At 53.6% G+C, this 108,020-nt stretch overlaps 4 protein-coding genes and 1 pseudogene across 4 annotated transcripts; 2 read left to right on the top strand and 3 right to left on the bottom strand.

Moving 5' to 3' along the window:
- The first annotated feature begins 7,998 nt into the window (after nt 1-7,998).
- On the top strand, nt 7,999-12,467 carry Adrm1 (ADRM1 26S proteasome ubiquitin receptor). The gene is made up of 10 exons (XM_057780119.1): nt 7,999-8,093; nt 8,430-8,643; nt 9,188-9,304; nt 10,297-10,420; nt 10,644-10,730; nt 11,158-11,239; nt 11,449-11,681; nt 11,760-11,917; nt 12,014-12,116; nt 12,196-12,467. Exons 2-10 carry the CDS (start codon nt 8,431-8,433, stop codon nt 12,300-12,302), a joined length of 1,224 nt encoding a protein of 407 aa, XP_057636102.1. The 5' UTR covers nt 7,999-8,093; nt 8,430; the 3' UTR covers nt 12,303-12,467.
- Nucleotides 12,468-12,545: 78 nt separating this feature from the next.
- On the bottom strand, nt 12,546-58,049 carry Lama5 (laminin subunit alpha 5). Its single transcript, XM_057780118.1, has 79 exons — nt 57,708-58,049; nt 53,237-53,389; nt 43,195-43,312; nt 42,392-42,510; nt 42,134-42,304; nt 41,888-41,985; nt 39,097-39,212; nt 38,890-39,008; nt 38,716-38,806; nt 38,408-38,542; nt 38,201-38,263; nt 36,151-36,291; nt 35,920-36,057; nt 35,692-35,826; nt 35,469-35,603; nt 35,259-35,396; nt 34,889-34,941; nt 34,560-34,665; nt 34,417-34,469; nt 34,225-34,330; nt 33,747-33,846; nt 33,438-33,594; nt 33,168-33,306; nt 32,827-32,969; nt 32,632-32,738; nt 32,397-32,550; nt 31,966-32,126; nt 31,780-31,888; nt 30,872-30,969; nt 30,592-30,793; nt 30,308-30,434; nt 29,751-29,890; nt 29,220-29,335; nt 28,921-29,132; nt 28,363-28,567; nt 28,054-28,198; nt 27,696-27,836; nt 27,434-27,595; nt 27,152-27,253; nt 26,980-27,063; nt 25,434-25,664; nt 24,400-24,513; nt 24,150-24,277; nt 23,936-24,016; nt 23,624-23,838; nt 23,252-23,352; nt 22,953-23,133; nt 22,713-22,862; nt 22,015-22,166; nt 21,832-21,942; nt 21,533-21,644; nt 20,857-21,027; nt 20,545-20,741; nt 19,908-20,024; nt 19,623-19,777; nt 19,221-19,362; nt 19,025-19,127; nt 18,692-18,802; nt 17,907-18,086; nt 17,684-17,832; nt 17,424-17,600; nt 17,184-17,320; nt 16,948-17,101; nt 16,654-16,787; nt 16,411-16,573; nt 16,190-16,312; nt 15,965-16,113; nt 15,613-15,889; nt 15,370-15,500; nt 15,114-15,281; nt 14,911-15,025; nt 14,534-14,679; nt 14,266-14,461; nt 13,985-14,152; nt 13,743-13,896; nt 13,526-13,659; nt 13,352-13,442; nt 13,140-13,259; nt 12,546-13,003 (listed from the first exon to the last, which is right to left on the bottom strand). The coding sequence occupies exons 1-79, from the start codon at nt 58,026-58,028 to the stop codon at nt 12,732-12,734; spliced, it is 11,223 nt and encodes a 3,740-aa protein (XP_057636101.1). The 5' UTR covers nt 58,029-58,049; the 3' UTR covers nt 12,546-12,731.
- Nucleotides 58,050-70,796: 12,747 nt separating this feature from the next.
- Nucleotides 70,797-70,894, bottom strand: LOC130882161 (U6 spliceosomal RNA; annotated as a pseudogene).
- Nucleotides 70,895-85,370: 14,476 nt separating this feature from the next.
- On the top strand, nt 85,371-86,640 carry Rps21 (ribosomal protein S21). Its single transcript, XM_057781672.1, has 6 exons — nt 85,371-85,483; nt 85,653-85,715; nt 85,840-85,903; nt 86,056-86,127; nt 86,373-86,428; nt 86,520-86,640. The coding sequence occupies exons 2-6, from the start codon at nt 85,666-85,668 to the stop codon at nt 86,527-86,529; spliced, it is 252 nt and encodes an 83-aa protein (XP_057637655.1). The 5' UTR covers nt 85,371-85,483; nt 85,653-85,665; the 3' UTR covers nt 86,530-86,640.
- Nucleotides 86,641-86,673: 33 nt separating this feature from the next.
- Nucleotides 86,674-106,802, bottom strand: Cables2 (Cdk5 and Abl enzyme substrate 2). The gene is made up of 10 exons (XM_057781671.1): nt 106,444-106,802; nt 92,594-92,665; nt 92,400-92,492; nt 91,232-91,309; nt 90,323-90,431; nt 89,719-89,884; nt 89,304-89,407; nt 88,871-88,977; nt 88,476-88,680; nt 86,674-88,365 (listed from the first exon to the last, which is right to left on the bottom strand). The coding sequence occupies exons 1-10, from the start codon at nt 106,797-106,799 to the stop codon at nt 88,225-88,227; spliced, it is 1,431 nt and encodes a 476-aa protein (XP_057637654.1). The 5' UTR covers nt 106,800-106,802; the 3' UTR covers nt 86,674-88,224.
- Nucleotides 106,803-108,020: the final 1,218 nt, after the last annotated feature.

The following is a 108,020-nucleotide window of genomic DNA, read 5'->3' as shown; positions in this document are numbered from 1 at the left end:
TCTCAAATGGCTCCCTTTGTTCTTACTCAGAATTGAAATCAGAATTGAGTCGCATTCCCCAGTCCAAGGAGTATTACTGTGACCTGTGGAGACTGAGAGTGTTTTATGTACAAAGTGACTTCTTAAATGATTTAAGTTACTCTGGTGGTTTTCATAAGCCAGGTCACTAGCATCCACACCCTGCAGGGCTTGGCTGGAAGCAGCAAGCCTGGCCCTGGTGTATGTCTGTATTTTGAACCTGCCCCTCTAAAGTCCAACTCTTCCATCCCTGCTGGAGAGCAGACACAAGGAAGTCCTTTGGCGGAGGACCTGCAGAGCTCTGGGAGCATAGTGCTCCAAGCAGGAAAGATACTGCCCCCAAATATGGACACACAGACGGGCCTCCCTAACCTTGTGTTAGAGTTCCAAGGGAACAGCTCCCGCTGGCTCCCCAAAGCTTACAAGGACCACTCATGTCTGTCAAGGGGTCAGTGTCACACTCTAGGAGAACCCACCTGTATGGAAGGATGTCACACAACCACACGGCCTTGGACCTTAGTCCTGGTTGAACTAGCCCTCTGGGGAGGTGATATGCCCTCTACTTCCTAGGTCTTCATGGTTCAAGCCTAGAAAATGAGAAGAAAAGCTTGGGAGCCCCTCTCTCCCTGTTAGTGAACCAGCCCTGCAGGCAGTTCCTGCCAGGCTCTGGAAAGTTTTCCCTCCTTTGCCATCTCCAGAGTAAAGGGTGGAGACTCTCTAAAAGTTCTAACATGATCTGGACCTGGTGGTGGACCCGGAATCTCAGGCTACAAGTACAAGGTGCTTAATTAAGCTAGTTAACTTAGGATTCTGTCGAAGGCTATAAAGAACAGAGAGCTTGACTAGAGTGTGTGAGGCCCTAGGCTCAATCTCCACTACTGAGGGAAAACAAGACAACTTCCCAGCACACCCCAAAATGTCAGGAGCTCCAGAAGTGCACATCTTGGTTGGCATTGGGCTCACAGCAAGGAGAACTGCCTGACCTCAAGTTCTTGGACCTGGAGGAGTTGCGCAGTGAGTCCTCGATGTCTCGTGTGAGCACCAGACACGGGGCCTCAGCCGGTTAAAACAGCCAACCTCTGGAGAACTGCACCTCGGGTCTTGGTGTGCTCTGTGGAAGTCAGCCTTCCCTAGACTGCCCTCAGAGCCAGCTGCACTGTTCCAAAGACAGCAACATCCGCCATTCATTCTGGCCTGGCCCCTGACCTCGTTCCAAACCACTGTGCATGGCCCTTTACCAACAAGCCCACCACACGTGGAAATGCCAGGCAGGAGAACGCGCTAGTAAAGTGTGTGTTTTTATGACTGTCAATGCCATTTATATTAGCAAAACCAGTCACTTCTGGGCTTTGTTTCTAACGATCGTGCACAGATCTATGGGCATATAAATGTTAACACTCAGGCCCGAGCAGAGAGTCTTTGGAAATGGCTTGTGGTTGACATTTTACATTGGGCAATTTTTCACTGTCTCGGTGCTTTGACTTTTCTGGAAAGAGCTACAGATAAGTCCTCATACCTGACTGGGGTAGGTGTAGGGCTGGCCTAGGGGATGGAGCCGTGGCAGCTCTGCTTAGCTGTCCTCTCCCGGGGACTAGAGGTTGCTGTTAAGCTATAAACAGCTGGGTTGGGGGTCAGCCTGGCTGCTTGGGAGGGAGCCCAGACGTTTATCCAGTGTTGTGACTCTGTCGATAGGGGGACAGATGGTCCTCCAGAATTCATGTGCTTGAACTGCGCCAGCTGTGCAAGGCAGATGGCACCAGTGCCACAGGTGCTCGCCACAGCCCCTTCCTGTTAGGCTGGCACATCGTGCCTGTTACCTCCAGTCTGACCCCAGGGGATAAGCACCAGAAGGTGGAGCTGCCCAGGGCTCACATCTGCTTGGTGGGGAAGTGGTGCTCAGACCCTCCATTACAGTGGGGCCTCTTCTCAAGAGGTGTAATATGAGTTCCAACAAGTTCATACCGCTGTATGCCACCTGCTGCCAAAACTCACCAGAAAAACCATGTAGGTGTAGATGCCCCACTGCACAGGCTTCTCCAGCCCTGACCACCCAGCCTGGCTTTTGTCCGCAAGATTCTGCCCTTCCTTTTGGTCTGGCTGCCTTCATCTTTAACAGTGCAGAGCCGGAGTTTGTTTCTTTCTGTTACTAAGCACTGGAGTGTCGCCTTTTGTACGCTCACCGGCTGATAGATACTTAGGCTGTCTCAAGTTTGGGGCAATTGTGAAGAAAATCACTAGATATTTGTACACAGATTTTCCTGTGGACACAGAGATCAGTGTCTCTCTGGGACCTGATCAGGCTGGACTGGCTGGTCAGTGATGTCAGGAATTCCTGTCTCCACCTCCCCAGCACTAGGACCACAAGCACATGCTGTGCCTGGCTGTGCTGTGTGGGTGCTGGAGCCTTGTGAAGTACTTTAACCACTGAGATATCTACCCAGGCCCTCATTTTCTTTTTGAGGTCAAGTCTCATGTGGCTTGAAACCACTACCCTCAGTTTCCTGGTACTGGATTCCACTCACCTAGCCTGTAGATCAGCTGTCATTTCTCTTAGATAAAATGCATAAAAAATGCATGTGGTAGGAGTACACTTCATTAAAAAAAAAAAAAAAAAAAAACCATTGGGCTGGAGAAATGGCTCAGAGGTTAAGAGCACTGGCTGTTCTTCCAGAGGTCCTGAGTTCAATTCCCAGCAACCACATGATGGCTCACAACCATCTGTATGAGATCTGGTGCCCTCTTCTGGCCTGCAGACATACCTACAAACAGAACACTGTATACATAATAAATAAATCTTTAAAAAAGCAAAACAAAACATTGTTGCCTCCTCAGAAGTGAACCACAGATGACGAAACAGGAAGTGCCCAGCACTGCCGTAGAGCATTGGATCTGCAGACCAGAACAAGGAAGCACCGTGTCCTTGGTGGACACAGAGCAGCAGGACTCTTAGCACTGCTAGGGCACGAGCAGTCAGGTGGCAGGGACTTAGAAAACAAAACACACCTTTTATCCCAGCCCTTAGGAGGTGGAAGCAAGCAGATCTCTGAGTTCAAGGCCACCCTTGTCTACTGGTGAGTTCCAGGACAGCCAGGGCTTTATGGGCCCTGGCTCAAAAAAAGGAAGACTAGCCAGGTGATGGTGGCATACGCCTTTAATCCCAGCACATAAGAGGCAGAGGTAGGCTGATCTCTTGAGTTTTTGGCCAGCCTGCTCTACAAATAAAGTTCCCAGACAGCCAGAGCTGTTATACAAAGAAACCCTGTCTTCAAAAACCAGAGGCAAGGGACAAAAAAGAGGCACGACACACACAAAAAACCAACTGATAAAATTTGCCATTACAAGGCAAAACAGATCTTCAAATTTCCTGCTTCATGGGAAAGTCTGCTGGATACTATGGACCTGTAGGCTGAAGATGGATGCCCCAACACTACAAAAGAACTTTGGGTGACCGCCCAGGCAGCAAGATGTCTCTGTCAATTCTAGAGTTTTGGAAGTTGCTTACAATATACTTCCTGTTTACTTAGGTAATATTATATCCTTTTGGGGTCTTTAAAGAGTTAAACACAGTTATAGTTTTACGTAATTTTTTTTTTTTTTTTTTTTTTAAAGACAGGGTTTCTCTGTGGTTTTGGAGCCTGTCCTGGAACTAGCTCTTGTAGACCAGGCTGGTCTCGAACTCACAGAGATCCGCCTGCCTCTGCCTCCCGAGTGCTGGGATTAAAGGCGTGCGCCACCACCACCCGGCCTAGTTTTCCTTAATTGTAATAAAAGATAAATCATATATAAAACTTTAGACTCACAAAATAAAATGATAAAACATTTTCTTTAATTTTGTCAAATATAAATAGACTAAATATTGTAACTAATTCTTGCTTGATACCTGTTTTATTATATGTAATTTTACTATGTTAAAGTTAAAGCCCTACTTTTTCTTTAGACAGAAAGGGGGAGATGATGTGAGATACCCTTCTGTATATGTGTTGCTTTTATTGGTTAATGAATACAGCTGCTTTGGCCTATGGCAGGGTAGAATATAGCCAGGCTGGAAGAGATATAGAGAGTAGGCAGAGTCAGAGAGACACCATGGAGCTGCTGAAGGAGCCAGATGCCATGTAGCAGCTCAACAAGAGGTAATAAACCATGAGCCTCATGGTAAGATGCGAAATAAAAGAAATGGGTTAATTTAAGATATAAGAGCTAGCTAGAAATACACTTGAGCCATTGGCCAAACAGTATTGTAATTAAGATAGTTTCTGTGTGATTATTTGGGTCTGGGTGTCTGAGAAATGAACGAAGGTTTCCGTTTACATGCTGGTGTGATCTAACCTGTACCCATGTGACAGCATTGCAAAGCAGGACCTGTGAGAGGTGAGGAGGTTATGAGGGTGCTTCCCTCATGCACTGGACTGAGCCCTTATGAAAAGCGGCGTCCTTCCATATTCCCTTAGTGTGTCCTGGCACCTTCCACTCTGTAAGAACATGTGTGTCCCCGCTGAGACACCGAACTGCTCTGCCCTGTCTTCAGTTTTCTGCTGGGAACGGAAGTGTTCATTTGGAGGTGCACAGTGTCACCTGTTGCTGAGTGAACCCTGTGTACACTGCTGACTTCTAGGACCATGAATGGCAGGGAACAGGTTTACTGCTTCCAACAGACCCACCTCTGGAAGGTGCAGCCTGGGAGGTAGGGGTGTAGGGGGCAGGGCAGTGTGAACTATGTGTACTTTCTGCTCAGTTCTCTTATGAACCTAAAGTTATTCTGAAGAATTAAGTCTATTAATAAAACAATGAAAAAAAGTCACACCTGGCAAAGTCAGCTCCCCAGGGCGATGCCATTTTGCACTAGTACTAAAGACCCCTGCCCTTGGTACTGCCTGTTCTCGAAGGTGAGCTTTTGTCTATACTTCTTTGTAAATAAGGACATGGACATCCCTTCAGGTGCCTTTGCCCTCTGGAAAAACTCTCTTCCCTCCCAGGTGAAGTGCCTCGGCATCCCGGTGCCACTTTGTTGTGTTCAGGGCTGTCTGTGAGTCAGCATTCTCTCTCGCCATTAAAGACTCATAGGGATTCTGGGTTGTTTTGTTGTTTCTGTTTAAAAATGCTGGGAATCACTCAGCCCCTGGGTCACACCCCCCGTTTGGGGCTTGTTCTTTTCCCACAGGACTGCTAGAATTGACGGAAGACGACATAGAAACCATCCACAGTGCAGTCCACATAGGTCGGGGCCAGGGTGGCCACTGCAGCCTGCCCAGCATTTCTCTCAGTTTCCTCTTGAACTTTTACATGGGTTCTAGTACAGTCTCGCACGTCCCAGGGGCCATATTTGTGAGTTGCAGTGCAGGGACCCAGCGTCTTTGTGGGCTGCCTGCAGCTGCCTTCTCAGTGCCCTCAAGTGGAGTCTCCACCATAGCTGGTGCGTGGAAAGCATGGCAGACGCCATTCCAAGTGTGTGTGTACAGAGCCACACTCCTCCTGAGCTACCCCAAGGCTCCTGGATCCCAATACCCTCCGCATTCATGATCTGGAGGAAGCCTAAATCTGGTTTTGAAATGCCAGTTCCTCGTGACTACCAGTGGCAGCTTTGACATATGGCTTTGAACAAGGTGACATTTACTTGCTGCCACTTGCCTGGAAGGCAAGTTAGATTGTCTTCTATTTCTCTTTTCCTGTCTCACGGCCCGTGTAGTGTCAGCAAGCCTGTGTTTGCCTTATTCCATTCTGGTCTCTGGAAACGCAGATTCTTAGAAATGAGGAGGTCTGTCTCAAGGTGTATGATAGCACAGCATCCCACCACACACACACACACACACACACACACACACACACACACACGAGCTGTCAGCTCCAGGTAAGTTTTGTTTATGTGGGCTTTAAAAAGCACTGGCTGCTCTTCCAGGGGTCCAGTAAGGTTCCCAGCACCCACATAGTGGCTCACAACTGTTAGCAACTCCAGTTCTTGAGAATCCTAGATACTCTCTTCTAGGCTTCACTTGGCATGTGAGTGGTTTGTACATACATGCAGGCAAAATCACTCATACACAAAATGGAGTTGGCCATGTGACTCCGTGGCGAAGCCCTGCTAGGTGTGCATGAGCCCTGGCAGCAGACAAAACTCACCCTTCAATTTATGAACATAACATCTTAATGAAATGACAGTTATATTTTCCAAGCTGTCCCTTCAAATCAATTAAATCTTTTAATTAAAAATGATTTTTATAGTGATACGCCTTTAATCCCAGCACTCGGGAGGCAGAGGCAGGCGGATCTCTGTGAGTTCGAGACCAGCCTGGTCTACAAAGGGAGTTCCAGGACAGGCTCCAAAGCTACAGAGAAACCCTGTCTCGAAAAACCAAAAAAAAAAAAAAAAATATTTTTTTAATTTTATGTTTTTTTTTCTGGATGCATGTCTGTAAAATGTGTGTACCTGGCACCCACAGAGGCCAGAAGAGGGCATCGGAGCCCATGGAACTGGAGTCACAGACAGCTGTGAGTTGCCATGTAGGTGCTAGAAATGGGACCCTGGAAGAGCAGCCAGGGCTTTAAACCACAACCATTTCTCCAGCCCCAGTTAAATCTTTTTTTTTTTTTTTTTTTGTTTTGTTTTGTTTTTCGAGACAGGGTTTCTCTGTAGCTTTGGTGCTCTTTTAAGCTGGTCTTGAACGCTTGGCAGTTTTCCTGCCTCAGCCTTTTGAGGGCTGGCATGAACGACCACACCTGGCTAAATTGAAGGATTTTTTTTTTCTTTTAGTAAAAAGATGGAAACTGGGCCAGTGAGATGAGTCAGCAGGTAAAACTGTTTACTAGGCGAGCCTGACAACCCAAGTTTGCTCACAGGAACCCCCAGTGGAAAGAGAACCAAACACTAAGGAGCGCCACAGGGACTGAGTCCAACAAAAAGACGACAGATGCAAAGGTGTAGAACTTAGCGCATCAGAATGCCAGAACTTAGCGCATCAGAATGCCAGACAGGAATTAAAATGAGCATAAACGCGTCTTAGAGACAGGTCTCCCGCTAGCTCCTGCTGGCCTGGAACACGTCTGTCTCCGCATCGGCATCGGACGAGTATTGTTAAGGGAAAAAAGCACTTTTGCCCGTTTTTCAGAAAAAGCTAAGGACCCCACGTGTTTCACACACCCGCAGATGGTAAACTGTGAAGCATGCCTTGGGAAGCCAGGGATTCAGCACCGCTCATTCCTAGAGAGGGATGGCGGACGGGCCTGGGGCCACCCGGTGGGAACTACTGCTCACGCCCTCAAAACTGTCAGAGATGCAGCAAAGTGGTGAGTGAGAGAAAAAACGTGAGGACCTCCGCCCTCACGGAAGGCAGTTGCACCCACCTGGCTAGCTCCGTGCAGCCCCTAGACCCTCGGTGGTTCGTGAGCTCGCTCCTGCAGACGAGCAACCCCCACGCTACCTTCCTGCCGCCCTCTGCCCCGGGCTGCCTCCTGTACTTTGCTGTGAGGCATGTCAAATTAGCACAAAATGACACGAAGCTGACACTCTGCAGCTCCCGCATCAGACTACCTCCTACCTTTTCAACCACGTGACTTATGTCTCAGGCCCTGACACCTCGCTCACCGAATAATGCAGGTCAGACAGGCTGTCTTCCTGCGGGTGTGCAGAGCGAGCTCCAGTCAGAACCGAGAGGGTGTCCGCCGGCGGACACCGGTCCCCGGATGCACGTCAGCCAGCTCTGCCCGACGGGCACGTCTGTGGACCGCCCGGGCCTCGACCCTGCAGCGCCGCCCCGCGGGGGCCTCTGCGAGTCGGCGGAGGCCGGATCGTCGTTCCCGGCGCCGCCGCCAGGGGCCGCCGCCGCTCCGCTATGACACAGCAACAATAGAGGCCGCTCTGGCCCGCGCTTCCGCCGGAACAGGCCGCCGGCGCGGAGGCGGGCCAGACGCGATGGACGGCCGTGAGAGCCAATCGGGATTAGGCCAGGGTCCGCCGCGCGGCTGACGGAACTCAATCGGCGGCGGGGCGGGCCGAGCGCGGGCTTCCGGCGAGGCCCGGCAGGCGCCGAGAAGGAAGAGCGATCCCGGACGGCGCCCCTAAGGCCGAGTGTGAGCACAGCCAGGTAGGGGCCCAGCGGCGGCGAGGTGGGAGCGCGCGCGTCCGGGCTCGGCCGGGCGGCGGGAGGACGGGACGCGGCAGCAGCGCGGGGCCGAGGCAGCCTGGGCCGGCCGCCGGTGCCCCAGACGCCCAGGTCGGACGCGGCGAGGTCTCCGCGCGGGCGGGCAGTGACGTCGCGGGAGCGGGGAGCCCGCGGGGCTGCGCTCGGTCCCGCGCACACCCCCCTGGCCTGGCTCGACCTGGCGCGCTCCGACTCCCGGGGAGCGGCGGGGCTGGCCAGCGTTTGGGTGGGACATTGCGCACGCGACGCCGCACGACGGGCCTCGCTCTGCTTTTTCAGGATGACGACTTCAGGCGCTCTGTTCCCAAGCCTGGTGCCCGGCTCTCGGGGATCCTCCACCAAGTATCTAGTGGAGTTCCGGGCAGGAAAAATGTCATTAAAAGGAACTACGGTCACCCCAGATAAACGGAAAGGGCTCGTGTACATCCAGCAGACGGACGACTCCCTCATTCACTTCTGTTGGAAAGACAGGACCTCTGGGACCGTGGAGGATGTGAGTCCTCCGGGCAAGCGCTGCGAGCGTGGGACCACTGGCCTCACCTGCCGGAGATCGGTGTAGGGGTTGTCTGGTCCCAAGGTTGGCAGGCTGCTCCCGTCACTCTGTGAAGCCATGCGCCCCGAGGTGACCATGGTTCTTAAGATTTTAGCAGCGACAGCTTGCTGACAGGGTGACAGAGTTAGCTGGTGACATCGTCCTGAGCTTTGGCCTTAAACCTCCAGTATTGGGGAGGAGTGTACAGATCTGACCTTCACCACAGCCTCGGGTAGTTTGAGCTCCTGGAGGAGGCCCCTTTCCTAAGGCTCTTTGTCTCTCAGACTACATTGTTCTTTGTTACACTAGACTGCCCTTCTGCTTCTTGAAGCACAGTTCCAGAAAGTCACGATTCAAAGTCATTAGCTCCTCAGGGAACAGCTCTTCTACCCCACCACCCGCCCGTCCTCACTGGGGTCCTGTTAGGCTTGGGCCCAGCAGGTTTCTGGGGGACGTAGACCGTGGCGGGTGTGTGTGTGGCTGACTGTCCTCCTTCTGTCCCCAGGACTTGATCATCTTTCCCGATGACTGTGAGTTCAAGCGGGTGCCTCAGTGCCCCAGCGGGAGGGTCTACGTGCTCAAGTTTAAGGCGGGGTCCAAGAGGCTCTTCTTTTGGATGCAGGTATGCAGGAGAATGGGTCCCTCTGCCTTGTCTTGTGGTACATCTGAGACCTGGGGGGCCTGGTGGACCTGAGTTTCCGTCAGTGTGAGTGGCTCCTTGGTTCAGCACCAGAGCCCTGCCCGTGGTGTCACCTACAGGTACACGACTTCAGGTCCTCATTCGGGTCCTCCATTGCTCCCTGGCCATGGATCCTAGCTCCTAGAGGTGATACTCCCCTTCGAGCTCTCCCAGGCTGTGTATTTGGAGACCTTTTGGTGTCATGGCTCCCATTCATCCCCGTCCAGTGTCCCCCAAACAGGAACTCCCCACATTCTGCCCTGTTGGAGGCCATTGGCGTCTGTTTCTTATACTCTTAATGTGGTGTTGCAGTGGAATGGGACGTGGGCACGGTCTAGAGTCAGAAGCAGGAACTGGGGTGTGTTCAGGGGTGGTGGACAGTCACCACCACCGTCATCCTGCCCTAAAGGGACAGCAGCTGTCTGTGATGTGCCTGGGTGCTGGTCACCCGAGCCTGCTGAGAGCAGTCGGGGTGCGGCTGTGTCCCGGGCTGTGCTCACTGCAGAGCATCTCGCCACGGTTCTGAGCCTTGTTAAGGATCCCATCACAGTTAACTTTTCCTGTTTCACCCTTGTATGCCTCTCGCCCCTTTGCCACAAGTACAGGGGCCACACAGTGCTCTATCCCAGAGTTTTGGAGCCAGCTGTCCCTTAGGCAGTGTTGATGGGGCTGGTGTGTTATGTCTGAAGCTCAGGTAGAAGCCATACCCTGAAGCCACTCCAGGCTTCTCTTTGTTGTTGATTGGCTTTTGGGGCCGTACTTGCTGCCCTTACAGTCTCTAGGCTGGGTTCTGTCTCTGGTACTGTGACATTTGCAGGTAACTGTGTGGGCTGGATCAGGATGGCTGGCCATGTGGGTGCTGGGAAGCCAACAGGCGCGAGCCAGCTCCGTGTGTAGGCTGCTCAGCTTGGGTCTTTGCTTATCCTCTCTGGCAGGAGCCCAAGACTGACCAAGATGAAGAGCATTGTCGGAAAGTCAATGAGTGTCTGAACAACCCCCCCATGCCTGGAGCACTGGGTGCAAGTGGGAGTGGTGGCCACGAGCTCTCGGCACTGGGCGGTAATTATCACCTGGACCTGTGTGGGGCAGTGTCAGTGAGCTGGGAACTGCCCTGCTTAATTAAATTCTGGTTCTTTCTCTACTCCATCTTTATTGGGCAGAATTCACCTGGTCCCTGCTGCCTTTTTTAGAGGCAATCCCTGAGCGGCTCTGGGGTGGGGCCAAGGCCAGGCATCCTGGCCATGGCCACTGCAGGCCCATGTCTGATTCTTGTATTCTCCAGGTGAGGGTGGCCTGCAGAGCCTGTTGGGGAACATGAGTCATAGCCAGCTCATGCAGCTCATCGGACCAGCCGGCCTCGGAGGACTGGGTAACATTAGCCACTGTCCCTGGCTCTCTCAAGCTCCTTGCTTGCAGCAGACACAGGGTTTCCTGCATCTCCTTTTCCTGCATCTGTCTGTGCATGTGTTCCTATTTTGGAAAGTGCTTATCTGCTGGATACGAGCTGGGTGGGCAGAGAGGGACCTTGTCTAATACCCATGTGTATAGTTCTCTGGGGCAGAGCCAAGGATGATCACTTTAGGGTGCAGCAGGTGTCTGGACACGGCAGGGCTGGAGTGGAAGTAACCTGGCTCAGTAGGATAACTTAGAATTTAGATTAGGGTGGGCACTTTAGCCTCCTGTGGTCTTCCTTGTTAATAACAACCCTCCCTGCTCATCCCTTGGCTTTGGTATTGGGATGTGTGGCTTCTTGGGTTGGCTGGTGATGTTTAGCAGACATTTCTTTGCTTCTTTAGGTGGGCTTGGAGCCCTCACTGGACCAGGCCTGGCCAGCTTGCTAGGGAGCAGCGGGCCTCCGGCAAGCAGCTCTTCGTCCAGGTGAGCCCTAAGCCCCCAGTGTCTGACATGGGTACTAGGCACCACCACCAGCCATTGCATTTTCTTTTCTGGAGACATCATTTAGGAGGTAGGGTTGGGGGTCCCCATTACACCGGACCTTGTTACTGGGGAAGTGGTCCTCCAGACCTGTGGAGTAGCCCCGAAACATAGTGGGCCTAGCTGTTCCAGCCCTTGCTCGCTTTCCCCAGCTCCCGGAGCCAGTCGGCAGCCGTCACCCCATCCTCCACCACCTCTTCCACTCGCGCCACCCCAGCCCCTTCTGCCCCAGCAGCTGCCTCGACGACCAGCCCAAGCCCCGCACCCAGCTCAGGTAATGGAACCAGCACAGCAGCTAGCCCGACCCAGCCCATCCAGCTGAGCGACCTCCAGAGCATTCTGGCCACCATGAATGTGCCCGCAGGGCCAGGAGGCGGCCAGCAAGGTAAGAGCTGCAGGTACTTGTGGGGTGGGGCGCCGGGCTGGCACCAGGCTACTGATGGCCACGTTGCTTGTGTCCTAGTGGATCTGGCCAGTGTGCTGACTCCAGAGATCATGGCTCCCATCCTCGCTAACGCAGACGTTCAGGAGCGCCTGCTGCCCTACCTGCCCTCTGGGGAGTCTCTGCCTCAGACTGCAGATGAGATCCAGAACACATTGACCTCGCCCCAGTTCCAGCAGGTATGTATGCCTGTGGCACTCTCTGTACACGTAACTCTTACATGGTGGGCCTGGTGCGGTAGGCGCCCAGCTCTGCATGCGTACTCTGTATTGCAGGCACTGGGTATGTTCAGTGCAGCCTTGGCCTCAGGACAGCTTGGCCCCCTCATGTGCCAGTTTGGCCTTCCTGCAGAGGCTGTGGAGGCAGCCAACAAAGGAGGTAAGTACAGACCCCTGGTCTCGGGTGTGTGGTGCCGGGCCCATCTGCTTGGGTAGTAGCCCTGCTGTGGCCGTTTCAGATGTGGAAGCGTTTGCCAAAGCCATGCAGAATAACGCCAAATCGGAGCCGAAGGAGGGTGACACGAAAGACAAGAAAGACGAGGAGGAGGATATGAGTCTGGATTAAATTATTCGCTGTCCTTCCCCAGGTTGGAATTCATAGTGTGTGATTCCGTAGTGGCAGTTGTGATTCGTTGTGCCCTCTCCTGCCCGTCCCACTAATAAAGTCCTTTCTTGTACCTGCCAACTCTGGTCCTGGCCCTGTGTTACACCTCCTCTAAGGACTGTGCTAATGAGAGGGTGGTGGGGGGCAGCTGCCACCCTGGGTTCTGTACCCCACTCCTGTGCATGACCCCGCCATTGCTGTTTGAATCAATACTCAAGTGAGACAAGTCGCTTTTAATTTCAAAGGGGCCAATGACTTTACATATCTCAGTACTAAAAGTTGTTGGGCAGGGGAAAGAAGTATAAATATAAATGTCTGTTCTGCAGTGTCTTCTCATCTAAAAAGACTTGTTACTCATGGTCGAGGCAAACACGGAGTGTCTGGGAACCTTCAGCGTTGAAGCAGGGGGAGGGTACTGAGGTTGGCCTGCTGAAGCCCACTGGACCCCACTTGCCTCTGAGTCAGGGCTTTTCCCCGTCCCGTGGGCTTGGGAAGTATTGCAGAGTGATCTGGATCTGGGGCTGGGGTTCCAGAGGGGCAGCCATTTGCCCCCACTGCCCCCTGGATCTGTGCAGTAGCCACAGTGACAGGGTCCCCGTTGACCACCAGGTTCCTCATGCATCCTCGATAGGCAGGGGGCTCTGTCTGAGCGGCTGCCGCCTCTGAAAATACAGGGGGCCTGAGAAGGCGGACAGAAAAGGCTGCAGGGCCTCAGTCCCTGCATTAGCCAGTCAGCCTGGTCTCTGTCGCCCCATTGGAGGGTGAGATCCCAGTCCCTACAGGGCAGTCCACACTTACTGGGCAGGCCCCCGAGGTGCAGAAGTCCTGGAGTATTAGCCAGGGTCGCTGGCAGAGGGCCTGTGGTGTGGTTGCTGTGCGTGCCTACCTCCAGGCGGAACGTGTTCTTGCCCTGGATCACTGTGGAGCAGATATGTGTCCCATAGGCCAGCCAACCTGTGGTCACTTCCACAACCCTCCCTGTTCTGCAGAAGAGGAAAAGGGCCCCTCACCTGCCACTCGGTGCCACTGTCCATCACATAGCTTGGGGTAGGACACCCACGTGGAGAACTCTCCTGCCCCATCACTGGCCCGCAGCAGGACCTGGGGTGAAAGGAGGTTAGGTTCTGTCTATCGAGGGCACAGTGGTGGAGGAGGAAATCCCTCAGCACCACAGCCCTGCTCACCTGTTCTGTCAACACCTGCAGCTGCACGTAGGGCGTAGCCTGGGCCTGGCCCAGGTGGAAGACGAGGCCAGCAGCTGCCAAGGGCCGTATCTCTAACTCCAGGCTCACAGAGGGCAGACTGGCCTTGGAGAGCTCTGTGGGGAGGGGCCATGATGGGAGAGGTCCAGGTCCTAGCTTAGAGCCCCTACACCCACAGGACCTCCCTTGCTTCACACACCTAAGGTGACAATTCCTTCACTGCCTGGGAAGAACAGGCCATCTTGCAGGGGGCCTGAGACGCAGGGTACGACCCCCACCATTCGCGTTGGAGCCCTCAGGGGCCGCTTATCCAGCTGCAGATTCTTCACACAGCCACTGAAGCCTACAGACATCTGCAGGAATAGACAACTGATGTCAGGCTGCGGCTGCTGAGGGTGGATGTCCAGGCTAAGGCTAGGGATGGGGCAGTATGGTTCTCACAGGGAGCCTGGAGCTATAACTGCTGGCAGGGAGACCTCCCACAAAGAGGGTGTGGGGCTGTGGGCCCCCCTCTGCCCTGTGGACCCGATGGCGGGGTGCCTTCTGGCTCCGGGTCTGGCTGCCATCCACCACAAGCTGGATCTGCTGTGTTCCCCAGCGCACAGACACCTGGGTGGAGGAAGTACCTGGTCAGTTGTATCCCAGGACTCTGGGGAGAAGGCAGCTTTCAGAGGGCATTCCCCGTGCCTTGCCACCCACACCTTTTCTCCTTAACCTCTCACCCTGTGCCACTGGCCAGCCTGTGAGTACTGGTGGCTCTGGACCTGGAGCCGGGGCCCAGGGCCTTCTGTCTGTGCGACAAAGTGTCCGTGGCTCAGAAAGAGTACCAGTGAAGGACCATGGCTTGACTGGGGGACGGCAGAGAGCAAGAGGCCCTGGGAAGTAGCATGCGGGCGGACAAGCATCGAGAGGTGGAGCCTGGAAGCCAAGCATGGCATCAGCCTTGGCAGCACCTCCAATCCCACCCAAGTCTGGCTTGACCAGCCTTACCTATTCCTGCGAGATGGGGAGACACCTACAAACTGCAGGTAACTGGGCAGGGGCCCCCCAAACTGGTATGAATCCTGAATAGTCCCAGGGAGCCAGGGTGGTGTACAGGCAAGGTCCTGGCTGGGTTGGCGGCTGCGGCGGGAGACCTAGGGCACAGAGCACACCACAGCGCAGGAGCCGGTATTTGTTTTGTTTTTTTGAGACAGGGTGTCTCAGTAGCTATGGAACCAGTCCTAGAACTCATGCTGTAGACCAGGCTCGCCTGGAACTCACAGAGATCCACCTGCTTCTGCCTCCCAAGTGCTGGGATTAAAGGCGTGCGCCATCACCCCTTTAGCCAACTTCCCAGCCCCCAGCCCTGACCACACACTACTCACCTTCTGAGCCGTGGCCGTCGAGGTCCGGACAAGTTGGGCTGGTGTGCAGCCTATGCTCACATTGACACTGCCCATGTTCTGCTGTAGGTCAAACACACGCTGTGGCCCCCGAAGTCTGTGGGGGGGCAGGTGGGTACGTGTCAGTAACTGGCATGGGGGGTAGTCAGCTGGGACAGACCTCATCCTGACACCAATCAGCTCACCGTTGCACAAACACATTGCTGATGCAGCCATTGAAGTTGTGGGAGGTACCAGACTTAGGCAGGCCTCCCAGGAGAAGCCGTGGTTCCTCAGGCTGCGGTTGGAGCGTGGCAGGTGTTCCCTTGTAGGGTTCTATCGTTTGTAGCTGGTCATCCACAAACAGATTGACCCTGAGGAGAAGGCAGTGTTCCCATCCTGGCACATTCTTCTTGAAGGGCCAGCCTCACCCAGACCCTCTTTGCCTGAAGCAGGGCTTACTGTGTGCTATTGGTATAGAAGGCAACATAGTGGGGGGCACCATCGGCGAAGACCCCTTGAGTTTTCACCGCTGTTTCCATAAACTGGAGTGTCAAATGGCCGTCATCCAGGGATACCTGGTATGACCCATCCTAGGGACAGAGGCAAGGTCAAGTTGGCTAGGTCAGGAGTACAGACTCATTCCTTCCAACCCCCACAGGCCCAGACCATGGCTGTGGTACAAGCGAGTTGCCGTCAGCTCACCGGGGAGACACGATAGTAGAGCAGGCTGTTCTCCTGCGTGCCACGGAAGCCAAAGCCAGAGTAGATGTTGCCAGTGATGGGCACCACATCGGGAAGTGCCAGGGCCAGGTAGCCATGGCCATGGAAAGTCATGGCACGGCCCACTAGCAAGTCAGCGGTGCAACCGAAGCTGATACCCGTGGTGTTCAACCGTTTGAGGTCCACGTATTTGCCCAGGGCCTTGATGCCTTTGATGCAGCCGCGGATAGACCCTCCCAAGGGGAAAAGCTTCTGGAGGCTACAGAACAGTCAGATCTTGAGTGGCCGCCCTGCTGGCACTGAGACCCCCACATGCTCCAGGGCCCATGCTCACCTTGGGGGCAGCTGCTCAGGTGGCACCCCCCCCAAGTAGTAGGCATCCGCCATCTCCAGCGTGTTGTCCTGCTCCACACTGAACACTGTGGCCCTCTCCACACGCACCAGCACACGCTTGCGGCCGCCAGCCAGCAGGAACACCTGGATCTGCAGGGAAGGGGCAGCGGGCTTCAGGAAAGTCGAGCCCCTAATGGTCCTCCTAGCCCCAGGCCCCTTGCCTTACCGCCTTGCTGGCTGCTGTCAGGGGTTGTGGGGGCTGCAGTGGGGTGGCGCTCTCCAGGCCCGAGCCAAAGTCATAAAGGAGCACTAGGGTGCCGTCCTGCACTGCCAAGCACAGGAACTGGCTCTGCAGGAACAGGGCAGAGGGGGGTCAGCTCAGATGCACTGGGAGGGGGCAGGGCAGAGCCAGCATGAGGGAGAAGGTGGGGCACAGGTCAGCCTTGCCTCTTGCTTGAGGAAAAAGATGATCCCATTGTAGGACACGAGCCGCAGCTCCTGGTCAAAGCGCTTTGTGTGGCTGGACTGCTTTTCAAAGCTGATGCGGGCGAAGCCGCTGCCATCCAGGTAGGAGCCATCTGTGAGCCACGGGTCACCAGTGGCCTTGGAGCTGCACATTAGAGGCTTCGGGTCAGTGGGGGAGGAGGTAGGGGGAGCGAGTGGAGACACAGGGTGCTGGGTCTTTCCTACCGGGCACAAGGCTTATCCACTGCAGTGTCCAGCTTGAAGGTCTGCTCAAAATTGTAGAGACTGACCACCTCCTCGTTCAACGTGTCCATCTCAATACAGCCCAGGTAGCCAGGGAGTCGGAGGGGTTCAGGGGGCTGTGGGTAAAGGTGCACGCTTAGGATACCACTTTCCTACTTCATAGAGACCAGTCAGTCAACACTCAGACTGCTGGAGGATGGGCTTTCTCCCACCAGCTCAAGACAGACAGGACTGCCAACACACTCTAGGACTACCCAGAGGCTGAGCCACGCTCACCGTGAAGTTGCTGGGATATCCTCCCACATAGAAGACAAAGTCATCAGGCTGTAGGCTCAGCAGCCCCTCCAAACCTGGGGCCACCGTGTCCCCCTTGATCTCCTGAACCATTTGGCTCTCCACCGTGACAGACATGTGGCCAAACTGGAGGGTCCTAGGAGCAGAGGTGAGGGGTGAGAAACAGACAGGGGACTCTGAACCACAAGTGTCTAACCCTCTCTTCAAGGCATCTGTACCTGTCAATGCTGACGGCAGCAAACTGCTCCCCAATGTTCTCATCAATGCTCAGGGTTGTGGGTCCGGCCTTACCTAGCCTGTACACCCAGTGCACCTTCTGATTACGCAGAGACACACCCATGTAGTCCCCAGTGGCCTGCGGTGGCAGCCAGAAGACGCAGTTAGGATGGGGACCAAGCACCACCTGCTTCTAACTTCCAGTCCACTATGGTCCATCCTCCCTCCGGCTTGGCTGGTACCTGGCGGCTGCCCATATACAGAACAAAGCGGGCCCCAGTGTTCTCGCCTGGTGCCGGCGCAGGCACCGGGCTCTGGAGGTAGAACTTGAGGGCAGTGTAGGCAGCAAGGTCGGCGAGGTCACGTGGGGCACGCAGCTGCACCCCTGAACGCCCATTGAACTTCATAGACACCTTGACCTGGAGCGCAGCAGATGAGAGTTTACTATCCAGCCTCCCGGGTCCCACTGTTCCTACATCCAGGCCTGAGGCCAGAAGCTCACCTTGTTGGCAGCACCCCGGGCTTGGGCGATGAGCTTGCGCACACGGCCGATGTTGGCAGACAAGGCCAGGCTGGCATTATGCACGCCACGATTCTCCAGACGGCTCAGTTTGGCCAACAGCTGTGGCAGTGTCTTCTCCAGGGTGGACACTGCAGGAAAGGTGGGCTGAGAGCCTTGTCTCCCACAGCCTGGCCCCCTGGGAGGACAAGGGCCGCCGGCTCACCTGAACCGCTTGCATCACGTTCCACCTGGCCCAAGTCCTGGCCTCGCAGGCCCCCCAGCTGGCTCTGCCATCGCTCCACGTTCTTCTGCATGCTCTGAAGCTGGGACTGCACATGGGCGGCTGTGTCCAGGGCTTCGGTAGCCACAGCCTTGGCATGAGCGATCTTCTGGCTGGTCTCACCTGCAGCAGATGGAGGTCGTGCCCAGCAAAGGCCAGCTTCGTGTTTCTGACCCCACCTAGGATGGCCACCCTAGATGCTCACCCCATGGGTAGCATAAGCTCTATACCTGCATCTCAATACATTCAAAATTTACCCAGACCCTTTCTTGGTCTTGCCGCCCTCCCAACCAGGGACCACCATCAATTCCCAAGTCTTGTCCAGGTTTTGAGGTTTGTACCCAGGTGTGCCTGGGACATTTTGGTGGCCGCGGGGAAAGCCTAGACAACTAAGCTGGACCATGCTGTTGTCAGTTCTGAGCCCTCAACCCCACTCTGACCTCTATGGTCACTGATCAACTGGTCTTTTCCAGGAATGGCCTTCTCCTGAGCCAAGAGGACATGCTCCTGCATCCTCCAGTCCCCTAGCCACTGCTACTTGCCCCGTGCTGTCACCACTGTCCAGCACTCTGATGACCTGTGCCTCACGTCAGAGGCACAACCTTAGCATAGGCACCTCCTCAGACACACTGACCACAGCAGTGACCACTGGCGTGAATGCATCCACTCTCACAAAGCACTACGGGTCACAAAGGAGCAATGGGCAAGAGCAGAGATAAGCCACATACCCGTGTCCATGGCCAGCATGGCCTGTGCGTCCCGGATCTGGGCTGTCAGCTGGTCCTTCCTGGCCCGGACATCATGCAGCTGGATCCCTGCAGCTTGCAGGCGGCCCTGAGCTGTGGAGAAGGCAGCCTCAGTGACACGGAGTCCCACCCAGAGATGGACAGAGAACAAAGACAGAGGCCTTGAACTTCAGCCTTTTCTGGCTGCGGTCCCCTTGGCATACCACTAAGACAGGTAGACATTATCATCATCCCTGTCCCCTGGAGTAGAACCACCCTAAAGCTACATGGCCGTGTCCCAGAGGTCAGTGTACCCCCAAGGATCCGAGAACTCACCGACACCCAGCCTCTCCCGGTGCCCAAGGATGGTCTCCTCTAACAGGCTGCTGTTGGCTAGGAGCTGCCTGGCTCGGGCTGCTAGGCCCCGCTGGACCACAGTCTGCAGAAGATCAGGAGCTATTTACACAGGGCTGTTCCCACCACTGGGGCTGGGGAGCAGGGCTCCTGTGAGCCACAGGTGCTCAGGGCTCACCTCCCACGTGCGGCTGGCCTGCTGCAGAGCCTGGCCTGCGGCACCCTCAGCAGCCTCAACAGCCTGCAGGATGCTGCTATAGGCATTGGAGGCCTCCACAGCCCTCTGAATGAAGCGGTCCTGGTTGATGCCCTGGATGATGCTGTGGGGGAGGAGGATTATGGTCTATGAGGACCGGGGTGCTGGAGATCACAGCCTGGCTGGCCACATCTCGGGGATCTGTTCTAACCCCTTTAGACCTGCTCCTTTCTGCCAAAATTTGGGCCCCAAACTTTCTATGAGGTTATAGAAAGCCTGGATCCTTCTGGAATAATGGTCTCCCTCCAGGAGCCCTCCCAGGCCAGTCACCCTACTTAGGGTCAATTGCACACACGGGCAGGCACCCAGACTGCACCCACACACCCAGACAGGTTTATCGCCAGCTGATTCAGCTTCTGAGCGTGGGCCTCAGCAGCTTCCACCAAGTCCACCTTGCTGCTGGCTGGGGAGAAGGCCTGCATCTTCTTCAGTAAGGGTGTCCAGGCTCCGTCCAGACTGGCCGCCAGGTGCTCTAGGTCCTGAGGTGGGGGATGGGCTTTATCACCCTCCTAATTCGGGGACCCCAGGACCAGATGGAGCTCTGCATGCAACCGAAAAGCTGGGAGGGAACTGGCCAGGAATGAGTGGATGGTGGGGCTGTACTCTTACCTCCTTAGCCTGGTCCATGCCCTGGAGAAGCTCAGAAACACGGCCCAAGATGAGGCTGGCAGCCTGAAGAGTGGCCTTTAGGGTGGCATTGTCCTGGGACAGCTCTTGCTTCCATTGCTTGGGACAAGATTTTAGGAGAGTGGGAATAAATGATGTAATGGGGCCCTAAGCATCATGGGGGAGGGAAGGGCAGGGGGAAGGGAGAGCAGAGGAGGGAAGGGCAGGGGGAAGGGAGAGCAGGGGAGGGAAGGACGGTGGGGTTGGGAGCAGGGGGAAAGGGAGAGCAGGGGAGGAGGGGAGGACAGGAGAAGGAAGGACGGGGGGGGGGGGGAGTAGGGGGGAGGGGAAAGTCGAGAGCAAAGAAAAGGGAAGAAGGCAAAAAGGAGGGAAGGGGTCAAGGCTAGGAGAGAGCAGAGAGAAGGGGGGATAGGAGGGCAGAGAGCAGGGAGAGGATGGAGGATGGGATTGGGGGGAACATGGCTGATAGGCAGAAAGGACAAAGTAAATGAGTGGAGATGTAGAGAGGGTAGGAGGCAGGGAGAGGACGGAGAAAGGGAAGAGTTGATAGAAGTTGGGCATGTAGAAGACAGGCCTGGAGAGGAGGCGGCAGGGAGGAACAGAGGGCAGGTGCACTTACTAGGGCTTCTTTCAGCCGCTCCTGGTTGCGACTGTTGAGTTCATCAGCCTCCCGGGTAGTATTGACGGCTTGGTTCAGGGCCTCACGGAGGTCCATGAGGCTAGCCTCGTACTGGGCCAGCTGGTCCCGAATGTGTGTGGCCAGCGACTGGTTCTCCTCCCAGAAGTTGGTCAGCTGCTCCTGCACACGAGCCTTCACTGGCCAACACCAGAGTAGGAAGGTGGTCACTCCAGTACCTAGACCCCTTTCACGCACCCGAGCCCCTACCCAGTCCCCACCCAGTCCACCCTAACATGACTTGGTCCCACTCACGCCTTTGGGCTTCTGTCAGTTCAGCCTCCGCCACTGCCCGCGGGGCCCCCAGGTCACGAGTCCGCATATCCCAGAGTAGCCGCTCCACTTCAGCCAGTGCCCAGCGCAGCTGCTCACCAGACGGTGTAGAGGCATTGCCTGGGGACACTTGGCCCAAGCGAGAAGCCAGCTCTGCAGGGAGAGGATGGTCAGGGCTGGGAGTGGCTTCCACTCATCCACTTCCAGGTCTGAGACCCGTCAGGGGCACTTGGGCAGGTTAGTGGCACATATCCCGACAGCACATTAGCAGCTCTTAGAGGACACACCCCTCTACCTCTATTTCCTATACGGGTTTCCTTCTGCAATCCTGACATGCTGGGTCAGCCCACTCCCAGGCCTTCCCTAAACAGAAAGTTCAGTTTTCTGCCAATCCTTTGGCTGTGCCAGATCCAGTCCTACGCTTGGGAGCCCCAGTTTGTTCTCAGTCCCTGGACTGTTTGCCACTTAAGTTTGCAAGTATTCCCAGTGGAGCTGGGTGAGGGTCAGTCCAGCGCTAAGGGAACCAACAGACCCTAGGCAGCCACCTGCCCAGAGGATAAACAGGACCCAGCCAGCTCAAGGGGAGACTCCCAGGAAGTCCTGCCCCCCGCCCCAAGCAGCCTACCCTATAGGAGACCCACGCATCAGTCAGTCCTACCACTCAGGGCACGGTCCACAGCCCGCACAGTCTCCAACAATGTCTGTGCCCGGTCCAGCGTGGCCTCCGTGTTGTCCTTCAGCTGGCCTGCCCGGTCCTGGGCCCCTACGGCCTGTGGGGACAGTTTTCCTCAGCTGCGGTGTTTGTGGGTATAATGTCTAGAGCATGAGTACAGTAAAAAGGGTGGCCCTGGAGTCGGGGGGAATGACTGAGAGAACTGGGAGGAGGTGGGTTTGGCGGGGGTGCAAGGGTGAGGGCTTCCCAAGGAAAGGGCTGGGGGTGGAGTTCCCGTGTCTTGCCTGACTGCCCAGTTGCTCAACATCCTGCTGAAGGCTTGAACTCTGTTGTTCTAGAGTCTGCAGTTGCTGCGCTGTCTGGTAGCGGGGTCCCAGTGGGCTCCGGAGCTTGCTCTGTTGGGGGTGAGAAGTAAGTACCACGTGGCCAGCTGGAGGAAGCAGGGAAGGCAGGTGGGCAAGAAATACCTGCAGGTCAGCAATGGAGGTATTCAACCTGTGCAGCCTGGCCCAGGCCGCAGAGCTAGCATTGATGCCCTGCAGCTGCTCGCGGATGGCGGGGAGGAGGGCGCCAGCTTTCTCGAGGTCATCCAGAAGCAAGACCACACAGTGGTCACACACTGCGGGCAGAGGGGAGCAGACACTGAGGACACGGCTTAGCCAGGGATTAGAGGACCAACCCAAGAACAGGTTAGTGCCATGAGGTCAGTGTAAGAGGCCACTACCAGGGTTATGGGTCATGGGGTGACGAGTCAGGGCAGGAATTGATCAGGAAAATGGGGTGGGCACGGGGTCAGGTGAGAGGCACAGGAGGCTGGCACAGGAGTCAGCAAGGGCATCTCAGGGACGGGCGAAGACCCTCATCTGGTCAGGAGGAAGCTGCCTTGGGGACTACGGAGCACTCAATTGGAGAAAATCCTGGCAGCGGGGCCTGCTGAAGGGGCAGTGGCCAGTTTCAGAGCGGCACCCCCAATTTAGGAGCAGGAGAGTGGTTACTAGGCATGGACTCGTGATAATCCCTCAGGACATGGAGACGGACAGTTGGGGTCCGTCTGGGGTGCTGAAGTTACTTCAGACAGGGAAGGAACACCAGGTTGTGACAGGCCTGAGCATCCCCTACAAACAAGCATAACAGAAAGAACGGGAAGGACGCGGCGAGGGCGTACCTTCACAGTGTACGCCATGGTCCCCGGGCCCGCCTGGCACAGGCACCTGGTGCTGCTGGCTGCAGGTGTCGCACCGCTCCCCGCTGAGCCCTGGGGGACAGGTGCAGCGGCCCGTGTGTGGGTCACAGTGGCCTTGTGGACACTGGCAGCCTGCGGCAGGAGGGGCAGGTAGATTAGCTGTCTGTAGGGGTCCAAGGACGCCTGCCCCTCCACCCACCCTGGCCACACTCCTGTACTCACGCCTGCAGCCCTTCTCTGGGAGCCCCCAGTAGCCAGGGGCACACTCGCTGCACTGGGGCCCTGTGGTCCCTGGCTGGCAATGGCACTGACCGCTCTGAGGGTGGCACTCAGAGCCCCTGGCGGCTGGTCCACAGGCACAAGGGCGGCAGCCTTGGCACTGCTCAAAGCCGAAGTGTCCTTCCTGTAACACACCCTGCGGTCAAAGGCCTGCCCTGCCCTCGGCACCCCGCGTCCTCTAGACGCCAGGCCTGGCCCCTCCCCGGAGCCTGCCCCATCCTCAGACCTGCTCCCAGCCCTACCGAACAGCGGTCACAGTGTTGTCCAGTCACGCCTGCCTTGCACAGGCAGCGCCCGCTCTGAGGATCGCAGGCTTCTGTCCCGCACGGGGAACAGTCACACCCTGCAGAAAGTGGGGGCTATGGTCACTGCACTGTCCCCCATTCCAGTCCTTCCAAACCTAGACCCTTACTTTCTACAGCTTTTCCCATGATTTGGTCCAGGCCTCTTGGTCCTGTTTGGCCTCTTCCCTGCAGCCTTGCCCTGCAAGGCAAGGATAGGTTCTGGCCATGAAGCTGGCCACCAAGGAGGATCTGACCATGCATGGAAGGAAGCCTGGTCACAGTGGCACATAACCTGTCCTTCACGTGCATCCAAAACCCCATTGTGCTTACGGGTACAGTTGCCGGGCAACAAAGCATTGCCATAGAAGCCAGGGGCACAGCTTTCGCAGCGGGGCCCTGTGGTGTGACGAAGGCAGCCGCGACAAGCACCCGTCAGGGGGTCACAGTCACTGAAGATCATGTTGGGGTCTCCATTGCCACTGCAGTCACAGGGCTGACAGGAGCTGCCCAGCACCAGAGGGTTTCCGAAAAAGCCAGGGGCACAGCTAGGAATGGGTGGCAAAGAGAGGAGGGGCAGTCAGGGTCCGGTGGCCCCACTCAGGGTGCCCTAGGGTCTTGTACGGAGTCATCCCGCCTGATTACCGCTCACAGGAGGTCCCAGCATAGCCTGGCCTGCAGAGGCACTGGGTTCGGCCATTTCGTAAGACGCAGCCATCGGCAAAGCTGCAAGAATGAGACAAAGCAGTCGCTACACAGGGACACCTCTCCATCAGGGGCAGGCGCCCGGCACGGGGGTTCACCCACTGGGCCGACCCCAGATGCTCAGGGGCTGCAGAAGGGACCACAGGCTGCTTACTTGTTGGAGGGCACCGCCAAGGGGCAAGGGCAGCTCACACAGGGCGCCGCAGGGTCGTCGGGATCGGCGCTCACAAAGCCCACCCTGCAGCGCTCACACTGGTCCCCTTCTGTGTTGTGCTGGCAGCTCTGGGGCACAGTGGAAAGTCAGTGCTGAGAGTAGGGACGCATCCCCACCCCACCCACGTCAGCTGGTATCCTGGGTCTGGAACCAAGGTCTTCCTTGGCTGACCAGGCTTGGCAGTACTCACCACACAGGTGCCAGAGCCAGGAAGGCAGCGATCCGAGTGACCATGACACTGACAGGGGACACATCGGCCCAGGAAGAGACCTTTGATGTCCCTGTAATAGCCAGGGGCACATTCCTGGGGGAAGCAGGTAGGACGTTAGCGATTTGGGGGTGCGGGGGGATGTGATGCCAGTCCCAGGGCTAGGCAGACCAGACATGATGTGGGAGTACCCTCTGTGTGTTGCTTGTATTGGTTAATGAATAAAGAAACTGCCTTGGCCTGATAGGGCAGAACTTAGGTAGGCAGAGAAGACAGAACTGAATTCTGGGAGGAAGAAAGCAGAATTGGAGATATGCCATGGATCCACCAGAGACAGACTCTGGGAATTTTACCCAGTAAGCCACTGCTACATGGTGATATACAGATTAATAGAAATGGGTTAAATTAATATGTAAGAGTTAGCCAATAAGAAGTTAGAGCTAACAGGCCAAACAGTGATTTAATTAATACAGCTCCTGTGTGATTATTTCAGGGCTAAGCTAACTGGGCAGCCAAGATGAACAAGCGGCCCACTCCCTCCAACACAGACAGGCAGCTCACAGGTCAGCCCCTGGGGACCTTCATGCACCAGCAGGGGCTGCAGGGGATACCACACCATGGATCACAGGGTCCGGAAGTTCTGCCTGGCTATTGGGGCTCTGGACCTGTGGACACACTGCCAAATGGTAATGGCACGGCTCCAGAATGACTAGGCTGTGTGGCTGGTGACCAGGAATCATGCCAGAGTACCCAGTGTCACAGGCAGAGACACCAGTGAGGGAGGGGTGACAGCTGCTGTGTATGCAGGGGCAGACAGTGATGAATGGTCGGGTCACAGGTGACGATGGATCAGTCGACTCAACAAGCAGGCTTGCAGGGTATGGAGAGTAAGACACGCGTGGGCAGAGATGGGACAGAGCAGAGGGCAGATGCTGGCAGAAGTACGCTCGGGCTCAGGAAGGACCCACGGCGGTGGGCACCTTCATGGCCAAGCAGCCACCCCAACCACTTTTTACCTGGCATGAGTCCCCACGGTAGTTGGCAGGGCACATACACAGCTCCACATTGCTGGCTGGAGGGCCCCTGCCAGCCTCGCTCGCCACCTCCAGCGCCACTCTACGCAGGGAGACGGTGGCGGAGGTCTGGGAGAAGAGGGCACGGATCTGCAGCTGCTCCAGGCCAGCCAGCACCATCATAAGTTCTTCACGGGACACAGGGTTGTGAGTCTCCAGGTGTCGGAAGTTTCCCTGTGGGGCGGAGATACGACCTCAGCTGGGGCAGAGCATGGTAGAGGACAGAGGCACGCGAGGGAACTCCAGCAGACACCCGTGAGGGAAACGACAAAGCTGATTCCAGGGATAGTAAGAATTTATATATGCAGAGAAAATAGTTTTTAGAAGAAAAACACCATAAATGGGTCCTTTCTGACGTCAGAGAGATAAGTATTCTTACAAGACAGACACAAAATCTGAACAAACATGAGAACCTGAGAAACTTGAAGATGTCAAGAATCTACTCAACAAAGGACATTTAAAAAAAAAAAAACTACAGTGATGTGGGCTTCCCCTCTGCATGCTGTGAATACCACTGGTTAATAAAGAAGCTCCTTTGGGCCTATTGCAGCGCAGAATAGGGCAAGGCGGGAATTCCAAGCAGATAGAGGAGGAGAGAGTAGGTGGGGTCAAAGAGAAGACATGTGGCCACAACCGCATGGCGATACACAGATGAATAGAAATGAGTTCATTTAAGATGTAAGAGCTAGCCAATAAGAAGTGTGAGCTAATAGGCCAAGCAGCGTTTTAATGAATACAGTGTTTGTGTGGTTATTTCGGGTCTGGGCAGCCAGGGAACAAAAGAGCAGCCTCAGTCCGACTACAGGGCCAGGAGACAGCTCAGTGAGCAACAACAGGTTGTCTGCCCTCAGCCTGACAAGCACTTGATCCCCAGAACCCGCATGGTGGGAGACAAGAACCAATTCTTTTAAGTTGTCCTCTGATTCCACGTGTATGCTGTAGCATGCATACATGAGTGCGCATGTGCATACACACACATTCTAAGTAAATAAAATGTGACAAACTAAAAAAGATCAAGCTAGCCGGGCGTTGGTGGCGCACGCCTTTAATCCCAGCACTCGGGAGGCAGAGGCAGGCGAATCTCTGTGAGTTCAAGTCCAGCCTGGTCTACAAGAGCTAGTTCCAGGACAGGCTCCAAAACCACAGAGAAACCCTGTCTCGAAAAACCAAAAATAAAAAAAAAAAAAAAAAAAAAAAAAAAAAAAAAAAAAAGATCAAGCTACAAACTGGAAGGCAGCTTTGATGTGTCTAGAGTGAAGCTCTCTAAAAAGTAAGAAAGATCAACAGTCAGGCAGACACAGAGGAGCAGCTCCCAGAGTGGCTCAGAGATCAAGGAGCCCCAGGGCCTCTCAGCTACTATGTTCAGGGGTTTTCAAACCAGAGCTGCCCCACTCAGGGGTAATCAGAATGGAGTCCACTGTCTCCCACCCCTGGGCTATCCTCCATCGTGGGGAACAAAGACTACGGGGCCCTGACCAGTTCTGCTCACCTCTACCAGCTGCAGCTGTCCGCGGTGAATGTGGCCGGGTGAAGGGTGTGCCATCTCCAGGAAGGCGATGCTCATCTGGTTGCCCTGAGAGACAGACACATGGACCAGGGTCAGGGCTGGCACCAGGGCTGGCCCGCTACCCCAGCCGGATGCACCCACCCCACTCAACCACCTGCAGCACCACGTCCGGCCGACTCTCGTAGGGAATGAAGACATCGCCACGCTGGGTTTCGGAATGGAGCTCATAGTGGAGGGTCCCACCATAAGATGACACCTGGAGCCAGCACAGAGGGAACGTCCCCTCTCTCCCAGATCCATTCCCTACAGTGCCCTCCCTCATCCAGGCACCTCTCATGCTCCTTCACAACATAGCTCCAGGGTCCCTGGATCTACCCTTATTGGCACCCACTTTCCCCAGCACCCCAGCAAGTACAGCCCAAAGGCTCCTTCTCACCCTGTCGCCCAGGTAGGATGCCGGGGCCTGCCAGTATAGCTCTGGGAAATTGTCAGCTATGAGGCGCAGGTCTGCGTGCAGCAGTTCCATCTCAGGCCGCAGCTCGTGAGGTACCACCTGCCGATCGCTGCTCAACAGCACCCAGCCATCCATGTCCACAAACTGTGAGCACACACGTGTCACGCAGAGCAGACACTTGGCCTTGCTCTGCATTCCAGGCTCCTCGAGGGGTTCCCATCTCAGTCCCAGGCTAGCATGATACCTCATGTCGGGCATGGTTAGAGCTCCCACAACGCTCTGTCGCCCCAAAACAGAAGCAGCGGGTACAGCCCTTGGGGTTAGCTGGATCCAAGGAGAAGGTCCCCAGGCGACACTGGTCACATCTTGAGCCCTGTACATTCTCCTAAGGTCAGGGGGTCAGGGAACAACAAAGGTCAGTTGGTTGTGTGTCGAGGGCCAGACCATAGATCAGTTTTACACCTTGCCCCCCACCAAGAGCTTCCAGGAAGCCCCACCAACCCAGAAAGGCTGCGAGGGCACTGTCTCCACGGAAGCAGATACAAAAAGGGGGCCTAGGAAGGTGACTTAGGAAAGTGACCTGGACACAAGACCCTGCTCACCTTGCAATGGCACTGGCCTGTGAAGGGGTCACATACACTATCCACGGTGCCCGCCTCATGGCAGTCGCAGGGGTGGCAGCTAGGATAACCATAGAAGCCCGGGGCACAGGTGTCACAGCGACGCCCAGCTACATTGGGTCTGCATCTGCATGTGGATGAAAGCGATGTGAATCTCCCAGAGCCCTGGGTCACCAAGAACCCACAGGATTCAGGTCTCTAGAGCATCTTCTGAGATGCAGAGTGAGTTGTTGGGCACCCTCTCCCCGACCCGAGACACCCCAAGACAGTGGGGGTACTATCTACACTCACTTGCACTGGCCACTGTCCATGTCACAGGTGGGGTCTGTCAGCTCCTGGACGCCCGGCCCTGAGCAGTTACACTCCTCACAGCCAACCAGGGGGTGGCAACCAAAACTCTGTGGCTGACAGACCAGGCAGTCTGGGGGGATGGTGCGCGGAGGACATATGCAATGACCCGTGAGCTCGTCGCACAAGCGGGTACCGCAGTCACAGGCTGTCGGGGTGGATAACATTGTTGACCCCTTTGGCCCCGCTCAGGCCCCAGGCACAGCCCACAAGAGTGTGGCAAGGATACCCTAGTTCCACCCCTTCCTCATAGCTCTCTGCACCTCACACAGCTCCTTTGCCGTGAACTATCAATGAGCCACTGTCGGAGCTACTGGCCACCTGCTGCTTCCTAGGACCTTTTAGGAGAGGTGCACAGGCAGGAAGTGACCTGGCCAGTCTGCTAGGCTCCAGAAAGCTTCCTTGATCACCATGCCCCCGGATCCTGGTGCACCCCCATTCCCCAGGAAGTCCTAGGGGTTCAGTACACTTAGCTCGATGCTCTGAGCACTGGTTACTCACGTCTGCAGAAGGGGAAGCCCCAGTAGCCGGTGGCACAGCGGGAGCAGTCACGGCCAATGACGTGGCCCCGGCAGGGACACTGGCCCCCGAAGGGTTCACATGTGGGGCTTGTGGCACCCACCTCGTGACAACCACAGGGTAGGGCCCCATTGTTGTAGAAGAGAGACAGGGAGGTGGCAGCATTCCGGCAGAACAGAGATGAGCTGCTGGGGCTACATTGAGAGGCAGTGGTAAGGTGAGGCTGGCTCCTGGCCTAACCCCTGCGCCCCAGACCCCCATTCTGCCCTCCCCCAGCCCACCTGATGTGGTAGCCATGGGTGGCACAGTGGCTGATGAAGTCATAGGATTTGTCTAGGGGCTCCTCATGGAGGTAACCAGAGCTGTAAGCGTCCTCAGGGATGACGAGGATGTAGTCCTAAGAAACGATACCTAAGCACCTTCACGAGGGTCTATCAAAAGGGCCTGGCTGGGGGGATGGGGACAGAGCCAGAGGCAGGAACAGGACAGTCTCCTCAAACTGGCTATGGCCAGGGTATGGCAGTTCTATGCAGGTACTTGGACTACTCAGGAAGGAAGTGCAACACAGACTGGGGAAATGAAGAGCCAGTAGGCCAAGCCTCTGGCGTGGCTCATGTCCTCTCTTCCTCTGGGAAGGTCCCCCCACCAGGTGGGCTTAGTGGTTTAGCTCTCGGGGACCCTCTAGAGCCTCCCATGGCACTTGATGGGAGACACCTGGCAAACAGGTGACATGCTCCAGCTGACACCCTCAGATACGTGACAGGCATGAAGGGAAGACCCTCTGCAAGTCAGACGGCAGCCCGAAATCTCACCAGCCAGAGCCACCGTCCTTCTGGCACACGCACGGTCACGGTGAGTTCGTTGTCTGTAACATCCAGCATAGTTTGGCCCTCACACAACACTAGGGTACGGCAGCCGTAACCATGTGGGCAAAAGCTGGCGTTGGTGTGGCCTGGCGGGGGGGGTCAAAAGTGAAAGTCAGGCTCCAATACCGACCACTCTACCTGCATGGCTGCCCTATCCTGGGTGTAGGGCACAGTTGGAGAGATGAGGGGACACAGACAGGGCTGTAGGTGAAGAGCCTACAGGCGGCCTTTGAGACCAGGCCTCATCCTTTGTGAATTAGCGGTAGCCATACATGACCGCCCCGAGTACAAGCAACCAGGTCCTCCAGGCACCTTATAAACCAACACTCGTTTCACCATTTGTGACAGAAACGGAGAGCCCTAATGCAGGGAACAGGTGCTGGGATAAGACTTCTGAGAACGGAGGTAGAGGAGGTGGGGCTGCCACTCACTCAGGGCACTTAGCGGAAAACTGACACCGGTCAGTCTGCTCCCCTGCCAGTGTGGCGCACTCAGCCACTCACCCTGCCAGACGCGACCGCCATTGATGAGAACCTCCACGGGGAAGGTGGGGTGGACCGGCTGGTAGCTGTGCAGCAGGAAGGCATAGCGGCCCAGGGTGGGCACTTGCGTGGTAAAGATGACGGTGCCCTGTAGGAAGAGTCTCCAGTGAGTGACTGGAGCGGGTACTATCTGGTCCTCCTGTTGTCTGGAGCGTCGGCCAAGGCTGGTGGAGGACAGGGACCCGGAGCCCTGCCCCACGGCACGCCTATCCCTGGAGAGTCTTCCGTCTAGCCTGAGCCCTCACCTGTGGGTGGCGCAGCAGGGTGGGCTCTGCGTTAGGGTCCACGACAGTTGGGGGCCGAGGCTGTGGTCCAGCTGGGGGTGCGCCTGGCGTGAGCTCCTGAGACTGGGTCAGAGGGAGGTCGGGAGGCAGCGGCAAGACCTGACAGTCCTTAAGGATGATGGGCTGCGGTGGCTTCGGGAAGCGGGAGGGCAGACAGGCAGCGCTGGAGAGTACCAGGAGTGAGCACACTGATGGCCGATGGGTCCCTGCTGTCTGCCCAAACCAATCCCAACACCACTACCTGCCAGGGTTGAAGGTGCCATGGCTGCTCACACAGAAGACTCGGGGCTCCACAAATTCTGTGCTGAACTCATCCACAGGAACCAAAGTGACACTGTGCTGTAGGCAGAAGAATGATTTGTGGCTGCGCTCTGGACAGTTGAGGACAGGAGGCACAGTGGGCAGAGAGGGCTGGTCACATAGTTTAGACCCCTGAGGTCCACTGAGCCTAGATTAAATCACTCCTGCCTTCAGCCTAGAGCCCAGGGCTGTGGGATAAGGCTCTTGTAAACTGTAAAGATTTGTCACTTGTATTGGTTTAATAAAATGCTGACTGGTCAGTAGTCAGGCAGGAAGTATAGGCAGGGCAACCAGACTAGGAGAATTCTGGGAAGAGGAAAGGCAGTGAGACACTGTCATCATCCAGACGCAGAGGAAGCAAAATGAGAATGCCTCACTGAGAAAAGGTCCGAAGCCACATGGCTAAACATAGACAAGAATTAAGAGTTAATTTAAGTTGTAAGAGCTAGTTAATAATAAGCCCGAGCTAATAGGTCAAACAGTTTGTGTGTTTCTTTGGGACTAAACGGCTGTGGGGCCAGGCAGGACAGAAACTTCCATCTATAGCCCAGACTTGGATGCAGAACTGGTAACAGTTTCTAGTCCCTAACCGTCATGGTACCCTACCCCATTGATCTACTCTTTCTCCATCCACCCATCTCTATCCTGGGCTCTCGCAGGCTAGAGGCCAAAAACAGGTCCAGATCTTCACAAGCCCCTTCACGAGCAAATAGCTGTAAGCAGGGCCAAACTACAGCGTGCAGCGCCACACCACGGGCTCCCGGGACCCAGAGGCTCTGTTCTCTAATACAGATATTTAAAGCATGCTGTAAGAAGCTGCTCTGGGGGCGAGGGCTCAAGGGGCTTTACCAGGAAGAAGTGCGCCTGCTCAGCCGTCAGACGAATGCTGGCCTCAGAGTCCACGTGGAAGGTGGCCAGGTGATGCTGGGTATCCCGGGCTGGACCCCGACACAGGGAGCTGAGGAGAGGGATACAATGTAAGTGGGAAGCCCTGGGTAGAGTCCTCCCATCAACCTTGTCCTGCTCTAAGTTTACCTGTACAGACAGGGATGGAGACTGAGCATCCCGTGCTGGGGGGCTCTCTGAGGAGTGTGCACAGCCACACCCACCTCCTGGTGTGAACCTTCACTGATATATTCCACCACCAGAGCATATCGGCCTGGCCGAGGCACTGTCATCTCAAGCTGGATGTCCACCTGGAGGAGGGCAGGGTGACCAGAGGCCCACAGTCCTCATCCTCCCCACAGCTGCTGATAGCTGTCCTGGTGCCCGGGGCATCTCCAAACAGAACCATAGAGGGAGCAGAAGAGCTAAGGGAGTCATCTTCCCACCAAGTGTCCCACGGGCCATGCATGCCAGCTCCATCATCTTAAACCTTGCCTTGCACCCACGCGGCCACTGAGACAGCCCCTCCTCCAGACCAAGGCCCACGACACCCACCCCTCCACAGACCCTCAGATACCCACATCACTGCCAACACAGGTCGCCAGGGGTGGGTGTGAAGGGCTAAGCTGCTCTGTGGGGCAGGGTCGTGGCAGGCTGTTGTCATAGCGACACAGAGCCTCGGTGCCAGCTGCTGAAGGGAAGCCATCCAGGGGTAGGTGGGCATAGAGGAGACAGCTGGGGATAGAGATGGAGGTCAGCAGAGGTCAGCACAGGTCCACCCTGGGTCCAGCCCCAACCCATCCTGTGGGACCCTACTTCTCTGTGGAGTGCAGGGCCGAGGGCCGGTAGGTACAGGCCTCGGTTACTCGATGCTGGAGGAGAGCGGCCTCGTAGTAGGTGCTTGGCAGTAGGACCACATAGTCCTGGGAGAGATGAGAGGTGAGTGCTAAGGGCCTGGGGCCCAGGTCCTGCCCTCACCCTGCCCCGACCCTGCTGTGGCCCCGGCCTCACCAAGAGTACACCTTCAGCCTCCACCAGCAAGGTCCAGATGCCAGGGTTCAGCACAAAGGGTTCTCCAAAGCCCCTCTGGGGCACAGTGACAAAGGCAGGTTCTGTGCTGGGTGGGAAGGTCACTGGCTGGCTCTGCTCTGTGCCTGAGGTGGGGAGGGTAAGACCACAGGGTTCAGCCCTCAGGCCGTCCCCTGACTCCCCTGGTTGTACTTCCCCCATGAAATGCACACCTCCCACAGGGTGGAGGGCCAGGATGAAAAGGCCACAGTTTGGGTACACCACCTGCTTGACTGGAGAGTGGAGTATGGGGTGGAAAAGGGATGGGCGAGGACTCCACTCACAGTTCACACAGCTGGAAAGCCTGCCCTCTTCACGCACTGAAACCCGCCCGTTCACACTCGTGGGTCCACGGTTGACGTATCGGAAGACCAGCCGAAAGAGGTCAGGGGAGGTCACGTTCAGCCTGGCCACAATCTTGGGCTGCGGTGGGTTTGAGACAACAGGGTCACTTCTCTGGCCATCGCTGACCTGGCTCCCGTGATTCTCCCTGTCAGGAGACCCATCTGGTTCTGTTTCTGTACCGAGCCCTGGGAAAGGGCAGCAGGACCCACCTGGATAGGCGTCATGTGTGCGTAGCCTCTCCAGCTGAAGTTCTCGAACTCCAGAGGGTTGAAGCCAAAGCGCACAGCATGGCCTTCAGGAGTGGCCGCCTCCTCCAATTCCAGACGCATGTGGTGCAGGTCCGGCAAGTAGTGGTCCTTCGCTGGCCTGCCACGGCACAGATGTCTGGGTGGAACAGGCACTAGCCCTATACAGCCAGATCTCCAAGGGGTAGCTGTGTACCCTGTGGGGTCCTGAATGTTTGGGACACCGTACACGCTGCCTCCCCAGCCCAGGCCCAGCTGGCAGAAGATACTTACTCGCTGCAGGTGGGGCCCTGGGTGTTAGGGCGGCACCTGCAGGCACCTGTCCTTGGTTCACAGCCCTGGCCTAGGGCACCACCAACATCACACCGGCAGCCTGTGTTGAGAAAGAGCAGGGTCAGAGGCTGCCTAGACCCTTGACAGCCTTAGGGGTCCCTCTCACAACCGTCCAGGTTAGGACTCACAGGCAGGTCTCTACACAATCTCAATAGAGAAACTAACATCAACCCTTAGAGTCTGCTTGGGGGCTGGGGCAAGGGAACTGGGATGGATTAGTGATGTCTGCTAAGAGCACAGCATGGAGCAAAAGGCCACAGGTCAGGACAGAGCTGCGACCAGGAAGCCAGTTGAACAAATGCTGTTGCCAGAGTGGGACCCCTACCGCCTGACCCACTTGTACCTCCCTGGGCTTCAGTCTTCCACCATGCATGATACAGCACACGCAATGTCAGGGGACTGGCGCGTGAGCACTTACTACGGCAGCCGAAGTAGTCAGCACGATCCAGGCCGAAGAAGCCATCCTTGCAGGCTGCACAGGTCTGGCCACACACATGAGCCTTACAGAAACACTGCCCGTTGCCCTGGGGAGGAACAGGCAGTGAGACTTGGCGGGGCAGAGTCCTGATGGACTAGACCCACAGACCCCAATACCCTGACACCGACTCACCGACTGGCACTCGGTAACTCCACCCAGCGTGCCTCGTGGGTCACAGCTACAGCCTGGGGAGGGCAGAGCAGGAGTGAGAGCCCTGGGGGACAGGAAGATCTCGATCTACCCTTCAAACCCTTAACCATCTAGGGCAGACTCACGCATGCAGCCTTCAGGGTTGCTGGGGCTCAGGCCCCAGTACCCAGGTTTACAACGATCGCAGCTTGGACCCTCCACGTGAGCCCGACACGTACAAGGAGCCTGTGCCTGAAGAGAATAAAATTGTGGGACACAGAGGAGGTCAAGGGACAAAGCCCTTACCTGCCCTTGCCCCAGGCTTGGCAGCCACCAGGATGGGAATAAAGGACCGGAGAAGGGGTAATCCTCCCTTGAGGTTGCCACGGACAACAAGCAATCAGCAGAATGCCAGGGTCTCTCTGGGCTTTAGACCCTTAGCCTAATCCTGCACCAAGGGCAATCCTCTGCTCACCTCAGGAAGGGCGGGATTGGCAGGGGCCAGACCAGCAGGATGACAAGAGCCAGCTAGGGAGAGATAACCAAGTTCTGATCACTCCTCAGTGACTGACCAAGGTCAAGAGCTTCCCAGCCACATGAACAATCACGTACACACAAACGAACACATGTAACACGCACACAGAGCAATCACATGAATAACTAGCTGCACGAATGTTTGCAAAGCATGGGCACATACATAGCATACGGAAACGTCACAGATAAACACATGAACAACCTTAACGACAGCACATGTACAGTGCCTGTGTACACACAAGGGGACCCCCAGGAACAGCGCGTAGATCACGCAAACGGGGCTGCCCTCTGCTGCACCACCCCCAGCTCACCTTCGCAGTAGGGGAAGTTATAGGCACCTGGCACACACACATCACAACGCAGTCCGGTCACGCGGGGGCGGCAGCTACACTGCCCCGTGGTAGGCTCACAAGTCGCATGTAAGGAACCGTCGGTGGAGCAGTGGCAGGCTGTGGGGTGAAGTCAGTGGGTACAAGGTAGGGCTGAGAACTGCTCACCTCCCCTTCTCCCAAGAAACTTACGGATGCAGTTGGGGAAGCCGTGGAAACCTGGGCTGCACTCCTGGCAAGTGGTGCCTGTGTAGCCAGGACGGCAGCGGCATGAACCACCCACTCCACAGTGTTGGTCCAGGGACCCCCGAGGATCACAGGCGCAAGCTATGGGCCACAGGGGAAGGGTAGGGGGGTCAGACGCTGATCCTGTGGGAATGGCCTGACCCCCTTCTTGCTCTAATTCTCTGCTTACCACGACACTCAGGGTAACCATGATAGCCTGGGAGGCAGCGGTCACAGTGAGGGCCATCAAACCCAGGTCGGCACTGGCAGCGGCCGGCTTCATCACAGCCTTCAGGCAGGGTCCCCGCAGGGCTGCAGCCACACACTACAGGGTGGGATGCGTTACTGGGCACCCTGACAGAAGCAGGTTGTCACTCTGGCACCCCAACCACCGCCCACACAGAGGAACATCACTCACACTGACAGAGAGGGAAGTGGAAATAGCCAACGGCACAGCGGTCACATCCGTCCCCCTCAAAGCCTGTGCGGCATACGCACTGGCCCGACTCTGGGTCACAGAGGCCATTGGCTACCCCAGGACTGGAACACTGGCAGGCTGCAAAGAGAGGACCAGCTGATCAGTCAATGCTAAGTTGGTGCAGGGCACCTCAGGAGGGGATAAGGAGGGTAAGGAGGGGGCTGCACACACCTTGGCAGCTAGGGCCATAGAACCCAGGTGCACAGCGCTCACAGTGGGTGCCCTGGAAGTTGGGTTTGCACACACAGCGTCCCAAGCGCGGGTCCTTCCGGCAGGCATTGCCCTGGGTCCCTGCGGCGTTGCAGTCGCAGTCTAGGAGGGAGGTGGGAGCAGGAAGTTTAGACACGGACAGAACAGAACCCTGCCACCTGGAAAAACAGTTTCTCCGCAAAGTCATTCTCACACATTTATATAGCGCAGGTTAGAATCTAAAAAAAATAAAATCCCCAGAGCCGGTTCTTTAGGAAAACAAAGATGAACTGAAAAATAAAACATCTGGCTGGATGTGGTGACATCGCCTTTAGTCCCAGCACTCAGGAGGCAGAGGCAGGTGGATGTCTGTGAGTTCGAGGCCAGCCTGGTCTACAGAGCGAGTTCCAGTACAGCCAGGGCTACACAAAGAAACCCTGTTTCAAAAAAAAAAAGAATATAGACGGCAAACTCTCAAAAACACTAGAGCTAGCCTGACAGTCACACACTTTGCTCCTCCAGCTAACGAAAGTCCAGAAAGGAAACGTTAAACAGCAAAGAAGAGATGAGAAGGAGAGGACAGCAGAGGCCCAGCCTGGCAGCAGCAAGGGCAGTGAGAAGGTCAGGTGACGGTCTCTTCCCTAGAGAGCACCAAAGGTGCCAGTGGAATTGCAAGGAAATCCCAGGAGAGAAAGTTTGCAGGGCCAGAAGGTGGATGGAGGAAAAGTCACAAGGAAAAACCAAGGAAATGCAGTTCCAAGTCCCGGAATATCACACAGACAAGCAAGACCCACCCTACTGCAAAACAGCATCCACTTCCACCCTGCCCTAGGAGGATACAATCCTGCCAATGGGACAAAAAACATCATCTAAAAGATGCACCCCAGGCGGGTGTGCAGGCACATGTCTTTACACCCAACACTTGGGAGCTAGAGGCAGGTGGATCTGAGTCTGGAGGCAGCCTGGTCTATAGAGCAAGTTCCAGGACAACCAGAACTACACAGAGAAACCCTATCTCAAAACACACCACCACCACCACCAAACCCAGACACACTGAGAAGGGGACGCCTGTCTCTGCACTAGGAGAGAGGCCGAGGCTACAACTACGCAGGTCGGCAATGGTCCAGCCAGCAGCTGTGCACACAGCCAGCGCACCAGTATGCTGTCATGTGTTAGGAAACCGACTTGGCACCTGGGCAAAAGGCCACAAAATATGGAACTTTGGTAAGCCAGAGAGAGCCTGCTGACTTCTAGGAAGGCACCCTGTGGAGACAAGACCATGAGAAGTCACTGCTGTCTGGATGTCTGTCGTAGCATCTTTTTGGAAGGAGGGCAGGGCAGCTGGTTAATTCAATGCTCCATCTGTCCGTATAACGGGCTGTGAAGGGACATGTTTATGGGATGGTCGTGGGAGAAGACACAATCCCTAAACAGCGTGCATGGTTTACTACAGTGTTTATAAGAAAGAGTGCACACAGACACAGAGTTCAGGGTGCACGAGGACGGTTATTTGCCTTTCGTGTTTGCTGAGGTGCTGACGATGGAACCCAGGGCTGTGTGAAAGCCAGGCGAGCACTGCACCACGGAACTACAGGGCTGCTCCCAAGCACTCAGCTTCTACAAGGGTTTCCAATGAGGCTGTGCATTATTTTAAATAAAGAAAGAAATAAAATAAAAATTCGGGGCTGAAGAGATGGTTCAGCAGTCAGGAGTACTGGCTGCTCTTGCAGAGGGCTAAAATTCAGGTCCCAGCACCCACATGGTGGCTCAGAGCTATAACTTAGGATCAGGAAGCCCAACACCTTCCTTTCTGCCTCCATGGGCACCAGACACACACACAATGCATAGACACACACATAAAACACACATACACATGAAGTAAAAATTAATTTTAAAATTGAATAGACTAAATGACGAAGATTAAAACCCGCCCTTTGCATACACTTCTTCCTGTAGGTCGTGGTGACCTCAGGGTGCGTAGGCTCTGGCGACCGACAGGGTATGTAGGTCGTGGTGACCTCAGCGTACTTACTCACTATCTGTCCAGCAGGCGATACTTGTTCTCTGGTGTCATTGGGGGGGAACGAGGACACAGCTGAGGGGTAAACATTGCGCACATGTCAACTAGGGCTGCTGGGCAGGCTCTCTGGACTGCAGACTAGCCCAGGGCTCCACCCTTCCTCAGCCTCAGCCCTGGCCTTCCCGTTAACCCCCACCCGAGCTCCCAGCTGGTCCTCACGGTAGCAGTGTGGAAAATCAGTGTAGCCCTCGGCACAGGCAGCACAGTGCTCTCCCGTGAAGTTGGGTCTGCAGTAACAGCGGCCTGTTAAATCTTCACACGTCCCATCGGTGAAGTCCGACTCACAGTCACAGCCTGAGAAACAGTCAGAGATAAAGTCATGGAAACGATGGGAGTTAAGACCTCACCTCCTGGGGCGGGGAGGTCTGGGAGATACAGCAGCTAGGACGCTGGGACTTCCCAACCTCCTCTCCCAGCCAGACCATAAAACTCCAGCCTCCGTGGCCCAGGAACACAGCTCTACTCACGGCGACAGACATGGGGTGAGTCCAGTGGCTGGTCAGGGGCACGGTAGAAGCCAGGCAAGCAGCGCTCACAGTTGATGCCCGTGGTGTGGTGCTGGGGACACGGAGCTTGCTAAGTACCCACATGTTCCCATCACACAGGCCCACCTACACCCGGCCAGCCCTTGCCTAGCCTACCTGGCAATCGAGGCAGACGCCCCCACCTTGGTACACATTGTCCTGGTTCTGGCTGGCATTACGCCGGTCCACCTCAGGGTCGTAGTAACAGTCGTGGGCATGACCATGGCAGTTGCAGGCTGTAGGGTCGGGGCCAGTGGTTAGCATGCCCTCCGTGTCTCTGGGACCCCTGGGTGCTGGCAGTGCACACATATACAGTATACTCACACTGGCACTCATTGGCGCTATCGGTGGTAGCAGGCTTCCACGGCTGCTGGTTGAAGCCTGGACAGCATCGGTCACAAGAGCCTCCACATGTATTGTGTTGGCAGGCACACTGCAGCCTGCGAAGGGACATGGAGGAGTTAGGACCCACCCGAGAGACAGAGGGCTGAAGACGAGGTGGGTGGTAAGTGCTTGGGCGTTGCTGGCCTGCTGTGTGGGCACAGGGCTCGCCTCTCCTCAGTCCCCAGCTGTCACGCAGAAAGCGCTGGTCCAGACACCCTACTCCTACCCCAGTGGCTGTGCACATGGCCTGAGCCTCAGAGAATGGGAACAAGAAAGAAAAAGAGATGGGGGAAGGGAGAGCAGCAAAAGAGGAGAAGGGATCTCTGTGGAGCCCTAGGTGGAAGGCTGAAGAGAGAAGGGTGTGTGTTGAAGGTGGGCAGGGCCTATGAGCTCAGCAAGGTGGAACCCTGGCCCTACCAACCCTGCCTGGCCCCCAAAACTCTGATTCAGTTCTAAGGGAGGGACACATTGGTTCCCCACTGAGACCCAGATCTCACTCAGCCTGTGAAATTCTCGTGTCAGTCAGACACCCCCATATATCTAGGGCATCTCTCTAGGGGCAAGTGGCCAAGAACTGCTTCCTCTCTCCAAAGGCTGGAGGCCTGCCTGCTGTCCCAGTGGGCAGGGGAACAGCTGGTTAGGGATGAAGACAAGCCTGGAGCATATGTTCTGTATAAACCAACACCTCCGTGTATTCTACCAGCGTGTGGCAGGGTCACAGCCAGCCCACTCAAAGGGGCAGCGTGTGCACTTCCTGAGCAAAACCTAGAAGCCTCTGTGTGCCCCATCCTCCAAGATCTACTCCCATTGATACCCAACAGGGGGCCCGTGGCCTTGGGAGTCAACCCTGCTGCCCTTCCCATCCCAAAGGCTTCTGGAAAAGCCTCAGCTCCAGTGGAGAGGGGAGGAATGAAGTACCTGTCAGTACAGATAAACAGCAACTACCTAACCTCGCCCAGCAGAGGGAAACCCACAGCGGGTGTCTCACTTCTGAAATCCGCACTCGAGGCTAGTAAGAGAAGTAGGTATTATGTGGAGTAAGGCTGGGGGTTCCTCCACAGCCACAGAGGCCCTGAGGAAGCCTGACAAAGGGACAACAAAGTGGGGGCGGCAGATGCCACGCACGGCAGATTTGGGCCCGAGACTCCACTCAGTGAGGCAATCCGGTAAATGCTGCAAAAAGACTGCTTCAGACAACCACAAACAAAGGATTCTAAAAATAGGCAGATGTGAAAAATGACTAGTTAGAACTTCCAGAATTGAAAAAATGCAAATATGAAATTTAAAAAAACCCAAGCCAAGAGCCAAGACCGGGGCTGGAGAGATGGCTCTGTGGTTAAGAGCACTGGCTGCTCTTCCAAGGCTGGGGTTTGATTCCTAGTATCCACACTATGACTCACAACCACCTGTAACTCCAGTTCCAGGGGTCTGACACCTGTTTCTGGCTTCCTCAAATATAAGGCACACATGTAGTGCGCGTACATACATGTGGGCAAAACATCCACATGTAGAAAATGTTTTAAAAGAGAAAATAAAGGTTCTTAATGGACTAGGTAAACAACAAACAGATATAGCCAATGGGAGATTCTCCAAGAGCAAGGTGGACCTGAGTGAGGAACACAGCCAACGGGAGACTCCGAGAGCAAGGAGGAACAGGGGAAGCTGCTGAGAAGAACAGTAGGGAGCGGAAGCTGTTCTCAGGCAGGAGCTGTATGTTTCTTCCATACTCATCTAGTGAGAGCATAGACAAGGGCCAGGAGGGCCATGACCAACCAATCAGCAAAAATACATGCATTCTTAGATCTCAGAACCAGAGAGCAGAAGTCCAAGAAACAGCCCCACCCCCACCTTCCACACTTCCAGCTGGACCCACAGCGCATCCAGGCACAGAGGTCATGAAGAAGGGTAACAGCCCAAGGGACCCTAGAACCTAGAGAACCTAGTGCTGTCCCAGGTAAAGAACTCACCCACAGGTCGAAAGGCAGTTATCATACAAGAAGCAAAGTTAGCTATATGCTGGTTAAGCAGCCATCTTCTCTCTGGGGGTGGGGAGTTTCGAGTAGGGTTCCTCTGTGTAACCCTGGCTGTGCTAGAACTCGCTCTCTAGACCAGGCTGGCCTTGAACTCAGAGCTCCGTCTACCTCTGCCTCCCAAGTTCTGGGATTAAAGGCCCAGCTAAGCAAACATCTTCTAAAGATGATTGACGGTCATCCACTAAGTGGCTGAGACGTGTGCTCCAGAAAAAAAGAAACAGAGTTCTGGGGAAGCAAGAGGTCATGAGAGCAAGGATCTGGGAACGAGAGGGTGAACCAGACACTAGAGAAAGAATGAACGTCCCCAGTGGGAATAACGGGGGGAGGTGCCAGGGTATCTCTCTACAGCTGGATTCGACTGAGCCAGGCAAACCAGTAAAGGTCAGGGTGAGTCTTTGTGCACTGGGGGGCTGGTTTGGGATGCCTAGACAAACGGTACACATCCATCTAGGGCCAGAGGTGCACGGCGAGGGATCATGCCCATCCCAAAGGCCCTGGGTCTAGAACCCCACACCTCTGTGGAATTCAGGGCAAATAGCCACCCAAGACCAGGACACCTCGAGAGGGTCACACAGTACTGCCTCTTCTGATGGGAAAATGGAGACCCAGGGTAGCAGCCAGTGCAGGTGCCATTGGGAAGCCAGAGCTGTGACAGGCAGGGAGGCAGATGAGGTTAGACAGAGAACCAAAGGTCTCACCTGAAAGGATCCGAGGGGTCCTTAGCGTCACAGACATCCGCGTGGCCGTGACAGACACAGCGGCCGCCGATGCTGATGTCTTTGATGCTGTAATAGTACTGCAGTGGAGGCCATGAGTGTCAGACATCACCCAGACAGGGCCTTGCCACGGGCATGCCACCCCCACCAACCCCCTCTCCAGAGCCTCCACGAGAAACCAGATCTGCCACCCCTTCCTCCAGTGCTCAACCCCACCCCCAGGCTCACCCTCCGGGTAACAGTGGGGTCCCGCAGCGCCTTGCCCATAAGGTGACCCAGGAGTGTGTTGGTTCGCAGAAACCGCAGGCGGATGTTGGTGGCCTTGGTGAAGTCTCGAAGTAGAGGTGAATAAGAGAAGTTCATGGCCCCGGGGCGCCCGTTCACCAAGGATACTACAATCTGCAGAGGGCACGGCAGGGGCAGGTGAGGTCAAGTGTGGTCTCGGGGACCCACCACGCCCAGACAGGCATGGCTGGGCACCCTCACCTCGCCATTCTCCAGAGGCACTATTCGCGAGTACTCTGTGGTACAGATGACGTCGTCATCCTGTGTGATGCGCTCTAGGGTCCGAGGTCCAAATCTCTCCAAACAATCCCTCTTGGAGGCTACGGGAAACAGATGAGAAGGTGAGGCCACCAGAAATACACCCACCCTGGGTCCCAACCTAGTACCCCACATTCTCTGAAACATGTCTGCTGTCCATGGTCTACTGGCCGGCAGGGACTACTGAAGAGAGTCCTTGCCCCAGGCAGCCAGGCCAGGCTGGGCAGCAGAGCCTTCTATACCCCACTGCCCAGGCCTCTCCCTGGGTCATGCCAGAGAACAAACACTCCTTAACCTCTTCCCAGGCTGTCTTTGACTACCTCTCTCCCACTCTCAGCCAGGGAGTTTTGGGGGAACGTGCCACCAAACAGGCCTCATCAGAGCATCCCACCCTGCCAACATGATTGGTCAGGGTGGCAAGTGGCCAGGCCAGTCAGTGACTCCAGCTCTTTCCTGCCACAGGCTGTAAAGCTGGCAGGAACTAGGCCCACAGCTGCCACGGCTGTCTATTACCATGGGAGCTGCCCGAGCTGAAGTCGATCTAGAGGGCGAAAACACAGCCCGACGATTCCTGGTACCACCAGTGTGACACCAGCTATGTCCAATGCCAAGAAGGAAGTCAATAAACAAGCTCCCGTCTACACCAAGGTGGCACCGTCACAGGGGCAGGGTGTGGCATCAGAGGCCTTGAGGCAACCGTTGCCCCCGTGCAGAGACTCTCCGGCCTCGCAGCTCAGGGCACTCACAGGCAAAGAACTGCCAGGGCTGGTAGGTGTGGCCGAAGTCTGTGGACCGCTCCAGCACCCAAAGGTCGGGCCGAGGGGAGTTGGCGAACTTGATGAGTACATAGGCCACGTGGAACACCTGCAGGGGGACAATGACGTTAGGCACTGGGCCCCTCCGGGTACCTGCCCACCCTGTCACGTGTGAGGGACAGCAGGTGATGAAGGGGCCACACGTCTGAGGAACCTCTCAGGTCTGAAGGCGAAATGTCTTCTCCACAACTCCCCTGCCAGGGCAGGTTGGAACCACGGGAGAAAATAAACCTCCTCCTCTTCGTTTCAGTTACGTATATGAGCACAGTGAAGGAAAGGTCACTTAAGAGAACATGATACCAAAGCAGTTGGGTCACTGCTCTCACTAAACCTCACCACGTGGCTCTCAGGCCTCAGGAACTGGTTCGAAGGAGAAATGTGGATGATGTAGGAAACGTCAATTAGAACAGTCCAGAAGCTGGAAGGGGAGCTTCCTGCGGCATGCTGATTAAGAATGAAAGATCAGACAGAACCCCTGCAGACGCACGGACAATGAGGTCACACGGACAATGAGGCTCTAAGGAGTTGGCTCCATGAATAAAGCACTTCCCACCCAACAACCTGAAAACCCGAGTTTCATCCCCAGAACCCAACAGACGGAAGAAGAAGACCGACTCCACTCTGTGTATACCATGGCATGCATGCCTACACAACACACGCACATATATACACACAACAATACACAACACCAACAACATATGTGTATACCGTGGCATGCATGCCTACACAAACACATGCACATAAATACACACAACAACGTATGTGTATACCGTGGCATGCATGCCTGCACAAACACATGCATATAAATACACACAACAACGTATGTGTATACTGTGGCATGCATGCCTGCACAAACACATGCACATAAATATACACAACAACACACAACAACAACAGCAGCATAATAAAGATATATGGACGGGGGCTGGAGAGATGGCTCAGCACTTAAGAGCATTAGCCGCTCTTCCAGAGGACCCAGCTTTGATTCCCAACATACACACGGCAACTCACACGTCTATAGCTCTAGTTCCAGGAGATTCAATGCCCTCTTCTGGCCTCCATAGACACCAGCCATGTATGTGGTACACAGACAAGCACGCAGACAAAATACCAATACACATATGTGCAGCTGGGCAGTGGTGGTGCACATCTTCAATCCCAACACTTGGGAGGCAGAGGCAGGTGAATCTCTGCAAGTTCGAGGCCAGCCTGGTCTATAGAGCAAGTTCCGGGACAGCCAGGGAAACACAGAGAAACCAGTCTTGAAAAACCAAAAAGAATACATGAAGCCTTGGATTCATCCCAAGAAAAACATACCCGACCACTCCTCATTCACTCTTGGGCAGCACCTCCAAGTTTGATCTCATTTACTGTGCCCTAGGTCAGCCCACCAGCACCCATTCCAGGCGTGGCCTCTCCGATGCTGAGGAAGGGGAGAATGGTTTTCAGTCTGTCCATGAGTCTGAGAGCTGAGACGAATGCCCCCCACAAGCCCGGGACCCTGGAGCAAGATGAACAACAAAGGGAGGAGCCAACTGTCCAAGCTAGGGTCTGCTCCAAGAGCTAGAGCTAAGGAGGCCCATGGTGTGGGCAGGCTAGACCTGACCTGCTCAGGGAGAGATCCCACCTGCTAGCTGCTGCCCCGGTTTCTCGCCAATAGCAGGTGGATGTCATCAGGCTAAAGTCTGTCACCAAGTCTGTAGGACCCATGAGGAAGGGGCTGACGGGGAACCCTTATTCCAGGCTGTATCCATTTGCTGTCTGTCTTTGTGATAACACTCTGACTCTAAGCAGGACCTGAAGCAGAGCCCATGGAGGGATGCTGCGTACTGGCTTGCTTCCCTCCTGGCTTGCTCTGTTACCGTTCTTAAATAACCCAGGCCCACCTGCCTACAAGCGGCACCAGCCACTCCACCCATCAATCATTCATCAAGAAAATGTCACACAGACCAATCTGATGGAGGTGAGTCCCTCTTCAACTTGACAACAACAGCACAATTGACCCCTTGTCAACTTGAGGCACAAAATCACTGTTAACCTTTTTGGTTTTTCAAGACCGGTTTCTCTGTGTTTCCCTGGCTGTCCTGGAACTTGCTCTATAGACCAGGCTGGCGAGATGGCTCAGCAGTTAAGAGCACTGACCGCTCTTACAGAGGTCCTGAGTTCAATTCCCAGCAACCACATGGTGGCTCACTGCCATCTGTAATGAGATCTGGTGCCCCCTTCTGGTATGTAAGTGCACATGGAAGGAATGTTGTATACATGATAAATTAATTAATTAAATAAAATAATAATTAAAAAAAAACACTTAACCTTTCCTTCCCAGCCTTTCTCCATGACCCCTTCAATCTCAGCCCCCCTGCAACTGAAGCTTTACCTTCACCAACGGCCTCTCCAGGCGTCTCACAGTGACAAAGCGTCACAGCTTCTCTCCGTGACCCCTCCAATGCCGCAGCTTTCAGACCACCAAAACCACGTGGGGACTCTTACACGTTATCAAGTTTGCCTTAAGAAAAAGCCTTGAGCTTGTGGGCCACAGCTGCTGTGTGCTGACCCTGGGGGAATACTTCCCAGAAGATCTCACCTCAGTTACGCTCTCTTTTTAACAAATCATGGCTGATTTTGCAGCTCCAGCCAATGAGCATCGATTGTTCCAGGAAAGTAAAGAATTTCATATCAGCGGGGCTGGTTTCTGGTTAATCACAGCTGATTCTTTAGTCCCAGGTGACCAGAACTACAGAGTCTTCCCCTCCCTCCCCCAGCCAGAGACAGAGTTTCTCTGTATAGTCCTGGCTGTCCTGGAACTCACTCTGTAGACCAGGCTGGCCTTGAACTCAGAGACCCACCGGCTTCTGCCTCCCAAGTGCAAGTGCCACCACCACCTGGTAGAACCACACAGATTCTTAATTTAAAATATCATACAAATGATTCCAACAGTTTAAAGGGCTCTCAAATCAAACTCCCCTCTGAAGCTTCACAGGTCAGACCTCCACTGTGTGCGCAGAAGAGCTCAGAACTCCAAACTTCACCTTCCTCCCACACACGGTCAGGTCCACAGCAGTGCCCACTCCAGCAGCAAATTCTCTATTTGCTTCCGGTTGCTGTGATAAAAACTAACGGAAAGCAACTCGGGGAGGAAAGGATTTCTTTCTCATCTTACACTGCAGGAGCTAAGTCAGAAGCTGAAGCAGAGACCGTGGAGGAATTCCCGGCTTGCTTCCCAGATCTGCCTGCCTTCCTTCCTTCCTATTTTATGTGCATTGGTGTTCTGCTTGCACATATGTCTGTACTGGATGCCCTGGAAAGGGAGTTAGACACAGTTGTGAGCTGCCATGTGGATGCTGGGAATTGAACTCAGGTCCTCTGGAAGAGCAGCCAGTGCTCTTAACCTCTGAGCCATCTCTCCAGGCCCCCAGCTACCTTTCTTAAATAACCTGCCCAGGGACAGCACCACCCACAGCGGGCTGGGCGCTTCCACATCAGTCATTAATCAAGAAAATGCCCCACAGGCCAATCTGAGGTAAATGAAAATCCTTCCCAAAGGCACACACCTTCAATCCCAGCACTAGGGAGGCAGAGGCAGGTGGATCTGAGTTCAAGGCCAATGTGGTCTACAAAGCTAGTTCCAAGACAATCAGGACCACTCAGAGAAACCCAGTCGAGATACAGTGAGAGAGAGAGAGAGAGAGAGAGAGAGAGAGAGAGAGAGAGAGAGAGAGAGAGAGAGAGAGAATATGTCCTAGGAATGTATACATTCATGTCAAGTTGACAAAACTGAACGGCACACAGTCTGAGTCATTCTGAAGTCACCTAGTACTTCAGGCAGTACCACAAACCTTTGGGGCTCTAACCCTGGGGAAATCCAAACTACCCAGACCCCAAGCAGGAAGGACTCCAGGACCCTCAGACACAATCTGAGTGCTGTCCTTGCTGGGATAAAGGGTGGGGCCAGTACAACCTCTCCCAGGCACAGGCCTATTCATGGGCTGCCAGGACTGAGGTCATTGTCCACTTCGCTATGTGGGGGAGGGCAGGGAGATACCCCACCCAGGGGGTATCCTAGCCACTTCAGAGACAACCTTACACTCCACCTCACGCCTCAGACTCTTGTGCCCTGTGGCCCCCAAATGGAGGTCCAGCAGGTCCGGAACTGTGTGTAATGACAGAAGGACACCCATGAAGAAGACAGGCCGGGGACAGCAAGAGGCAAGAGAGAAACTTAGGCATAACAGACATGGACACTGGCTGCTCCTGGGAGCTGGCAGCCTGGCCCTCACGAGTCAGTCCCTGGGGCCCACCCCCGCCTTTCCCTGGGCCCAAAACCCAGGCTGCACCCTTGCTGGAGACTCTGGCCTTCCCCAGTCAGCTGGCCCTGCATTTTTCCCAGCTGAGAGCACTCTTACAAATACTGATTCCAAGCCGCTGATGAGCAGAGTAACAAGACATGAAAACTTCTACCCCTGTGCTGGGATGTGCTTATGCATCCCACCTTCTTTCTCCCTGTGTAGCTAAGCCAGTCACACGGCAGCCCTGGGCAGCTATCCTCAAGGTCTTCCTGGCTGCAGACACTGGAGAGTCGGAAGGCTGTGCCTAGCACCTCCCAGACGTCTCCAACCTGGTCTTTGCTCCCAGGACTGCAGCGGTGCCCGTGGTATGACCCGGGAAGGGCACGGACCCCTGGCTTCAGCCCTTCCCCCGCCACGCCTGCTCCGCTCAGCTGCCCAGGCAGCCTGACCTTTCTGCTGCTGCTGCTCAGCTCTTTGCAGAAGGAAAAAAATGTCTTTTAAAGCAAAAGGCAAACAAAAGCCGCTGGTTATTTTTAAAATTCTTGCTATTTTGGGGTAGGCACGTCTCCAGGGCAGCAGCCGGGGCCAAAGCTCTTGGCCACCATACCCCTCTTACCCCCTGCCCAGCCAGACCTCAGAGGGCCAAGATTCTAAAAGAGAGGTTATGCCCCCATAACCCTGCCTGACAACGCTGGCAACAGTCCCGTGAACCAAGCTGGGCATCCAGGGTGAGAGTTTAGGGAAGGCTCTAGGTTCAAGGTGACCATGTGGTCCCATGAAGCCGCTTCTCCACCCTAGAGATAGGGCAATGGGAAGAGGTACACAGAGAAGGGCCAAATAAGACAATTCCATGATGATATGAATGTTATAGAGCCCCAACTGGAAGACAGCACCTGTCTCCTGCATGGGCGGAGGTGATGCCAAGGTAGCCAGCCCTGGAACCACCTGGCACAGCGGCTCTAAGGAAGGCCAAGCACCTCTGGACATCACACATGAGGATGAGGGGGAGCTGGTGGGGTCTTCCAGGCCCTGGCATGTGGGTATGCAGAAGGTTAAGCCTCCTGGCTGGCAGCCTCGTAGACTCAGATAACACCTCACCAAGAGATGGGCCACAACTGGCACCTCCAGGAAGGGTCAGTGCTCTGCCCTGGCCCTCTGGGATCTAGGGAGACCTAGGCTGGTGGCTGTGGCACGCGTCCTGGGGCTGAGGGGACCTCCAACCCACCTTTCTAGAGGAGTGACTCAGCGGGCGTCCTGTGACTCAGCCTGCGACCTGCAGGAAGAAGGCGGGTTGCCAATTCCCGGGGACAGGCCAGGGTCCCAGGCGGTGGTGGGTGGAGGCAGGAAGCCCTTCCTAGCCCCAGGCGTCCGGCTAATGCCCTGACCGCTCCCTTCAGATCACGCTCCAGGGCACCTGGACCTTCTGAGTCCTGAAGACCTTGGGTGATAAGTCTAGCCCACAGTCTCTCTGTCCTTCCCACCTCACGTAGAGATCTGTTGCCGCCACAGAAGGGGCTGTGATGGGGCTGTGATAGGGTCTGCTCAGGTTAGCAGCTGGGTAAACAGGCAGAGCTGTTACTTCAACAGACATGGGAGTCCAAAAACAGGTCATGTGTGGACTCCACCCCAAGAGATAGGTAGGGGACAGAAAAGCCCAGGGAGCCAACCAGGCAAGCCCACCACTCAAAAACAAAAATAAAGACAAAACGGGAATTGGGTGCGGCTTAGAGGAGGAGTGTCTGCTTAGTATGCAGGAAGACCTGGACAGACGGCAAAGGAGTCAGATAATTCACTGAAAGCGTGGGATAGAAGTCTAAGGTATGGTATGGCACATGCCTGTAATTTTAGCACTTGGGAGGTCGAGACAAGGCATTCAAGGTCTAGGCATCAGTAGCAAGTTCAAAACCAGCCTGGACTACATGACAACATACAGTTTCATAAAAATTACAAGAACAAAAACCACACTATACACCCAGAACAGAATCATCTGCCCAATCCACAGGGATGTCCTAAGCACAGCAGAAAAACTGTAAAGGAACCAGCAGGGATGAGCGGCCCTGCAGGGGACAGGAGGCTGTCAACTAGGGTGTCCCTGCTAAGCAGATGCCAAGATCCTGCATAGCAGCAGGGGGCTGGGATGGGCTCCTGGACCCTGAACACCCCATCTGGCCCAAGCTCCCTGCCCCTCCTCCCCGTCACCCAGCCAGGTCAGGCCAGAAGGTCACCTAGAGGGGCAGAGGAAGTAGTTGATCCCAAGAGGACCCCCCACGGCTGAAACCCAAACAGTTTAGTCTCCTCTGAGAGGTGCAGCGACAACGAGAGGCCAGGGCAGCGGAGTTTGTTTAAAAACACAGAAAACAGGAAACCTTTGGGGGCCGCCAAGGCACGGGGACAGTCAGAGAGAGTGGCGTGGGAGGTGCACATCCCTTCACACAGAGAGAGCAAGGGATGATGTGTGTGAGGACAGTCGTATGTGGACACAGAGCCAGGGTGGCATCAAAGGGGCAACCAGGGTACCCGCGGCCCCTGGGGCCCGAGACCTCTCCTGAGCTAGGGGAGTGAGAAGAGGAAAGAGAGGGAAGAGGAGGAAGGTAGAGGAGGGGGAGGTAGCAGAGAAGAAAGAAGGGGAGGGGAGAGGTGGAGGCAGGAGATGGAAAGGGAAGACAATAGAGGGAGAGAGAGGGATTGGAGGGAGGGGAGGGGTAGGTGGGGAGAGGTATACAGGGTGAGGATGAAGCAACTTCCAGAGAGGAAAGAAGGGGACCCCAACTCGGGACTGGTTTGAGAACATACCTGCAGGACCTGTACTCTCCTACCCCGAGAGTCCAGCTAAAGGGGTCAGGTGGGCACAGCCCTGCACCTGTCCTGGCCCCTGGACTCTGTAACTTAAGCCTGGCCACAGCTATACTTCCTGCCACTTCCCTGGGCAACCCAACTGGTCTCAGGACATTGGCCACATGGCTGTGCGCCCAGCCAGGCCCAGGGAGCCATGCCAGAAGCTCCGGCCTCATGACCACTAGCAGCCGGAGACTAGCAAGCCTGTCCACAGAGCCCTCAATCCAGACAGCTTGAGGCAAGCAATTCAGCGCAGGCCTGCGGTATGTCTCAAGAGTCACTGAGCCACCACGCCTGGGGCTGGCGTTCTTGTTCTTCCAGTCAGAGAAGAAAACCTGGGGCAGGGGCAAGATCCAGTAACACAGCCATCCCTGGGGCGCAGGCCCCTCTCCCTGGCCTTATTTAACTTTAACCAACATTTTTAGCCTTAGGTCCACCCAGATCGGCCCTCATCCTAAGTGGCCTCAATGTCCTTGCATATTCTTTGCCCTGAGCCTGGTACCTCCAAAGAGTCCTGAAGCTCAGACCTTTGGGGCTGGCACCTGAGTAGTCCTCACACTACCAAGAGAGGACAAAGCCCCCTCCATCAGGAAGACTGACACTCCTCATCTCTTCCTTCGAGCTGACAACACAGGTAGGGAGGGGCTACTGCCAAGATGCCAGGTTTGCAGACTGGGGATAGAGAAAGAAGACACAGGCCTGGGCCAGCTGACTCATCCCTGCCTGCTGAGGGGCTGCCATGAGGCCTGAGCCCGGTTCCCTGGCACCAGGTCTGACTCTGGAAAGAGGAAGATGGGAACAGCAACCTGACTACTGGGCCCCAGAAACCTTCAGAGGATACAATGAGATATAAGAGCCCCCTTCAACCCTTGGAAGTCAGGCTAGGACTCAAGAAACTGGAACCTCTTCCCGACCCTCCCCAGCAGAAAACATCCTCTTTCTCGCTTCCAATAAAAGCCCAGTCTCTCCTAGGTGTCCAGTCCAAATGCCCTGGCTGCTCCCAGACAGGTGTCATGGGGACCAGCCTTCCAAGCCCAGTGCCAGCCTTGGACATAAGATCCAGGGCAGCCTAGCGGCCCAGGCCGCCCTCCCCAGGCCTGTAGGGCTCCCTGCCAGCCACCCCCACCTCTTCCCAGGGCATCCGCTTTCACCAGAACAAAGGCCGCTAGCCAGGCACTTCCTGATGCTTCCTGAAGGAGCCCCAGCCCAGGGCTAGCGCCTTGAAGAACTTCCCAGACCTGCAGCACAGACCCAGGAAGAACTCCCCCATGAAGGACTGGAGTCGGTCTGCCTGTCAATCCCAGAGCTTCCTGTCCCTACCATGGCTGGCAGTCACTGGGCCAGCAGTGACAAGGGCTGGAGAGGACAAAGAAAGCAGACAGGGAAGGCTGGTGATGGCCTCTTCTCAAACATAGCTGGACTGGGTTTCCTTTCCTGGTAAAACTGAGGCAGAGAGAGATAAGATGCCACCACGCCTGAAGCTTTCTCCCAGTTTAGGAGCAACCCAAGGCCTAATGGACAGAGGTGAGAACGAGGCTAAGAGGTGGCTCTGGGCCCTGGAGGTAGCCGAGTCCACTGCCCTCCTTCACTCCCACACTGCACTTGGGCATAGTGCCCACCTGCTCTGGGTTGCCATGGAGATAGGGCCCCTGTCCCCAGCACTATCTCACCCCTGCCTCCTTAGACCCAGCCAGGCAGGGCTGGGAGGAAGAAGGACCTGAGCACCCCTTGTTGCTGCCCCTAGTAAGTGATAATCCACATACAGGCCCTCTCATGGGTGCCCCACTGCTGTGTCAAAGAGGTGGCTTTGGGTTCAAAGAGTTTCTGACACCCCGAGGCTCCAGGGTACAGGGATTCAGATGGTGAAAAAGTTGAGAGATGAAGGAAATAGACCAGGTCAAGACCAAACCAGACAGCCCTGGGTGGGGTGACCGTCTCCTCCTTTCCCTCCTTCTCCACGATTGAGAATCCGGGTTCTGTGAGGTTCTAGACTACTCGCTGAGACCCGGTCTGCTCTCCAGCTGTCTGTCATGGGATACCAAGTGGGGAAGCAGGGACCTGCTGTCCAGGCCTGTCCCTCAGTCCGTCTGTGATGACACCTTACTCTGCCCACACCTCAGGCTGCGGCAGGCACAGAGACCCAGGAAGAAGCAGAGGTCAGCTGTGTTGGACTGGAAGGATGGCAAGTCTGTAGGATCAAACCCATAGCCGGCCCCGGCCCCAGGCCCACCAAGCCTAGTTCATCTACATACCCTTACCTAGGTCCCAGGGAGCCTCAATATGGCCAGTACTCCCATAAGCCATGATTCCAAAACAGAGTTTTGTGAGTGTGAACCAGTCCTGGAGTGACACCAGAGTCCCCAGGTCCTGTTCACCTTGGGGTAGCTTGCTCATCGCTGAGAAACAGCCAGATCTACCCTCCTGCCCGCACAGGAGCCTGGAGGCCTATGAGGGTTCAGAGTGGCCAGCCTGGGTTCAGTCACTGACCCTCTGACCTAAAGGTGGTCACCACCACACAGGTATCTCAGGAATGTCCACTTCTACCAGGCTCCCTCCACATTCCTGCGCCCCTCCCATCTCCATCAGGAATTCCTTAGAGTAAACACCAAGGCGACGCAGAGGGCACGAGGGGCCCTAAGGCAGGGCTGCCAGGCCTTCCTGTGCCCCGCCAGCACCAACTCTGGTGTGCCCTTTGCCGGTGCCCCTTTCAGTCCCCTCTGCCTGTGCTGGCCCTGCTCCCAGCAGCCCTGTTCCAGGCTCTGCCTCCCCGGATGATGACCTCACCAATCCCATTGTCTTGTGCCCAAGGCGAGCTTGGTGGCTGGAGAGGCACAGACAAAAATGAACCCTACCTGGCCCAGGTCCAGCGTGACGTTGACCTCATTGTACTCCAGGCCACGGGACAGGGGTGGGCTCTGCCACCAGCGCTCGGTGCCATCTATCGCGTTGCTCACAGGGTGTGCCTTGTTGCTGTTGGCAGCTGTACAGATGTCACAGTACTGGCCCTGCAGGGAGAAGATGGCCAGATGTCCAAGAAGGGCTAAGCACCCTTCTCTCCTCTAGACCCACCATCCTGTCATAGGAACCCTGGGTCCCCCAAACTGGTCTCAGTCCTCAACCTTCCCATCCTCAACTTTCAGTTACTAAATCAGTTCAGGAGATATGGCTCACATTACAGGAAAACCAGCTTCTCCCTCCCCCCCATTATTTAATTTTTTTTTTAATATTTATTTATTTATTATGTATACAATATTCTTTCTACGTGTATGCCTGCAGGCCAGAAGAGGGCACCAGACCTCATTACAGATGGTTGTGAGCCACCATGTGGTTGCCGGGAATTGAACTCAGGTCCTTTGGAAGAGCAGGCAATGCTCTTAACCACTGAGCCATCTCTCCAGCCCTTTTTTTTTTTTTTTGGTTTTTCGAGACAGGATTTCTCTGTGGTTTTGGAGCCTGTCCTGGAACTAGCTCTTGTAGACCAGGCTGGTCTCGAACTCACAGAGATCCGCCTACCTCTGCCTCCCGAGTGCTGGGATTAAAGGCGTGCGCCACCACCGCCCGGCTTAATTTTATTTTTATGTGCATTGGTGTGAGGGTGTCAGGTCCCTTGGAACTGGAGACACAGACAGTTGTGAGCTGCCTTGTGGGTGCTGGGAATTGAACCCAGGTCCTCTGGAAGAGCAGTCAGTGCTCTTAACCACTGAGCCATCTCTCCAGCCCAAAACCAGAGTGTGAGGAAACACCTGCTTTAGGTGAGGAAAATCAAGGCAAGCCTCCATGGGAAGGCAGCGTCAGAGGCATTCTGGGTAAAAGGAGTATGCTCTGGCCGAGGGCTGGCTATGGGAAAGGCTCTGGGGGATTGACTCAGCCAAAGAGCAAGAGAGATGAAAGCAGGTGAGACACCCTTCACCCCTACCGACAACCACACTACCACTCTCCCTGCAAGGAATCCCACAAAGGGATAGTGTGTGTGTCTGTGGTATATGTCTGTATGTATCTGTATGTGTGTGTCTGTGGTATATGTCTGTATGTATGTGTATGTGTGTGCCTGTGTGCATCTGTGTGTGTGCACATGTGTGTGTGGGTCTGTGTGTGTGTGTGCACATGTGCATGCGGTCCGTGTGTGTGTGTGTGTGTGTGTGCGCACGCGCGCGCGGGTTTGTGTATGTCTGTGTGAGTCTCTGTGTGTGTGTCCAAGCATGTGTGTAAGAGTAAGAAAGAAAGAGCTATTAGGAAGAGGAATCATTTGGGGAAGAGGGTTCATGGGGGAGTCAGATGCCCCCCCACCTGTGCCTGAAGGCCCCATCCCAGCATGTCCAGTACTTCTAGGTTGGGTCTCCAGACAGGAGTTAAGCTGTCTGCATCTTGTGGGGGGGCTCTGGCAAAATGCAAAGATGTGGGCAGTGGCAGGAGAGGCCTGGGGCTCCCAACTGCTGTGTCTGAGGTCTGGGACAAAGCCAAGTCAAGATGCCCTGGGAGCCTCAGTGTTCCCATCTGCAGGGTAGGGATAATGTTGCCACTGCCATGAGCAGATCACACACAGGGCCTGGCAGCTGCTTCAGTCGCAGCCCAGCCACCTGGTAGGAAGTCCCAGCAAAGTCCTAGCCTGCTGTCCTGGTAGGTGAGGGGAGGTGCCATGGCTCCAGGCCAGGAGAACCCCCTCCACCCCCCAACTCCACAGGGAAACTGGACCTGTCCTACAGAGAGGAAGCCCTGGAGACTTGACACTGATGGTGGCCCAGAAAGTGACCCCACTCCTCCCAGACTGAGCATGGGGTACAGGACTTCTTTCCGAAGAAGCCTGCCCCAATTCGGAGGTCTCAGTGGCAACAGAGCCTCCAGCCCCCACCCAAGTCCAGCTAGCTCTGGACTTCCACCTTTGTGTGGTTCCCAGAACCCCAGGTGTTGACCTCTGGGGAGCTCCTGCCTGGCAGCCTGTAGGGGCATTGGCACTTGCTGTTCTGATCTTGGTTTAGATGTCAACCTCAAGGCATTGTTCTGGACCACCCAAGAAGCTGGCCTGCCCCCTGCCAGACACTGCCTACTGTATTTATCCCCACACCAACTATCTGGATGGTCCCACAGGGGCCAAGAGCGCTTTGGTGTTGGACACACCTTTGTACTCCACCACCCACAGTTGCCTCTTAGAGGAGCTAGGACTATGGTGAACCTGTCTGTCAAGCCTCACCAATGATCCCCTAACTGCTCTCAGAGCCACAGGATGGAACAGGGGACCAAGGGGTTCACCGATAGGACCCTGCCCCTGTGGGTACCAAGCAGGATGGGGTGGGCAGGCCTCATAGAAAGGCTTCCTGTCGTCCAGACCACATGGACTCCAGAAGTCAGGCCCAGGCTCAAGCATGCAGGTGGGTCTCCAGTTTCCCAGAAGTTCAGGGAAGCCGGTGTGTGTCCCTTTCTAGGCAGTAGAGAGGGTCTTGAGAGTAAGGAAGTCGCACTGAGAGTTCCCAACCAGCTATTTACTGAGCAGCAAGCCACAAGCACCCTTGGTAGCTGGACTTCCCCCGCTGACCTCTGGCTGAGAGCAGACAGGGCTAGGAAACCAGGCTTCCTTCACCCCTCTGCTGCAGAGGGGTCCTGCCAGGAACAGAACTAGGAAGCATAGGGGTTGATTAGGAATTTCCCTTCCAGTGAGTCACCAATTGCCCTGAGTGGAGGCCAGCAGAGCTCTTCTGATGCCCACCTAACCCTAGAAGGGTAGAAGTGCCAACCCACACCCCACCTTGCCCAGAGGCCCTGTGGGAGTCACTCAGGCTCCTACCTGGGATGCCCAGTCCCTCTTCTTGTCATAAAGAGTCCCTGACTCCCTGGGGCCATGCTGTGAGGTTGGGTGTTCAGGCTAACCCCTCAGATAGTAGGTGCCGCAGAGAGGGGCTCAACCTCTGACCACCCGGCTGGGCCTTTACCACTATGCGAAGGAAATCACCTCCATCCAAGCCAGGAGCCCTCTGGGAAGGCCCTGTGGGCAGGTAGAGCCGGGAACCGCCGTGTGGGGTGTAGACATGGACTTGAGTTCTCATCCCAGGGAGCCCTGTTAGTCCCTCTGGGTCAGGTCTGAAGGTCCCGACTGGGCCCCCTCTTGAGACCCAGCTCCCTGACACTATACCCAGGGGACCACACAGGCCAAGAGGTACCCCCACTTCCAACTGTTCACCTCAGATAGCTCCTGCTGACTTAAACGGTTTCAAAAAGCAGGTGTTTGTAACTTTCCAGGCCTCAGTTTCCCCGCCTCTGTGGCCCACACACGTTCTTACTCTCAGACTTAGAAGCCAGAACATGGGGGAGCCTGGCCCTTCTCAGCTCCCCCCACACCTTGGAGGCTCAAGGGTGGGCTAAGTGGGCAGCTCGGAGGGTGGTGGTCAGGTAAGCAGTCAACAGAAGTAAGCTCCTTCATTTCTCCCCTTTCTCCACCCCGACGATCTTATTTCCATCTACTTTCTGCCTCCTCAGCCTCCTTCCAGGAAGATGAAGTAGGTCCCTAGAGGGCAGCTAAACTTACTGGGCCCTTAGGGCTCCGAACTCTCCTAACACCCTAAAGTGAGGCAGGGGTCCTGCAAAGGGACTACTTAGCCCACCTGCAGGTTCAGCATGAAAGCCGGGCCTCCGGGGAGTCTCTAGGCACAGAATCCTATCTCCTGGGAGACTGAAGCCCAACGACTAGCACCTGCCGGGCCGGGGGCAGCCCCTGATGGCCCACAGGTGTTCCCGCTCAGTTAAAGCTTTGCCCGCCTGCGCTCTCCCACCGTCCTCTGGAGTTCCCAGATCTCAAGCAGAGAAGCTTCAACTCTTGGCTGGGACAGTGAGACCCAACACCCGAAGAAAGGGCGCCGGCGCGGCTTCCGCGCTCATTCCGTCGTCCCCATCCGGGAGACCAACAGGTTCCAGCCTGTCCCGGGAGAAGAAGGAGCTCCCGCCCCCTCCTCACAGTCAGCGGGCACCCTGGCCAAGTCCCGCCCACTCAGGGATCCGGGACTCAGGGCCGCCAGGGACTGCTCACCGGTCCCCTCCTGCCTAGGTCAACCCCCCCACCCGAGCTTCACCGGCCCCTGGGGCCCTTGGTTCGCGACCCAGACACTTCATTGGCTCTTCCCGAGGCACGTGCAGTTTCTGCACGAGTTTCGGTGGCTGCGTTAGGCGTCCTTCTTGGTCCATGAAAACGTGGGACCCGGGGTCCTGATGGAAGAGTCGGTACTTAGACTCCCGCACACACACACCCGGCTCGGGGAGCCCTAGGAGTCGGCTGGGTTCAGGCTCTGGAGTAGGAACCGCAGGATGGTGTAACCAGCTCCTCCGCCCCGTGCTCACCTGGATAGTCTGGTTGGGATCCCCGCCGGCCACCGGACCCCCAACCAACTTGCAGTAAAGGTCCTCGGTGGGGCGTGAGGCACTGCGCGCCGGGGCCTCCTCGCCGCAGGTCGCGGACGCGGTGATGCGGGCGCCCTCCGCCAGGTTGAAGTAGGGCGGGTGCAGGCTGAAGCCATCGCCCCCGAGAGTCCGCGCCTCGCCCCGCAGCGCCAGCCCAGCCAGCAGCAGCAGGAGGAGCGGCGGCGGAGGTAGCGCGGGGCTCCGGGGGCCACAGGCGCGCGGTGCGCACCCCGCGCACAGCCGCCCTCCGCGCTTCGCCATCTTCCTGCTGGGGGCAGCGGCTCTAGGGACAGCGCGCGCCGCAGGAGCTTAGCGAGTCTAGTTTGGGGCGGCCGGCCCGGCTGACTCCGCCTGTCCGAGGACGTCAGGCCCCGCCTCGGCCCGCCCTGGCGCCCGAGTCCTGTGCCCCGAGGAGGGGGTTGGGGAAGGGCACGAGGGAGGGGGCGGCCTGGGGACCTTAACCCTTCGGACCCCGGCCAGACCAGCGTCCCGGAAGGGACACCTGCTGGCCCCCGGCCAGACCGTGGGAACTTGAAGCTACTGAGCCTTTCCTCTCTCCCAGGTCGAGGCTTCGATCCTTAGGAAGACCCCCCCCCCAACTTGCTTTTAACCTGGATGCTCGGAACCCCAGCAAATGGGCCTGCCTCTACCCGCCCAGAGGCTCCCTTTTTGTTTCCCTAACTTCAAACAGGTCTCAGCCACCTGGCGCCTCCCCGTTGCCCTATCCTGTTACTCTCTTCCTTCTCTGTTGGTGTTTGTATAAACTGTGTGTGGCCGTGGGTGGGGGCCCAGAGGGGATATGATCTGCAAACGGTCGGGAAAAGACTAGACAGGAGGGGACCCCCAGCTTCCTCCATTGTCGGGGCAGATTTAGCCTCGTCTACCCGTATTGGCTAAAAATCCTCTGCAATAAGGAATCGATCAGGACAGGAGTGAATGAATGACACAGGTGCCCGCCCATAGGGCATTTCCAGGGACGCTCATTGCCCTGTAGGTGCCAGTCTGAGACTTTGGTTACCCATCTTTTAAGCAAGCTGTGTCTCTTGCTCCTGTGTTTGGGGGGTACAGTGGGCTCCATTTGATCTGCCAGGCTGAGTCCATGCTGCAAGAATCAAGGGCCCTAGAGGCTGAGCTTAGATAATTGTGGACTTCACTTCAGCCACAGCCTCTGGATCTTCTCCCCTTGGATCCTAGGGCCTAACGCATCTTCAGGAAAGTCCCAGGCGGGTAGGAGTGGGATACAGCAGCAGGGCTAGCAGCTCCCCCTAGTCTGCTCGCCAGGCCACTTTGGGGGTAGGGCTCCCATCTTCCTGGGCCTTCTGGATAATGTCCCAAGGGTCCGAGTGGGTTCCTGATGTAGTGTCCCGGCCGTGTCCTGACCCGTAGTTGTTAGGAAAGGTTGCACCACCCTCATGTCTTCCTGGCTGTCCCCAGCCTCCTACAAATCTTAAACCCCAAGGGGCTGGGTGGCTCCCTGCCTCCGTTGAAAACAGGTCAATTCGACTGAGACAAGCTGGCCTCCCTGGATCCTTCCACCTTTTCTTCCATAACCTCCCTCTCAGTTTCCCACCTGGGGGAGGGCTAGGCAGCGGCTTCCCTTCGCTGTAAAGGCTGGGTGTGGGGGAGGGGCTGGTCCAGGGAGGGCGGGAGACAGGGAGGAATCTGGAATTCAGTAGAGTAGGCTGAGGAGCAGATTTATGGCCCCGTGTGAGGCACAGCTGGGTCAGTAGCAGGTTCCCAGAGGGCTGGCCCCACCCTCCTACTGCCTGGAGGCCCCACCATGCCCATCAGGAAGCTGTTCCAACCCCTATTCCCTTTGACAACTGGGGGGTCCAAACAGCCTGAGGCTGAAAGATAAAGTATTAAAGTGTCTGCCCGCCGGGCTTGATAGCCTGCTGACTTCATGTGGATTTCTTGAGGAGCTAAAGGGCAAAGGTTGTGCCAAGACTCCTCTGAGCCCCCTAGTGGCCAGGCCAGATGTACTTGGGATTGGTCCCAGAAGACTGACCAGTGGAAGACAGGGGCAGATACCTGAGAATGTGCTGACTCAGCCCAACAGCCAGCAACTGGAGGGTTAACCCCAAGCTAGCTACTTCCCAGCAGACAGCTGCCCCGAGAGCAACTGGTGGCCGGCAGAGCAGGGCGGGTGATGTGGGCACAGGGCATTGTGGTACAGGACTGGCAAGGTATCCACACTCTACCCCTACCCTGTAGCAGCTGGTGTGCCTGCACCAGGAGGGAGCAGCTGGAGCTGGAGCCGGGGAACGGAGCAGGAGGAGATATCCCACGAGGTCGTTTCCTCGGCCCACTCCTCTCTGTACTCACACCTACCCCCATTCCCTCCTGACCGGATCCCAGTCTTCGCTACAGTGGGCCAGGATTTTCAATTTCCTCTAAATCATAAGCAACCCAGTCAATTTTATTCCTCATGGGTGGAGGCAGTCGATAGTTTGAACTTTAAAGAGAGAAGGAATTAAATCAGTTACTTCTGTTCTCAGGTGTGCCTTTTGGGATCTTTTGGGCACCAGTCCCCAGGGCTGACTCCTTTCTTCTGTCAGCCCAGACATCACCAGAGGGTTCTGTCGAGCACCTACAGAAGAGGGTGCCTGTCTGGCCTGAGGGAAGCTGGCCTTGAGAGGCCCGGGCTCGGGGGGGGGGGGGGGGGGGGGGGAAGCAGAGGGGTCAGCTGCAGCTTGTGGAGGAAGAAGTCTGGCGTGTTTCTCCTATTCCAATGACACACTAGGGGTTCACATCAGCCCCTGAGCCACCCACCCTGGGGACTGCTGTTGGAAACAGCCAGTGAGTCATCTGCCTCAACTCTAGACGCCCGCAATGGGAGCCTCTGGGGAATCACCCGGAGGACAAGAGGGTGCCCCTTGTTTACACTCAAGTGTGTCACTAGGGTCCAGTCTTTGGCTGGCTGCCGCACCTTCCCAGAGAGTTGACTCTCACCACCTCACAGCTGAAAAGAGGGTCCAGTTCTGTGCCTCCACAGGGACAGGCTTTGGAGAAAAACCAGTATGGAAGCCACATTCCCTTTCTCAGGGCTGCTCTGAGGCCCTTTCAGGGAGCCAGTGGGAGAACCTCTATCCCTGCCCATGGCCGGCCGCCAGGAGCCAGCAGCAGGGCTGACTCTGGCAGCTGCTGTCAGCAAGATCCAGCTCTGTCCTCCAAAGATTCAGGTTGGGCAGATGCCAAAAAGAATCACAGCCCTGAGAAGCTGACATCAGGATGTCGTAAACCCAAAGGACAGCATCTGGCCTCTGTTGACCACTGTTTGGCAGAGTAGTACATGGTGTCCCTCCGTCAGCACTGTGCACTGTGAACCCAGCCTAGAGCTGGGGAGCTTGGTGATCTGGGGGTCAGCAGTCGTGGTACCTCAGAGACCCCTCCCCCAAGCTCGGAGAACCCTGTCCCAAGGGCAACTACCTGGTCTAACCTCCCAAAAGACTCCTGGTTCCTGCACCCATAAGGGTGGGTCTGAGGGCTACTAGACATCTCTGGCCTGAGACAGGACCTAGAGACAGTTCCTGGCTGTTCTTCAAGCAGGAATGTCTCCCCTCATGGTTCTTTAGAACCTTCAAGCCTTGGTTCCATGAAGATATATGTATACCTGCACATAGTATACTGTCTTGTTTCCACAGGAGAACCTAAGGTCCAAGCAGTACATCACCTCTGCAGGCACTGACCCAAGGGTGGGGGCCTGATAGGTGGGGTGTGTCAGGAGAGAGTATAATGGTGGCTCAGGCCACAAGCACTACACAGGGCTCCTCAAGGTTCCTCTCCCTACCCAGCTTCTCTTCTCCACAGGTCGGATGAAGATGTAACTTTAGCTGGATGTCCTGAAGAGAGGGGAACACTTATAACAGGTATACAATCTAGGGAGGCTTCAATGCAGAGGTCAATGTGATGCTCAAGAATTCAGGGTCCAACTTGGATGCTCCCCCAGCCTTAGTGAGTTTATCTAAGGGTTGGATTCAGACCACTAGTGGATAGGATGAGGAATAAGTAATAGTCCAACTTCTGGGTTCCCCTGCCCTGAGCCCAGACTGTTTTCAGAGAAAAATCTATGTTCCCAGGGAGACCCCTCGTCACTACACCCCAATTATTTTCTTTTTTTTTTTTTTTTTTGGTTTGTCGAGACAGGGTTTCTCTGTGGTTTTGGAGCCTGCCCTGGAACTAGCTCTTGTAGACCAGGCTGGTCTCAAACTCACAGAGATCTGCCTGCCTCTGCCTCCCAAGTGCTGGGATTAAAGGCGTGCGCCACCACCGCCCAGCAACCCCAATTATTTTCTTGTTGATCCAGCCACTTCCGCGCCTGAGGGGGGCGGGGTCAGGAACCGGAAGGATGGACCTTCCCAGAAGCATCCCCTACAGGTGAGACACCACTGCATCCAGGCCAGACATCTCCTCTACCTGACAGCTCACAAGGGGGCCAGCCCTTCGCCTGGGAGACAAATGTCAGGTCATTCTAGGCCCACCAGCTTCCTGAAAGGGATAGGCCTGAGGACTCCAGGTGCCAGCAAATAAAAACTGTCCTTCTATGGTGAATCAGCTCCTAGGAACTATGTGGGAGAGAAAGCATCTGCATACCTCCAGGCACCTCGCTGCTGAGAGATACAGCGTTTGGGATCCATCTTGCCTTCTCTACTCCATCCCCATCACCTCCTAGATAGTACCCTGAGAGGGCAAACCTCTAGAGAGAGAGCAAGAGGAGCTCTGGGAACAGTGGGAGACTGGCATGCAGGGATGCTGTGCTCAGCCCCAAGGCTGCCCTGAACTCCCCTAGTACCAGTGCTCCAACAGGCCCCTCCCTACCCTGGCTGGTCAAACTGGCTCCCATGGGTCAGGTGGAGGGGGGGCAGTGAGGGCCTGTGAGAGGTGCCCACAGGCAGCCTTATATGGCCAGGAGGCCTTCAGCTCAGAAGGAATGTTCTCCTGAGGGAAGGCCCTGGGACAGAGCCTGTGTGCTGCAGGGGAAAGGCTTTCTGGACGGTCGAGCTGCTTCCCACGGGCCTTCTGGCCACAGCCCAGCAGAGGAGCTTCGGGAGTATGGACGTGTGGGGTCCTTAAACTCAAACTGGGCCAGGGTTTCCCGCACTGGCAGAAACAGAACTGGAGGTCTGCTTACCCTACGCACACCCACCAGACAGTTCTCCTTCACCTGGGCCCAGCAGCCCCACTCTTCGCCAAGAGCAGCCCCTCTGCCCACCCTCATCTCTCCTAACCCTCCTCATTCCTCTCAGGCTGCTTTCTGCCTCTCTGTCTCTACCTCCATCTTTATTTCTGCTTCTCTCTGTATCTTTTTATTACAATTTCTGTCTGTTTTTGCCTCTGTGTTTCTGTCTTTATCTGTTTCTCTCTCTCCCCTCTGGTCAGTGCCATCCCAGACCTTCCAAACTCAGCAACAAGGACTGGAATGGTCCTGACAGGACTGGGCTGGACAGTGGACCATACCCTGGACCCCCAAGCTGACAGGCCCCAGTTCTGCAGCTGCCATAGGGCTGAGTTTCCAGAAGCTTCTCAGACCTGCAAGTGCCCCTATCCTGCCCCCAAGTCTCTTCCACCTGCCTTCTGGGAACCCCTCCTCACTGTCCTCAGAAGCTGTGCCCTCACATGACTCCCTCCCCAGAGCCCATCCCAAGGCACCCAGAGCACCCACCCCCATGTTCTCTTACTCAACATCTTATTTGTGATATAGCTTGAGGCTACTTTAGGGGCTAGTCACTCCAGGGCACCAAGATCCTGCCTCACACTGGCAGGTGGCGCTGGGCCTGGTTCTCATTCATAAGGATCATGGGACATGGGATCCTTACACAGCAAGGTAGCTTCCCATCCTTCCTCCTCCACCACGGAAGCTGAAGCGCTGCACTGCCCCAGCTCAGGGAGGAGAGTGCTGTCCCTGGAGGCGGCGGCGGCGGCTGCTGCTGCTGCTGCTGCTGCTGCTGCTGTCCTTTCACCGAAGGCCCCTGAGGAAACTGCAGCATGGTTTGTGAGAACTAAAACCAGCATCAACGGGCAGCAGAACAGCCTGTGTGACTGCCGTTAGAAGTGATGTGGAGGCTAATAAACACAGCCAAACTCTGACCACCGCCTGGATGGTAAGCTCCATGAAGATACGGGATGACCGAGGAACACTTTGGGAGACCTTTTGCGCAAGGCTAGCACGCCGAGACCACTGGTCACAGGGACTGAGTCATGGCTCCATGAAGCTATGGGATGACCGAGGAACACTTTGGGAAACATTTTGCGCAAGGCTAGCACACCGAGACCACTGGTCACAGTGACTGAGTCATGGGTATATCCAAGAAGAATGTGGGGGCTTTTCTTGATAATAAACACTTTATATGTCTCCATTAAAAATCAAAACAGTAGCCAGACTGTGGAGGTACAGGCCTTTAATCCCAGTACCATGGAGACAGATACAGGCGGATCTCTGAGTTGGAAGCCAACCTGGTCTACAGAGTAAGTTCCAGGACAGTCAAGGCTACACAGAGAAACCCTGTCTCAACCCCACCCCACCCACCTCACCCCCCAAAAAATCAAAACAGTATCAGCAAAGAGTTAATGACTCTGACTCACTCAGCTCCGCACACAAGAGCCTGTGAGGTGGGATGGTTCTGCGCACTTAAGCCCAGTGCTGAGTCACTGCTAGATCCAAGTGGCCACGTGACTCAAGGTCCATTCCACCACGGTCTCTTCCTGTGCCACGTGCTGGAGGCTGAGCAGAGAGACAGGCTAAGTGGGTTAAGGACTCGGTGCTCAGACATCGTCTTTGCCACCTGAGGCCTACAGGGGTGGTCTTTGCTCTGTGGCCCCTGAGCAGAGCCACGAGTGATTAAATAGTGTGAGGGGATTGACTGCACACACAGCCGAGGTGCAGCCACGTTGGCAGGCTGGTGGCAACTCTAGAAGGTACAGACCCTTGACTCATGGAGCCAGCCACAGGGCGTTGCGCATCCAAGTTTACAGTCCCCACAGCTGAGAGGTGGAGGTGGCCCAGTGACTGCCAGCCATGACTAGCACCGGAAGGAGGTTCCTGTAGGAAGAGAGAAAGACTTGTTCTTCCACCGACCTGGAGGGCCAACTCTTTCAAGAGGCTGTCCAGGGCTGGATGTGGACAGCTCAGAACACGCTGTGGCCTTGGCCCTCCTGGGTGTCAAAGGGAGGCTCAATTGTGCAAGATCAATGACTGGATCTGGTCTTGGAGCCGATGGGGGACCCTGAGGGCAAGGCAGGTGCCTGGGGCTGATCAGGCTGTCAGTCAGTGGAGGCAGGGCTATGTCCTGGCAACCGTGGCTACACAGACTTCGGGCAGCAGCTGGGCCATCACCTGCACTAGAAAGCCTCAAGGCCTGCACCCATGTTTAGGTTTGCAGTGGATCCAGGATGCCCAGCTCGCACACTAGAGAGAGATACCATGGGAACCCAGGAAGTAAGAGCTATGGGCCCTCCTGTCCTGTCTTAAGTAGACCCATCAGCCCAGGGTCCTGTGGAGTCTGGAGTCTGGCTGGAAAAGCTCCATCCCATCCCATACACAGGAGACTTGGTGCATGTCTTCTCAGGGTCTACAGCGCTTCAAATTAAGAAGTGATAGATACCCAGCTACTATCCTATCATTGGCCGTCACCCCAGACTGATAGATAGCAGATGGCTAGGAAAGTCCCATGTGGGCAGAAAGTTCAGAAGGAACTTGTGGTGCCCAGCTCAAGTTCCTTGATGTGGGAGGTGTTACCACAGCGAGATCCTGTAAGGCCTGCAGGCCGCTCCTGGCCAGGCTGGGCAGCTTTCAGTTCAGGCCAGGCTATCCGGGAACATGGAGGTCACACCTGGAAAGTAGCTATGCTCCTACCTACGTGAAAGGGGGGGAACTAAGATGGAGGCTCTGCTCCAGGTCTCTGTCCCAAGTTTCAACATTAGCAAAATATTTGTCCTATGACTCTTGAGTGGAGATACATTTCCAGGGAATGCAAACACAGGAAGACTCGCAGGCTCCTGCTTGCTGAGGATGCCTGTGTGGGAGGAGGTGCGCTGTAAGTAGTGTTCTCCGCAGGGATCTGTATGTTGTCCCAGCAGCCAGCTGAGGGGCTTTCTCTCGGGACCCCAGCAACAGTCCTGCTAAGGGTGGGAGGGAGAGCCGCTGCGTCATCTCCTGACAGGAGGACCCAGGCTCCTAGTGGCTGGTGATGCTTGGATCCCAGCTCTCCCCAGCCTTGCTATGCTGTCAGGCAAGACGTGACCCCTGGTACCCCTGGACACAGTGTGAATTGTGTGTTACCACCCTGGTCACCATCTGCCTTGGGCCCTCTGACCCAGTCCCGGAGACACCTCTGTGCATGGAGCCAGGGGCCACTTCCTGGCCTCAGCAGGCCTGTGTGTGGTCCGATGGGACACTGTCACCTGGAGTCACAACACCTCTAGAGCTCGGTTCCCAGGACAGACTGTAGCAGAGGCCACCTGTGACTGATGCAGGTGGACATCTGACCCCAGATACCAGTGACACTGTGTTCCTCCCCAACCTACATGCTTCCGCTCCATCCTGCCCACCAGGCTGGAAAAGCCCTGACCTAATAGACTGACCTCTTTCCAGTCCTCTAGGTTTGGCAGGACCCCTGCTGTCCTCAGTAAGGCCCAGCCCAACTCCACCGAGCTGAGCCTGGGCAGAGGTTATCTGGGTCCCTGCTGATGCTGGCGCAGGTTGTGGGCCCCTGTCTCTACCAGGAATGCGCAGAGTCCCCGCCTCTGCCCACCCAGGTAGAGGAATGCAGTGGGCCTCTTTCTGGAATTCCCCTAGGCCTGGCACCACTGGGAACCTGTCTCTGTACACAGTGGCACCAGCATTCTCCGCCTGTCTTTATGGTGGGAGGGACAAGACCAGCTCAGGTCTGCTCACTTGGAAACTGAGTCCACTCCTCTAAGAGGCCTCCCTCACCACACCAGCCATGTAGCTCCTTTTCGGGACCATAGCTCTTTAAACCCCCCAACCACCCACTACTGGGCTATGGTTTTAACTCCATGGTAAGTGTTGACCCAGAATGCAGAGTGCTCCGAGTTCCATCCCCAGCACCCCCAAATGAAAACAAAACCTGTCCTGTAGGCATTGTCAACTGTTTAGATTGGTCACAGGTCCATAGTGAGTGGCCTGTACCCTGTGGTTATGAGCAGCCACCGTGGCCTCTACCAAAGAGCCCTTGTCCTTGTCCCTAGTGTTGAGAAACACAAATGTCTCCCATATTGTCACTTGTCCTGTGGGAAACCTCTGGGAGTCTCTTGAACTGCTACCTGCCCTGCCCTGCCCCTCTCAGGCCGGGACAAACAGGTACTTGTCTATACTTGAACTGAACAAATACCCAGAGTGATGGGAACTACGGTTCCGGTACCCTGGAACTGGAACTAGGGACGGCGGCCAGACAGCAGGGGCTGCACAGAACCCAGGCCAGGCAGACTGGGCAGTAGGAGTGGACCAGAGGCTCCTCGTGGCTGGGCCTGGGGCAGGGCAGGGCAGGGCAGGACAGGGCAAGGAGTGTCCAGGCTTTATTATACAGTGAAGAACACTGCCCATTGGTTTTGTGGCCATGAGGTTTCCACAAAGGGAATAGGCAAAGTAACCACAGGAAACAGCAGGCCAAGGAGGAACATAAGGCAGTGGAGACACTGGGAGCGGAGCAAGGGGGCTCTCAGATGGACGCCTTCATGGACCTGAATGATGGCCCCTGCAGTGCACAGCTTTTGACTGCAGCGGCACAGCCAGCTCAGACTTCTGTGGCTAACCAGAAGTAGAGCGCATCCAGGGTCCCTGCCTTCCTACACACTCAGAAGGCTAGCTGGAAAGCTCGGCCGGCCCACTATGGCCTGCTGAGCTGCCTTCCTTCCCTGCTGTAGGAGGGCACAGAAGAGGAGAGTTCTGAACCTTCCCGCAGGGCCTTGACTCTCCTGCAGTTTTTCCTTGGGTTCTAAGAACATTCCAGAGAGACTGTAAAGCTGGTGGGGTAGAGCCTCCAGGAGCTATGGCGCCAGGCTGAGGGAGTCAAGCCCAGCAACTTGCCTGGGCAGGAATTCGGATTCTGTCTTTTTCCACTGCGGATCTTGGCCTCAGGCTTGTCTTGGCAGCTACCATACCTAGATGACAGTTACTCTTTGATGAAATGGGCCCTGGGGGAGCGGGCGCTTCCCTCTGCAGTACACCCAGGCTCCCGGCTGTGCATCTCACCTGACATGGTGGGCAATGAGGTCCCCAAATTCTGAATCCCCTGTTAACACTGCTCCAGGCTGAGCAGGGCGTGCCTGAGCCGTAGGCTCCTGGATTCTGACTCTATAAGACTGACTTCCTCCCACTCAGCTTTGTTTTCCGCGTTTGTAAAATGGGATCTGTCTATTTTCTCAGGACTGTTAGAAAAGACTGTTTTCAGGGAGGCGCAATGACACACAGAGAAAGTGAGGCGCTTTTTGCAGTAAGGGTGTACCACAAGCTGAACCTCGCTGACAAGCACGCTGGGCCAGAGAGCTCACTTACTTTTAATGCTGAGGCAGGTGATGACTGTCTCATTTCTTTGGTAGGCGCTTGACCTCACAATCTACCTCAGCTGGTTAATTCACGGCGAGCACACGGGAAGGGTGGAGTCTCAGGGATGTTCAGCGTTGAGCAAACAGGTGTGTACAGAAAAGTTTCACAGATTGGGGGTGTTTATGGAATATTGGCCCTTGGATGTCTAGCTACCTCTCACAGAAACAAAACAAGACAAAAACAGGGCACCGGAGAAACGACCCAGCGGTTAAGAGAACTGGTTGCTCTTCCAGAGGACCCAGGTTCAAGTTCCAGCACCCACATGATGGCTCACAACTGCCAGTACCTGTTTTCAGGGGATCCGGTGCCTTCTCCTGGTCTCTGCAGGCACTACATTCACCTGTGCATACACACAGACAAAACACGTAAACATATACACACCTGTGCATACACACAGACAAAACACATAAACACAGAACACAAAACACATAAAAATAAAGGTTAAAAAAAGAAAAAATAGCAGAAAAAACTTAAACCGTGAATATCACAACACAAATGTTTCTCTTGTAACCTTCACAGGACTTCTCCCCACTGTCAGGAGGGGGTCAAGACGCCACATGGGCCTACACACCCAGAATACTGCTGTCAGAGACAGGACAAACCGAGAAACTGCCACTCAAATTAACATGCTTTAAAACCTGGCATGTTGGTGTACACCTTTAATACCAGGACTTGGGAGGCAAAAGAAAGCAGATTTCTGAGTCCAAGGTGGTGTCAGGTGAAGACCAAGTTCCTGGATAGCCAGGACTGTTACACGGAGAAAGCCTGTCTCAAAAACCAAAATAAAAGCCAGATGTGGTGGCACGGCGCATGCCCTTAATCCCATAACTCAGGAGGCAGAGGCAGAGGCAGGTGGATCTCTGTGAATTCAAGGCCAATCTGGTCTACAAAGTGAGTTCCAGGACAGCTAGGGCTACACAGAGAAACACTGTTATGAAAAACCAAAAATTTAAAAAAAAAAGAAAAAAAGAAAAGAAAAAAAGAAAAGAAAAGAAAGAAAAAAAGCTGGGCAGTGGTGGCATACACCTTTAATCCCAGCACTCGGGTGGCAGAGGGAGGAGAATCTTTGTGAGTTCAAGGCAAGCTTGGTCTACAAGAGCTAGTTCCAGGACAGCTAGGACTATTACACAGGGAAACCCTGTCTCGAAAAAGCAAAAACAACAACAACAAAAAAAAAAAAACAAGAAAAAAACAAAAATCAATCAATCAATAAAATAAAGGTGGTTTGACAAAGCAGAACTTTGCTTTTTCACAGAAGGGTGTGTAACTGTCAAAAGCAGGAAATTAAGAATAACCAGCCCCAATGGTGTCAGCCTTTATCCCTAACTCAAGGGGGACTTGGCTCTTCCTCATTGGCTGAATCAACCTCACAATTTACACCTGATTGGTCAGTTGGAAAACTAGCAACAAAGGAAATAGAAAAGATACAGAGATAAGGGATGGGTGTTTTTAAATGTTTTTGAAACTATTGTTTTATGTGTATACATGTTTTGCCTGTATGTATTACTGCGAGCCATATGCAGGTGTGGTGTCCATGGAGGCCAGAAGAGGTCAGTGGAACTGGAGTTAAAGACTGTTGTGGCCACCATGTGGGTGCTAAGAACTAAACTCAGGTCCTCTGAGTGCTTTTAACTGCTGAGACACCCCTCCAGCCTGAAGGGGTAAATTTTAACAGATAACTCTTCCAGGAAGTTGTGGCGATGAGTCAGGGTGTCAGACATATGGACATTCCAAGAGGCAGATTATATCTGGCTAAACAAACACGCCGTCCTTAACAGAACAACGAAAGAAGATCTGGAAGGACAGAGGCTTTTGAACACTCAAAAGGTGATAAAAAAGGTGAAATCTTCTGCGACCCCCCACCCGTTTTGTTATATATTCGTTTCTTCAAATTCTGTTAAGATGCATCAGACCTCTCTTCCCCGGGCATCTGATGGAAAGGGCTGTGTGGGTACCGTTTGGCACTAGCTGTCCCTATAACCCTTGGGACTAGACCTCGAACACTGGAATCACGACTCCAACTATTATAATTATGGATGCTAAAGCTGAGGTCACTATTCCATTTTCCAAACCACTGTTCCACTAAGTTAACAAAAGGATCATCTATTCCTACATTTTTGACTCCTTCATTAGTGAGAACCATCATGGTAACAGTCCTGTGTGGAGCAACACACGGCGCTGTCCTCCCCACGTACACAGACTCCACCTTTTCCAGCTAAAATTGTGCTAATTGCCAATCTATTTTCCCAATCCATGTGGTTAGGGCTCAGCAGTTCAGCTATGCCCCTGACAGCATCTCCAGCACAGCTCAGCAATCTTTTTTGGTTGTAGTAGGCTAGTTGCTACAGTTTACGTTGCAGGAGGTGTGGGGAGGAAAGGGTTTATTTGGCTTACAGGTTATAGTCCATCATCAGAGAAACCAAGGCAGGAACTCAAGGCAGGAACTGAAGCAGAGACCTTGGAGGAAAAATACGGAACTCTTCAGAAATTGCGTGGCATCCTTCAGGGGATACTAACCTTCTCCATATCATTCCAATTTTAGTATATGTGCTGAAGTGAATGCTACAGTCTATACATATTTTTATTAACTTTTGGCCACCAGAACAAGGCTGACTTGAAACTGGCTGTTATTTGATTTCAAGGTTAATTAATTATTTTAATTATTAATTTGGTTGGGTGGTGGTGGCACATGCCTTCAATCCCAGCACTCAGGAGGTAGGGGCAGGTAGATCTCTGTGAGTTTGAGGCCATCCTGGTCTACAGAGTGAGTTTCAGGACAGGCCCCAAAGCTACGCAGAAAAACCCTGTCTCAAGAAACAAATTAGGGTGCTGGAGAGATGGCTCAGAGGTTAAGAGCATTGCCTGCTCTTCCAAAGGTCCTGAGTTTAAATCCCAGCAACCACATGGTGGCTTATAACCATCTGTAATGGGGTCTGGTGCCCTCTTCTGGCCTGCAGGCATACACACAGACAGAATATTGTGTATATATAATAAATAAGTAAATAAATATTAAAAAAAAAGAAGTGCCAATGGTCACAAGTCCATCAAAAAAAAAAGAAAAAGAAAGAAACAAATTAATGGGGCTCCCTGAGACACTTCTACACTATCTATATAAATATGGGGGTCAAGAGCCGGGCGGTGGTGGCGCATGCCTTTAATCCCAGCACTCGGGAGGCAGAGGCAGGAGGATCTCTGTGAGTTCGAGACCAGCCTGGTCTACAGAGCTAGTTCCAGGACAGGCTCCAAAGCCACAGAGAAACCCTGTCTCGAAAAACAAAAACAAAAACAAAAAAAAAAAAATATGGGGGTCAAATGAGTCTTCCAGAGTTAACAGTTCCCTCTTCTTGCAGGAGAGGCCTTAAGGCAAGTGGGAACATCTAAATGCCATACTGAAAGAGGTGGCCAGTTGGACTCTGAGCCACTGGTAGGATATCAAATAAGGGTCCTCCATAATTTCACCAGATATCAGATCGTGTGACTACCCAAGCTGTCTGGTCATCTCTTCGAAAGACCAGCCTTCACTGAGCCCCATTACATGGCCCGCTGGAGTCAGTTGCTCTTCCCACCTCGAAAGGCACGAGATGCAATTATCCCTGGGGGTGGGGGCTCCATGGCGGCCAGGGCTCCGTGTCTTTGATGGGGGAAGCATCAGGGACAGGTGAGACAGGGCACATTGCTTCAGGACCCTCAGTCTTGGAAGAGGAACAACATACAATGCATGCCATTAGGATTGAAGGACCACCCAACAGGAGTGTGTGGTCATCCAGCCACATGCACATAACAAACACTCTTATCAAACAGATGGCCTGAATATTTTATCCACTCTAATCAGGCATTTGCGTTTCTTCCTCCTCTCGGTGCTACAGGTCTGTCTGAGGTTAGCTTGGGATATTGGTCCTTAGGAGAATTTTTGGGTGTAAGTAATGGAAAACTGGGGACAGGTTTGGACTTGAGCAAGGGGGTAGTAAGGACATGACTTGAGAGAAGTGATCTGGGGCACGTTGGGCCTCTCCCCTTGACATCTGTCCCTAGTCCCTGGGGTCTGAGTATTGAGGATTCTTGGTGTGGGACTTACTGTTGTTATGCGTGATGGGTGATAATGTTGACGCTGACAGTTTAGAGGACTTGTTTATCACCTGTAGCCTTTCCTTTAGGGCTGTCACAGCCTCTGTGGTGTGGAGGGTGGGTTGTAAGTCTGTCCCTAGTACTGAGTGGCCCAACAAATGTCACTGCAGTCATTAGGAACCCTTTAAAGTACTGTGTTTAATCTTGGTGTCCTGAGCTCTGAAGGGACAAAGTGCTTACCCATCCCAGAGAACTGTCTTTGGCTTTACATATTCCCACAGGGTATAACCCAACAGGCACCAGACTGAATAGACAGTGTGTGGGCTGTGGCTACAGGGGAGTAAAGAATACTACTAGTTGCCTTCATAGGAAGCAAAAGTCTCATTGAAGTCTTTTAAAAGTGAGCCCGTGACAAGAAAGTTAATGGGCTTTGCCTTTTGGAATATCCTGAGTTTAAAATAGCATCAGAGAAGGGCTGGAGAGATGGTAGAGCAGTTGAGAGCACTGGCTGCTCTTCCAGAGGACCTGGGTTCAATTCCCAGCATCCACATGGTGCTCACAACTGTCTGTACCCCCTGTTGAGGGGGTCTGACACCCTCACACAGCCTTACATGCAGGCAAAACACCAATGCACATAAAATAAAAACAAATAAATTGTTTAAAAAAAATAGCACCAGAGAGTTAGTTAAGGCGACAAGAGAGGACCAGGAACACAAAATCTACATTATAATGTCACACATGACACGCAGACATGTACATGGTAGCAGGCTGGGAGCAGCACCGGGACTCACGTGTAGAGCGGCTGTAAGGGGTTTTGTCTGTTTCTCGAGGCTTGGTTTTAAGGGCTTGTCTGACACTTCCTGCATGGTCATATACATGTGGTCAGATTCAGTGAAGTCCCCTTGATTACATGTGATTTCTTTGAGTGTATGTGTTCAAGCCCCTTTGGGCAGTATGCAACCTTTCAGTAGAGAGTGGGACTTGCTTGGGTCCTTCCCAGATAAGTTCAACCTCCTTCTCTCTGGAATTTGACTAGGACATGGTTGCCTGGCTCATGCTTCTGGCCAGTAAACCCCAGCAGGTGCCATTCTCCTGGGGGTGGTTTGAGTAAGAATGGTCCCCATAGATCCATTTATTTGAATGCTTAGTCATCAGGGAGTGGCAATGTTTGAGAAGGATTAGGAGGCATGGCTTTGTTGGCAGAAGTGTGCCACTGGGCTTTGAGGTTCCAAAAGCCCATACTGGGCCGGTGATGCTCCATCACCTATGGATGAAGATGTGGTGCTCCCTCTGCCTATGGATGAAGATGTGGTGCTCCCTCTGCCTATGGATGAAGATGCGGTGCTCCCTCTGCTTATGAATGAAGATGCGGTGCTCTGTCACCTATGGATGAAGATGCGGTGCTCAGCTGTCTCTCCAGAGCCATGCACGCTGCCACGCTCCCTCTCATGATGACAGTAGACGGAACCTCTGAAGCTGTAAGCATGTCCCAATTAAATGCTTTCTCGTGTAAGAATTATCTTGGTCACGGTGACTTTTCACAGTGGTGACTCTTCACAGTGATAGAACAGTGACCAAGATGCTCCTCTACCAGGAGGGGAGGGTACCAGAGGACATGACAATCCCGGTTAGTTGCAAGAGTCTGGGTGAGACTTCTGACAGTGGCTGCAGTGAAATGGTTGCCATTATCTAGCCGATTATTCCAAATCAGGAATTTTACTTTTTTGTTTTGTTTGTTTTTGAGACAGGATTTCTGGGCTGGAGAGATGGCTAAGTGGTTAAGAGCATTGCCTGCTCTTCCAAAGGTCCTGAGTTCAATTCCCAGCAACCACATGGTGGCTCACAACCATCTGTAAAAAGGTCTGGTGCCCTCTTCTGGCTTGCAGGCATACACACAGATAGACCATTGTATACATAACAAATAAATAAATATTAAAAAAAAAGAGAGAGACAGGATTTCTCTGTAGCTTTTGGGGCCTGTCCTGGAACTAGCTCTTGTAGACCAGGCTGGCCTTGAACTCACAGAGAGATCTGCCTGCCTCTGCCTCCCGAGTGCTGGGAGTAAAGGTGTGAGCCACTAACACATGGCTGGAATTTTACTTTCTAAAAGTATTCTGATTATTAGGAGCAGCCCCAGGTAGAGGTATAGCCTCTTTCCAGTGAGTTAAGTGGTTGGCTGTTGCCAGTAATTCTTTAAGTGGCCAACTTTCAGCATCTCCATGCAGTCAACCTGCACGCTCTGAAAAGGCGCGGCTCTGGGTTCCTCCCTCCAGAAGGCTGTGGTCTCAAAGCTTGCTAATTTGTGTTAGAACAAGAAAGGACTTGTTTAGCTATGGCATAAAGGTTCATGTACTCATAAATTCTCAGGCAGCACCACACATCACTTGGACCCAATGACCCCCCTAATGTACATGATGCAATGATTCACACATGTGGGGCTTAAGTAGTGTTTTCTGTCCGTCTTATAAAAGCCATTTCCTGTCTTTTCTTTTTTAAAAAATGATTTATTTTTAAAGTATATACCCCTGAAAGCCAGAAGGCTCTGGTCAGCTGGAGTTACAGGCAGTTGTGAGGTTAGGAACTGAGCTTGTGCCCTGGGCCCTTAACCACTGAGCCATCTCTCTCGAACCTCTCCCCATCCTCGCCTTTGGAGGTCTTAGCTCGTCATTTTTTCTTGGGGGATAATAGGGCAGAGAACTTGGGACAGGAGGCATAATAGAGGTGAGGTAGAGAAAGGGGGATGTTTGCCACGTGGCCTTTTTTAGCAAATTGAGACTATTCCGTTAGATTATGATCCCCCTTGGAGTCCAGGGACATGTCTTGGGGCAGTCTCTTCAGGCAGAATCTGAGTGATGAGTTCCTGTGGACGAGGCATCACTCTTGTTCAGCCCAGATCTTGCCAAATGTGTGTGGCACCAAAGACACAGTTAGAACCAGAGTCTCTGCCTCCTTTCTGCACTTCAAGAAATTTCAAAGCCCAGTTTAAAGCACACAGTTCACAGATCTGGGTCGACCAGTTGTCTGTACTCCCCGTTGGTGGTTTTTTTTTTTTTTTTTTTTTTTTTATGGTGCTGTTAGTTGACATGTGTCTTCCTTTGAATCATTCTGGAGGGCCATCTATGAAGAATCTAAGTCCAGTTATGTGTATGTATGTGTGTGTGTGTGTATATATATATCTATATATCTTTATGTACTTCTGTTGTATGAATGTTTTGTCTTGCATGGATGTTTGTTCACCACGTGTGGGCTTGGACCCTGTGGAGGTCAGAAGAAGGCATCAGATCCTATAGAACAGGAGTTACAGGTGGTGGTGGGTCATTGTGGGGTGCTGGGAATTGAACCTGGGTCCTCTGAAAGAGCAGTCAGTACTCCTAACTGCTGAACCATCTCTCCAGCCTGCACCTCACATTCAGTATTAAAAGGAATTTCTCTTAGGTCAAATAGGACCTCATCTTGGTATCTATGTTGTCCAAACAATGGTGATCAATTTCCTTTATAGTCTTATGGCAGCCAACAGAAAAGTGGGCTGCATCCAAGGACTCATCAGAGTCAAGTCATCTCTCTCTAGTAGGATGGCTCCATACTTGAAGATCTGAGAGTCTATGAGCCATCTCTCCATCCTTTGGTATGAGGTAGCCCATATTTTGAGTACTAATCTTCCCTCAAAGATTAGTTTCTTACTTTCTTCTGTTAAAAGAATAATAATGTCTGTCACCCATGGGACACATTCGGCCAGTTGTTAATCCCGCCAACTGAGACTAAGACCACAACCACAGTTTAAAGCCAAATTTGAAGCAAGTTTTAATTAAATACTGGCCTGGTGGACGCGCTCTGGCCAGGTCCATACCCAGGTTTGCAGTGGCTTAAGAAGGAAAACCCATAATTCACTGTATTTCCCACCAGGTCCAGTCAGGGGCAAACATACATCCTGACATCCTGGTGTATTTCCTGCCCACATACACCTGTGCTCAAGCACACCAGCTGAGTCAAACTTGTTTAGGGAGTGGAAACAAGTGGCTTCTTATCTACCAACACAACAGCCTCCAGCCTTTCAGGAACTATTTATCCTTGGGGAAGGGGCTTACAGATCAGAAGATCAGAAACATCTTTGTTTCCTGGATCTCTAAGGCATGGTAAGTAAAACTTAAAATGTAACTTTGACTCTCACACAGGCCAGAGTAATGGTTTGATTAGTTTGGATAGTATGCCACAGGTTGTCAGCTCCCGTGTTATTGAGTCAGGGCACCAAATGCTGTCCTTCTAGTGATACTGACAAATATAAATAAAATGGCCTTTCTGAGTATAGCTGGCTTTTCTAAGCAGGGCTAATTACAAGGCAGTAATAGGTAATAGGACATCTTTCTCCTTTCTCCTTCTCCCTCTTTTTTTTTTTTTTTTTTTTTTTTGGTTTTTCGAGACAGGGTTTCTCTGTGGCTTTGGAGCCTGTCCTGGAACTAGCTCTGTAGACCAGGCTGGTCTCGAACTCACAGAGATCCGCCTGCCTCTGCCTCCCGAGTGCTGGGATTAAAGGCGTGCGCCACCATCGCCCGGCTTTTTTTTTTTTTTTTTTTTGAGACAGGGTTTCTCTGTGTAGCCCTGTCTATCCTAGAGCTTACTCTGTAGACCAGACCAGGCTGGCCTCAAACAGAGATCTCCTGAGTGCTGAGATTAAATGAGATTAAAAGTGTGTGTGCACCACAACGCCAGGCTTTAGTGGGGCTTCTCCAATGTCCTCTATTGACTTCGTTTCTCCTGGCGTCCATGACACGGAATCTGGCTCTGCTCCTGTTGTCTGACTTCATCAAATGAGCACCACACTCACAAACCCAGTCCCTGCTCTTCCTAGGGGAGCTTTTCTAATGGGCACATCAGCTGGAGAAGGTCTCAGGTTGTTGGGGCCATGTTTCTTTGGTGACCCAGAATGGGAGATTCTCAATTTCTTCTCATATTGCTCACCTGAGGCCAGTGTTTGCCGAGTCTAACACAGGGTCTGTCTGAGTTGAAGGGCTTCAGATAATTGAGGAAGAGCGGATAGAGGGACGGGAAGTGGCTCCAGATAATTGAGGTAGAGCAGATAGGGGGACAGGAAGTGGCTCCAGATAACTGAGGAAGAGCAGATAGGGGGATGGGAAGTGGCGGGGCTGCATCAAGGGGATCTAAGGGGTCAAGAATCTGGTTTGGATTGGAGGGCGGGAGAAAAACAAGCAAGGGGGGGTCTCACTTATGCCCTTGTCCATCTTTGTGGCTGTCCTGATCTGATCTGTTTTTAGGGGGAGCAGAGTTGTAAAACCTTCCCTTCCCTCCAGCAGTGAACATACTTAATTCCCTCTTGGGAAACAGGACCTTTTTTCTGTTGTATTTTCCTTCCTTCCTTCCTTCCTTCCTTCCTTCCTTCCTTCCTTCCTTCCTTCCTTCCTTCCTTCCTTCTTTCCTTTAGTTTTTTTCGAGACAGGGTTTCTCTGTGTTAACAGTCCTAGCTGTCTTGGAACTCACTTTGCAGACCAGGCTGGCCTCGAACTCACAGAGATCCACCTGCCTCTGCCTCCCGAGTACTGGGATTAAAGGTGTGCGCCACCACTGCTCAGTTTGAAACAGGGCATTTTGAATTTTCTTACTCAATGAAAGGCTGACAGATCCCATCCTCATCTGAACTGAATTGGGGTCAAAATTTTGAGTCAGAGGACTGGATTTTGGGTCCAGGTAAAGTAACAGAACTTTGGACATTTACTGAGTCTCCCTGCCTTCACTGCAGGTGTTTTCTGCCCACGATTCAAGCATGAGCCCCTCAGGGCTGTGTAGGAAAACTGAACTCTTCATTTTGTTTTCCTTAGGTCTCTTTTTACTTCATTTCCATGCTGTCCTTTTAAGAGTCTCTCTCAGAGTCGGGCGGTGGTGGTGCACGCCTTTAATCCCAGCACTCGAGAGGCCGAGGCAGGCGAATCTCTGGGAGTTCGAGGCCAGCCTGGTCTACAGAGTGAGTTCCAGCTCAGTCAGTCAGGGTGGATACACAGAGAATCCCTGCCTCAAAAAACAGAAGAACAAAAGAGAAAGACAGACAGACAGAAAGAAAGCTATGACTAGGCTTATACCTTCAGCCAGAGCACTTGGGAAGCAAAGGTGGGTGGATCTCTGTGAGTCCCAGGCCAGCACGGTCTACAGAGTGAGTTCCAGCAAATTCCAGGGCTGTGACGAGCGACCCTGTCTCAAGAAAAAAAATAAAAAAATAAAAAAGCAAGTTTATATAAGCCTCTGTGTGTGTGTGTGTGTGTGTGTGTATGCTGTGTGTATGTGTCTGGAGAGGTCAGAAGAAGGTGCTGGATTCCCTGGAGCTGGAGTTCTGGGTGGTTGTGAGCCACCATGCACTTGCTGGAAACTAAACCTGGGCCATCTTTTCATATTCCAGTCCAGGGTTTGTTTCTTCATTAGCCCAGGGAGCACTAAGGACTCAGGGCCCAGGGAGCACTGCAAACAGGCCTGGGATGCATTTCCTTTGGGAGGGGAGCTGTGAACCTCCTCAGGAGAGCTAGAATCCTGGGTGAGCTCCCCATGTTGTTACAGATGAGAATGGGGTCACAAATCAAGAAATTACCACTCAAGGTCACAGCAAGGAAAACTTGGCTTCTGCACAAAAGCCGGGGAGCGAGCTCACCTGCTCTAACCTGGCTTCCATCCCACACCCCACACCCCAATGCAAGGCTGCTTTGTTTGGTTTTCTGTCACTGGCTGAGGTTCAGCCTCACAATCTACACTGGTTGGCTAATTTGAAACATGGCAATAAAGGACCCGGCAAGGGGAGAAGGAGAAGGGGTGTGTTTTAAGTTAACCATTCCAAGAAACCGTGCCAGTGAGTCAGGGTGTCAGACATCGCAGAAGTAGATTGTATCTGCGCGAACAAACACACACAGTCCTTGACACGAGAGTCAAAGGGAGGGCGTGAGGAAACAGGCGACAGCCACTGAACTTGATAGAAAAGATTAAAAGTCGCTGACACCGCCGGGCGCGGCTCTGTTCTTGAGGAGCCAGCCATATGTGGGCAGGCCCCAGCTCTTCCCAGTGCCGAGATCTGCTGGCGGGCTCCCACGTGCCGCACGCGTCTCCAAGGGAACCGCTGGGGTGCGGCCAGAGTCCAGAACGAGCTAGCCCAGGGTCTTCACATTCATTGCGACGCTGTCCTACCTAGGAATGCAGAGACTTAGCGTCAGGGCCATCTGCGCCTAGGTCAGAGGTCAGCTCAGCTTGTTGCTGGGCAAGACTTGGCCCTCACTGGTTTCTCTCCTTGAGCCTGAGGGGGCATCTTGGTGTCAGAGTGCTAGTGGGACCGCTGGGACACAAAGCTCTCTTCCTGTGACCCAGAACTGGGTATCCAGTCCCATGGAGCCGGTAGAGGCAAGATGGGATATTTGGGGAGAGGGAATTCTGACTTCACAGTCTGTCTTTTGGATCAACCACACTGTGGGTGCACTGTGGTGAGACCTGTCCAGACTGGGTTGCGGGGTGCAGTTTCTTCGTTCTATTGACTTGTAGCCTTTTATGGGGTCCTTTGGAGAGCAGGATGGGGCTCACCCAGACTCAGACCAATCCCTGCAGTGGAGCAGGCAGCATGGAGGGTGGCCCTTCTAAGTGTCTGGGACGTAAACCTGGGGTGGAAGACCCGGAGCTGGTGCTGTGGTTGGGCATGAGCTGGGTTTCACTGAAGGAACTACATAAAGAATTTAAATGAGCCAGGCATGGTGGCACAGACTTTAATCCCAGCACTCGGGAGGCAGAGGCCGGCGGATCTCTGTGAGTTCAAAGCCAGTGTGGTAACAAAGCAAGTTCTAGGACAGCCAGGGCTACACAGAGAAACCCTGTGTCGAAAACCAAAAACAAACAAAACAAAAAGAAAAGAGCATTCTCCTTACAAACAAACAAATAAACCATGGCAGCAAATACAAGGCCAGCCCACAATCCCTACATGGTTTTAGCAGTCAAGGTCACAGGAAACTTGGGGGTACAATAGGGCAGAGCAGCTGCTCTTGAGGGGACAGACCTAGGGCCATTCAGGGACCCTGACACAATTGCCTTGCAGAAGCAGCTTCAACTCTGAGGCCTAAGAGTCTGCAGGAAGGCATTGATCTAATAGTGTTTTGAGTCGAGGGTCCTCCTGCTCTTTCTCACTTGGTCTCTGACCCTTTCCCACCCTAGAGATCTTCCAAGAGGTTCTGCCAGGGTGAAGTGGCCCAGCCGGCTTGGAAGCGGCTAGGGGCAAGACTGTGTTGGTTTGCCCTCGTTCCAGAGTGGGTCTTGGCTGCCCCCCAGTGGCGACTAGGGGCAGTACAGGGGGATGTGAGGTGACCTTTCAGGAAGACGCCTGCTCTGACTCTGAGCAGTCTCAGCTTCTCTGCATATCCTTGGAGGTTTGAGGATAGAGAAACTCAGTGGTGACGAGTTTGTCCTCCTTCAGGGGAGGTTCTAGCCCCTTTATTTTGGGGGTCTTGAATTTTATGCAGCAAATTATCTTATAGGAGGGGCCATCCAGATCTCCTGGGCCCTCAAGATGGGATTGCAATTCCAGGGCTGGGGTGCGAAGGGAGGTGGAAACAGACGGATCCTTGGGGCTCACTGGCTGAATCCAGACTAACCAAAGACTCTGTCTCCAAACACAAGGTGGATCGCACCCAAGGTACAACACCTGGAGCTGAACCCTGGTCCCCGTGTGTGCGCACGCGTGCATGTGTGGGCCAGAGGTTGATGTTGGTGGCTGCCTCAGTCACATTCCAACCACTCTTTGAGACAGGGTCTCGCGCTGAGCCTGGAATTTGCTGATTCATTGAAGTAGCTGATCTGCAAGCCCCAGGGATTTTCCTGCCTTTGCCCTGCTTCCTTAGCCCTGGATTACAGGTGTGTGTTGCCACACCCAGATTCTAGGGACGGAACTCAGGTCTCACGCTTGTGCAGACAGCACTTTGCTGATTGAGCCTCTTCGTTTGTCGCAGCACTACCTCCTACCCTGTGAACTTATTTATCTGAGACAGAGTTTCACTATGTAGGCCTGTTTGGCCTACTGGGACTCACCATGTAGACGTATGTAGAGCAGGCTGGTCTTGAACTCAGAGATCCACCCGCCTCTGCCTCCCAAGTGCTGGGGCTAAAGGCGTGCACCACCATGCCCAGCTTTCTGATATCAGGGCCCTTGTCCTCACTGGACGCGCTGTTTGACTCTTTCCTCGGCCAGGCTGGGGCAGGACCTCTGCTGGGGCAAGTTTACTGTTCCTTACATCACATAACCAGTGTAGAACTTTAAGACAATTCTGAAGTCATTTCTGACAACTCTCAGTACTTCCCCTCCTCCCCTGGGAACCAAGGACATAACAGCTATGCATGCACGTACTGAGATGTTGGGAACTTTCCATCTCCCTGAATAGGAGCATGATAACCCTTAGGTGTCGACTCAGTTACTGATGCTTTGACTTAGTCCCTGGGAAGGGGCAAAGTGACCCTCAGAAGTTTCCCTTTACCTCATCTGATCTGGCAACCACTCTCCAGCCAATTATTGGTAATAGCCTTTTTGAATAAGCCAATCATAATAGTTAAAGAACAACTCCCAGACACCCCTTCCTTCTGTGATTTTTTTTCCCTTTAAAAATAGCCTGTGCCAGACATTCAGAGTCTTCTAGCCTCCCGACTGCTGGAAGACCCTGTCATGACAGAATTAATAAAATCCTCATGCTTTTACATCAGCTGTGATATGAGAGATGGTCTCTTGGGGCGACTCCTCCTCCTCGGTGATTGGACGCTGGGGTCCAACACCAGGAAACAAAACAGCTGGGCTAGAACGGATCAGCGTTTACACTGGCTGCTTTACTGAGAGCACTGGTCCTAAGCCATCTCACTGACACAGTGGATGAGGATCCGGTAGGTGCTGAGAGCCACAGATAGAGCCCGGTATGGGTGGATGCCGGGCAAGGTACCAGAGGCAGTGATAGCTGCAGCCCAAAAGTGGCCTTGGCTTCCTCAGGAAGAAAAGCGCCCCGAAATTAGCTGAGGAAGCTTATTTATTAATTAGTCTTTTCTTTCCCATTAAAAGTTTGAGCCGGGGGCTGGAGGAATGGCTCAGTGGTTAAGAGCATTACTGGCTCTTCCAAAGGTCCTGAGTTCAATTCCCAGCAACCACATGGTGGCTCACAACCATCTGTAAAGAGGTCTGGCGCCCTCTTCTGGCCTTCAGGCATACACACAGACAGAATATTGTATACATAATAAATAAATAAATATTTAAAAAAAAAAAGTTTGAGCCGGGCGGTGGTGGCGCATGCCTTTAATCCCAGCACTCGGGAGGCGGATCTCTGTGAGTTCGAGGCCAGCCTGGTCTACAAGAGCTAGTGCCAGGACAGGCTCCAAAGCTACAGAGAAACCCTGTCTTGAAAAACTGAAAAAAAAAAAAAAAAGTTTGAGTTTTGAATGGGGGAGGGGGAGGGAAAAGGGAGGCGGGGAGGAGGCGGAAATTTTTAATAATAAATAAATAAATAAAGTTTGAGCTTTTCTACTAATTTTTAAAAAAGATTTATTTATAATGTAGTGTTCTGCCTGCATGTATTGCTGCAGGCCAGAAGAGGGCACCAGATCTCATTACAGATGGTTGTGAGCCACCATGTGGTTGCTGAGAATTGCACTCAAGACCTCTGAAAGGGCAGCCATCTCTCTGGCACCTTTTCTACTAATTTTTATTTTAGATGTTTGAGATAGGGTCTTACTTTCGGATCAAACTCTTGACACTCTTGTCCAGCACCCTTTGGGTGCTGATGTAGGCATGTGTAGTCAAGTCCCACTTCCTCCAAAGGTTTGAGCAGATGGAATACTTTCTGTGAAAACCCCTATCACAACCTCGTCTGCTCATTTTTTTTTTTTTTTTTGTTTTTTGAGACAGGGTTTCTCTGTGGCTTTGGAACCTGTCCTGGAACTAGCTCTTGTAGACCAGGATGGTCTCGAACTCACAGAGATCCGCCTGCCTCTGCCTCCCGAGTGCTGGGATTAAAGGCGTGCGCCGCCACTGCCCGGCTCGTCTGCTCATTTTAAAACCTAAGTCAGTAGTTCCAGGACAGGCTCCAAAGCCACAGAGAAACCCTGTCTCGAAAAACCAAAAAAAAAAAAAAAAAAAAAAAAAAAAAAATAAAACCTAAGTCAGGTCTGGATTAGTTTCCAGTCCATGGGCTGCTCTTTCTCTCACTAGTGGCCATGTTCCCTAGCTGTTTAACCTGGCAGTCTTTGAGTGGATACCAGAAAATGTGAATTTTTCCTTTGTTGTGGGCTTCATGCAGTGTTCCGTTTTTTGGGGTGCAGTGGGGTTATTTGGTAATACTTTGATCCTTGCAGGTCCTTATTTATTTATTTATTTATTTATTTATTTATTTATTTATTTTTTGTTTTTCCGAGACAGGGTTTCTCTAGCTTTGGGGCCTGTCTGGAACTACCTCTGGCTGGCCTTGAACTCATAGATCTGCTTGCCTCCACCTCCCGAGTGCTGGGATTAAAGGTGTGTGCCACCACCGCCCACTGGCAGGTCCTGTTTTTATGATGTTAGGTGGCCCTAGGATTGTTTAGGGCAGTTACCGGAGGCTAGACCTTCCTGAACACTCTGCCCAGTGCTATGTGCACTAAGCCCTTTTCAGGATTGCTACTGCAGATTTCTGCAGTTGCCCCTTGGCCACACCACACTCTCCGGTACTTTGGCTGCTCCACATCCCGCCACTAAGGAGGCCTTGAGGGTACAACTCAACACACACAGGTGCAGCCAGATCAGTTGTAGATCTCAAAGCTGAAACATAAACAAACCACCCTTGTACACAAGCCTCGTGGCCTACTAGGCAGGGCTTTGGTAGAAACCGCAGACACAACGCCCACATGACGACGACCTGCTTTCCGGGTGCGGAGGATAAAGTGCAGCTTGGGTTTCACCAGACCCCTTGACAGTCCTGGGAAGGAGGGCTCTCCCCAAAGTCATCTAACTGTGTTTGTACGCCCGAGGTTCCAGTCCCAGAAGATGTTAAGCGCACAGTTCTACAGGTGTGAGACAAGTGGATCCCCGTGTGAAGAAATGGAGTCGTAGGAAAGTCGTCAACAGTGCAAACTTAGTCTTCTGTCCAGGCTGGTTTGCAGCCTCTTCAACAGGGGGCTGACTGCGAATTACGGTGGACGTGGCAAAGCCCGGGAATTTTCTTTCTTTTAAAAAAGATTTATTTACTATGTATGTAGTGTTTTGCATGTATGTCTGCCTGCCAGAAGAGGGCACCAGATCTCACTACAGATGGGTGTGAGCCATCATGTAGGTGTTGGGAATTGAACTCAGGATCTCTGGAAGAGCAGTCAATGCTCTTAACCTCTGAGCCATCTCTCCAGCCGTCTTTTTAATTTTTTTTTAAGATTTATTTATTTATTATGTATACAGTGTATTGCTATTAAAAGGCACTCTCTGGCCAGACTCACGATCCTGTGGCAGCCGGAGAAGGAGTGGGGCAGGGCCTGGGGGCAGGGCTGGAGCCCAGGTAGAGAAGCCGCACCGGAGCAGGCACTTACAGTTCGCGCTGGGGAGGGGATCCTTGAAGAGAACGAACGTGCAGCGCAAAGATTGCGGAGCGCTCATCTGACCCGACCTCAGGGCTGGGTTTCCCGTCCCGACTGAGGCGCTGCAGCTGGGTTCCCAGCACTGCGGACACCCGACTCGGCTGTTCCTCTCCGCGACGCGACTCTGGTGGCGGCTTCCCGGGGGCGGACGTCCAGCTGCGTTCCTCCGACGCCACTCCTACCCTCGCGGCAAGCCGACGCGCACGAACCAGCGTCCCGCTACACTCCTCCCGGCTGGCACGGGCAAGCCGGCGGGAGCAGCAGGAGGGGCGGGGCCGGAGGGGCGGGGCCGAAGGGGAGGTGCTCGCCTCGGCTGGGGTGGAGCCGGACCCCAGGAAGAGCAGGGCTTCCTTGTACCGGAAGTAGAAGAAAAAGCGAGTAAGCGGCGTGACCCGGAAGCATTCACCGACGCCACGCCCCTCACGCCCAATAGTGCTGCCCGGAGACGAGCCACTTCCTTTCTGCGCTCCCGCGGCCTAGCGAGCAGGTAGATGGCGCGGCGGGCTGTGGGCGCGAGCTGTGGGCCCCGAGCGGCAGCGGGCGGTCCGGGCCGGGCTGGGGAGTCGCGGGCGGGGCGCTCGGGCGCGGGTCTGCCTGGGGCCGCAGTCTCGGGTGCGGGCCCGGCCGACCTCATGGCTCGCGCGGTGACTCTGCAGGCAGGACCTCGACATGCAGAACGACGCCGGCGAGTTCGTGGACCTGTACGTGCCGCGGAAATGGTAAGCACCCACGGGCCTTGCTTTTCCATCTGTTTGCGCGGCCCCACTACGCTAACGTTCCTCAATTCCCTTTCATCCTGTTTCCTTTCCGCGGCCCACCACACGCCCTGTTTTCTCCTCTCAGCTCCGCGAGCAACCGCATCATTGGTGCCAAGGACCACGCGTCCATCCAGATGAACGTGGCCGAGGTGAGCTGGGAACCCGGTGGTGAGGCTTGTTCCTGGGAAAGGGAAGGAAGGAGGCAGCTAGGCCTCCCAGTGCCTGGGTGTTTGCTAATAACCAGGCTAGACTTAAAGCGTGGGGTGGGGTCGAATCTCCTAACCACTCTGACTCTACTCAGGTTGACAGGGTCACAGGTCGGTTTAATGGCCAGTTTAAAACCTACGCTATCTGCGGCGCCATTCGCAGGATGGTGAGTTTGTTTGACCACGTGGACGTTGGGCTGTGATGGTGGTATCCCTTTGAAAGAAACGCTTGGCGGGACTGGCTTGTTCTTTTAGGCCTCTTGGATCATGGAGGGTCTGCTCTGGGAAGATTTAGGTGTCTCATTCTCTGTCCCCTGGGCGTGGGTACAGGTTTGGGTCCGATAGTGCATGCTCTGTCCTGCCAAGCCGGGAGGCCTGTGGGGATACCTAGGTTTTTAATTTGAATTTTTAGGGCGAGTCAGATGATTCTATTCTCCGATTGGCTAAAGCTGATGGAATTGTCTCCAAGTAAGTGGGGATGATATATTGGTATTGAGCGACCTGGGATTTCCCAAGAGCTAGGCTTTTAATGTGATTTTTTTTTTCCTTGCTTTCTTAGGAATTTTTGACCAGAAGAGATCGGGGGAAATCTGTCATAAATAAAAGTGAGAAAAAGTACCTTTGCTACTTGAGTTTACTGCTTTTAACATGTGGGTAGGGCTGGTGTTTTTACTGTGACCTGAACAGGGGCAGCACACATCTGAAAGACAAACTAAGGAGTTTGTTGCAAAACCAAGTTTTAATTTAACAAAAACATTTAAACACCAATCAAAACCTACCTGACATACACGACATTCTGAGGTCAGATGCTCTCAAACATTTGTGCCTGCTGTTGGGTGCTAAGGGTGCAGCACCAGGTCTGTGGCATTGGGTCGCAGTCCAGCTGGACACCTTGGATACAGCTCAGGGTTCTGGATTTGGCCTGCCATTTGGTTCAAGGATTGGTTTTGTTGCAGCAGCTCTTAGCATTACTGGGAGGTCAGGGCTCCAGCAGACCCGCTTGGTAAATAATAAACCTTACTACATAAATATACAAGGTTAAGTTATGCTGTCTACCAGCTTTAATACATTAAACTATACATCTAGAGGAAGCTGCCTGGGTAATGTCCTCCAAGGGTAGCCTGTAAGTTGGAGCAGTGTCTAGGAAGTTCATTTTAAACAAAATGATGGGACTACCTTGAAGATGACATTTTTTCGTAGGGCCATTGTCTTGTGTCCAAGATGCTTTATAGGGGTATGGGTTTGCTTGCACCAGCATTAAGTGTGGTCAGGATAAAAGATTGATTAATTAAAGATTAATTAATGCTGCAATGTTCTCTCATGCTTGAGCTACTGATTCTCTGGTCCTGGGTGGTTAGATGGTGTCAGGCCTCAGAGGCATGAGCATTGTTTGGGGAACGAGGTTGTGGAGCTGGGTAGCTGCTAGCAGGACTGGTGACCAGTCTACAAAGACCAATAATAGTCTGGGAAAGCAAAGGGGCAGTGGCACAGTGGACACACAGGCAAGTTTGCTGGGTCAGTGTCTTCCTGCCTGAGGGTCATGTATGGTTTCAGAGTTATGCAGCAGACTTTACAAGACCAGCTTTTCCCTTGGAGATCAAATTCCAATTATTACACCTTTTCTCAATCACAGTATTGCTTAGGAAAGTCAAGAGCCTCAAGTTTGCAATTGTCTTAAAAGGTCCAATGCTGCCGGGAAGTTTCTGGCAGGAGGCGTGGGTGGTGTCAGCCAAGCACTGCTACATGTGTGATGGCACAGGGTTTCACAGTGACAGAGCTTTGGCAAGGTCCAAAGAGTAAAGCAGAACAGAATGGGTCAAGGTACCTGCCCTCCCCTCTACCTTGACAGCAAGAGAGCTCTCTTTAGATGGAGGCAGGGTACCAGGAGTCAGCGTCAGTCAGCAGAGCCATTTCCAGGTAAGCCTGGCTGGCAACCCCAGCATGTTCAGCTCTGAACACCTAAGTCGCCACAGGAATGGTCTCAGTTGTGAAGGGATGTGGAGACTATGCAAAACAAAGGCTGGAGCTCAGGATTCACCACACTGGCTGGTCTCGGGGACATGACAAGCGAGCTAAGCTCCACACATTTGTCCAGGAAAATTCTCCAAAGTGCCTTGAGGTGTGCACTTGGAGTGAAAGCTGTGTCTCTTCCCAAGGGAAGCAAGTCACCTTGGGCTGTGAGGGGCAGGTGCAGTACTGGAGGAGGGGCAGGACACTGGTTGCCCTCCTACCGAGCAGCCTTCTTGTGGGTGCACTGTTCTGGGCTAGAACTGCTGGGTGAGGCGTCTATAGTGAGGTAACACTTGGTTCTCAGGGAGGTACAGGGCCAGTTCCAGAGCTACGAGCACCGTGAACTCAAATCCAATGAGATCTCTCCTGTTGAACCGGAATCTTTCTTCCAGCTTCTGTAGTGAAGGAAGCAGAGGGTCAATGGGTTAGCCCCATCTGTGGTCCCTGCCTATGGTCAGTGCCTGGCACCAGGGTGCTTGTGCTGCGTGCACACCTCCACACTCACGTCAATAAGCTGCTTCACTTCGCTCTTGCGGAGGTCACTGCTGATCTTGGCAGCCAGCAGAACACAGGCGCCAGCACACAGTTTGCGGTTCTGTTTGTTGAGCTTGCCCTGCAGTACAAGCTTCTCAAAGTACACGTAGGCCATGGACACAGTCACGGGCTCCAAGCTGCACTCTTCGGACAGGTTCCGCATCTCCCGTTTTAAACTGTGGGTGGGATGGGAGCCATGTCCCTGGGGCAAATCTATGGTCATGAGGCTAGGACGAAGCCGCAGCCACCCATCCAAGGCTATACCACGTGTTGTAGGCTATCAGGAAAGACACTACGTTCTCCAAGGAGAAAGCCCAGGGCCAGGTTATGTGGCTGGGTAGGGGCATCTGCCTGGCTCCTCCTTACCTCCTAATTTTGCTCAGTGTCAGTTTGATATGAGGGAACTTCTCCCTGAAGGTCTCATTCATGTCCTTTTTGAGGTCTGCAGGCTTCACATACTCTATAACCGTGGTCTGTAACAGAGGTAGAGGCAGGTGGAGCCTTGTGGCCTAGACATGAGTATGTGGGACTTCAGGAGGTACCTGCATTTCTGAGGATAAAATGGCTCAGCTTGTCCTTTGTAGGTACAGGCCCAGGCATCCAGAACTGACCCCAGAAGACTGTCCAACATGGCTGGCTACCCTGCTTTGGCACACTGTCTTTGTCTATGGCCCTACCTGCTGGTGCTGGATGGGGACACGGTGCCCTGTAATGGCTGTTCTGGGCTTCTGGGTGTGGAGGTGCCCACTCAACAGTTTATTCCCTGAACTGTAAACAATGCTAGGGCTATGGCACTCACCATGTATGAAGCAAAGATAAGTACCCGCTTGTGCTTCCCACACGGCCACTGTGGGTCATCCAGGAGGTTGGGGTTGTATTCCACTGCATCTCCGCCATCGTTTCCTGTAAGCAGAGGCAGCTGTTGACCCTCAGCATCCTGATTAGAACCCATGCTGCCCCTCTCCCCGACACCCAAGGAAGAGGTGTCACGTTTGGGTCAAGGGTCAGGGCTTGGGCACAAGAAGCAACATCTGGACAGCGCCCCTCCCACACCGATGCATTCCTCTGCAGAGCCAGGGCCACAATATCTGGAGTCCTCGTCCTCTGAGAAGCCTCAGTGCGGGTGTGGCTTATTTTGCTGTCTGCCCCATTACCAACCCTAGCCCAGTCAGTGCGGCTGCCTCCCTGTGCCGAGGTGAAGGCACCTAGACTACCTAGTTCTGTGCCAGCTGGTGTTGACTTGGTAGGCACAGGCTTGTGTCTTGAACCTGGTGGAGCCCGGGGAATGCTGGGCCGAGGTTGGGGCAGCAAGCCATGGCTGTCATTCTTGTGTGTAACCAGGGCATTAGTAGGGTACAGGAACTTTGCATAAGACACGACCTGGAAAAGTAATCACACTGGAGCTCAGTCCTGCTTCCCAGGCCACAACATGCAACCAAGCTCTGCTTCCCTCCACCAGCAAGAAGCCTGGGGCCATGCCGCTACCAACTGGAGCAGCTGCTCTGAATACCAGCTTCCATCCCTCATCTGGGTCTGCAGCTGTGCAAGTCTCCCTATTTTGGAAGACTCTTGGCCTTGGCCTAATGGTCAAGAAGCAGGGCTAGGTGTGGAGGGCCCAGGGGGAGACAGTTGGGTCACCTACAGCTGGCACTGGTCATATATGGTGAACACTTAGGCCCTTTCTTGGGGTGGCATGGGCCAGCTAGTGATAGGTATAACAGGATGTGTGGCTTGTTCCCAATACCGTGTCTTAGATTAGTGTGTGAGGCACCTGTCTGCCTAACTCTGCTGGCCACTGGCTGGCCACAGGGCTCTTGCCTTTCCATCCGCTCCCAGTTCAACGCCTTCCAACTCAAAGACCATCTCGGAAGAAACAGAAACGCCGCCGGATGGGTGCCTCTGCTTCTGGCTGTCCACCCTCAGGTCACTGTAATGATTAGGAGAGGGGTCCATGTGGCAGCCTCATCTGCTCATCCACCCACACAGGAGCACAAGTAGATGGGCCGGACCTCGGAGGTGTGTGACGGTTTAGCTGAAAGCAGTCTGTATCTCACTCCTGCCCCAGGTGGAGGTCTAAGGAGCCCCGACTCTGGAACATCCCTGAACACTCACCTGTACTTAGGCTCAGGTCTGCTTCCCTGGGTGCGTCTAACCCTTTATTTGCAGCCACACAGTCCAGCAGCCAGCCTGGGATCCTGAGAACTAGCTACCTCCCACTCTGGACAGGGGGCTTCTCTGTGCCTACTGCTTCTGTGGGGACACACACACATCCCTGCCTGCTTACTGTTCTGTGGGGACACACACACACACACACACACTGCCCTTGCCCGCCTACTGCTGTTCTGTGGGCGTCACACACACACACACATCCCTGCCTGCTTACTGTTCTGTGGGGACACACACACACACCGCCCTGTGCGCCTACTGCTGTTCTGTGAGGTCGCACGCACACACCGCCCCGCCCCAGCACCTGTTACCTCTTTCCTGAATTACACTCAGGACACAACTGCCTAGGCTGGATACAAGGTTTTAGGAGCATATCTGAAGGAGGGACAGGAACATCTCAGCCAACCTACATAAAGTTTCACCAGAACCTATGGCCCCTGGGGAATAAGAACCTGAACTGCAAGTTCCTGGGCTGTGGTAGAAGATGGCGCACTGACGCCCCATGAGTCTTAAGGACCCAGCAGGACCAGGGCTCACCAGTGTACACAGCGTGGCTCTTACCTGATCCGCAGGCCCTCTCCATAGGGCAGGACTGAAAAGGCTGCACACAGGGACCGCTTGGCACAGATGAGCACAATCCTGTGGGAGGTGCAGGTCAGAGCGGGTCAGCAGTTCTGTCCTGCTTACATTTGGGTGACAGGAAACTGCCAGAGCCACCGAGGGTACTGGGATTCAGGAAGCCAAGCCTGGCATCTTAGCACTTGGGCCTGATCCTCTAGAGTTGCTTAGTAAGTAAGCAACTTCCTGTTCCCAGGTACAGTGCTGCTGGGTAGATCTCCCCTGACCCTGCAACCACAGAGCCACAGACTTCATGTTTCCTGGGAGCACAGATCCTCCATGAAAGGGCAGGCCTCATTTGCACAAAGATAGGGTACAGGAAGGTGAGGCCCAAGTTCATCAGCATTAGCCTCAGTGGTTCAGACAAGGCATCTCTGATGCCACCAGAGATCACCCAGACCTAATAATACAGAGCCCAGCCGTCCAGGGGGCTCAGGACCCGAGGCCCTGGGTGCTCAGGATTTGCAGGGAGCCACCCTGGGTAGGTCCTGCAGCAACATTCCCTGGAGAGCCTCACCAGGGTGACCTACAGAGGGAAGGGGGTTCCCAGAGCAGGTCAGCGTGAAAGGCAGTGCAGTGCCAAGGGACAGACCCAAAGCGCTGCCCCTGCCCCACTGCAGACAGATGCAGCTGCCCAGGGCCCAGCCTAGCACTGTTCTGGGGAGTTCCCACATGTCCCCCAATATACTGTATCTCTTGTGTGTGTCCTCAGTGTGACTGCTTCCTATGTGCTCCCGAGTATAACCATGCCTTATCCTGTGTATGTCCCCTCCCCCCAATATGACCACACCTTTTATCCTGGGCACATCTGGGGTGGGACCCACTTTTGCCTTCCTAGTTCTCTTTTCCCAAAGACTCAAGCTCAGCTGGAGGCTCTCCCATGGGATTGCAGAGGGGTGGCTTGCTGGCCTGGCCATGCTAGCCAGTGTTCAGCTAACACAGAGGAACGTTAGTGCCCAATTCTAAAGGGTCAGGAGACTGGCATGGACGATGACGCAGGAGTCCATGAACGAAGGTGGGGCTACCAACACGGGCAGGACCGGATCTCACACGCACACGGCTGGACCTGCAGGGTAGGAGCCCGTGGCGGCCCCAGGCCCGCACGTCCCACCTGCTGTTCTTCGTGTCGTACTGTCTCATGTTCTTGATGAAGTGTGTTTTCTTCAGGCCTTTGTGTCTTGGTGACCCAGACGCATGCTTGCTTCTGTAAAGTAAAAAGCAGGTCGTTCTTGCCCTCCTTGTGGGCTCAGGGGTCAGAGGCAGTTGCAACTCTGGGCCTTGAAGTAGGGGCAGGTGGGGGTATACCTCTGAACCGAGGCACATCCCACTGCATCTTCCAGAAACTCGAGGGAGCAGCGCTGAGACGTGACTCGCCTCCTGTAGGGAAGACACCATGACCTCATAAGGGCCAGGACCTCAGACTCCATGACCTCATAAGGGCCAGGACCTCAAACTCCATGACCTCAGAAGGGCCAGGGCCTCAGACTCCATGACCTCAGAAGGGCCAGGGCCTCAGACTCCATGACCTCAGAAGGGCCAGGGCCACAGACTCCCTGACCTCAGAAGGGCCAGGGCCACAGACTCCCTGACCTCAGAAGGGCCAGGGCCACAGACTCCCTGACCTCAGAAGGGCCAGGGCCAAACTCCAGGAACTGAACAGACTGAACTAGTGTGGGAGTATGCAGGGCAGGGCTGCGGTGAAACTGGCAGGTTTTAAGAACCTGTGAACCAAGACTGCAGTGCAGTGGGGGTAGGGGGAGTCCTGTCCCTGCCACAAGGTTGCAACCTCCCCTATGAGGAAGCATCTGGTGCACGGTAGTTCAACAGGCTCCGTCTCTCAGAGGGCACAGAAGAGTGAACTCTTTGGGGTTGTTCCCACGCCAGGAGCACAGTGTAAGCCTCTGTTTAGGCTGGTGGTGCTATTCAATTCAGACACACACCCTTCCCTCAAAGTAGCTGCTCTGGGGTCTAGAACAACCTTGTCCAAATCTGCAACTAAGAATTTCCTCCTGGACTTTGGGTTCTAGCTTCATGTTGCCCCTCAGGAAGGCCGGCTGGTAATGGTCACTAGTGAAGGTGATACCACTGCCCTGGGAACACTGATCTGGGACAGGCTGGCTCCTGTGGTCCCCCCAGCTGAGGCAGTTTTCCAGCACTGTGTGCCAGAACAGGGCTTCCTCAGGCTGAGGAACGAGACCCCACAGACTCACACTCTTATGCCAAGACCACGTGAGTCAGGTACTTAGTCCCATGGTCTAATGATTATGGTCTTATAGGACTGTTGGAGGAAATTCTGTTTGTTGGTTCCTGGCCACCCAGTTAGCTTAGACCTGAAATAATCACACAGAAACTGTATTAATTAAATCACTGCTTGGCCCATTAGCTCTAGCTTCTTATTGGCTAACTCTTACATCCTAATTTAACCTATCTCCATTAATCTGTGCATCACCACGAAGTCGTGGCCTACCAGCACAGTTTCAGCACGTCTGTCTTTAGTGGCAGCACCATGGCTTCTCTGACTCTGCCCTTCCTTCTCCCAGCATTCAGTTTAGTTGCCTAACTAAGTTCTGTCCTGTTCAGCTATAGGCTCAAGATAGTTTCTTTATTAAACAATGGCATTCACAGCATAGAGAGAGGAATCCCACATCATAGGACATAATCAGTCAAAGTCACAGCAAAGCTACAAGGGTAGGCTTCTGGAGGCCAAGGTCACAGCGTAGGAAGGGAAGCTATGGCCTGTGGTTCTGAGGTGAAGCCTGTTCTGAGGCCTCTGCCATTGGGAAGTCTGTACCAGGACCCCAAGAGGACAGAGACTTAAGGAACCTCAAGCTGAGGCAGGGGCTGGGCCAAACACCATGGCTCCCTGCCACAGCCTTTGGAGAATGAGAGATTTGTATCCAGACCCAAGGGGGCTGTATTTTCATTTTTATTCTCCTATTATCAGACAAGTGATACGTGTTCATGAAGAAAACAGTAAGGAATAATTGGCGTGGTAGTATGGAGGATGACAAGTTTGAGGCCAACCTGGTCTTATGAAACCTTTTCTCTTTGTTTTGTTATTATCTGTTATTTGTTATTAATTTTTTTTCTTCGAGACAGAGTTTCTCTGTAGCTTTTGGTGCCTCTCCTGGAACTAGCTCTTGTAGACCAGGCTGGCCTCGAACTCACAGAGATCTGCCTGCCTCTGCCTATTGCGTGCTGGGATTAAAGGCGTGCGCCACCACCGCCCAGCTATCTGTTTAATTTTAAAGATATGGTTTTGCCAGGTAGGTGGTGGCAAACGTCTTTAACCCCAGCACTTGGGAGGCAGAGGCAGATGGCAGATCTCTGCGAGTTCGAGGCGAGCCTAGTCTACAAGAGCTAGTTCCAGGACAACCAGTACACAGAGAAACCCTGTCTCGAAAAAAACAAAAAACAAAACCCCCATATAAAGACAAGGTTTCATGTGGCCTAGACTGGCTACAAACTCAATAGGTAGCTAGTAATGACCTTGAACTCCTAATTCCCCAGCCTCCACTGCTGCCTGTTGGGATTACAGAGAAAAGCAACTCCTTCAAAAGCCATTCACCTAAACACCATAACCTCCTGTCAGACACTAGGATTATTATTTTTTTTTTGGTTTTTTTTTTATTCTTTTTTAATTAAAATTTCCAACTGCTCCCCGTTTCCCATTTCCCTCCCCCTCCTCCCACATATTGCCCCCTCCCCCCACTCCCCTCCCCCATCCCCACTCCTCTTCTCCTCCCCCCAGTCCATTCCCCCTCCCTCTCGATACTGAAGAGCAGTCCAAATTCCCTGCCCTACAAGACACCAGGATTATTGTCTGGGCATGAATCATTGTGACACAGGGTCACAAAGATGTTATGATTTGGTCACTTCTTGCCATAGCATCTATGGGCAAGTCCATGCATGTGTGTGTATGCACACTGCATGTGGCATGGAGGATCTTGAGTCTGCTGCATGGTAGGCAAGTTGCTCTCCCACTGAGCTGACTTCAGTCCCTGGCATCACCCATCTTACACGTCATGTGCCTGACTCATGTCACCGTGATGCAGGACGCCCGGGTCATTAAGGATTAGCGGTATGTGTCAAATGTACTAACAGAGTCTTGAATGTAGAAATATGGCCAAGGAATTTGCCAGGACACATAGTTGAAGCTTCCCAACAGAAGCTGAGGATACACACATGAGCCACCCCCTCCTGCCTGGACCTCAGCAACTGTCCAGGCATTTTGTGCCTGTGGGCAGCCCCCCTCACACCTAGCACTGCTGACTTGGTAAGCCCCTGCACAAGCTGTGTGGTCCTTTCGGGCAAGCTCAAAGCAACCAAATGGCTCTCTAGGACACAAAGCTACCAAGGCGTAGACAGTAATGCTTTTCTCTCTTCCCTGTACCAGGGTCCACGGGTGTGCATGCTCTGAACGCAGAATACTCTGAGAGTACAGCTGTGACATCAAGGACTGACACACAGCACAACTAAGAAAACCACCCACTCAGAGCAGTGATGCTGGAGAGGGTATTGCAGGGGATGCTGAGGATGGTGGTGGTAGAGATGCTGAGGGCGGTGGACTTACAGCTTGGGATGGCAGTGATACTGGAGGGGCGGTGTCAATGGTGGTGGCAGCTAAAGGCTGCAGCTGTACTACTGCTGCTATGCACACACCATGTCTGGTGTCCTGTACTAACTATTGCTATGCACACCATGTCTGGTGTCCTGTACTAACTGCTGCTATGGACACCATGTCTGGTGTCCTGTACTAACTGCTGCTATGCACACACCATGTCTGGTGTCCTGTACTAACTGCTGCTATGCACACACCATGTCTGGTGTCCTGTACTAACTGCTGCTATGCACACACCATGTCTGGTGTCCTGTACTAACTGCTGCTATGCACACACCATGTCTGGTGTCCTGTACTAACTGCTGCTATGCACACACCATGTCTGGTGTCCTGTACTAACTGCTGCTATGCACACACCATGTCTGGTGTCCTATACTAACTGCTGCTATGCACACACCATGTCTGGTGTCCTGTACTAACTGCTGCTATGCACACACCATGCCTGGTGTCCTGTACTAACTATTGCTATGTACACCATGTCTGGTGTCCTGTACTAACTATTGCTATGCACACCATGTCTGGTGTCCTGTACTAACTGCTGCTATGGACACCATGTCTGATGTCCTATACTAACTGCTGCTATGCACACACCATGTCTGGTGTCCTGTACTAACTATTGCTATGCACACCATGTCTGGTGTCCTGTACTAACTGCTGCTATGCACACACCATGCCTGGTGTCCTGTACTAACTATTGCTATGTACACCATGTCTGGTGTCCTGTACTAACTGCTGCTATGCACACACCATGCCTGGTGTCCTTGTACTTCACTTTGCTCCAAATTCACCTCACCTGATGGGCACAAAGTGACTACTTCATAGTTGAGAAGCTTCCAGTGGTGTTGGAGGCCAACAGACAAAGGCATACCAAAGACACAGAAATGAGGTAAGTCTGACATCCAAGGCCATCTAGGAACCTGAAGAGGAAAGCCCATGCTGGCTTGAGCCAGAGACAGGAAACCCGGGCAGGAATGCCAACAAATGACTCAAGACCAGAACCTGTCTACAGTTTCCTTAAGGGCTGTGGCTGTAAGGCTGCCTGTCCGTCCTTCCAGGGCTACGGGTGGGGGCTCTTTCACAACACCGGAGGTTTCTGACTTGTGAGTTTGTGTGATGCAATTATGCCCAAGTTCCCTGATCAGTGAGTCTGCTACTGGATTTGGAAATCCAGTCAAGAGCACCTGATGTAACCTGGTCAGTCAAATGTTCCAAGGCACTTGCAGCTCAAAAATGCCTACGTGTAGAGACAACAAAACCTGCGCATTAGGCATGGGGATGTGGAAAAGAAGGGTCATACGGGGAAGCTGCTGCTACCACACAGGCTGAGCTTCAGCTTGTTACCAGAAACTTCTAAGAGTAAGAGCTTCTAGGCACCTGCAGATCTGAGCACGCCCCATAACAGGCCCTTCATCCTGGGATGCTGGAGGAATTAAGTCCCCTCTAACCCAGTGTGAATGGCATCCTTAAGATTAGGGCACACACACACACACACAGAGGGAGGACCATGTGGTGACAAGGGAGGACAAAGTCTGTGAGGCCAAAGGCGAGGCCCCAGAGGGAGCCGGCCACACCTTCTTGGGCTCCTGGCTTCCAGAATGTGAGAAATAAAAGTCTGTTGCTTGAAAGAAACCCTGTCTTGAAAAACAAAAACAAAGTCTTGTTTGGGGCTGAAGAGATGGCCTAGTGGTTGAGAACCCCGGATGCTCTCCCAGAGGACCCAGATTCAGTACCTGTGACTCCAGTCTAACAACACTCTGTTCTGACCTCTGTGGGGACAAGCACACACACTTTATCAGCCTACTGTCTGTAAGGGCTTTGGAAGGGCTCTGGATGTCACCTGTGAAGAAAGCTGCACCCAGGAGCCGTGCGCTTACTGCACCCAGGACTTACTGCACCCAGGAGCCGTGTGCTAACTGCACACAGGTCCTTGATCATGCCAGACATTCTGGCAGCAGCCATTTACTAAGCATGAATGGTGGAGAGCTGTATCTGGTGAACCCCAGGCCCATACTGCAGCATTATTAACTGAGGTCCCCTTCTAGCAGGACAGCTGGTTTACATGAGATGTGGCATGTAGCATGACTAATAAAAACTCAGAGAGAGAAACTGGGGTTCAACCTTAAGACCCGAAGAGTAAGGCAGCCAGTCACTGGCTCTTACCTCGGCCTCAGTCCGAAATGGCAATCCTGCCTGCTGGGATCTCAGACTGAGAGTGAGAGCTGTCTCCTCCTGTTTTATTAATTCTCTCTAAGGCTGGGATTAAAGGCATGCACTACCTAGTTTCTACGGGAACTAGTGTGGCTACTGGGATTAATGGTGTGTGCCACCACTGCCTGGTCTGTAAGGCTGACCAGTGGGGCTGTTTTACCCTCTGATCTTCAGGCAAGCTTTAGTTATTAAAATACAAATGAAACATCACTACAGTGGTGTAGGGATAAGCCCCACCCATTGGGGGCGTGTTCGCCTCGGGCTAATGTTTACTGATAAATCTGCCAGGAGTGATCCCAGCAGCCCTTTTCTCTGCTTTCCTGTTCTCCGCTGGGAACCTGTGATCCTGTAAGTCTATTTCCTCATTAAAGCTGTATATATTTTTATAATCTGTCTGTATTCATTTACGTCGTTACACAGTGGCATGGTCAGATACCTGCCTGCCAGGTAGGTCCATGCAGATCTCCAAATCATGCCCTTGTCTGTGCTTGTCTCAGAAGCAGGAGACACAGCCACCACCTCACACCAGAACTTCAGAGGCTGTGACACTCACACTCAAGCATTGGTGGCACAGAGAAGCCATTGCCCAAGGTCACACAAATAGTATGATTCAGTCCAGGTCCTGGTAGGCCCCAGACTGTCACAGTGATCCAAGTCCGTAGTTCTCCCTTCTTACTTACATAATCACCTACATCTATTAAATGACAAAAGCCACCAGGAGCCACCAGGAGCCTGCAGAAAACCAACCAGAACTGAAAACAGAGGTGAACTGTACAAAGCACTTGGTGCCGCCTTGGGAGGACCCTGCAGCTACCAGCCCAGGGAGACGCTGGAGGAGGGTGAGCAGGTGAGTGTACGGGTCAGAGGGAAAGGCGAGGGGCCTACAACAGGAGGGATTAGGCCCGGCCAGAATGCCAGGCTCAGACAACCTTACTGGCTAGGAAGGTGCCATGAGCGCTGACAGTGTGCAGCATGTTTGGGGGACAGAATCTGCCTAGAGAGGACTAGTCAAGGGCTGGATGCACAGGTCCAGAGCAGAGAGAAGTAGCTAGCCTGAGGTGGAGCAGTCTGTGTTCTGAGGCCCTTAGGGACACACCTGTCAGGAGTGGCGTTCCCTGAGGTAATTATCCAGGCAGGGCCAGCTGGCTGATGGTGGCCCTGGGATCTCATCTGCAAGTCTGCAGAGGCAGGTGAGGGAGACTGCACAGATCTGTCCTCAGCTGCCGAGCTTGCTCTTCTTGACACTTTCCGCTCTCTCTAGGAATGGCGTGCTCCCTCAGGAGCTTGTGAAATGTTCCCAGTTGGTCCAACATCTTGCTCCCTGTGGCTTTCTCCTCCCTCATAAGAATGTTATTTGTAAATCCTATCCTCTGACCTGTACCAGGGAGGCACTATGTTTACTTAGTTTCAGGTAGGGAAACTGAGGTACAGAGCCATTTAACTTATCTGCAATAAACAGCTGGCATGAGCGAAGCAGAGGCCCATGTCCACAGCTCAGCTACTCTGCAGTGGGCCAGCTTCTCCTAGGGTGGAGCCTGTGCTCAATAAACACCCCACAGTATGCCCTGAACTGACCCCACTGGGAGTAACAGTTGTGCTGGTCAGCAGAAGGGCACTGTGGGATGTCTGTGTGTACGACGCTCAGACATGACTCTCTATGTAACAAAAGGTGTCTTGGTCAGGAGATGGCCATGGAGGGGCTGTTCTGTGGAGTAAATTGTGGCCATGTATAGCATATGTCCACAAACATACACATGGGGAGTCGCACACACAGTTTCCATGTACTGTTCACATACACCTGGCACCTCAACTTGAAAACAGCTAAAAGCAGACAAACAAAAACCCCGAAGAACCTGGAGTCTCTGTTGCCTCAGCCGACACTGCCCAGACAACTGATTAAGTCCAAGTTGTGGCAGACCCAAGCTCGGCGCCTCATGTTGCCTATTTATACAGGACAGTGTCTACCTAGCTCCATGTCCACGGTGGCACGGCAACAGTCTGAGCCCTTTCCATGTGACCTGGGAAGAAGAGGGGTCAGGAGTGAGAGACAGGTTGCTGAGAGAGCTTGCCTACCCATCTATCAGTTCTGCTGACCTAACTAGCTCAGAACTACCCTTAGCAAACCTGTTGTCAAGGGAGTCCACCATTGCTCTCCGGTCAGTACCTGGAACCCGACTTCTGGTATGTGACAGGCTTCCTTACTTGGTGACGTGGGAGATGGGGAGAGGCCGAGGCAGAGCCACTCCCTGTGGCTGAGATTCTGTCCCCATTGGGATCCGAGGAGAGTGAATAACGGTCTATGCAGCTTGGGGAGGGCGCAGGCGCCACCTGCCAGACAGGCTGCAGAGGAGCCCGAGGACCCCAGGCAGCACTTCACCATCAGAGCCAGCATGCTCAGGCCCCAAGAGCCTCCCCTACTAAGGAAGCACAGGTGGCAGCAGTCTCATCAGGTGTTCAGGGCTCTGTTCCCCCTGCCTGAGCATCATTTTGGCTCATTGCAGACCCATATCTGCTAAAAAGCAAAACCAAAACAAAAAACCAAAACAAAAAACAGAACAAAACCACCCCCCTTAACTCAAAAAAACTTGATGTGGGATTCCCTTCTGTATGCTGTGAATATGTTTTATTATCATTGGTTAATAAAGAATCTGCTTTGGGACTATGGCAGGGCAGAATAAAGCCAGGTGGGAAATCTGAACAGAGATATAGAGAGAAAGTAGGAGGAGTCAAAGAGACTCCATGTAGCTGCTGAAGGAGACAGATGCTGGAACTTTACTCAGCAAGCCATGGCCTTGTGGTAATACACAGATTAATAGAAATGGGTTAATTTAAGAGTTAGCTAGCCGGGCGATGGTGGCGCATGCCTTTAATCCCAGCACTCGGGAGGCAGAGGCAGGCAGATCTCTGTGAGTTCGAGACCAGCCTGGTCTACAAGAGCTAGTTCCAGGACAGGCTCCAAAGCCACAGAGAAACCCTGTCTTGAAAAACAAACAAACAAACAAAAAAAGAGTTAGCTAATAAGAAGCCCAAGCTAATAGGCCAAGCAATGTTTTAATTAATATAATTTCTATGTGATTATTTTGGGTCTGGGCAGTCGGGAAATGAATGAGCAGTCCCCACTTACAAAATGGCACCCAACGTGGGGCAACTACAGCCACATAAAACCTGAGAACTTGGAGCTGGGCAATGGTGGCGCATGCCTTTAATCCCAGCACTCGGGAGGCAGAGGCAGGTGAATCTCTGTGAGTTCGAGACCAGCCTGGTCTACAGAGCTAGTTCTAGGACAGGCTCCAAAGCCACAGAGAAATCCTGTCTCGAAAAACAAAAACAAACAAACAAACAAACAAAAAAAAACCCTGAGAGCTTGGAAGACATTCTAGACACAACTTCTTGTAGCTGTATTTTTTTTTTCAGAAGGGTTCCTAGCTCGTGTTAGTTGCAGGAACAGCTCTGGCTCTTTCAGGAGGCTGAGCACTTAAATGGGGTCTGGGAGCAGGTGTTACAAATTGCTTAACGGTGACATAGACCCGCTGTGTCCCTGGAGTTGAGGCTGTATGCATGGCTCTCAGAGGCAGTGAGCATGCCTCGGTCATGTTGGACTGGATGGAGCCAACAGGCAGGGCCGCAGAACTGGTCCTAGCTATGCCTGCTTAGCATTAAAAAAAATGCTCCTGGTCAGAAAATGATTTCAGATATGCAATAAAGACAGATTCAGATAGAAATAAACCTCTGAATGGATCACAGTATGTTTAAAAAAATATACGTAGGCTTGAGAGAGAGAAGAATAAGAGTATAGATAGCTATAAAAAGTAATAGTTTTAAAAAACTAAACAAAGTCTTTAAAGAGATAGAGTACAGACAGTCATTATTAAAAAAGTAAAGAAAAATAAGCCACATAAAGATGGAACATACAGAGCTGGAGAGATGGCTCAGCGGTTAAGAGCATTGTGTGTTCTTCCAAAGGACCCGAGTTCGATTCCCAGCAACCACATGGTGGCTCACAACCATCTGTAATGAGGTCTGGTGTCCTCTTCTAGCCTGCAGGCATATATGTAAACAGAATATTGTATCCATAATAAATATTTAAAAAAAAAAGATGGAACATACACAGAGAGTCTGGATTATGTATTTTATTGTGTTTTCTTTAAATTTTTTTGACTGTGAATGAGCTAAGTACAGAGGTGCATTTCATTATATGGGCTGCTAAGCTAAACCAATAAATATATTTTAAAGGTATCTTGACTTTAAAATTTGGGTCTAAGGATATGTTGCTTTGGAAAAGAGGTTCTGCTTTTGTTTCCACAGAGGATAAAAAGCTGTGGATTCCTTACCAGCTAATATGGTTTGATCAACAAGACCCACTGAAGCCATAGCCAGATGGTCCAACATCCATGACAGCTTCAGGACTGCTGGCTGAGATGGACCTACCACACAGGACACCCCATGAAAGATCTGATTAACAGCGCCTCCAATCAGCAGGAAGTAGTCTATAGAGAATAATGCCCAAATTCCCTAAACGATTGTTTATAAATGTTTGTTTACATTTAAAGGGGGATATGCTATAGAGATGAATATTTTGCATTGGTATGGGCTTTGTTTATTGATACGTATTTAAGGTCAATTTTGTTATATGCATATTTCTGACCTTAAGGTGTTTGTTTGTGCAGCTCATTTAAACATATAATGTATAATTAAGAAATACAGGTTTATAGATAGTCATCTATAATAGTCAAACTTGGAGTCATGTTAGTTAGGTTTTCTAGATGTTCAGAGATATATTTCAGATGGATAGGTATTCTTCAAACCTTTCAAAGACTAACAGAATATGCCATTCAAAATGTTTTAAGAACTTAGTACTTTTCATGACAATGAGACTCATCTTATCCTGGTAGCACCAATCTACTTCAAGAGGAAGATGGGCATTGAAGAGGCTCCTCATGGAATTTGTTAGTCATTTGGGCAAGAAGCTGTTCTTGCCTGGTCTGCTGGACATTATGCTGTATAAACTGGACAGGCAGGACCCACAGAAAAATGACTGCTGAATTTGACTAAAGGTGACACAGTCCTTCAGGGTTCCTGCTTCATGAAAGAGTCTGCCGGACATTCTGCAGAACACAGAAGAAACTGACTGACAAACTGCCAATATTGGTGGACCTGTTTTTGAAATTTCCTGCTTCATGGAAAAGTCTGCTGGATATTATGGGCCTGTAGGCTGAAGATGGATGCCCCAACGTTACAGAAGAACTTTGGGTGACTGGCCAGGCAGCAAGATGTCTCTGTAACTCTAGAATTTTGGAAGTTGCTTACAATTTACTTTTTGTTAACTGAGGTAATATTATATCCTTCTGGGGTCTTTGAAGAGCTGAAGAAAGATAGTTTTCCTTAGTTATGATAAAGGACAAATTAGATATACAATTTTAGACTCACAAAGATAGGATAGATGATAGGGTATTTTCCTTAATTTGTCAAATGTAAATAGACTAAATATTGTAACTATAATTCTTGTTTGATACCTGTTTTGTTATATATATTTTACTATGTTAAAGTTAAAACCTTCCTTTTCATTTAGACAGAAACGGGGAGGTGATGTGGGGATTCCCTTCTGTATGCTGTGAGTATGTTTTATTACCATTAGTTAATAAAGAATCTGCTTTGGGCCTATAGCAGGGCAAAATAAAGTCAGGTGGGAAATCCAAACAGAGAGAGAAAGTACTCAGGGTCAAAGAGATGCTAGGTAGCTGCTGAAGGAGTCAGATGCTGGAACTTTACCTGGTAAGCCACAGCCTTGTGATGATAAGCAGATTAACAGAAATGGGTTAATTAAAAATGTTAGTTAATAAGAAGCCTAAGCTAATAGGCCAAACAGTGTTTTAAATGATATAGTTTCTGTGTGATTATTTCGAGTCTGGGTGGCCAGAAACGAATGAGCAGCCTCTGCCTACAAAAAAAAAAAAAAAAAAAAAAAAAATCAACAAAACAAACCCCATGGTCTCCTGATGAGGTGCCTGGTCCCAGGACTCCATGTAGGGCCTGTAGTCTGGCAGCTACATGGAGAAAGCAGGGCCTCAGGGTGGGGCAGGCACCTGTCCTAGAGAACTCCACTCCAGGGGTTGTCTGCTCCCCAGTGAGCAGATGCTGGGCACAGACTAAGTGTGGTGCTAAGGGACTTGGGCTGGTTAGGGCTGGCCTGGGCCCCTCTTCCAGAAAAAAGCAGAGCACAACCTCCCACCTCTAGGCTACGCCCAGCTCTCTGATGGTGGGTGCGCTAGGTTGCAATTTGCAAAGTCATTTGTGTGTGGGATTTTCCCTTCCCCCTCATTTCTGCAGCAGATACTATGCAGGGCTGTTGTGAGCTGAAGTGGTTCCTCAAAAAGATCCTTCAAAGGCTTAGCCCTTGTCAGGGGCCTCAGCTAGAGATAGTCTAGGAAGGAACCAAAAGGAGGATAAGGAAAAGTCTGTGAGGACACACAGGGAGACAAGGCACAGAACAACACAGCATGAACTCAGGGCTTGGAGAAGGAGCGCCAGGTTACACTCTGACCGCCAATGACTGGCACCCAGGGCTAGGGGAAGAAAGTGTTGCTGTGGAGAGCTACCGGATTTGTGTCCTTTGTCACCATGGCTCTGAAGGTGCATACACAGGCTTTCTAGGCAGAAGGCAGCAGTGGTGAGGGAGCTGGAATGCATGCTTCAAACCTGACCACAGATTCTAGCGACGACTCTATTCCCAGGCACACAGTGAAAAGAGATCATCAACCGTGCCAAGAGCCCCGTGCAGAAAACCAGGGGCGGTTCTGTCACTAGCTAAAAACATTGTTGGGAGCCCCAAGTTGTAACAGGTTGTCACTTTACTGAGTCCTTAGGATCATGGGACCTCAAGGAGCAAGAACTTCAGGGCAGCCTATTGCAGGGGGGGGACTGAGGTTCTAAGAAATCCCTTAAGTGCTCAAGGCCACAGAGCTGTTGGGTGGAGGAAAGCTGCTCTGAGCTCCTGACAGCCTTCAGGAACTCCAGATAAACAGATCAGGGGAGAGATGGCCCAGTAGTTAGGAGCACTGGCTGTTCTTCCCGAGAGTCCAGATTCAGTCCCCAGCACCCACAGGGTAGCTCACAACTGCCTGTAACTTCGTCTGCAGAGGATCTGACACGCTCACACAGACGTACATGCTCGCAGAACAGCAATGCACATAAAACAAAACATTCCAATAGATCAGGGAAACCTGGGAGCCAGTAGCCTTGTTTAACAGGCCAGTCATTACTGCCTCTCCTAGACACAGGTTGGGAGCTGAGAGAGGGTAGACAGTCTTCTTCCTAAGGGCCTGGGCCCGTGAGAGGAAGGATAACAACTCTAGCCAAGAACTTGGAAGCAGAACCCAAGAAAAGATGTCTGCCGCAGGCAGCTGCAGTTGTGGGTAGTAGCAAGGTTATCAGAATGAACATGGTAGCTAGTGGCTGTGGACACTGGGAGGTGGGCACAACTGGGGTGAGGGGCAGTGGTTAGGAATAAGAGCTGCCCCTAGAAATGATGCAGACGGGGAAGAAGTACAGGGTGCAGTGTGACAGACAGGTCCTGTATCCAGCAGGTGTGCAATGGCAAGCAAGGAGGAGGGTCTGGGCAGGTGTACAAGGCTGAGCACAGTTGAGAAAGTGTGGGTAAGACTCTTGTTCACAAGCTGAGGTGAAGACAAGGCATGTAAGAAGTGTCTGTGAGTCACAGTGCTTTGGGCACTGACAGAACAGACAGAATGGATGTGTCTAAAGTGAACGAGGCTAAGGGGACTCCGAAATCCACATACAGGGGACTCTCAAGGTGAAGAACTGACCCCATAGGGAGAGGACAGCTTTAATGGAACTAGTCCCTGTATCTGGAGTCTGACAAGCTTCAGTTAACCCCAATTTTGTCACCTGTATTCTGAACCGATGCTGCCAGATCATCGCAGTCAAGTCAAGGGCAGACGGGACTATAAGGCGCTCTGACTCTTGCAGGCTGGGGTGACGAGCCCTTTAAGTACTGGAATGATGGAGCCTGAGGCCACTCCTGGGCTGGTGGGCTCAGGTCATCCTGAACCTTATGTCCTGGACTGACTAGACCTCTAAGTGCTAGCTGACAGATCCCAAGTGACCACACCTGTGTCCTGTGTGCTGGATGCACTTCACCCCAACCATGTCCAGGTCCGCCGAGCCCACAGGTCAACCACCCTGGTGAGCTGTGGGGAAGGATTCAGCTACCACCACCTGTGCCCAGTGGGCTGCCAAACCCACAGGTCACAGACCCGGGCGCGCTGCGTAGGCCTCTAGGCCACCCCAACCCGCCCAGCCCGCTCACCTCTGGCGCTGCCCGTCCAGGCTGAGGCCGGCGGGCACGGTCGTGGGGCTGAGTAGGCCCTGGGGCGCGGGCCTGGCTGGCAGCCCCGGGAGGCCTCCGGGTGGAGCGGGCGGAGGCGCGGGCAGCTCGCGGGCCTCGGTGGGCAGGGGTGGCGGCGGCGGGGGCTTTTCCCCGCCGGGACCCAGGCTCGGGGGCCGTCCGTCCAGGGAGATGTTGTTGAGGAAGAAGAGAGCGGCCTGGCGGCGCCGGGAGTCCCCGCGTCTCCGCGGCACGGACGGCGGGTTCCGGGCGGCCGGCGCGGGCCTGGCGGAGCCGGGGGCCGGACCCGGGGCTCCTCCCGCCGCGGCCGCGGCCATGCTCGAGTGCGCCGCCGCGCCGCGCCGCCGCGCTGCTGCCCATTGGCCGCGGCGCGCCTGCATGCAAATGTCACTCCGTCACTCCCTCCCATTGGCCCAGGCGCGGCCGCATGCAAATACGGTCCCGCTGTCCTCGTTCATTGGCCGCAGCGCACCTACATGCAAATGAGGCTCCCCTGAGGCCTTCCATTGGCTAGCGAGGTGGCCCCCGGCGCTCCCCTGGGTCCTAGAGGTGGACCCGTCTATCGGTTGTAGGTTTGGCTTGGCCACCGGGCTCTAAACACGGCAGGTCGGTGGCTGCACGGCGGCGCCATTGTCCTGTTCTCCTGTCCAGGACGCAGTGTGGAGGTCACCCTGCAGAGAATGCTCATTATGGGCCACGGACTCGGGGTGTGGGCCAGGCCTAGTCACTTGCCCTCCAGACTGTTTCTTCCTCTGGGTTGAGCATCCACACTTGGAGCCACCCCCGAACCACAGTTTCCGGACTGTGCCAGCGGACCCACCCGACCTCCTTCACTGTCCGCGGAAGAGACCCATCTATGGTTTGAGGACAGCTGGCACCCTCCTGGGTTGCCAAAGTATCGGCATGGATGTGGTCCTGAGTCGCATGGTGCTCAGTCTGCAGTTTCCTCTGCGGTCCTGTGGCCAGGGCTTGAATACTGACCTCTTTGGCTGTGTACTGTGTGTGTGTCCGTCCTCAGAGGCTTTGAAGCCCTCCATGCTGCCACCATAAGCTCTTCCCCGCGACCAGACTTTGTGGACTTATCTTTAAGGTCGGACCTTGGTGTTTGGTGGACCATTGAGGGAGCACAAAAGGAAAATTTCCCCTTATGTTCCTTTCTGTGCTCACTGCCTGGTCGGGTCCTGTGGCTACTGCAGCGGTGCTGCGGTGGATTGGTTGAGGGACAGGGAACCCTAGGAAGTGGCTTCTTAGCTAGCAGGAGAATCTGTCAGTGGTCCTCACTGCCTGTCCCCCGCTTCTTTCAAGGCTTAGACAGGCTGATCCTGCCAGACACCCACCCCCTTTTCCCCTTGGCAGACTCTTTCTTTCATCCCTGCATGAGCAGGCTTACCCTTACCCTGCCCTCTCCTCTTCTCCCCTGCCTTTTCCACGCTGGTGTCTGCCAGGAGCTAGTGGTAAGGTCGGCAGTTCTCCTTTCTAGTAGAATGTCACAAGCTTGGTCACAAGCGTGTTGTGGGCACTCCCAGAGGGTATCATTT

The sequence above is a fragment of the Chionomys nivalis genome, chromosome 9 (genome assembly GCF_950005125.1).
Source record: "Chionomys nivalis chromosome 9, mChiNiv1.1, whole genome shotgun sequence".
Classification (NCBI taxonomy): domain Eukaryota; kingdom Metazoa; phylum Chordata; class Mammalia; order Rodentia; family Cricetidae; genus Chionomys; species Chionomys nivalis.
The sequence above is the reverse complement of the archived record's forward strand: the minus strand, read 5'-3'. Positions and strand labels throughout refer to the sequence as shown.

Bases quoted from the DNA above. Each gene is read 5' to 3' on its own strand.
- Adrm1 (XM_057780119.1), top strand. From the start codon at position 8,431: ATGACGACTTCAGGCGCTCTGTTCCCAAGCCTGGTGCCCGGCTCTCGG. The intron at 11,240-11,448 runs GTGAGCCCTAAG...CGCTTTCCCCAG, and splicing joins GCAAGCAGCTCTTCGTCCAG to CTCCCGGAGCCAGTCGGCAG. The intron at 11,682-11,759 runs GTAAGAGCTGCA...CTTGTGTCCTAG, and splicing joins GCCAGGAGGCGGCCAGCAAG to TGGATCTGGCCAGTGTGCTG.
- Rps21 (XM_057781672.1), top strand. From the start codon at position 85,666: ATGCAGAACGACGCCGGCGAGTTCGTGGACCTGTACGTGCCGCGGAAA. The intron at 85,904-86,055 runs GTGAGCTGGGAA...GACTCTACTCAG, and splicing joins TCCAGATGAACGTGGCCGAG to GTTGACAGGGTCACAGGTCG. The intron at 86,128-86,372 runs GTGAGTTTGTTT...TTGAATTTTTAG, and splicing joins GCGGCGCCATTCGCAGGATG to GGCGAGTCAGATGATTCTAT.
- Lama5 (XM_057780118.1), bottom strand. From the start codon at position 58,028: ATGGCGAAGCGCGGAGGGCGGCTGTGCGCGGGGTGCGCACCGCGCGCC. The intron at 43,313-53,236 runs GTAGGGTTCATT...GTCCCCCTGCAG, and splicing joins TCACGCTGGACCTGGGCCAG to GTGTTCCACGTGGCCTATGT. The intron at 30,970-31,779 runs GTAAAGCCCCTT...TTCTGCCTACAG, and splicing joins AGCAGGCGCACTTCTTCCTG to CACAGTGTCACTTTGGTTCC.
- Cables2 (XM_057781671.1), bottom strand. From the start codon at position 106,799: ATGGCCGCGGCCGCGGCGGGAGGAGCCCCGGGTCCGGCCCCCGGCTCC. The intron at 90,432-91,231 runs GTAAGAGCCACG...TAATCATTACAG, and splicing joins GGAGAGGGCCTGCGGATCAG to TGACCTGAGGGTGGACAGCC. The intron at 88,681-88,870 runs GTAAGGAGGAGC...TCCCACCCACAG, and splicing joins ACACTGAGCAAAATTAGGAG to TTTAAAACGGGAGATGCGGA.